Here is a 136,084-nt window from a genome sequence, read left to right as displayed (position 1 = left end):
GCTCGGATCCCACGTTGCTGTGGCTCTGGTGTAGGCTGGTGGCTACAGCTCTGGTTGGACCCCTAGCCTGGGAACCTCCATATGCCGCGGGAGCGGCCCAAGAAATAGCAAAAAAACCAAAAAATAAATAAATAAAAAACAAACAAACAAACAAACAAACAAAAACCTATCTTATGCCCACATTTGCAGTGAACACCTGTTGCCTCCCAGTAGCTCACAGCGGGTTGTTTTATGAGCACTGAGGGATGAGGGCCTTGACCCACGTGGGGTGAAGCACTAAGTTAAGAAAGAGAGAATTCAGTAGATGCTGGGAATTGGACAGAGAGGAGCCAGGATCCAGCGTGAGTCTCCACTTCTCCTGGGGGGATGTGGACGGGCTAAGACTTCACTGCCTGCAGCATCTGAGATGTGGATGGAACTTGAGTTTTTGTTTTGTTGGGGTTTTTTGTTGTTGTTGTTTAGATATTTTGGTGAGGCTCCAGATGACCCCAGAGTAGAGGCTACTAAGTGGGTGACTTAAAAAGGAGGGAGGATGTGCTGAGACTCAGGTCAGTGAGAACACGGTGGGGCAGAGGCAGCAAGTGAGGGCCCAGGGCCCCTGGCCACACCCAGCGAGCAGACCACAAGTCCCCTGGCTGCAGCCTTGTGGCTGCTGGAGGGTCCAGAGCAGGCGAGATGAGCCACAACTCAATGCGGCACCAGCCGGAGCCAGCAGGATGAGAGCCAGGTCTGTACCCCCAGTCAGGGCCTCGGGGCTACTTTAAGTGCCCCCTGCGTCCTGAGGCCATCGTGGGAGGTAAGGAGTCTGAATTTCACATCTGCTGTCAATATTGACCTGAGTAGCGACAGCTTGTTTTTAGAGGAGACAGTGTCCCATCTTCTTCCGCCTTTGGTGGGAATGGATGTTCCAGTGTGAGAGCAGTTACTGAAAATTAAGAAGAAAACAACCCTTTTTTGGGTATATCTAAGTGGTGACATGTGGGTTTTTGACCCTGCCACATGATGCATGGTTAAGGATCACACCCCCCTCCGCCCCCTGTCACGGATGCACACAACCCTCCAGCCACAAAACCACCCCCTCGTGTTGAAGACACTCAGGCTGCTCTCCTGCCCCAGCCCTGCAGACACTCAGACCACCGGCCTTTCTCTCCCCTGAGCCTCACTGGGCTGCTGAGAGCACGAGGGACCCCTTTTTTTTTTATGTCACATAGCTGCCTTTGACATGTAGTTTCAGCCCTCTTTAGGAAGCTTAATTCCCACCCCCTCCCTGCCCCCAAGGACCAGGCAGGAAATGCTCAGAATGTAGGATGTGGAACTGTTTTGTTAAAAGATAGAAAGAAAAGACATAGAAAAGACGAAGTTGAGTCCCAGTGAAGTGGGGCTGGGCCGAGGCCACCTGGATGTCAGATGGGCTGGATTTTCTTTACTGTTGTGTGGAATTCATCCTTTGCCCCTTCTGTTAAATGAGGGATAATTGTAGACAATTCTTCCCCCAAGGCTTTTGGGAAGATTAAATGAAATGACATAAAGAATTGGGCAGGGCTTAGCAGGTTGTTAAGGACTCATTACAAAATCGCTGATATTATCTTGATTTTTCTCTCAAGCCCTCTGTCCTTTTGGTCTCTCTCTCTTTTTTCCTCTCTTGCCTCCACTCTCTCCATCAGTGAAAAGGCAAATGGTAGCCCCATGACGAAGCTCTGCTGCGAGGAAAAGGATTTCCTGTTGGGAGTGAGGGGCTGGCTCATGGAATGGGGATTGTCATGACCCCAGGTTGTGGGCAGCCAAGCCAAAGCATGGACTAGCCACCTCCCTCACCTCCAGCTCCTTGAAAACCAGTTCCACCACTGACGACCTCTGACCCTGGGCAAAGGGTTGAATTTTCCCAAGGCTTTTTCCCTACTGGTAATGTGGGATATACTGAATACTGCACAACCCGTGGCTGGGATAGTTGATCAGCTCACTCTGTGTCACAGGGCCAGCCGGATGCCCATGGCTCATGCCCAGGATATGAAGCTGCCTAAGCTAAAATGAGGTACTGGTCATGTTGCAGGAAGGAGGACCCATTCCAGGGCCCAAGCATGGGTGCTAGTCTAACACTCAGAAATGAATTGTCCGAGGAGCCACATGTGAGGACAAAGCAAAAGACTTTATTGGGAAGGGGAGCCCGGGGGACAGCAGCGGGATGAGGGAACCCAGAAGAACTGCTTTGCCACATGGCTCGCAGTCTCCAGTTTTGTGGGAATGGGGTTAGTTTCCAGGTTGTCTCTGGCCAGTCATCTTGCTTGGCCTGTGCTTGGTCTGGCTCAGGGTCCTTCCTGGTGGCGCACGCACTTCTCAGCCAAGACGGATTCCAGCGCCAAGAATCATGGGAGGTTGGTCGTCTCCTCCCTCCTATTGGCCTCTCCCCAGTCCTCCCGGTTAGTCTTCAGGGCGGCACTGTCTGTCTTATCAGGGCTTCCTGCTCTGAGACAGCTCATGCAAGCCATGCTCATGCCTGGTCGACGACTGGGAGTCATTCTTGACTTTTCTTCCTCTCACACCTTTCTGAGGTTGGGCTCCCCCTGAAGCAGACCATGAGATAAGGAATTGAGGGCAAGGAGTTCCTTGGGAGGTGATCCTGGGAATTTCTAGTAGGGAGGCAAGAAAGGAAGCATAGCAGATAAGGACTTAACTTCAGGGTTTTTCAGGGAGCACATTACTATTTTTTTGTCTTTTTTTTTTTTTTTTTTTTTTTTTTTTAGGGCTATACCCATGACACATGGAAGTTCCCAGGCTAGGGGTCAAATCGGAGCTTAGCTGCTGGCCTACACCACAGCTCACGGCAATGCCCGATCCTTAATCCACTGAGCAGGGCCAGGAATCGAACCTGCATCCTCATGGATACTAGTCAGATTTGTTTCTGCTGAGCCACAGCAGGAACTCCAGAGCACATCACCATTTTAATGGGGCATCTTTCAACCCTGCTGGGGACCTCTGGGGGTACCGGGGACCTCTGGGAGATGGTGTGTAGTGAGCCATTTACCCACCAATGCATGCCTATCATTGATCAGGGCTGCTTTGGGGTGAGCCACCCCTCATCTTGCTGGGGGTGGGCCCTGGGGCAGAGGTGCTTGTGATGGAGGGACTGCCTGTTGTTGTGTGGCCCAGACTGAAAGGAGGAGCCTGACTAATATGGGGGCTTTGGAAACAGAGGCAGGCTGGGCAGTGGGAGCCCAAGCCCTTCCTCAGCTAGTGCCCTGGGAGCTGGGCTGGGAGCGTAGTTACTATAAAGATGGCCTGTAGAGACCACGGGCCGGGCTGGTTCAGGCACTGACTGGTCCCATCTGGGAGCCTTGGAGTCAGACAGACAGAGATGGGAACTTTGGTTTGGTCCCTTGCTAGCTAGTGTGTTGGAGCTCTTGGCTAGAAACTCTCTGAAATTCTCCGTGGTTTTCTCCTATGTCCTGTGGCTGTGATCCCTGCCCGGCTGTGTCGACATTAGGATTAGGTGACAATGTATAAAGTGCCTGACACATAAAGAGATGGCCTGTGAGCGTTATTTACCTTTTCATTTCCAATCACCCCACCGCTTGCTCGAAACTGGGCTGTGGCAGGGTTCCAGGGGGGTCAGAAATGGTTTTGGAAACAGACACTTCTTTGGAAGTGACCGAAAGAACTCCAGCTGGAAAAGGGGAAGTGGAGGCACTTTGATGACTCAGAATTTCCATTTTGGGCTCCCAGGCAGGATTGGGGGGATGGTCTGCCATCGTGAGGTGTAAGCAGACAAGACTGAACAAGGCCAGGGCTTATTACTCAGGGGGGATTTATGGACACTGGGTGGAGAGGAAAAGGCCCCTGCCCCTCCCCCTCCGCTCCCCTACCTCCGAGGTGGGGGTGGGGGTGGGGTGCTGGCTGGGACTCTATTCCATAGTAAGGCAGGAAAGGAGGTGGGTGGGCACCCTGCCAGTCCTTCGGCTTGGAGCCACAGGCTGCTCTTTGAACCCTGGAGGGAGGCAGCTAGAGGTCCCATAGTGGTTCAGCCTCAGGATTGGGTCAAGGAAGTCTGTGGTCAGCCTGGGAGCCACCGTGGGAACTCCCTCAACTGACTCCTCACTTGTGGCTCTCCACATCAGGGACGTAGGGTAACAAAAATTAATGAAAACTATGGAAGCAAAACGCAAACCTAGAAAAGATTCAGATCATTGTCATGGATTCAAATAATGCAGAAATACCGAGTTCTGGCTAGAATCTAAGCCTATAAACTCAGGTTTGTAGGAAAGAAAATGTTACTGCTAAACCTAGCCTAAGTGTATTTTTCTTTTTCTTTTTCTTTTTAGGGAGGCACCTGCAGCATATGGAAGTTCCCAGGCTAGGGGTCAAATCAGAGCTGCAGCTGCCAGCCTACACCACAGCCACAGCAATGCCGGATCCAAGTTGCATCTGTAGCCTATGCCACCGCTTGTGGCAATGCAGGATCCTTAACCCATTCAGCGAGGCCAAGGATTGAACCCACACCTCATGGATACTAGTCCGGTTCTTAATCCACTGAGCCACAATGGGAACTCCCCCTGATGTGTATTGTTATCCTGCTCTTTTGCTGGCCTGGTGGGAAACTTTAACTTCAGCCTTTCTGGGCTGTTCCAGATGTTGGGAGGCCCATGTGAGGAAGCTCTGTCCCCAGGTTACTGCCGAGCTGTCCTCCCTGGGGTTAGCATGGCCTGTGGGTCTGGTGGAGTTCTGATAGTTTGGGTCACACTTGAGGACAGGGAGATCTTGCCCAGGGCTGCTGTGCCCCATGTGCCATGATGTTCTCCCAGCCCCTCTTTGGGGTCTCCCTGTGTCATCTTAAAGAACAACATACAATGCAAGGGGTGTGAGTTTAAGTTTCATTCAGGAACTTACTGAGGACTATAGCTTGGCAGACAGCCTTTCAGTAGCTCTGAGAAAACTGCTCTGAAGAGGTGATGGAGAAGCCAGTGTATGTATGTATGTATATATATGTATGTGCATGCATGTATATGTGTATGCAGGCATATGTGTGTGCATGCATGTGTTTGTATGCATAGGTATATGTATGTGTATGCATATGCACACACATGCGTATGTGTGTGCATGCATGTGTATTATGTGTATGCATGTGTATGTATGTATATATATGTATGTGAAGGTATATGTAGGTGCATGTATGTGTATGCACATGTATGTACATGTGTATGTATGTGTAGGTGTATGTATGTATATCACATATATATAGTGATTTTTGGCTGGCAAGTCCATGCAGTCTTTGGTAAAAGATTACTGCTAGTTACAAAGAAGAGATATCCCAAGCTAACGGCTTCAGTGCTTTTCTATATAAGAGAAGATGTAAGAATCTGGGTTCATTAAAATTCTTCTTGACATAAACATCTAACTAACTAAGGGGCCTGCTTGTCCGAAGCACAGAGCAACACCCTGTTGTCTTTCCTCTCAGAGTGAACTCTCACTTAGTGACCTCAGTGGGTTGTGACTTAATCCTTGTAGAGCTGGGTGGGGAGCAACATTCTCTGTTCATCTTTGTTTACACCTGCTTCCTGGCTGTGATGCTGGGATGCCCAGGCTGCACCTACCTCCCTCCAGCCCAACTCAGGACTCTCTTTTTGGCCTGGAAGAAATCCACACTCTTGGGAATTCCTGTTGTGGCTTAGCGGTAACGAACCCAACTAGTATCCATGAGGACCAGGGATCCCTGGCCTTGTTCAGTGGGTTAAGGATCTGGCATTGCTGTGAGCTGTGGTGTAGGTCGCAGATGCGACTTGGATCTGGCGATTTGCTCCGGCTGTGGCTGGCAGCTGCAGCTCTGATTTGACCCTTGGCTTGGGAACTTCCATATGCCACAGGTGCAGCCCCCCCTCCCCCAAGAAAAAGAAAGTAAGTAAAATAAAGAAAGAAAAAGAAAGAAAGAAATTAATTCACACCACTCTTTAATAATTCTGGTGAAGACATAGAAATCTGCTTTGGATCTTTTATTCTTTGTACAGGGGGCTTTTAGAACACACAAGCCAAGGAGGCGTACAGCTTTTCTCTCTACCCTGCCTCATCGTTCCCCTGAGAGAGAGGCGGGAACTGCATGGTGCAGACTATCTGCTTGAAGAAGGGAATGGAAGAGGGGATAAACATAGGAAAATACTCCCAAATATCCCATCAGGGAATAAAATGAGGAAGCCTGCCTTGCAATAGAGCTCCCCTCCCGACTGTTAACTCTGAGCGGTTTGCCCTGCATTTGCGCATGTGCAGATTTGGTAACCTGAGTTAGTCCCTAAGAAAGTAATGTCCCTCTGCAGCTGGGGCATTTCTCCATCTCCTTCCCATACCTCTTTCCCATTTAAAAATGCCATGTTGGGAGCTCCCGTCGTGGCGCAGTGGTTAACGAATCCGACTAGGAACCATGAGGTTGCGGGTTCGATCCCTGCCCTTGCTCAGTGGATTAAGGATCCGGCGTTGCCGTGAGCTGTGGTGTAGGTTGCAGACGCGGCTCGGACCCCGCGTTGCTGTGGCTCTGGCGTAGGCCGGTGGCTACAGCTCCGATTCAACCCCTAGCCTGGGAACCTCCATATGCCGTGGGAGCGGCCCAAGAAATAGCAACAACAACAACAGCAACAAAAAGACAAAAAAAAAAAAAAATTTTTTTTAAGAGTTCCTGTTGTGTTGTGATGGTGTTGGCAGTATCTCTGGAGCGCTGGGATGCAGGTTCGATTCCTGATCTGGCATCGTGGGTTAAGGCTCTGGTGTTCCCACAGCTGTGGCATAGGTTGGTTGCAGCTGCAGCTTGGATTTGATCCCTGGCCCAGAAACTTCATATGCCACAGGGTGGCCAAAAAAGAAAAAAAACACAAAAATTTTTTTGGATGAGATTTTGTTTACTATATAACGAATCCCCTTTCTTGAAAAAAAATAACACGATTAAATGAAATTATTTAATTTTCATTTTCAAGAAGATTGTAGTCCACTCCAGTGTGATTTATAGCAAAATCTTTCTTTAACATCACAAGGTCAGCCTCATGATCTGTCATGCTGTCATGACATATGTTGGGGATAAAAATGTCTTCCTTGTCTTTTATTCTTTTTTACAAAATTTTATTGGAGTATAATTGACTTACAGTGTTGTATTAGTTTCAGGTGTACAGCAAAGTGAATCACTTGTACATATAAATATATCCATTCTTTTTTCCCATATAGGTTATTACAAACTATTGAGATTTTTCCTATGCTATATCTATATACAGTAGGGTCTCGCTAATCATCTATTTCATACAGCATTGAGCATATGTTATTCCCACTCTCCCAAATTCTCCCTCCCTCCAACAATTTCTCCTATAGCAACCATAAGATTGGTTTTGAAATCTGTGTTTCTGTTTTATAAATAAGTTCTTTTGTATAATTTTTTATTAGACTCTACATATAAGTGATAGTGTATGATATTTGTTTTTCTCTGTCCAACTTCACTTAGTGTGATAATCTCTAGGTCTATCCATGGCATTATTTCATTATTTTTTATGGCTGAGTAATATTCCATTGTATATACGTATGTAAGTATACAACAGAATGTTACTGTATATATGGACATTTAGGTTGCTTTCACATCTTGGCTATTGTAAATAGTGCTGCAATGAACACTGGGGTACATGTATCTTTTTGAGTAACGGTTTTCTCCAGATATATGCCCAGGATTGCTGGATCATATGGTAGTTCTATATTTAGTTTTTTAGTTCAGCGTTCAGGGCTGGAAACTTGGGCTAAGGTTTTTTTTTTTAATTTATTTTTATTATTATTATTTTTTAATGGGCTAAGTTTTTTGTTTCTGTTTTTGCAGTGGCTTGATGTAGGATCTTAGTTCCCAGACCAGGGATGATTGAACCTGGGCCATAGCAGTGAAAGCAGTAAGTCCTAACCACTAGACCACCAGGGAACTCCCTTGGGCTAAGTTTGAATAAAGAATTTGGGATTCCCTTTTACTTATTTTTTTTTCTTTCTGGGTTTCCTCCTCACTGTCCAATGGCCACGATTGCCTCAGGCTCCTTTCCCTGGTTCATCTGGCCAGAAAGGCCACAAACTTTCTCACCAGGGTTTTAGCCACCCCTGCAGCATCCTTCCACAGCAACTGCAACTGACCTCAGGCCAAAGCCACAAAAATTAGGAAATCACTCCATGCTTGTTGCTTGCTCCCATTTTCAATGCCTCTCCAAAACCTGCATGCTTTTATACAGTCCCTCTTGTACTCCACTGTAATTTAAAACATTTCTCCTGAGTTTATAGCATCTATCTGCAGATTGATCAGCTTGTTAGCTGTATTAGATGCTCAGTCCTCTAGGCTGGAAGCAGAACAGTTGTCTAGGGTGACAAGTTTGAGTCAAATTGTTCTTGGGGGGGGCTATTAAATAGTTCAAAATTGTCTTTTGCATGCCTCACCACCTTAACTCTGCTTTATTCTTCTGTATAGAACTGATCACTGCCTGATGTGTATATTTGTGCATAGTCTCTCGCCCCACTAAAATATAAGTTCTATGACAGCAGGATCTTTATCTGTTCTGCCTCCTTGTGGACCGAAGGCCTCAGCTCCTTGTAAAAGGGGAGAAATCTGAGAAAGTGTGGGCACCAGGAGGGGTCGTCTCGGCAACAGAGCTCAAGCCCTGGTGGGTCGTCCTTCCTAGACACGACTCGGCCTGCTAGCCCTTTAAGAAATACCCAGCCATCAGTCATTATGATTTTTAACCACTGGGTGGCGCTGCCCACCAATTTTCCTAAGATCGAGTGCGCCTACAACTTTTCAAGTGGCCATAAATCCAGAACCGTCGTTTAAATTGCTATCTCCATGGTTACACCTCTCAGCCCCGATACCCGGACTGGCAGCGAGAAGGGGTCCATTGCACTGACTTCTGAACACGCGTCGCCTGCCTCCCCCCCGCAGGCCTTTGTGTGAATTTCATGAATAGACATTTAGTGAAGCCCAGCGGGGGCAAAGCCCACCCTGGTGGGAGTAGAGTAAATTAGAAGTGGTAGTCCCTGACCTCTAAGGCAGCCCTTTCATCCGGGTTCAAAAACATGCATTGCATGTCATGGATGAAGTTCTCTCCTTTGCCTCTAGAATGGTGTTAGCGATGCATCATCCTTGGGAAAATTGAGAAAATAGTCATTCGAGTCGTGTGTGGTTCGGATGAGAAACCCCATGTTGCAGAGTCTGGAGGGAAAGGCTCCCGTCTGGGGAGAATGCCAGTGGGAGAAGAGGAAGCCCGGAGCGCCGGTTTAGAGTGCACTGTGCCGGCATATGATTTCTTGATTTGCCATTCACAGCATGACTGTTTTTCCACCAGCTTCTCCTTCTCTCTGGTTGTCGGCAGTGTGGGAACTGAGAGCTGTGGTCTTGCCTCCAGTTGGGCTCAAGCATTTCTAATCCGGAGGGGAGCCCATATGTGCTGGATCTGTGCTGTGAGCCAGGCACGGTTCTGGGCCCTTCAAGGATATTCACTGGGGTGGAGTCCCCGTCGTGGCTCAGTGGTCAACGAATCCGACTAGGAACCATGAGGTTGCGGGTTCGATCCCTGGCCTTGATCAGTGAGTTAAGGATCCGGCGTTGCTGTTACCTGTGGTGTAGGTTGCAGACACGGCTTGGATCTGGCGTTGCTGTGGCTCTGGTGTCGGCTGGCAGCTGTAGCTCTGATTAGACCCCTAGGCTGGGAACCTCCATATGCTGCGGGTGCTGCCTCAGAAAAGACAAAAAAAAAAAAAAAAAAGTTCACTGGGATGATTCTTCTAACAACACACAACTGAGAGTGTTTTGGTCTCCGTTTTATTCTTTTATTCTTTTTATTTATTTATTTATTTTTGTCTTTTGAGGGCCGCACCCGCAGTATATGGAGATTCCCAGGCTAGGGGTCTAATTGGAGCTGTTGCTGCCGGCCTACGCCAGAGGCACAGCAACGCCAGATCCCAGCCGCGTCTGTGACCTACAGCTCACGGTAACCACAGCTCACGGCAACGCCGGATCCTTAACCCACCGAGTGAGGCCAGGGATCGAACCCACAACCTCATGGTTCCTTGTCGGATTCGTTTCCGCTGAGCCACTCGGGGAACTCCTAGTCTCCGTTTTATAGCAAAGAAAACCGAAGCTCAGAGAGGTTGAATACTTCACACATCAACACACAAATATGCTCTAAATGGTCTTTTAAAAGCCTCCCTGGAACCCATTCCTCTTTCTGGCTCTTGCCTTAAATGTTGCTTTCCCTCCCAAAAGAGTTCTTGGAAGAGCCGCCCCTACAGAGTCCTGGTCCCTCCTTCCCCAACCCCCAATTGCCCTCGGCCCCGCTAGTTGGGCTTCTATCCCTGTTTTCCACTGAGACTTCTCATGGCGTTCACTGTTGACCTTCACATGGGTCCATTCCAACGGGCTCGGCTCTGCTCTTCCTTTATCTCTTGGCATCACTCAACACAGGTTATGCCTCTTGAATTGTTTTCTTCTCTTGGCTCATGAGTTATCACACCCTCTGGGTTCTCCTGGCCTTTTTCTAGCTTTCAGTCCATTTATGTGTTAACTCCCACTCTGTTCGACCTCTCATTGTCTGAATGCCCCGAACCTGTTACTCATTACCTGTTACACATCCTCCCCCGCTGACCCCATCTGTTTCCATGACTTTTTATCTCCAGCTTGACCTTCCCCTGACCTTCCAGACTCACACAGCCCACTCTCTTCTCAACACGGTCTCATGGACACCTAGCCAGCATCTCGAAGTTAACACGGGCCAAACGGGTCTCTTGATTCCACTGCTTAACTTGCTGTTTCCTAGACTTCCCCATTTCTATAAATTGCCCCAACAGCTACCTCGTTGCTCAAGCCTGAGTCTTTCTCAGGATGTCTTTTCAATTCTGTCCCCCAAAGATGTCCCTAATCTCCTCTGTTGCCACCACTTCCTCCCTGCTCCAAGCCACTGTCACCTGTAGCCTGGACTGCTGCAGGGGTCTCCCTTGCCCCCTAGGAATCCATGCGTATGCAGCTGCCAGGGTTTCTTCAAACATCTACATTAGATGCTCTCAATGGCTGCTTAAAAACGTCCCCATGGCTTTCCACGTCCCCTGGGATAAATTGCATGCTCCCTACCCTAGCTTAGAAAGTACTACTGCCCTGCTTTTGCCTTTCTCACTGCTCCTGCTGGTTTCCTCTCACCTCTGTGCTCCACATAATTGCTCCCCTGTGCCAAGCTGGCCCCTGCCCAGGGCTTTTGCATGGCTTGTGCCCTCTGGTTAGAAAGTTTTCTCCCCTGACCCTCACGTGGCTGATTCGCTCCAGCCACTTAGCTCTCGAGGGGCATGTTTCTTACTTGGGAAGGCCTTTCCTCACCACCCCACCTAAAGCAGCCATCCATCCCTGTCCTTGGATCTTGACAGCTGCTTGTGAGTCTTCCCACTTCCCCAGTTCTACAGCCCAGGGGAACCCAAAGCTTCCGCAAGACTCCCCAGAGTCCCCAACAACTTTTCCCATCTCTGATCTCCGGGTGCTGGCCCAGTCCCACAACTCTTGCTTTCAAAGGCAAAACAATCCCTTTCTTTGGTTCACTCAGAGCAACTTGCCTGAACCCCTCCCCTGAAATCTTGGCCGGGGTCTAACCACATCCTGGGGGAGTTTCCTGCTTTAACTGGGGTTATAGGTACATTTTCTTAACAATGGTTTTTTCCTCTGTGAGAGGGATTCTCGTTCTAGCTGCTAAGAGAAAAACGGTGTCTTACTGTCACAGTAAGAGGCAGAGATGGGAGCTGAACCTAGATTTGTCTGTCTGAGTGTGGAGCCAGTGCTTTTTGTATTTTTTATTTTTGGGGGGTCTTTTTTTTTTTTTTTTTGTCTTTTGTCTTTTGTTGTTGTTGTTGTTGCTATTTCTTGGGCCGCTCCCGCGGCATATGGAGGTTCCCAGGCTAGGGGTCGAATCGGAGCTGTAGCCACCGGCCTACACCAGAGCCACAGCAACGCGGGATCCGAGCTGCGTCTGCGACCTACACCACAGCTCACGGCAACGCCGGATCGTTAACCCACTGAGCAAGGGCAGGGACCGAACCCGCAACCTCATGGTTCCTAGTCGGATTCGTTAACCACTGCGCCGCGACGGGGACTCCAATTTTTGGGGGGTCTTGAAAACATTTTTTTATTATAGTTGCTTTATATTGTTCTGTCAATTTCTGCTGTACAGTAAAGTGACCCAGTCCCACATATATATAATTCTTTTTCTCATATTTCATCACATTCCATCACAATTGATTGGACACAGCTGTCGGGGCAATACAGCAGGAGAGCCAGTGCTTTTAAACCATTGCATCAACCGTGTCCCCTGGATACCTGTCCAGGCTGCTGGTGACGCTCAGTGGAGGCTGGCACAGCTGCATGCACTCACCAGCTTTCCTCGTGGGGAGGGGAATGCTTGCTTGTCTGGCCCCTCCCAGGAGGCTGCCCCCAAGGCCGAAGAGCATTTCTTGCAGGCCAGCTGAAGCTGGCTGCAGGACCTCCGGTCGCCTAGTGCAAATTCTCACGCTAGACAGATGCATGGAGAGGGGGCATGTGGCCAGACCTCTGGGCGCCAGGTAAAATGCTCTTGGTACCGCCCAGAGTTGCTTTCTCACGTTCTCCCTTTCCCGTCACACCCCCCGTTTCCCCCAGGTTGCTGTGTGTCGACTTCACTCCCTTCTACCCCTTTCTCTGACAAAAGAATGGATACCCCACTATTCCTGGCCTTATTGTCCAGCTCCTTCCAGGCAGTCTCCTTCCTGCCGCAGGGCTGACAGTCATGTAAGCTGTCTGGGCATAGGTTTATGTGGGCGAGGTCTTCACTTTAGGCTGATCAGGGCTGGGAGAACCCTGTGTATCAGAATGAAGAGGTCCTGTGTGTGTACCTGTGTCTGTGTGTTTAAAAGCCAGCGTTTCTCTACCCTAAAAAGACTGGGAATAGGAGGTCCTGTCATGACTCAGTGGTTAATGAACCCAACTGGCAGCTGTAGCTCCGAGTCGACCCCCTTGCCTGGGAACCTCCATATGCTGCAAGTGCGGCTCTAAAAAGACAGAAAAAAAAAAAAAAAAAAAAAAAAGACTAGGAATAGCCCCCTTTAAAAACAATTGAATGCACCTGAGATAAGTACTTCTGAGCCACTCGGGGTTGCTGGTAAGCTTTTTCTTTGTTTTCTTATTTTTAATTTTTTGGGGCAAACTTTATATTATATTGCTGGGATAGATTTGACTTTGTAGTTAGATTTTTGGACTTGATAGCTCAACCTGGAACTCCTCTGATGGACCAAAAAAAAAAAAAAAAGAACAAATAATGACATTTCCATTCCTGCCCTGGCCTGTGCTTCCTGTTTTCAGCCCTAGCCTGTTCCTTTGGCCTTTGAACTCTGGTTCCCTGATGTTGACCCTGGTGCTGGTTAGGGACTTTGAAACCTCTTGCTTAGATGAAAACACTGAACTTGGTCTGGCTACCCCCCCCCCATGTCCACTCTGGCCCCTGTGAGCAAAGGTTCGGCCTAGCTGTGTTGTATCTGTCAGTGACTCTGTCATCCCTGGGCTGTGAGCTCCTGGAGGGAGAAGTTTGGTTATAGTCAGCAGTAACCTCTCAGCTTTGATAGCAGGGAGGGTGGAGGAAAATTCCTGGGTTAAGGAGCAGAAGCTCACAGCCTGGGAGGGACCAAGGCTGGTAGCACTGATGCCTGTGTGGGGACAAGGGGAAGGAGCACATGGGTCAGAGCCTCGGGCCCTTACCAGCCCCTGAGCCCCTGCCTGGCCAGCGTGGTGACTGATGGGTCCCTGTATGAGTTAAAGTGCTTTTAGCACAAGCAATAGAAACCAAGACTTTGGGCTCATTTGAAGAAAAGCGCGCGCGGGGGGGGGGGGGGGGATTGTGCCACAACGGGATCCATGGCATTTCTGCAGTGCTAGGACGCAAGTTGGATCCCTGGTCTGGCACAGTGGGCTAAAGGATCCGGTGTTGCCATGGCTGAGGCGTAGGTTGCAACTTGTGGCTCTGATCTGGCCCTGGCCCTGGAACTCCATATGCTGCAGGAAGGCAAAAAAAAAAAAAAAAAAAAAAAAAGAAATTGGCTTACCTAGATGCCTGTGGGTGGATTAATGGGTTAAACAAAGCAAGAGAAATACATATAATGAGACTATTCAGCCTAAAAAAGGAAGGACAACATGGATAAATTTTGAAAACAATGTGTTAGGTGAAATAAGCTGGTCACAAAAGAGTAAATACTGTATAATTCTATTTATCCGAGGTACCTAGAGGAGCCAAGTTCACAGAGATGGAAAGTAGAATCGCGGTTCCTAAGGGCTGGGAGGAGGGAGGGGTGGAAAGTTGTTTACTGGATACAGAGCTTCGGTTTTGGATGATGAAAAATTCTGGAGAAGGAAGGTAGTGATGGTTGCATAATAACGTGAAAGTGCTTAATGGGGAGTTCCCGTCGTGGCGCAGTGGTCAATGAACCCGACTAGGAACCATGAGGTTGCGGGTTTGATCCCTGGCCTTGCTCAGTGGGTTAAGGATCCGGCGTTGCCGTGAGGTGTGGTGTAGGTCGCAGACATGGCTCGGATCTGGCGTTGCTGTGGCTGTGGTGTGGGCTGGCGGCTACAGCTCCGATTCGACCCCTAGCCTGGGAACCTCCATATGCCGCGAGAGAGGCCCAAGAAATGGCAAAAAGACAACAACAAAAAGTGCTTAATGCCACTGAATTGTGCATTTGAACACGGTAAAAATGCTATGTATGGTTTTTTTTCCTAATTTTTTTTATTATAGTTGATTTACAATGTTCCATCAACTTCTGCTGTACATCAAAATGACCCAGTCATATATACATACAGACTCTTCTTTTCACATTATCTTCCGTCATGTTCCGTCACAAGTGATTGGATATATTTCCGTGTGCTGTACAGCAGGATCTCATTGCTTATCCACTCCACATGCAATAGTTTGCATCTACTCACCCCAAACTCCCAGGGTATGTATGTTTTAACACATACAAACCAGAACTGACCTAAACCAATAAAAAATTATTCCAGAGTTGCTAAATGCCCCTGTGGCCCTTTACAAATAATAATAACAACAAAAAAAGGAAAAACAGGAAGAATGCTGGGTCAGTTCATGTAAGTGAGAGTTGCCAAACCTCCAAGCCTGCAGTGGGGACAGGAGGTGGGACAGCTCCAGGGGCTTCAGAGGACGAGTTCGTAGACCTCTTCCCTTGGGATGCTGCTCCAACAGCAACCAATACCTATTTCTCTGGTCCCAAGGGCATCATTCTGAGGGAGAAAGTCTAATTGGCCAGCTGGGGTCGGGTGGCATCTGGGGCAATTAGCTTCTGTTGGGATGGGGAGGCAGGGAGGCAAGATGTTGTATTACCACTGGGGGCCACTGGGGGCAAGTGTGAGTCAATCAGAATCCAAGTCATTGGACGGCTGGTCTTAAGAATCACCAGTGCACCAAATTTGTTTGTTTTTCTTAATTATACAGCTTTAGTTGCCTGATTTTGTTTTACCTTCACAATGCCATTTTGGGGGAATGTTGGATTTTGCCTGAGTCTGCTCCTGCTGTTGAGCTGGCAGAGAGGTGGTGAGAAGGGGAGATGGAGTATATACGTCTGGCTTTAGCACCATTTAAACTTTCCAGTCCCCCAAATTTATAAATTTCTCAGAGGAAGGTGGAGAAATCCCTGAGAAAACTGTGATTGCATTTCTGCCACCGTAGCAGAAAAGAGGCAGGAAATTAGAAACAAGTTGGCAGTAAAGGAAATTTATCGATTTGAATGGTTGTGTCTGGACCAAGGTCTTTACCTGCAACCTGGTCTAATGCTCTTCCCGTTCCCTGCACAGCTTAGAGTGGGAGCTGGAGGGTCACACGTCCTCCTCTGTTTGGGCACGCTCTGTCCCCATACCACCCTCGGGAAGACCCAACACCTGGGGATCCAGCAAAGCCTCTGCACAGGGACAAAAATCACTAGCATTTGAATATTCCCACCTTGGGCTGCTAAGGAAAAGTTATGCTTTAAAAGAAAAGAATAATAGAAGAAAAAAGAGGACCTTAAAGAGGTAAGGATGGCTAGGAAAAGCTGAGTGTTCTGTGGTTTTTAATGAATCAGAGGCCAGAGGTGGTCTGGCTGGTTAGAAGCTGGATGTGATTATTTAGAATGGCTGGTGTGGAGTTCCCGTCATGGCGCAGTGGAACCATGAGGTTGCAGGTCTGATCCCTGGCCTTGCTCAGTGGGTTACTGGTGTTGGTTCCAGATGTGGCTCAGATCTGGCATTGCTATGGCTGTGGTACAGGCCGGTGGCTGTAGCTCTGATTAGACCCTTAGCCTGGGAACCTCCAACCTCTATATATATATGGCTGGTGTATTGGAGTGAGGTGAGGAATTGAAAGCAGAGCAGGGAGGAGGGTGAGAAAGACGCTTTTCTGTCCCTTAAGAATGTAACCTGGAGTTCCCGTCGTGGCACAGTGGTTAACGAATCCGACTAGGAACCATGAGGTTGCGGGTTCGGTCCCTGCCCTTGCTCAGTGGGTTAACAATCCGGCATTGCCGTGAGCTGTGGTGTAGGTTGCAGACACGGCTCGGATCCTGCGTTGCTGTGGCTCTGGCATAGGCTGGTGGCTACAGCTCCGATTAGACCCCTAGCCTGGGAACCTCCATATGCCGCGGAAGCGGCCCAAAGAAATAGCAAAAAGACAAAAAAAAAAAAAAAAAAAAAAAAAAAAAGAATGTAACCTTGCCCGCCGTCCTTAAATCTCTAGAGACTGAGAATATATTTGATACCACTTTTAATTACTTTTTAGATCACTGGTCTGCTTCTCTGAATGTGACTCTGTCAATCAGACCACAAGGCTTCCTGTATCTCCACAGGGTTACACCTTCTTTTCCCCAGACTTGGGCTCCCACTGAGGCCTGACCCCCTTGGGGAGTTGAAGAGCTGGGGTGGGCCTTTCTCTGATCTGAGAATGTCAACTAGGCCGACACCCTGGAAGGCTGCAAAGATAGTTTGGGATCCTTGATGTACTTTTGGACCCACTTGTCATCAGGGTTGGTGCAGATCTCTCGGTTCCGTTTGGTGATGAAGCTGTGGAGACAGAGTTAGGCTGTCATGGGCCATGGAATAGGTTGGGTCCAGTCTACACACTCCCCCACTTCTAGCTCACAGGGGGCTTGCCTCATGCCCTGTACCACCTCCCTAGGCTTCCCCCACCTGGGTCCCTTCAGAAGGTCTCCCTCTCTGGCCTCTAGACCTCATCGTTCTTTCAGCCCCTTCCCCACTCAGCCAGACCCTCAGACTTGGGTTTCATTACAGCGGCTGTTGCTTGGGCCACACAGCTGTAAGTGGCAAAGTGAAAACTAAACCTGGGCCTGTCCTGTGATGGTCAAAGCCCATCCCTTTAGCCACATCTCCCTTCTAGCTTGGAGATTTGCTTCTGTGCACCCCATTCCAGCCATGTGCTCCCCTTCCCTATCCACAGAAATACCTCCGGGAAAGTGCTTACATGATTGCTGGTAGGTGGCAGTTGAAGGCCTTTTTGTAGCCCACCACCAGTTTCCTTGGCAAAACCTTCTCATGATACGTCAGGCAGCAGGTGGGTGGAGGGTTCACCCAGTCAGGAATTCCTAAGGGAATCAGATTGAAAGCTGAACTGAGGAGGCGGAGAGGGGGGTGGGGAGGAGAGAGCCTATGGTTGCCCACCTCTGTCTCCCATCTCTTGCATTCCATTCTTCTGATGGCGAAGCCATCTGCCAGCAGGGCTGGATGGTAGCTTGATGGGTAATAGAGAAAGCAAAAAAGAGGAACCATTCTGGGGGACATACATGTAGAACCTTTGGCCTCTGAACAGAGTTGCATCAAGTACAAAGGCCTGGGGTGTTCACATCTGCTAATGAACTTGACTTGGCAAGCGTGTATTGAGCGCCTATTACATGCCAGGCTCCATGGGGGTCAGAACATGAGGAAGACACAGTCGCCACCCTGTGAAAAGGGAATGTGAAGAGATAAATGCCCCATAGAATGTGGTCAGGGATGGAGTCACACTGGGCAGTAGATGCTAGGGGGACAGAATGAGGGGCACCGAACCCAGCCTGGGTCGTTGAGGAAGAAGTATCCCAGCAGGTGGTGCCTGACTTGACTCCTGAGGGAGGTGTGGGATTGGGGCAGCCAGAGGGGCTAGAGGTTCTGGGAAGAAGAAATGTCTGGAGCCCTGCGTGTCTGGGAGCTGCAGTGCAAGGTGGGAAGGAGGAAGAAGGGAGAGGATACTCATGAGCAAGGGGAGGGCCACCCCCCTCCTGCGCTGGGGGAGGGAGTGTGGATTCTGTGCCGGAGGCACCAGGGAGTCTGAGGACGGGGTTGGGGGGAGGGGGGGGAGAGGCGGAGGGGCAAGCAGGTGAGGTCAGGCAGGAAGAAAAGGCTTCTCTTGAAGCTTTGGGGTCAGACAGTGTGAATTGGAGTCTTGACTGAATGGCTTGAATCATGGGCAAACTTCTTCATCTCTCTGGGTGTTTTTACCCATGAAACATGGGTAAAAAGATAACCCGTGTCCTAAAATCGTGCTTGTAAAGCTTTTGACTCGGAGCCTGGCACAGAGAGGTTCAGTCAGTGCTTGCCGTAATGAAGAGCTGATGGAGGCGATGGCCACTCTTCTGGCCCGGACATGCCTCTTTCCCCCTTTCCGACACTCTCAGGAGGCCGGACTTGGTTGGTTAGAAGTGCCGTTTGCCTTGAGCGCCCCAGACTGCCCATCAGTTGGGGTGTCACACAGAGGGCAGGTTGCTACACCTGCAGAATGCAAATCCCTGACCTTTGCTTCTGGCTGGTGGCAAAGCTGAAGTCTTCTCAAGAGCACCGTTTGGCTGATCCACGCTTTGGGGGGTTGGTTTCCTGCTTGACCTTCCCGAAGGGCCCTGAGACACCTCTGCACACAGTCCCACTGGGCCTCAGGCAACATTTATGAAGACCAGGGGCTTCCTGAGGGTATGAGGGCATATTGCAATGGTGTGTGTGACCCTTGCTCCCTGAGTGTTTACACAGGCAGAGTCCGACCAGACTGTATGCCAAGGGTAGCTTTAGGGAGAAAAGAATGGGGCAGCTGAAGGCAGGTAGGTGGAAGACCTGAGTGTCTTAGTTGCTCCCCTGTCACCAGCCTTTATAAATGATGGCAGAGGAAGGGGTAGGGAGTGGACAAAACGAATCCTGTTCTCCATAGGTCCCAGGCATCCCGTGGCTTCAAAATCTCTCAACTCCTTTTCTCATTTCTACAGATTTTATTTAATCCTAGGCTGGGGGATGGAGACAGAAATGCTAAAATAGCACTCTTGGGCATCCCACTGGGACTTGTTTTGGTTGCCCTGATGGTCCCAGCAATCCATGCCGGACACTGCGAGCAAGGCCTTGTGGGTTCAGACTCTGCGTTCCCGGGCTTCCCTCATCCCTAGCCTCCCTCAGCCCGCCTCCCAGACTCCCCTCGTCCTGCCCTTTCGGGGGAACCTATGGCTTTTCTCCTCCTCATCACGTTTGTTCACTCCTGTCTCTTCTGCTGCTTCCTCGGCTCTTCCTCCTAAGTGCTCACACCTGCTCTCCATCCCGAGGACCCCTGATGTAACCTTGACCCAGCTTCCTGAACCTGCCCGACCAACCCCAGAAGGATGTGGACCACAGCCCAGCTCCACTTACAAAGGAGGGAGATTAAGGACAGCAGCTCTGGGTGCAGGAGCGGAGAGGCCCTGGGGCGGGTGACAGAGATCTGACAGTATTCTCAGCGTCACCTCGCAGCATGCCAGCTGCCCCATTTCCCCTTTCTTTCGGCTGCCCTTCAGGGACGGGTGGACTCACTCACTTTCCTGGCCGCGAAGAGCAGAAGTAGTGGCGAGGATGAGGATGAGGAGAAAGAGGGAAGCCACGGAGACCTTCATCTTCTCGAGGGGGCAGTTTAGCTCCAGGGCAGGGCTGAGCGGAGGTGGGCTCCCTGCTGGTCCTCCCTCTGAGCCCTCAGCTCTCTGGACTCTGACCGCTTCAGAGCGGGTGGAGGAGGAGAGACAACGGGCCTCCCTGGGTGTCTGCCCAAAGGGAGGGTGGTGGAGGGTAGGGGCTGGTGCAGAGGTGAATTCAGTCAGATTTGAATCCGTGTGAAGGAAAAAAACGAGTGGAAGGGAAAGTGTGAGCATGCGCCGTGTGTCAGCACCTCGCACGCCCTAATTCGCTTAGTCCTCACCGCAGGGAGGAGAGATTCTCACTCCCCTTTTAAACAAATTTAACTTATTTTTTATTTTCTTTTTTCTTTTAGCCCCACACATAATGGAAGTTCCGAGGCTAGGGGTCAAATCAGAGCTGCAGCTGCTAGCCTACACCGCAGCCACAGCAACTTGGGATCCGAGCTGCATCTGCGACCTACACCACAGCTCATGCTGGATCCTTAACCCACTGAGTGGGGCCAGGGATTGAACTTGCATCCTCATGGATATTAGTCGGGTTCTTAACCTGCTGAGCCACAGTGGGAACTCCTTCACTCCCATTTTGCAGAAAGCAGGAGAGCACAGACTGAGGCAAGGGTAGGGTTTAGTGCCCTCTGAAAAGGATGTTCCCCCCACCCCTCCCAGAACCCATGATTGAGCTCACTTTTGTCACAGGTTATGTAACTAATAGTAAAAAAAAAAAAATCCTGATCCTTGGTCCCCACTTGTTGCTGAAGTGTTTGGTTTATTTGTTAATGTTCTCATTTATCTCTTTGGACCTTGGACTCAGAACCAGTTTTAGGTCTAGTTGTCTGATCCCTTCTGGGTGCCCGCTGTGTGGGTTAATCGGATCTGCCACTGTGACCAGCAGAGGGCGCCCCAAGACTCCAAGCCCGAAAACCTGCTTCTGAGACCCAAAGTTCTAGCTTCTGCCCTCGGGCTTTGGCTGAGGCTGGACCCGTCCCTCAGCATCTTCTCTCTTCAGACTGCCTCAGGACCCCGTTTCAGATTGGAGGCAGCGTTCAGAGAAGAAATGAAAGAGAGATTTTGCCTTTGATGGACTGTGAACTTCTGAAGCCTGAGGGAATGTTTTGGGAGATCAGAGCAGAGGGAGGCAGAGCAAAACAAGGACTATGAAGATCCTTATGGGGCTTGCTGATTGGCATGACTGCTCATAAATAGGGAACACATATGATGCAATTAGTCCTGGTGGGTTCAAGGCAGTTAATGGTGGTGAAACCGTGGCTTTTTATGAGGGTGGGGAGAGTGTGTAGGTGGGACAGCACTTGACCTCTGTTCATGGAGGCGATGAAGTTCGAGGAAGCCTGGCTGTACCTTTAGCTGCAGGCACCCTCTTGGGCCTTGTCAGTGGAGGCTGGAGGCCAGGGAAGGTGGTCGTTGTGCCTACACTGGGAGTGCTCTTTCTCTAAGTTCACAGAGTGCCTTGTTGAACGTGGAAGCCTTGGGGGACAGCTGGGTGTTGTTCTTGGAGCATAAACTGCCTCTTGATTTCTGTCTCACTGTAGCCATCCACCCACCTATCCACCCATCTTTCCATCCATCCATCCACCCACCCACCCATCCATCTACTCATCTATCCTTCCATCCACCCGCCCATCCATTCATCCCTCTATCCATCCATCCACCCACCTATGTCCTGAGCACTTGGTCTGGGCCAAGACTTTTGCTATGCCTTGTGCAGGACACAAAAATGAGTAAAACAGGGAGTTCCCATTGTGGCTCAGCAGTAATTAACCCAACTCGTATCCATGAGGACGCAGGTTTGATCCCTGGCCCTGATCAGTGGGTTAAGGATCTGGCACTGCCGTGAGCTGCAGTGTAGGTTGTAGAGGTGGCTTGGATCTGGCCTTGCTGTGGCTGTGGCCTAGGCTGGCAGCTGCTGTAGCTCCTATTCGACACCTGGCCTGGGAACCTCCATATACCGCAGGTGTGGCCCTGGAGAAAAAAAAAAGAGTGAAGAGTGAAACAATATAGTACAATTTGATGTATATAAGTGGATAGGGGAAAATTGGACAAAACATGCCCATGAATCATTCCTATCCCGGCCAGCAGGGAACAGAGGCCTTGGGACCAGGAGAGAAAAAGGCTATAGCGTTTGACTGCCCTAGAGACCCCTGTATAAAGATTTACCTGCAACACCAGGTGATAATTCTTAGCTTTCAACTTGTAAAGCTTAAATAAGACAATGCACACAGACTGCTTAGCGGAGTGTTTGGCATATAGAAGTTGCTACAAAAATGGTATCTGTCATTATTGTGTAAAGGTGGCCTGTACACAGTGTCTTTCTCAATTTCTGCTCAGTTTTCCTCTACCTCCATTGCTGGTCTTTCCCGTTTTTACGCACCAAGCTCTGGCCAAACTTCTGCAGAGTGAGGCTGGATGCTGGGGGTGCCATTCTGGGCTGGGCCTCACCAGCCCACTGCCGGTGGGCAGTTCCGTAGGAATGAATGAGGGCGGGAAGGGCATGACTGGTCTTTAATTCAAGGCAGGGCAGCTCCCAGGAGGTGGCTGGGGCTGGTGGGAAGGGGGGTGGGGGCGGAGCCCCTTCTCTTTCAATTCTGAGCTGGGTCCTTCTGCACTGCAGCTGGGTCTCTCAGATCTCCTTCAGCTCCTTGATGTAGTCCTGGACCCAGTCATCCCTGGGGTTGGCACAAACGAAACGGCCTATTATGGTGATGAAGCTAGGGAACGAGAGTGGAAAAAGGTCACAAACCAGGGGTCCAGCAGCCAGGAAGTGAGAGTCCAGGCTCCCTTCTACAAAAATCCCTCACCCGACCTACACTGGTTCTCCTTCCTTGGTCAGGGCAGCCCAGGGCCAGTGTCCTTTCTGAGACATGCCCTTCAGCCCTTCAGTGCCCCTAGCCACATCTAGCTCCTGTGTGCCCACCCAGGAAGTACTCCCCTTCTTCCCCTCCCCCGCCCCCCATCTGGGGGGCCAGCTTCCTCCTGGGCCCTGCAGGCCCCAGGCAGGCTGGCCCTCAGCTGCCTCTCCCAGTGTGGACACACCTGAGAAGCACCCTAGGGAGTCCCCATTGTGTGCCCTTCCTGCTTTCCCCCCACCCCCGCCGGCTCTGCTGGCTCCCCTCTCCCAGTGTGGTGTGTGGGTGCCACCTACATAATTCCAGGCTTGGGGCACTGGCTGCTGGTCTCATAATAGCTTGAAATCCGCTCTCTCGGGATTGCACGGGTCAGGTGGGTGAAGCAGCAATCAGTAGGTTGGTAGGTTCGGGGCCCTGTTAAAGGCGACAGCTGCAGGTGGCCTCTGTGTCCCCAGGGGGTGGAGGAGGGAAGGCAGGAGGGGACAGCCCCCTAGGATTCAGAGAGAGGACTGTGGAGAAACTCAGTCCCCTGGCCTCCCTCTCAGATTATTTCCCCCACCACCCGCCCCGCGTGCTCCTGTTCCCCTCCTCCCTCCTCAGCAATTGCCCTGGTTCCCACTCTCCAGCCCTGCCCAGAGGGTCTGGCAGACTCGGTGGAGGAGCAGCAGGGTCCAGGTCTTCCCAGCGAGCACACGCCATCCCTGGGCAGCTGGCAGAGATGCTCCAAAGAGGAGGGACGTCAGGAAGAAATCCCGTAGGGATGAGGGCACGTGCCATTCGGGAACACAGACCCTACCCCTCCCAGTGCCCCCATCCTGCCCATGTGCCCATTGAACCTGTGCCCTGCAAAAAGGGCAGGATGCCCACACCAAGCCCTAAGGACAGTGGCCAGGGAGCCAGGACACCCAGTTCTAACCCCACTGTGCCTCTGATGGTTTTGTGCCCATCACCCCCGGCTCCCTTCTCAGTCTCCTCATCTGTCAATGAGGCTCATGGTGGTTTGTTTGTTTGTTTTTTCCCTTTTAGAGCCACACTGGAGGCATATGGAGGTTCCCAGGCTAGAGGTCTAATCAGAGCTACAGCCACTGGCCACAGCCACAGCCACATCAGATCCGAGCCACGTCTGCAACCTACACCACAGCTCACAGTAATGCCAGACTGAGGGAGGCCAGGGATCGAACCCTGCAACCTCATGGTTCCTAGTGGGATTCGTTTCCACTGCACCACGACAGGAGCTCCTCGTGGTGGTTTTTACCCAGAGCTTCCTGGAGACACTGATGCGCCTGAATGTGGAGTGTTGGGCATAGGACCCCAACGCCTTTTTTTTTTTTCTTCCTGTTTTACATATTGGGTCTTCTGCTTAAGATTTTGCCTGAAGAAAAAGTCTCCTGGTCAACAATTTTTAAGAAAAAAAAAACTCACTGGCGTTTTCAGTTATTTTTGATTCGGAAATTTCATGGCTCTTAGAGCTGGTCCAAAGGGGTGACAGCAAAGTCACACCAAACTTGAATTATGGGGGTAGCGGGAAGGGCATTTCAGATTAAGGGCCCTGCAGTTATGGGGTGCAGTGATGGGCGTGTCACATTATGTCACCTCTGGACAGAAATGGCAAATGGCAATGTGCATGGTGCTGGCCCAGGATCACCGAGTGTGACCGTCCACTCTGGTGGAAAGGGAAAGCACCATTTCCACCAGCATCCTCACCCCCCAGAGAATGGAATGAGGGATCCCCTGGTCCCTGGGCACCACTCCCACTGCATTCCTCTGAGCTGGCTTTTCATGGAAAACTCTCCAGATTCCACCAACTTTGGCTTAATTTCAACAGCCTCCTATATTTCCCCTCAGTTTCTGAAAAGGAAATGAGGTAAAGAGGGAGGAATAGTTTGGGTTGTCTGTAAAGGCAGCTCATCCTAAGAAATAAGCTAAAGAAAGGGAGCCTAGGTAGGACCCCCCCTCCACAGTGATGCTGCATTCATGGGGCAGGTGGATCCTGGAAGCCGCCTGGGCCCAAATCCTGGGGAGTAAATGGACAAAATAGCCTCAAGGGACACCAGACACTGTGCCCCAGTCTTCCTGGGTGTAATGACTCTTAAATAGGATGGCTCCTCTTAATGGCAAAGAGATGAATCCAGGAGGGTAAAGAGACAGTGAGATAGCCTGGCCTCATTGCATGGCCTGGTTCTGGGCCGGGTGAGGATGAAACCAGTTTAAGAAGACACCAGACCTGGAGGTCCCATCGTGGCTCAGCGGAAACAAATCCGACTAGGACCCATGAGGTTTTGGGTTCGATCCCTGGCCTTGCTTGGGATGGCATTGCTGTGGCTCTGGTGTAGGCTGGCAGCAACAGCTCTGATTAGACCCCTAGCCTGCAAACCTCCATGTGCCGTGGGTGCGGCCCTCAAAAGACAAAAGATAAAAAAAAAGAAGACACCAGACCCCCCCCCACCACATGCACAACAGAATACTACTCAGCCATAAAAGAGAATGAAATTTTGACATTTGTAGCAACATGGATGGACTTGGAGGGCATTATGCTAAGAGAAATAAGTCACACAAAGACAAATACTGTTTGATATAATTTAAACGTGGGATCTAAAAAATAAGATAGGAGTTCCCATCGTGGCTCAGTGGTTAATGAACCTGACTAGCATCCATGAGGATGCGGGTTTGATCCCTAGCTTCCCTCAGTGGGTTAAGGATCCGGCATTGCCATAAGCTGTGGTGTAGGTTGAATATGTCGCTCAGATCTGGCATTGCTGTGACTGTGGTGCACGCCAGCGGCTACAGCTCCAATTTGACCCCTAGCCTGGAAACTTCCATATGCCGCAGGTGTGGTCCTAAAAAAAGCAAAAAACAAAAAACCACCACTACCACCACCAACAAAAAACTAGTGAATATAACAAAAAAGAAGCAGATTCACAAGAGTTCCTATTGTGGCTCAGTGGTTAACGAATCCAACTAGGAACCATGAGGTGGCGGGTTCGATCCCTGGCCTCACTCAGTGGGTTAAGGATTCCCTCCTTGCTGTGGCCGTGGTGTAGGCTGGTGGCTACAGCTCTGATTAGACCCCTAGCCTGGGAACCTCCATGTGCCACAAGTGCGGACCTAGAAAACACAAAAAGACAAAAAACAAACAAACAAAAAACACAGACTCACAGACACAGAGAACAAACTAGTGATTCCCTGTAGGGGGATGGGGGGGGCAAAATCGGGGTAGAGGATTAAGAAGTATAAACTATTAAGTATAAAGTAACCTGCCAGGACATCATACAACACAGTGAGTACAGTCAGCTTTTCCTAATAACTAGCGATGGAGTATAATCTTTAAAAGCCGCAAGTCACTATACTGTATACCGGTAACATATAATACGGCGCAGCAACTATATTTTAATGGGGGGAAAAAAAAAAGACACCAGCCCTCCTTCTAGAACCCTTTTCTCCCACCAACCCTACTTCTGCTAGTGTCCCTGCAGGGGCCAGGTTGGAAGGGGGCGCACTCACTCAAAGAGGTTTCAGTCTGGAACCCGAGGGGGATGGCGATGAGGAGGAGGAGGAGGAGGAAGAGGTGGGAGACAGCTGCCACGGCGACCTTCATCCTCCTGGGAATGGAGCCACCGCAGGAGGAGCACTGGCCTGGTAGCGGCTTCTGAGGCTCCTGGGCTGAGGACGTTTTGAGAAATGTTCATTAAGGCAAAATATATTTTTTCAAATAAGGGAACTAAGATTTCAAAAGGAAGTAGGAAGCAGTGGGTTCCTTAGCAATTGCATTTCCTGCACTTTTGTCGAGGGTGGAGTGAAGGAAGTCCCAAGAGCCAAGGTTTCAGGGAGGAAATTGCCTTGTGTCCCCAGTGGGAATGCTGTTTAACCCTTTGATATCAGGCCTTCCTTAGTCACCGGAAGACCATGAACACAGGGCTAGTGAGCGATCTCAAGGCTGGGATGTGTCCTGTGCTGGATTCCGGGTTCCAGGCCTCAGAACAAGGCCTTATGGGGGCTGGAGATTCAGGATCTGTGTTGGAGATCAGAGGGGATTCGGGGTAGCAGGATGAGGTCTGGAGTCCTCCATGTCAGGTCTAGTAAATCCTCATTTAAGGGCTTCAGCAGAAACTTTGGCTCCCAGCCTCATCCCCTCATGGTTCCCTGGGATGAAGAAGTGACACAGTCCTCAGCAGATAATTGATTTAACAAACATACTTTAATGGTTGCCATACACACTAACCCCTGTGTATAGCTTCACGAAGAGCAGCCCTTTTAAGCCTTATATCAGCAGTTGAGGAAACTGAGGCACAAAAGCCATCCATAACCCGCCCAAGCTTTGACAGCTGACCTGTGGAATCAGGGTTCAAACTCAGGCAGTCTGGCTCCTAAGTCTGTGTTTTTAATTTTTTAAAATTATTTTTTTATTTTATTATTACGTTTTAGGGCTGCACCTGCGGCTTATGGAAGTTTCTGGGTTGGGGTTTGAATCAGAGCTGCAACTGCTGGGCTACACCACAGCTATAGCAACACCAGACCTGAGCTGCATCTGCAATACCGGATCCTTAACTCACTGAGCGAAGCTGGGGATCAAACGTGCGTCCTCATGGATGCTAGTCAGATTCGTTTCCGCTGAGCCACAAGGGGAACTCCATGTTGTGTTCTATATATTCGCCATCCCGAGATTAGTCTAAACCGACCATTACTGCAGAGGAATCAGGGCTCAGGAAGGGCCAGCAACTTGCTCATGATCGCAGAATTGTTTGGATGCAGGACAGCTCCGCCTCTTCAGACTCTCAATCCAGTGGCCTTGACCGTCCTCTTCTGGGGGCACTTGCCCCATTGGTCTAGCCGTTGTGGTTAGAAGGCTGTTCACATCTCCTCCACACATCAGGGCAGGAAAGGCCTGGTGTATAGCAGGTGGTTTCTAAATACACGTTTCAGAAGAAGGTTGAATAAATACATTGAGCTGGTCTACGTGTGTTGCTCTCACAGGAAATAACTGAATTCTCATGTTTAGGTGCCAAGACAGTCATTTAATGGAAAGTCTCTTATTTGTTATCAGCAGAAATAACATTATTTCAACTCGAGTCAAATGATGACGATTGTGGTTAGGAACAACCTGAGGAAAGGAGCCAAATTTCATTGGGAAGAAGCAATGATTACTTTGTTTTCGTGGAGCCCAGCCTGCTTGCCACGTTGTTGCTGGGGTCATCACAAGAAAGTCCTTTATTTTTCAAGCAATTATTTATTTTTTAATTAAAAAAAAATTTTTTTTTTAAGGCTGCACCCACGGTGCATAGAGGTTCCCAGGCTAGGGCTCGAATGGGAGCTGTAGCCACTGGCCTAGCAATGCCAGATCCGAGCCGCCTCTGCGAACTACACCACAGCTCACGGCAACGCCAGACCCTTAACCCACGGAACGAGGCCGGGGATTGAACCTGCATCCTCATGGATACTAGGCAGATTCGTTTTCGCTGAGCCAGGACAGGAACTCCCTCAGCAATTATTTAGTTCCTACCTATATGGGCCTGGGTATGTTTATTGCCATCAATAAACAACCTCTGCATTATCAAGGTATTAATCAAGTGAAGGTTTATTTCTTGCTTATGTCCAGTGCGGGCTGGCAATGAGAGGAGGGTGTGCGTGTTGGGGAAGGCTGTTTCATGCATCCATTCAAGGCTTCTTTAGTCTTGTAATGCTGCCATTTTCAACAAGAGGTCTCCCCGTTTGCTGCAAAGGCGAGAGGCAGAGAGGGATGGCAGATTTGTATGGCCTAGTTCTAGCAACGGTATAAATTACTTTCACTTACACTCTGTGGCCAAAAGGAAGTCACCTGGCTCCAACTTAATGACAAAGGTAAGAAAAGTCTATATCATCCGTGTACCCAGGAAAAAGCAAGAATGGCTTTCGTGACTGTATCCCTTCTTTGCCATCAATTTCATGGGCTGGGCTTGGAGTGCGGGAATGAAAATGACTTTGAGCTCAGAGGACTCATAAATTAAAAGAAGGACTCAAAAAAGTAAATTAAAATGGTAGTTCAGTGGGATGAATGGACTTTGGCAGCAGCATCATCAGAGACTCCTGTTGCCAACTGGTGAGTATGCAGTACCTTTTAACAATGTTAAAAATGTTTTCCAATATGCTATCACTTATATCTGGAATCAAATATTTGGCACAAATGAACCTAGCTATAGAAAAGAAACAAACTCCTGGACATGGAAAACAGACTTGTGGCTGCTGGCGGGGGAGGGAGTGGGATGGACTGGGAGTTTGGGGTGAGTAGATGCAAACGATTGCATTTGGAGTGGAGAAGCAATGAGATCCTGCTGTGTAGCTCAGGGAACTAGATCTAGTCACTTGTGATGGAGCATGATGGAGGGTAGTGTGAGAAAAAGAATGTGTGTGTGTGTGTGTGTGTGTATATATATATATATATATATATATATATATGTATGTATGTATAACTGGGTCGTTTTGCTGTACAGAAGAAATTGACAGAACATTGTAAATCAACTATAATAAAAAATTTTAGGAGTTCCCCTCTTGGCTCAGCGGTTAACGAACCCGACTGCCATCCATGAGGATGCGGGTTCGATCCCTGGCATCGCTCTGTGGGTTAAGGATCCAGCGTTGCCGTGACCTGTGGTGTAGGTTGCAGACGCAGCTTGGATCCCGTGTTGCTGTGGCTGTGGTGTAGGCCGACGGCTACAGCTCCTTTTCGAGCCCCTAGCCTGGGAACCTTCATATGCCGTGGGTGCGGCCCTAAAAAGAAAAAAGAAAAAAAATTTTTAAACTGTTTTCTAAAGCAACATATATTCACTGATTTTAAAGTACTGAGTAATACAGAAAAGGCGGGTGGGATCCTTGATACATTTACTTCTTTCTACCTCCCTTGATATAGCAAGTCTTTAGGCCCCACTGGCCTCAACTATGTGGGTCATACCCTCTGCCCCAGCCCTCCCTGAGCCATCCCACGCCAAGAGAAAAGGGATTGCACTATGTTACTTTAAAAATCTTGTCTGTGGTACTAAAATAAAATAGTGAAAATATGGATTTTTTTAAAAAACAAAAAATGTGTTTTTTCTTTTTTTTGGCTGCACCTGTGGCATGTGGAAGTTTCTGGGACAGGGATTGAACCCATGCTGCAGTTGCAGCCTGTGCCACAGCGGGATCCTTAACCCACTGAGCTACTAGAGAACTTCCTTAAATACTTTATTTTTTAATTTAATTTTATTTTTTTCTTTTTAGTGCTGTACATGCAGCATATGGAAATTCCCAGGCTAGGGGTCGAATCAGAGCTGCAGTCACCAGCCTCTGGTAACAACCACAGCAACGCCCGATACTTAACCCACTGAGGCCAGGAATCAAACCCGCATCCTCATGGATACTAGTTGGGTTCATTACCACAGAGCCACAACGGGAACTCTCCTTTAAACCACTTTTAAGTACAGGTATTTTGTACAACTTCTAATATCTTTACAAAAAAGTCAAAATTGTTTTCAGGCTTATTTAGCCGTTTCAACTTTTCCCAATTGTATATTTCTTTTATAACTAAGCAGTTTTGATAAGCTTCATCAGGAAAAAAAATAAGTATTAACACAAGTCGAGAACCAGCCCATTTTGTTGTTTGTTCTTGAAAAGACAATGATGGTTCCTCTTTTCGATTCTTTGAAATTATTTTTTGGTTACTAAAGAAAAGTGTGCTTTATATAAACGTGGCAAACAATGCTGAAGTTACAAAGCGGAGGGTGAGAGTTCCTCTTCTAATTTCCACTCCACCCTGCAGCATCAGCATTACCTGGGAACCTGATGGGAATGCTCATTCTTCGGCTCCATCTGGTCCTACTAAATCAGAATTTCTGGAGGGGGAACACAGCCATCTGTGTTTTAACAAGCACTTCAGGTAATTCTTATTTATGTGTGTTAGAGTTTCAGAAGTCCTGATCTATAGCATGGCTTCCTAACTAGTATATATTTTATTTTGTTATGTTATGTTGTTTAATAAATATAAATATGGAGTTGCGGCATATGGAAGTTCCCAGGCTAGGGATGGAATCAGAGCTGTCCGACCCATGTCTCCGACCTACACCACAGCTCACAGCAACGCCAGATCCCCAACCCACTGAGCAAGGCCTGGAATCGAACATGCATCCTCATGGATACTAATCAGGTTTGTTAACTGCTGAGCCACAATGGGAACTCCCTAACTGGTGTGTTTTCATATTTCATCTTTTTAGCTCTTGGACATCCTGGCTAGGGTCTGGGGAGGCCTGAGTCCCAGGCTGGCTGCAACTGACCTCATCATTTTAATCCAGTGTCTCTCAATAATTTAGAGATTTAGGGATGAATTAGATATGGTTCTTACATATGGATGTCATATTTATTACTTTCAGTCTTCTCTATACACTGGAATATTTCTGTTGATGGAATATTTTGTTGATGGAATTTTGTTCAGGTCATTGAATAAGTCATTGGACAAAGGAGATTAATGACAGTTGAGTAACAGAAAACTACTGCAAGACGGTGATTTTGTCCTATTCACCATAATTTTCCCCAGTGCCTACGAGAGTGCTTGACATATGAGATCAGAAACTAGTTACTGGAGTTCCCATCGTGGCACAGTGGTTAACGAACCCAACTAGGAACCATGAGGTTGCGGGTTCGGTCCCTGGCCTCACTCAGTGGGTTAAGGATCCGGCGTTGCCGGGAGCTGTGGTGTAGGTCGCAGACGCTGCTCGGATCCCGCATTGCTGTGGCTCTGGCGTAGGCCGGTGGCTACAGCTCCGACTCGACCCCTAGCCTGGGAACCTCCATATGCCGCGGGAGCGGCCCAAAGAAATAGCAAAAAGACAAAAAAAAAAAAAAAAAAAAAAAGAAACTAGTTACTGAATAAATATTCTAAATTTATGAAAATCATTGTATCATAGTCTCTAACACACTGAAATATTCTTTTTTTCCCCCATTTTTAGAAAGTTTTATTGAAGTACAGTGGATTTACAAGGTTGGGATAACTTCTGCTGTGTAACAAAGTGATTCAGTTATACATATACACACATCCATTCTCTTTCAGATTCTCTTCCCTCATAGATGATCACAGGATACTGGGTGGAGTTCCCTGTGCTCTACAGCAGGTGACCGTTGGCCTGTCATTTCATCTACCACAGTTTTTTCAGCCACCCTGTGTTTTGCCTTCAAGTTGACAAATGGCCTTTATATAGATCAGAAATTTCTTATCTTGTGGTCCGCCAATGTTACCTTTTCTGAGTCTCTCCTGCTACTATGAATTTATTTATTTATTTATTTTTTTAAAGATCAGTTTATTTATTTATTTATTTATTTTTTTTTTTTGCTATTTCTTGGGCCGCTCCCGCAGCATATGGAGGTTCCCAGGCTAGGGGTCGAATCGGAGCTGTAGCCACCAGCCTACGCCAGAGCCACAGCAATGCGGGATCCGAGCCGCGAGCCGCCTCTGCAACCTACACCACAGCTCACGGCAACGCCGGATCGTTAACCCACTGAGCAAGGGCAGGGACTGAACCCGCAACCTCATGGTTCCTAGTCGGATTCGTTAACCACTGTGCCACGACGGGAACTCCTGAATTTATTTTTAATAATTGTTTTCTTTCGTATTCTGTCATTGCAATTGGAAGGGATGAAAGGGGGCAAACGCAGGTGCCCAGGGTTTTGGCCTATATTTTGACCCATGTATGATCTTTCTTGTTGCTCTCATCACTTGCGGTGGCAACAGCAGCTTTTGGCTTCTCCATTGAGATTTTGTTTCAGAGGCTTGAAGATCTCAAAGAGCTGTTGGAATGAAAACAGTGCTAGACCTAAGGGCAATGTGTGTGTGTTTCGCTGGGTTCTCTGGCCGGTCGAATTCTTAGCTCAGGAGAACGAAGTGGCAAGCCTGGACCACCTGGCAGGGGGCAGTCACAGAGGCCCAGGTGTCTCCTGATCAAAGCTTTGGGCCATGACAATGGCCGTTGAACAGCAAAGAGGAATGGAAACCAAGATTTTCCTTTCTAACCAAGCATCTGGTCAATCACAGCAGTTCCTTGAGCTTTTGAGGAGACAACAGCATGTTATGTTTGGTCAGTTGCATAATATTCATAGGCTCTATTTTTGTGGTTCCTCAAAAACAGTATGTTCTCTTTTGCTTCCTTGATTTCCTGCGGCGCCTCTGCCAGAAATGTGCCTCCTCTCAACATTCCTAGGAAACCCAAACCACCCTGCAAGGTTCGTTTTAGATGCCACCATAAAGCCTTCCCTCACTATCCCAGCCAGAGCACTGCTCTCCCTTTCGCTGGAATCCTGAGACAGACATTAATCATCACTCAAGATAATGATTGAGTGATTACTGTATGTTATACATTGGGGCAGGTGTTGGAGAAACCACGAGAACAAAACAAACTGCATCCCTTGCCCTTCGAGAATATGTCAGTGCGTTGGGAACTCCTCCTATCGGTGAAAGGGAAGATCATGAAGAAAACGTGTTTCCAGCAGGGCCCTGAGTAACCCAAAGATCAGAGTCACGGAATGTTGGGAGAAGACGCTTGGGTCCAAAGACCTTCTCAGTCCCTGCTTTTGGACAGTCAGGGATTTGCCCCGGGATAAAGCTGCAAGCATAGTTCTCTAAATAAAGAAGGGTATCTGCTGTGGGAGTCTTCCAGAGGGGACCGTGGACCACAGAGGTGACTGGGCTGTGCCCTGGATAACTCCTGGTGGAAGACAAGAAGGCCCACCCCCCTGCGCCCCCTAGAAATGAAGCTCTCTGACAACCTCTGGAAGCCTGGCTGGTCCCACCTCTCCTTTCTTTTCGCCCACCAGAGCCAGGGCCCCTGTATTCAGAATCTGCATTTACAACTGGGGAACGAGGGATTTCCACTTAGGCTGGGGAAAGAAGAAAGGCATTCATGAAAGAGTGAAATACACCCAGGCACTCTTCCCCTTCTTGGGTCTACCTGCCTTCCTGTCTGCTTTCCCATGCCTTGTAAGATGGTATCTCTAAGTGAGGGCCTAGGACCACCTGTGTAAGAAACACCTGAAATGCATGTTTCTTTATTTATTTTTAAGGGCCTCACTCTCCGCATATGGAGGTTCCCAGGCTAGGGGTCCAATCGGAGCTGTAGCCGCCATCCCTATGCCATAACAATGCAGGATTGGAGCTGCATTTTTGACCTACACAACTCATGGCAACACCGGATCCTTAACCCACTGAGCCAAGGCCAGGGATTGAACCTGGGAACTCATGGATACTGGTTGGGTTTTTAACCCGCTGTGCCACAACAGGAACTCCTGGCTTGTTTAAGCCGTATGCATCTGTGATTTACCCCGACCGCCTCACCCCTCCTCACCCATCCCTTGTGCCTCTAGTCATCTGCCTTTCCTGCTACTCCCAAATACTGGAGTAAAGAAACTTTTTAAAACTATAGTCAGGAATTCCTGTTGTGGCTCAGTGGTTAACGAATCCGACTAGGTCCATGAGGTTGCGGGTTCCATCCCTGGCCTCGCTCCGTGGGTTAAGGATCTGGCGTTGCCATGAGCTGTGGTGTAGGTCACAGACACGGCTTGGATCTGGCATTGCTGTGGCTGTGGTGTAGGCCAGTGGCTACAGCTCCGATTCGACCCCTAGCCTGGGAACCTCCATATGCCGCAGGTGTAGCCCTAGAAAGACAAAACGAACAAAGAAACAAAACCCCCCAAAACAACTGTAGTCAAACCTTCAAAGATCAGCTGTTTTAGTAGGGAGGATATGAGGAGAATTTGTGGGTTTTTTTTTTTTTTTGAGATTTTTGTTAGTTGTCTAGTAGATACAATATTATATAATTTACAGGTGTACAATGCAGTTATTCACAATTTTTTTTTTGACCATGCCTGCGCATGTGGAAGTTCCTGGGCTAGGGATCAAACCTGCGCCAAGCTGCTACAGTGACAACACTGGGTCCTTAGCCTGCTGTGCCACAATTCACAATTTTTTTTTTTTTTGTCTTTTTGCTTTTTCTAGGGCCGCTCCTGTGGCATATGGAGGTTCCCAGGCTAGGGGTCTAATTGGAGCTGTAGCTGCTGGCCTACGCCAGAGCCACAGCAGCGCCAGATACGAGCTGTGTCTGCAACCTACACCACAGCTCATGGCAATGCCAGATCCTCAACCCACTGAGCAGGGCCAGGGATCGAACCTGCAACCTCATGGTTCCTAGTCAGATTCATTAACCACTGGGCCACGATGGGAACTCCCAATTCACAATTTTTAAAAATTATTCTCAGAGTTCCCATCATGTCTTGGTGGTTAATGAATCCGACTAGGAACCAAGAGGATGCGGGTTCGATTCCTGCCCTCGCTCAGTGGGTTGAGGATCTGGCATTGCCATGAGTTGTGGTGTAGGTTGCAGAACGAAGCTCGGATCCTGTGTTGCTGTGGCTCTGGTGTAGGCAGGTGTAGGCTGGCGGCTACAGCTGCAACTGGACCCCTAGCCTGGGAACCTTCATATGCCACAGGTGCAGCCATAGAAAAGACAAAAAAAAAAAAAATGATTCTCCATTTAGAGTTATTATAGAATATTGGTTATATTCCCTTTGTGGTGCACTGTATCCTTGAAGCTTATTTTATTCATAATAATTTGTACCTTTTTAACCTCCACCCCTATATTGCTCCTTCCCTCTTCACTCAACCCACTGGTAACCACTAATTTGTTCTCCCAGTGAATCTGTTTCTATTTTTTTTGTTATAGTCACAAATTTGTTGTATTTTTTAAACCCACATATAAATGATATCATACAGTGTTTGTTTTCATCTGGCTTATTTCACTTAGCATAATACCCTCCAAATTCATCCATGTTGTTGCAAAATGTCAAAATTTCATCATTTTTTAGGGCTGAGTAGTATTCCACACACACACACACACACACACACACACACATATATATATATTATTTATTTATGTATTTATATATATATTTACACATACATGGTTCCTAGTTGGATTTGTTTCTGCTGTGCCACGATGGGAACTCCTCCAAGATTTTAAAATTTATTTGTTCTATTTCTGTGAAAAATGCCTTTGGTATTTTGATTTTGATAGAAATTGCATTGAATCTGTAGACTGTCTTGAGTGGTGTGGTCATTTTAGCAAAATTAATTCTTCCAATCCCAGAACACGTTATATCTTTCCATCCGTTTGTATTATATTTGGTTTCTTTCATCAGTGTCATAGTTTTCTGAGTACAGGTCTTTTACTTCCTTAGGTAGTTTTATTCCTAGATATTTTAATCTTTTTTATTTTAATCTTTTGATAAATGGAATTGTTTCCTTGATTTCTCTTTCTGGTAGTTCATTGTTAGTGTGTAGAAATGGAGCAGATTTCTGTATATTAGTTTTGTATCCTGCAGTTTTTACTGAATTCATTGATGAGCTCTAGTAGTTTTCTGGTGGTCTTTATGATTTTCTATGTATTGTAACATGTTATCTAGAAACAGTGTCAGTTTTACTTCTTCCTTACCAATTTGGATTCCTTTTTTTTTTTTTTTTCTTTTTAGGGCCGCACTTGTGGCACATGGAAATTCCCAAGCTAGGGGTTGAATTGGAGCTGCAGCTGTTGGCCTACTCCACACCCACAGCAATGCGGGATCTGTGTCGCATCTTTGACCTACACCACAGCTCACAACAATGCCAGATCCTTAACCCATGGAAGGAGGACAGGGATCGAACCCATCCTCATGGATACTAGTTGGATTCGTTTCCACTGAGTCGCAATGAGAATTCCCTCTTTTTTTTTTTTTTTTTTCCTTTTGTCTGATTTCTGTGGTTAGGACTTCCAATACTGTATTGAATAAAAGTGGTGAGAATGGGCATCCTTGTCTTACCCCTCAGCCTAGAGGAAATGCTTTAACTTTTTCACCATTGAATGTGATATTAGCTGTAGGCTTGTCATATTTGGCTTTTATTATTTTGAGGTACATTCCTATTTTCTTGAGGGTTTTTTTTAAATCATAAAATGGATGTTGAATTTTGTCAAAAACTCTCTGTGTAACTATTGAGATGACCATGTGGTTTTTATTCTTCAGTTTGTTGATGTGTTGTATAATATAAATTGATTTGCAGAGGTTGAAAAATCCTTGCATTTCTGGGATAAATCCCACCTGATCATGGTGTATGATCCTCTTAATATATTGTTGGATTTGGTTTGCTAGTATTTTGTTGAGGATTTTTGTGCTTATATTCATCCGTGGTATTGGCCTGTAATTTTCTTTTTTTGTGTGGTGTTTTTGGTTGTGAAATCAAGGTGATGCTGGCCTCATAGAATAAGTTTGAAAATAGTCTTTCCTCTGCATTTTCTGAGGGGAATAGTTTGAGATGAATAGATGTTAAAACTCTTCTCTAAATGTTTGGTAGAATTCACCTGTGTTGCCATCTGATCCTGGACTTTTGTTTGTTGGGAGTTTTAAAAATTGCTGATTCAATTTCATTGCTGGTAATTAGTCTCTTCATAATTTCTATTTCTTCCTGGTTCAGTCTTGGGAAACTATACATTTCTAAGAATTTGTCCGTTTCTTCAAGGCTGTCCATTTTATTGGCGTATAGTTTTTCATAGTAGTCTCTTATTATCCCCTGTATTTCTCTGGTACCAGTTGTAATTTCTCCTTTTGCATCTCTGGTTTTACTGATTTGGGCATTCTCCCTTTTTTCTTGAGGAATCTGGCCAGAGGTTTATCAGTTTTGTTTATTTTTTCTTAGTTTCATTGATGTTTTCTATTTTTTTTTTTTTTTTTGGTCTCTTGTCCTTCTGGGGCCACACCGCAGCATATGGAGGTTTCTAGGCCAGGGGTCGAATCGGAGCTGTGGTTGCCAGCCTACACGACAGCCACAGCAATGCCAGGTCCGAGCTGCATCTGTGACCTACACCACAGCTCATGGCAATGCCGGATCCTTAACCCACTGAGTGAGGCCAGGGATTGAACCCGCAACCTTATGGTTCCTAGTCAGATTTGTTTCTGCTGCACCATGACGAGAACTCCAATATTTTCTATTTTAAAAAAAAGTTTTTCCATTTCACTTATTTCTGTCCTGATCCTTATGATTTCTTTCTTTCTAGTACCTTTGAGTTTTGTTTTTTATTCTTTTTCTGTTTTAGTTGTAGGGTTAGATTGTTTATTTGAGATTTTTCTTGAATTGCTATAAACTTCTCTCTTAAACCTACTTTTGCTGTGTCTCATAGATTTTGGATTATCATGTTTTTCATTTGTCTCTAGGTATTTTTGGATTTCTTCTTTGACTTTTTCAGGGATCCATTGGCTGTTTAGTTTGTGGTTACTATGAGTTTTTTTTTTTTATAGCAATCTATATATGCATATGTGATTGTTTTAAGTTGTTGATCTCTCATTTAAAATGAATTTTAGGAGTTCCCATCATGGCTCAGTGGTTAATGAACCCAACTAGTATCCATGAGGATGCGGGTTCGATCCCTGGCCTCGCTCAGTGAGTTGAGGATCCGGCATTGCTGTGAGCTGTGGTGTAGGTTGCAGAATGCAGCTCGGATCCTGTGTTGCTGTGGCTCTGGTGTAGGCTGGTGTAGGTTGGTGGCTACAGCTGCAACTGGACCCCTAAACTGGGAACCTCCAAATGCCACCAGCATGGCCCTAAAAGACAAAAAATAATAATAATTATATAATGATAATAATAAAATACATTTTTAAAGATCTATAGTTTTACTCTCCTTCTCTCATGATTATTATTTTTCATATCATATTTATATTGCATTGTTTTGCTTATCCCTTAATTGTTTTATTGTGGATATAGATGCTTTTACTACTTTAGTCTTTTAACCTTCCTACTGGCTTTGTACATGGCTGATTTACTACCTTTATGGTGTATTTTCATTTACTGATGAGGTTTTTCCTTTCATAATTTTCTTGTTTCTAGTTGTGTAATTTTTTTTTCTTTTTTTTTCTTAGAGAAGTCCCTTTAACATTTCTTGTAAAGCTTGTTTGGTGGTGCTAACTCTTTTAACTTTTGTTTGTCTGTAAAGCTTTTGGTTTCTTTGTCAAATCTGAATGAGAGCCTTGCTGGTTGGAGTATTCTTGGTTGTAGATATTTCCTTTTTATCACTTTACATATATTGGGTCACTCCATTCTGGCCTATAGAGTTTCTGCTGAAAAGTTAGCTAATAGCCTTATAGGAATTCCCTTGTTGTCACGAGACGTGTTTCTACAATATTTTCTTAGCCTCTCTGCTGAAAACTCCATCTTGTCCTGCTTTACTTTACCCCATCTTCCTGCTTGAAAAACAGTCACAGTGCTGGTAAATGACTTAAACTTAAGAACAAAGACCTAAAGGCATAAGTTATTCATGGGGTCAGCTGAATGAGGACATAATGCATTGGTCTAGGCACGTAGGACCTGTGCAGATGGGCATGCCATTTGCACAAGCATGATATGTCCTCTAAAGAACAAGAGAAAGAGGAACCTCATGGCCCCAAGGGGTTCATGAGGGGTCGTTAGCAGGACATGCATTAGCAAGGAGAACCAAGGTGCAAACCTAGGCACGCTGGGTTGCTGCAGATAAGATCCTTAACCCACTGAGTGAAGCCAGGGATCGAACCCGAAACCTCATGGTTCCTAGTTGGAATCGTTAACCACTGTGCTACGACAGGAATTTCTATCTTTGGGTTTTCTTTATATTTTCTAACTCTTCGTTAAAGTCTTCTAACTTCTCACTCTGCATCTATTCTCCTGAGTTCTTTGATCACTTTTATGTTTGCTACCCTGAACTCTTTCTCAGGTAGATTGCCTCTCTCTACTTCACTAAGTTCTTCTGAAGTTTTATCTGGTTCCTTTGTCTGGTGCATGTTCCTCTATCACCTCATTTTGCCTAAGTTGCTGTTTGTATTTTTGTGTATCTGATACATCAGTGATGTTTCCCACCTTTGGAGAAACAGCCTTCTGTAGGAGATGTCGTCTGAATCCCAGAAGTGCACACCCCTCTTATCATCCAAGCTATATGCCCTAGAGTTTCCCCCTATGCGGGCTAAGTGGTTTCTCCTATTTCAGTGGGCTGACTATGTGGGTGGTCTGGTAGGCTTGGTTGTCTCCTGGTCTGATTGGTTGCCACACTCTGCCTGGTATGGATGCTGCTGGCTGCTGGTTTGGGGGGGGTCAGGTAATGAGGCAGCTGACTGCAGAACTGCGGTCCCTGGGGTTAGACTGGCTCACTGGTGGGTGGAGTCAGAGTCTAGAAGACTCCAGGCTGCTGCCTGCCTACTGGTGGGTAAAGTCAGGTCCTGGGCTTAATGCCTGACTCGGAGCAGGCCAAGCTGGGCCCTGAAGTCTGGTTGCATGGCTTAAGGCTCCTAGAGCTGGTAGCAGAGTGGTTCCTGACACAGTTGAGTACAGCATGCAGGTTGCTCCAAAGCGTGTTTTGGTCTGCTAGTGGGCAGGATTGAGGCCCAACTGGTCTAAAGGAGGTTCTGGCCTGCTGGTGGGCAGGCTGGTTCCAGAGGCTGTGGGATTATGGTTTTCTTGCATCTGTTGTCTGCCCCCTGGTGGCTGATGCTTGTCCAGAGGCTTCTGGAGGGCAAGGCCAGGGCCCTGGGGATTCTAGAGCTGTGTTCTAGGCCTTCTAGTGAGTGGGACCATGTCCAGAAGCGGCTGTGGGCTCAGGGAGTCTTAAGGAAACCTGTCTGCTCTTGGTGGGGCTGTGCTCCCATCCAGTTAGCTGCTTCACCTGAGGCAACACTGCACTGGTGCCTACGAACTATTGGGTCAGGGCAAGCCCAATATCTACTGGCCCAAAGATCTTTTCTGGTAGGTTCCGTTTTTGTTTTTGTTTAATCAATGGTTGTTCTGCAAATAGTGATTTTGGTGGGCTCATGAGAGAAGGTGAGCTCAGGGTCTTTCTACTCTGCCATCTTGGCCCAGAAAAATCTTAGACATTGTTTTGAATTAAAAAAATGCGTTGTTGAGTTCCTGTTGTGGTGCAGCAGTAATGAACCCAACTAATATCCATGAAGGTGTAGGTTCAATCCCTGACCTTGCTTAGTGGTTTGGAGATCTGTCATTGCCATGAGCTGTGGTGTAGGTTGGAGACAGGGCTCAGATCCCATGCTGCTGTGGTGTAGGCCAGCAGCTGCAGCTCCAACTCAATCCCTAGCCTGGGAAATTTCATATGCCATAAGTGTGGCCCTAAAAATCCCCAAACAACAACAACAACAATACCCTAAAAAACAAACAAAAAGTGTTGTTGTTTAGAATTCGGTCCCTTTTTCTGAATTTTATGAGCAAAGTGACCAAGATTTAGTAATTATAGATATAAATGTATATGCTTTAATATATATGAATGTAAAATTGATATGAACTTTAGTTTTAAATGCTTTTCTAATGTCCTTCAACTTTAAAGACGATATCTTTAAGGAAGTTACATCTATTAAGAAAAAAAACAATCCAAAACACAGAGGTAAGGGAAAAGGATGACTGCAGGCCTTTCTTTCTTTTTTTTTTTTTTTTGTCTTTTTAGGGCCACACCTGCAGCATATGGAGGTTCCCAGGCTAGGGGTCAAATTGGAGCTACAGCTGCCGGCCTACGCCACAGCCACAGCAGTGCCAGATACGAGCTGCGTCTGCAACCTACACCACAGTTCATGGCAATGCCAGATCCTCAACCCACTGAGCAGGGCCAGGGATCGAACCAGAAACCTCATTGTTCCTAGTTGGATTCGTTTCTGCTGTGCCACGATGGGAACTCCAGCAGGCCTTTCAATGTCATGTCGGGACATCCATCTGAAAGGCTCACCCTAGGATCCCTTAATCTATAGGGGATTTTTCTTTTTCTTTTTGGCTGCACCTACTATATGCAGAAGTTCCCAGGCCAGGGATCAAACCCACGCCACAGCAGTGCACCAAGCCACAGTGACAATGCCAGATCCTTAACCCCTGGACCACCAGGAAACTCCAGGAGGAAATGTAGTCCCCCCACAATTTTTTAAAGTTTTTTGAAATATAGCTGGATTTACGAAGTTGTGATAACTTCTGCTGTGTAACCAAGGGATTCAGTTTTACATATACACACATCCATTCTTTTTCAGATTCTTTTCCCATTTAGATTATCACAGAATATTGGGTTGAGTTCCCTTTGCTATACAGGAGGGGGAAATGTACCTTTTTCTTTTCTTTTTTTTTTTTTGCTGTTTAGGGCCATACCCGTGGCAAGAAGTTTCCAGGCTAGGGGTCGAATCTTCAGCTGCTGGCCTACACCACAGCTCACAGCAATGCCAGATCCATAACCCACTGAGTGAAGCCAGGGATTGATTGTCATGGATATTGGTCCAGTTCTTTTCTGGTTCATTTCTGCTGAGACACAGCAGGAACTCCAGGAACTGTACTTTTGATTGATATTCTATTTACTATTGACCAGGTCCCAGACTTTGTGAAATTACACGTTAACTTGGAAATTTTTGTCAAGCACAGTTGCAATTGATTTTTGCCTAGTAGAAAAGATAATTCTCAAAGTTACAGATTTATTGCCCTATAGGATATTAATTTGTTTTTCTCTCACTTAGCAAACATTTCAAGATGCCATCCCCAGTCAACTATATAAACCTCTGGGAGTTCCTGTCATGGCTCAGTGGTTAAGGAATCCAACTAGGAACCATGAGGTTGCAGGTTCCATCCCTGGCCTTGCTCCGTGGGTTAAGGATCTGGCGTTGCCATGAGCTGTGGTGTAGGTCGCAGACGTGGCTCGGATCCCGCATGGCTGTGGCTCTGGTGTAGGCCAGTGGCTACAGCTCCGATTAGACCCCTAGCCTGAGAACCTCCATATGCCACAGGTGTGGCCGTAAAAAGACAAAAGACAAAAAAAAAAAAAAAAAAAAAAAAAAAAAAAGAAAGAAAGAAAGAAAGAAACTATGTAAACCTCTGTCCCTCAGAGGATCTTTGAATCAGTTTAATGGCTCCCTCATTCATAGGTTAAATATATCTTGGATGCATATTCAATCTGTATTGGAATGTCATGTTTTTAGCTTTAAAAAATTATACCATCATGTTTCCTTTTGGAAAAAACCACACATCCCAAGTCCAGCGACTCCTACAGATTCTTCTTCCTCTTAAAGTTCAAGGAAGTGCAGTGGAATACTCTTTATTTCTGCTTTGCTTTTGTAACCAGAACAGAACAGTAATTGCTGCTTTTTAAAAAATAATTCAGGCCAAGGCTTCCCCAAGAGGTGGCCGGGGCCAAAAGTGTTCCTTCTTAAGCAGTATGCTTTTCAGGTCCTTGATGGTGGAGGTCAGCTTCAGCTCTGACATGCATTTCTGAACTTGCTCGTCATCAGGGTTGGTGCAGACACGCTGCCCCTTCTTGGTGAGGAAGCTGGGGAGCCAGAGGGGGAAAGATTACACACAGTGGAAGATTCAGCAGCTGGGGCTGGGGCGCCCCATTCCCCATTCTCCCTGCCCCTCCATTCCCTACTCAGCCCAGGCCGTTCTGTCTTTCCTTTCTCTGCTGCAGGGGTTTGGAGCAGCTCCTCTCTGAGACCCTCCCTCTGCCTCTGAGATGCCCTCAGTGATGCGAAGGGTTTCATGGGCAACCTTGCTCCTGCCCTCTCCTTCCTCCCCAAGCTGCCCCCTTCACTGCGAGCATCTCATGCTTGATGCCCTGTGGGATCCTCGTAGGACACGAGCCTCTGCTGACCTGGCAGGATCCATTGGGTGCGCTTGGCACTTACATGACAGCAGGCTTGGAGCACTCACTGGTCGTTAGTGTATAATCTTTCATGTTTACACATTGGATTTTTCGTGGGGTGTAAGAGAAGCAGCAGTCAGCAGGACGGTGAAAGCCTGCTCCAAGAGAAAAGGTCACCTAAGGATTGAGTTTGAAGAAACCTAGATTCCTTTCCCCTTTCCTCCCAAGTGCTGGGAAGGGGGAGAAGGTACAAGCTTCGAAAGAGATGTTTTTCTTCTCTCCCAGCCCTTGCTCGTGTCTCTTTGCTTCACTCTCTGCAGGGCTGAGCTGTGTGTCTAAGGGCACCCAGGCAGGACCGCAACGGGGCAGGACCATTTTTTCCAGAACAGGAAGGATCTGAGGCCTGCAGGGGGCAGCAGAGAGCACCCTCCACCCTCCATCTGCCCCCACCCCCAAGGTGAGCCCTCGCTGGGGACAGCCAGATGGAATAGAGGTCATCTATGGAAGAGGCCATCTGTGGACCCATGACCCAGCCCGAACTTCCTTGGAGATAGTCACCACCCACAGGACCCCCCCACACCCCCCCAGGCCCTATAAAAAGATGGATTGAAGCCATTGAGCAGATCTGTACCTGCTGGCTGTTTTTCGTTTGTTCGTTTTTGCTTTTAAGGGCCGCACCCACGGCATATGGAGGTTCCCAGGCTAGGAGTCAAATCAGAGCTACAGCTACTGGCCTACACCACAGCCATAGCTACACCAGATCCGAGCTGTGTGTGTGACCTACACCACAGCTCATGGCAACACCTGATCCCTGACCCACTGATTGAGCCAGGAATCGAACCTGCATCCTCATGGATCCTAGTTGAATTTGTTTCTCTTGCGCCACAATGGGAACTCTGTGGCTGTTTTAAAATATACGCCATAACAAAACTTTACCTCCATGAGACAGTATTGAATGTTGCTTCACGTTCTTCATCATGGCCAGATCTATTTAAGAGAATAATCGAGGAGGGAAGAAAATTACTGGGAAGCAGCACAGTCTTAACATCTCCCTCTCTCTCATTCCTCAACCCCATTCCCTGGTAGGGAGGCAATTATACTGGACCACCAGACCAGATGTGCCTCCAGGCTGATTTTCTGCATCAGGGCCCTGAGGTTTTCAGGGAACTTTAAAAAAAAAATTAATTTATTTAAGGTGCCTCGTTAGCACGGTAGGTAGTGTGTCAGTCTCATAAAAAATTAATTTATTTAGAAAATTTCTTATTAAAGTATAGTTGATTTACAATGTTTCAATTTCTGCTGTACAGCAGAGTGACCCAATCATATATATTTATTTTATATATATGTATATATATATAATAATCCAATCTCTTGTGATAGAACATGACGGAAGATAGCATGAGAGAAAGAATATATATATAACTCTTTTTCTCATACTATCTTCCGTCATGTTCTTTCACAAGAGATTGGATACAGTTCCCTGTGCTCTACGGTAGGACCTCATTGCTTATCCATTCTAAAGATATCAGTTTGCATTTTCTAACCCCAAACTCCCATCCATCCCACTTTCAGGGAACGTTTGAATACGTTTGAGGCAGGAAAACATTCTCCTGACTTTAAATACAAAAAGGCCACTGCAAACCCAACGTGAGTACATCAGTTCCATAGCTATGCAGTGTAACACAATCCACAATGCTCTCCTTACATTTCTGGAATCCACAGGGTTCTGGAAACAAAAAGTTTTCGTGAACTGATTTGGTGGCTCAATGCCGTCCAGAGTGAAGTTAGGCTATTTACAGGCTTTATTTATTCCATTAGTATAAATATTTGCATGTGCTTGCAGCAGAAATACTGCCGTGTTTGGTTAAGGTATACCTGGCAGGTATGTGTTACCTTTTTAACTAAAAATATGCATTTTTGTTAGAATGTGGTAAAATATTCGTAATATAAAGCTGGCAGTTTTAATCATTTTAAAGTTTACAGCTCAGTAGCATGAGGTACATTCACACGTTGAACAACTCGCCAAACTCCATCCATGGAATTTTTTCATCTTGCAAAACTGAAACTCTGTACCCATTAAATAATAAGTTCCCATTCCCCCCCACCCCACCCCCGGGCCACTGCCATTCTACTATCTGTCTCTGAATGTGACTGCTTTCAGTGCCTCATAGGAGTGGAATCATACAATTCGTCCCTTTGTGACTGGCTTATCTCGCTTATCAGGTTTTCCGTGTTCATCCATGTTGTAGCATGTCTCAGAATTTTTTTTTTTTTTTGTCTTTTTAGGGCCACACCTGCAGCATATGGAGATTCCCAGGCTAGGGATCGAATTGGAGCTGTAGCTGCTGGCTTAGGTCACAGCCACAGCAATGCCAGATCTGAGTTGCACCACAGCTCATGGCAACACTGGATCCTCAACCTACTGAGCAAGGCCAGGGATCGAACCTGTGTCCTCATGGATGCTAATAGGGTTCATTACCACTGAGCCGCGACAGGAACTCCCCTTTTTTTTTTAAATGCCCTGTTTTTCAATCCATTCATTTGTCAATGGGCACTTGGGTTGCTTCCACATTTTGGCGATTAAAAATCATTCTCCTGCTAGTATGGGCATACAGATGTCTCTTCCTGTATCTGCTTTCAGTTCCTTTGGGTATATTCTGGAGTGGAATTGCTGGATCATATTGTATTACCTTTTTAAAACCCCAAAAATTCTGCATTCCAAAATATATCTAAATACATCTAGCCCAAAACATTTGGATAATGAGTTGTGGACCTGTATTATGCTAATTAGGCAAATATAACTAAACTTTTAGCTCATTTCTTTTTTTTTTTTTTTTTTTTTTTGCTTTTTTTTTTAGGACCACAGTAGTGGCATATGGAAATTCTCAGGCTAGGGGTTGAATTGGAGCCAGAGCTGCTGACCTACGCCACAGCCACAGCAACATCAGTTCTGAGCCGAGTCTGTGACTACACCACAGCTCATGGCAACACCGGATCCTTAACCCATTGAGTGAGGTCAGGAATCGAACCTGTGTTCTCATAGATACTAGTCAGGTTCATTTCCCCTGAGCCACGATGGGAACTCCTTGCTGTTGCTTTTAAACAAATGCCACATCCATGTTGGGACAAAGGTATCCTTCTGTGTCTCCTCCCTGGACTGTGAATTACCATCAACCTTCCCACCTGTGAGAAGGCTCAGTGAACTCACCCATCGCAGCCTGGGCGGCAAGGATGAGGACGGAGAGGGCAGCAATCGAGGTCTTCATCTTCTCGGTGGGCAGACTGTGCCAGCCTGAGCACTCCTGGGCTCTCTGATGCCCCAAGATCCCAGCTCTGCCTTTGTATTTATAAGAAGAGGAGAACCAGGAAGTCACAGGGCTGAGGTCAGAATGCCTTGTTCTTTGGCTATATAATAGACGACAGGCTATTTCTAAAAAAGGGAACAAGGCTATGAAGGCAACAGGAAGTAGAGGGCAAGGATGACTTGAGGCTTTCCTAACTGCCCAAGAGATACAGGCAAAGTGAGTGACTATTTCATGAAAGTTCCTTCCTCTAGGAGTTTCACTGACTCCTTTAAACAGAATTTTTTCCTTACGAGTTAACCCCATTCAAGGGCACGGATAGCCTGTTATCAGGGGGTAATCCCCAGAGGAAAATGCTCTAATGTGTGAACCCAGTCATCTGGAACCCTTATCTTTGATTCCTCTCTTTATTTCACCCCCTCATCCAATTCATTAATAAATGCTGTTGGCTCTGCTTTCAAAAATGTGTCCAGAATCGCAGTATTCCTTGCCACCTCTACTCTTGCCACCTGATCCAAGCCACCTTTGTTTCTCACCAGGATTCTTGCAAAAACCTCTCATTTGTCTCCTCACGCTGCCCTTGCCCTATTTTAGTTCATTCTCAACATTGCAGCCAGAGTGGTCCTGTTAAAATATAAATCAGGAGTTCCCGTTGTGGCTCAGTGGTAAAGAACCTGACTTGTATCCATGAGGATGTGGGTTCAATTCCTGGCCTCGCTCAGTGGGTGAAGGATCTGGCATTTCTATGAGTTGTGGGGCAGGTTGCAGCCGCGGCTGGGATCATGCGTTGCTGTGACTGTGGTGTAGGCTGGTGGCTACAGCTCTGATTTAACCCTTATCCTGGGAACTTCCCTATGTCGTGGGTTTAGCCCTAAAAAGACCCCAAAAAAAAAAAAAAAAGGAGGGGGGGCTATTCTAAACTGCAATATTCTGAGAGTATAAACAATATACTAGGTTTCAAAGATGTAGTATCCCCCTCCCCAGGAATAAAATAGCTCAATAATTTTTTATATTGATATATTATATTATATATTGAGTTAAAGAAAATACATTATGAAAATTATTTCATAGTACTATTTCAGTAGTACTATGGCTACTGGAAAATTTAAAATTACCCCTGTGATTACATTATGCTTTTATTGGACAGCACTGATCTAGATGGTTCTCCATCTCTTTGAGTCATTTCTTGCTATTTGTGTGTTCTCAGGCATGCTCCAGGCATCATGGACCAGAGACAAGCCATCTGGGCTGTGCCCTGTATGAATTTCTGACCCATAGAATTGGTGAGTAGAACATAAGAGTTGTCATTTTATACCACTAAGCTTTGGGTTGTTTGTTACAGAGCAATAGATGATGGGAACAACTTTCATTGGCCAGTGGTGGATCACACATTTTTTTTTTTAGTTTTTTTTTAATAGTTGATTTACAATGTTCTGTAAATTTCTGCTGTACAGCAAAGTGACCGACCCAGTCATACATATATACATATTCTTTTTCTCATATTATTTTCCGTCATGTTCTATCCCAAGTGTTAGGATATAATTCCCTGTGCTATACATCAGGACCTCATTCTTTATCCATTCTAAATGTAATAGTTTGCATCTCCAGTCCATCCCACTCCCTCCCCCTCCCCCTCAGCAACCACAAGTCTGTTCCCCATCTCTGTGAGTCTGTTTCTGTCCTGTAGATTGGTTCATCTGTGCCATACTTTAGATTCCAGATATAAATGGTATCATATGGTACTTGTCTTTCTCTTTCTGACTTACTTCACTTAGTGTGATCATCTTGAGTTGCATCCATGTTGCTGCAGATGGCATTATTTTGTTCTTTTTTATGGCTGAATAATATTCCATCATGTATATGTACCACATCTTCTTAATCCATTCATCTTGTTGTTTCCATGTCTTGGCTATTGTGAATAGTGCTGCAATGAACATATGGGGTCATGTATCTTTTTTGTTTGTTTGTTTTGCTTTTTAGGGCTGCACATGGGGCATATAGATGTTCCCAGGCTAGAGGTCAAATCAGAGTTGCAGCTTATTAATGATGGCCATTCTGACCAGTGTGAGGTGGTACCTCACTGTAGTTTTGATTTTCATTTCTCTAATAATTAGTGCTGTTGAGCATTTTTCATGTGCCTATTGGCCCTCCACATGTCACAAATAATTTCTTCACACTTCTGGTTTGCTTGTGCATGTGTGTTGTGCTCTTTCATATACTCCACACCTCAGGATTAGAGAAGTTCCAGGGCAGGAAGCTAAAGTTATGAGGCAAGACACCCACATGATGTTTATCCTTATGTAAATTTAAGAAAAGTGATGAGTGAGCATTGGCTGAGGTAAGGGGTGGAGTTGACAGGAAGTGGAGTTGTACATAGTACAGTCCACCCCTTACTTCCCTCCAGTGTGCCGTTTATCATGTCTAGTCCAACATCAAGCCTCCTTTAGGTTGGGTGTATTTGTTCTTTCAGACTTAGTAGAACCCACGCTGTGTACTCCTACTAGTGCATCTCTACCTCCCCCACCTTCCCAGGAATCCAGCCGAACCTAATGTTGCAGAGATGGGAACCATCAATAGGTGACTGGGAATCAGGGAGACAGGGGCCAGTCCTACTATCCCCTTGGTTCCTGGGTGTTTCAGCCCCTGGGGCTACAGCATCATCTGACACCCTTTGAGTCAGTGCCTATACTGCCTTCTGGAGAGGTCCCAATCCTGAAGTTTATTATCTCCTCAGCTAAATTATTAACATCCCACCGTTCTCTTGATCTGGCTGCTTCTGGGTGATTAAGAATGTGGTAATACCAGTGGACTCCATATACCTACTGACTGACATCATTAGCTATACAGTGGTTTCTTCGACCTGAGGCAATGTTGTACAAATATCGTACTGAGTGATCAGACGTTCAGTAGGTCCTTGGACAGTGGGTCTAGCAAAAGTACTGCTGTTAGGGAAAAAAAAACCAAAACATATCTGGAGTTAGTGTCAGTTCTGCTCAGGTTGGATTGTTCCCCCTTGCAGGGTGGCAGACGTCCAAGACAATCGATATGTCAACATATGGCTGTATTTTCTCCTTGGAGGTGGGTGCCATATGAGACTTGACATCTACCTCTGCCGCTGGAAGGTTAGGCATTCGTCTGTGACAATAGTTAAACAGGCCTTGGTGTGAGAGCGCCCACACGGATGGGTGCATGCAGAGCCTCCATCCTTGTTGCGTCAGCCCTGGTGTGGCTGAGGGAGGAGGCCAGTTGCCTTCCATGGGACCAGTCTTTCTATGCATATAGCCCCTGACTTTCTCCTTTGCTATGAAGCTCCCCCATTGGCTTTCAAGCCCCTGCAATTAAGAGTATTTGTTCAGTACCTCCAGGTTGCACAAGTGCCTGAGTACAAAATAGGTTCCTGCAGGAATTCTCCATTCTAGCCCCAGAGGGTCCCTGATACAGGAAAAGAGGGGATGCATAATGCATGGGTGCTGAGATGATGCCCAGGTGGAGCTGGGCAAGGCCTGGGCAGGACCGGTTGCTGTAGTGGTGGCCAGTGTAAGAGATGGGGCCGACGGGGTGGAAGTGGTGTTCAGTGTCTGATTCAGGACCAAATGCGTATTTGTTCCACAAAAGAAACAGCAGAGGCATAAATGTCTGATTTTACAACATCCTTCCATTTCTAGGCTTCCTCAGCATAGAAAACACTTTGTGAGTGGCGTTTGTGTACTTCCTGAGTCTGTCGTTACTTTTCCTCCCCTGACCCCAAGTGTCACTGAAGAATCACATCAGCTCTCTTAGTTACTTCGCCCGGCAGGTTGTGCGTCTCCACCTAAGCTTCTGCAGCCTCAGAGGTCTGCCAGGGCCAATGCTAACAACAGCCGGGGCTCACTGAGCACTTACCAGGCCCCAGAAACTGGGCTTTGGACCTCACTGACATCAGCTCGTGAGATGAGATAAGGTGTTTACTATAGAAAGCACTTACTTTAGTCATTTCACAATACGGCCTAGCACCGCCGACTCCCCCACTTCTTCTCTTACAGAAATACCAAATACCCTGGCATGTCTGCCTGAAACACTGCTCTTGCCACATCCTGTGAGCTAGGCTTGCACAACACATTTATCTAGCATAGGCGGAATGGCACTTTATTCTTCCAGGGTCAGCATATTGGAGATAAGGTGTCCCTTCTCTGGGGTAGCCCCTCATTATCAGACCTGCACTTCGTCGCTGGGAACTTTCTGCTGTGACTTTTAGCTCCCCCATCACTCCTTTCTCATCACTCCAGGTGTTAGGGGTCTGCGTCCTGGGCAGGTCCTGAAGTCTCAGGATGGTATTCCAGGCTCAGAGCCCTTTTCAGGAGTGAGGCCTGAGGTGGGGGTTCTTCCCTGCATTGGTTGCTGTTCTTTGAGTTTCCAAGTGAAACCATCCCAGGTGCCTGGCCTCGGCTGATGGCTATGTGGCGAGGAAGGAAGGTCCCTTCAGTTCAGGTTGTTGTCCTAAGCAAAGGTGAGGTGGTGATCAAGGGATCAAGTTCTCTCGCAGGCCAGCTGCACATCCCACTGGGAAAGGCATCTGGTGTATGGGGTCTTTCAACCCCATCATGGCTGCGGAAGAGTGGCCTTGGGGCTGGAACACTTCTTTCCCCAGAGATACAGAGCTGCACAGCCGTACTGGGCTTATCGTCGTGGGTGGGATTATCCTTCTCTGTTCTGAACTCAATGTGGGCTCCTTTTGTTTTGGTGAAGCATGTAACACAGGGCACTAGGCCAACCCCACTATTAAATCCATTCCTGGTGGGGAGGGAATGGGACCCTTCCCTTGTAGCCCAAGAAGGATGGGTACAGATCATTGCTCTAAGTCAGCTGCAAGGTGGTACCCACTGGCCATGGGGGCACGGACACGCACTGTTGAAGCTGAACTTGCTCTGTCTCTTCTCTGGGTGAGTAAAGTGTTCCATTCAGTGCCCATGCAAGCTGTGTCCTTTAGGCAACCCCGACACAAATCATGCAGTAGGTTGACATCCTGGGACTGTTGCTCCCAGTAGCAGACAACAGGTATCACTTACATGTGCCAACTTTCAAAGCCCCAGGACTGGTCCTGCTTTAAGATCCCGACAGGAGGCGACACTGCCTGAACCCCATGCTTTGGAGCACTCTTCCCATCCCAAACACACACTAGACAAATTCATCAGAGAGCACAAAGGCATCTCTCTCTCCTGGGATGTGGTACTCAGGGCTGGTGAAGCATGACCTGCAAGGCTAAACATCCACTCTTGGGACAAATACAGGGAGTTTCTGCTGTGGTGCAGTAGGTTAAGGACCTGGGATTGTCTCTGCGGTGGTGTGGATTTGATGCACTGCCCAGCACAGTGGGTTCAGGATCTAGCATTGCTGCAGCTGTGGTGTAGGTTGCAGCTATGGCTCGGATTCCATCCCTAGCCCAGGAACTTGCAGAGGTCATGCGTGTGGCCAAAACCAAACCCACAAACAAACAGACACAGTTCATGCCTCAAGGGAAAGTCCTTCTCCACCTCTCTTGCCCTGTGCCTTTGGAAGGAAACACACCTGAGTCCAAAAGCTGTGAAGGTTTAGGGGTTGCCCTTGCCAACATCACAGCAGGTGCCCCTTGGGAAGGCAGGGAAGATTTGAGCAGCAGAAGGCTTCAGGTAAGAGAAGAGATAAGCCAGTTCACTTGTCAAAATCTTCCCTCTCAGATAGCGTGACCACCAGCCATTCTTGCAGAGCAAAGCGTTGCTCCCCTGCAGTGCTCTGTCTTCATTTTCTTGCTTCTTTCTGTGCTCTAGTCTCTGCAGTGGACACCCAAATGGGGCTGTGTGTGCAGTGGTTTTACATGGTTGCAGTATTAAGCAATTCATTGTACTTTTAAATTTGTTTGCTTGTTTATAAGTTCCAAGTATCGGCACACCTGATAGGGGGACTCTTTCTGGATTCTGGCCCTGGGTACTGTAAATGTTGGGGCAGAACCGATCAGAACCAGACTCAGGGTGGCTGGTGAGCTGACTCTCTGGGCTTCCCTGCCTCCTCCATGTAAATTCTTTATATAAATATCTGTGTTTGGAAATAATCTGTGTGTGCCTCTTCCATTCTTGTGTATGACCTTTTTTTTTTTTTAAAGCATTCTTTTTTGCTTTTTATACCAGAAACATTTTTTTAATTAATTTTTTTTTCTTTTTAGGACCATACCTATGGCATATGGAAGTTCCTAGGCTAGGGGTTGAATCAGAGCTGCAGATGCCAGCCTACACCATAGCCACAGCAACACCAGATCTGAGCGGCAACTGTAACCTATGCTGTAGCTTGTGGCAACGCTGGATCCTTAACCCACTGAGTACGGCCAGGGATTGAACCCGCATCCTCATGGAGACTACTTGGGTTCCTAACCTGCTGAGCCACAATGAAAACTTCCTTGTGTATGATCTTAAATGACCTCACTCTTGCACATGGGAAAACCTTTCATTTTAAGCAGTAAGGAGAATACCAGTTCTAACCAACGTGTCTGCTTGTTTCTCCTGATGTCCATAAGACTGGGCCCAGGACCTCTTTAGAGAAACACAGCAAATCCAAACAAGGATATTCCATTAGAGAGGCCACAGCTGAAGTCTGTTCTATAATGTAGAACTGGAACTGCTCTGTGGTCACAAATGGATGGGGATCCTCAGGTCTCTTCTGACCATTTCCTGCACGACTTGGTGATATCAAGTCAAATCAAGGAGCTTCCGTTTTGTACCCAGCACTTCTCATTCTAGCTTGGCTCTCAGCGATCGTGTCTTGGTTTAAATAGTTGACTTCTTCCTAACTTTGGTAGCTTATTTGCAAAAATGGCTGCAGTAGGAGTTCCTGTTGTAGCTCAGGGGAAACGAACCTGACTAGTATCCATGAAGATGTGGATTCGATCCCTGGCCTTGCTGTGGTTAAGGATCCAGTGTTGCTGTGAGCTGTGGCATACGTTGCAAATGTGGCTCAGATCCCGCATTGCTGTGACTGTGGCGTAGGCCAGCAGCTGTAGCTGCAGTTTGACCCCTAGCTTGGGAACTTCCATATTCTCTGGGTGCAGCCCTAAAAAAACAAAAAAAAACACAACCTCACAAATCCCAAAAATGGCTGTGGAAACTCTCCCCACCCAGTATGCATGCCCTTGGGAAGTCCCTTCCATACCGACTCTAGTCTTGGCTATGTGACTCCCTTTGACAATGAGACAATAGAATGTGTGATGCAAACAGTAACTGGAACAGTACCACAGATTGAGGCTTGTGCTAGTTTTCTACAGGGAACCTTTATATCATTATGCGTACCAGCCTGTGGTAGCCTCTTAGGGTTAAGCGACCATGTGGAGGACTTTTCCAGCTGATAGGTCATCCTAGACCATCCAACACTAGCTGAGGTGCCTCGGACCAGGAGAATCATTTATTCAACCCATGGAAGTATGAGAAATAATAAGTGCTGGCACTTATTAAACATTAAAAAAATGTTTAAAAACTTACAGAAGTTTCCCTTACGGGAGTTCCCACCATGGTGCAGCGGAAACGAATCTGACTTCTATCCATGAGGACACAGGTTCGATCCCTGGCCTTAGTGGGTTAAGGATCCGGCGTGGCTGTGAGCTGTGGTGTAGCTTGCAGATGTGGCTTGGATCTGGTGTGGCTGTGGCTGTGGTGCAGGCTGGCAGCTATAGCTCTGATTTGACCCCTACCCTGGGAAATTCCATATGCTGCGGGGGCGGCCATAAAAAGCAAAAAAAAAAAAAAAAAAAAGTTTCCCGTACACCTCCTACCCCCAAAATGCACAGCCTTCCCCATTATGAATATCCCCACCAGACTGGTAATATTCGTTACCATTAGTGACCCCTTACTGACACATCCTAATCACCCAAAGGCCATAGTTTGTATTACAGTTCAATCTTGATCTTGCACATTCTGTGGGTTTGGAGGAATGCATACGTGTATCCGTCATTATGGTACCACACAGGGTATTTTCACTATCCTAAAAATTCTCTATGCTCTGCCTACTTACCTGCCCTCCCCACCCACCCCCAAGAGAGCAATCACTGAGGTTTTTACTATCTTTGTTGCTTTTTCCAGAATGTCATATGGTTGGCATCATGCAGCATCTTCAGATTGGCTTCTTTCACTTAGTAATAGCCTTTTAAGATTCCTCCTTGCCTTTTCATGGCTTGATAGCTCATTCACTTTAGCGCTAAATAGTCCTTTCTCTGGAGGTACTGCCATTTCTTTACCTAGTCACCTACACGTTTTGGCAATTATGAATAAAGTTACTACACACATCTGTGTGCTGGCTTTTGTGTGGACACAAATTTTCGATCCTTTGGATAAATACCAAGGAGCATGCTTGCTGGATCTTATGAAAGGAGTATCTTTAGTTTTGTGAGACGCTCCCAAATCGTCTTCCAAAGCGGCTGTGCCCTTTTGCATTCCCACCAGCTATGAATGGGAGTTTGTTGTTTCACACCCTTGCCAGCATTTGATATTGTTATTGCTCCAGGGGTTGGCCGTTCTAATAGGTGTGCAGGTGTATCTTATTAACTCTTGTTTCAAGCTACCAAGTTTTAGAGTGATTCATTATGAGTAAAAGCAATTTGATAATTTCCTCTTTGGACAATGAAGATGGCGTAATCTAAGTTCGCTGAAAGCAGGGGTAATAGTTCCTCATTCAAGAGGAAACGTATTGCCCTTTGTTGTCGTTGTTATAGAGATAAAACTCACATAACATACTATTAACCATGAATCATTTTAAAGTGTACAATTTAGTAACATTTAGTACATTTGCCTTTTGTGTAACCATCACTTCTATCTGATTCCAGATTTTCATCACCCCAAAAGGCGTTCTCTATGCCCCCCAAATAGTCACTCCCTTTATTCCCACCTCCAGCCCCTGGCAACCACTAGTGTGCATTCTGTCTCTGTGGACTTGCCTGTTCTGGATGCTTCATAGTATAAGTGGAATCATACTCTATGTTGCCTTTCGTATCTGGCTCCTTTCATTGAATATAATATCTTCAAAGTTCATCCATGCTGTAACACGAATCCGTGCTCATTCCTTTTTATGGCTGGATAATATTTCATTGTATGGCTATATCTCAGATAGTTGATCCATGAATCACTTGATGGACACTTGGCTTGTTTCCTAATTTGAGAACATTATCCACAGTGATGCTCTGAACATTCACGTACACGTTTTTATGTGAAAATACGCTCATAGATCAGGGTAACGCTACCTTCACAGGATAAGTTAGGAGGTATTGCTCCCTCTTGTTTTTTGGAAGAGTTTGGTGTGTTATTTCTTTAAATGTTTGGTAGATGTCATCAGTGAAGCTCTCTGGTCCAGAGCTTTCGTTTGTCGGGAGAGGTAGGCTTATTGCTTTTAATTAAACTAGTGCTTGTTAAGAAAGTCTACTGTGTTTTTTTTATTCTACTTGGGGTAGAGGTGGAAAGGACTGAGGAAGTCCCTGCCATCCAGAGCTGTGGAACCATAGTGAGGATTTCAGAAGAAGGAGACAGAGATCTCTTTGGATTAGGATGATGAGAAACATTCATGAAAGGAATGGCCTTTGAGCTGGCTCTCAAAAATTGGACTGAGACTTTTCGGCTGTTAAAATGCAGAGACAGGAGCTCTCGTTGTGGCTCAGTGGTAATAAGTCCGAATAGTATCCATGAGGACGCAGGTTTGAATCCTGGCTTGCTCAGTGGGTTAAGGATCTGGTGTTGCTGTGAGCTGTGGTGGAGGTCACAGACACAGCTTGGATCTCGAGTTGCTGTGGCTCTGGCGTAGGCCGGCAGCTGTAGCTCCAATTTGACCCCTAGCCTAGGAACTTCCATAGGCTTTGGGTGGGGCCCTAAAAAAAAAAAATAATAATAATAATTGCAGAGAAAGCAGGAAGAACCTTTTCGTTAGAGGTAACTGCAAATAGTGGTAATAACAAATAGTTGTAATAAGACACCAACCACTTACTCTTTTAAAAATGTTTTGTAGTTATAACCTCACTACAACCCTGTGAAATAGGTACATTCATCACCCCTTTTTATAGGTGAGGCCACAGAGGCACAGAATATTGAAGTAATTTGCTCATAGGGCTGGAAAGGGGCAAAGCTGTGGTTCAGAGCAAGGTATTCTGATAGAAGTGATAAAATGTGAGGTATGCTTTGTGTGTCCACACTATACACATAATGTATAAACGAGCACGGCCGTTTAACATGGTAATCAGTACTTAAAGATAATTCCTTCATGGAATTCCCGTCATGGCGCAGTGGTTAACGAATCCGACTAGGAACCATGAGGTTGCGGGTTCAGTCCCTGCCCTTGCTCAGTGGGTTAAGGATCTGGTGTTGCCGTGAGCTGTGGTGAATCCCTTCGTGAATGAAGGGATTCAGAAAGCTCTGCGTTCCAAAAACAGAAAACCTGGAGCTCATGGCAAAACTAGAAGCCAAATGCATCAAGAGGGAAGCACTGCTTCCCCAAACACTCCAGGTCTGCCATCCTGCCTCTTCTGCGACACACAGCTCCACTCCAGCATTCTCCCCCCACCCCAGAAAATATTTAGCTGTTTGTATTTTATTTATTTTTTAAACGTTTTTATTATAGTTGATTTACAGCGTTCTGTCAATTTCTGCTGTACAGCAAGGTGACCCAGTTATGCATACATATATACATTCTTTTTCTCATATTATCTTCCATCATGTTCTATCACAAGTGACTGGACATAGTTCCTGGGCTGTACAGCAGAATCTCATTGCTTATTCACCCCAAAGGCAATAGTTTGCATCTACAACCCCATACTCCCTGTCCAACCTACTCCTTCCCCCATCTCAGCAACCACAAGTCTGTTCTTGTGCATGAGTTTGTTTCTTTTCTGTGGATAGGTTCATTTGTGCCATATATTAGATTCCAGATATGTGATATTGTATGGTATTGGTCTTTCTCTTTCTCACTTACTTCACTTAGTATGAGAGTCTCTAGTTCCATCCATGCTGCTGCAGGTGGCATTATTTTGTTCTTTTTTATGGCTGAGTAGTATTCCATTGTGTATATACCACCTCTTATTTATCCATTCATCTATGGGTGGACATTTAGGTTGTTTCCATGTCTTGGCTATTGTGAATAGTGCTACAGTGAACATAGGGGTTGCGTGCATCTATTTGAATGAAAGTTTTGTCCAGATATATGCCCAGGCCCACTACAGCATTCTTAAAGGAAGATGTTTTGTTTCAATTTCATTTTCCAGTGGGGTATAACACCTAGTAAAGGGACATAGTGAATCATAATAACTCCATCACTCACAAGAGACACTTTCAGAATGATTTCTGGGGAGTTCCCGTTGTGGCACAGCAGAAACAATCTGACTAGGAGCCATGAGGTTGTGGCTTTTATCTCTGGCCTGGCTCAGTGGGTTAAGGATCTGGTGTTGCTGCAGCTCTGATTCAACCCCCTAGTCTGGGAATTTCCATAGGCTACAGGTGCAGCCCTAAAAAGCAAAAAAAAAAAAAAAAAAAAAAAAAAAGAAGAATGATTTCAGGTTGCTGAGATTATTCAGCCCATTATTTTAAAGTGGCAAAATCCAGGACAGCATGAAAAGAGAATTCAGGAGTGGGGCTATGGTGGCCGATAAGGTCATAGGTTCCCGAGAGACCCACATGTGTACAACCGCATGTCTTATGGAGTCAAGACCGGTGATCAGCACGATAAGCTACTCTGTACATTACAGTTCACAGAACAACAGAAGGAAAGACACTTTCCTGGAGAGGGACCTAAAGGCGTTTCCAAGAGGTTCAGGTTACTCAGGAGGCTGGAGCCCCGTGCTGGCGCCCCGTCTTCACTAGCTGGACCCCTCCTCCTCTTTGGTTGTGGCGGCCTCAGCAGCAGCTGTTTCTTCTGATCCGCCGGCCTCTCCTCCTCTTCCTCTTGGGGGTAGAGGTCCCAGTCCGTCTGCCTGCACCCCTGCGTGGCCCAGAACTGGTCTACGCAGTCCATCCCCTTGACATCCTCCTGCTGTAGTGGAAGCACGACAAGGCTGACTCGAACTGTTCTCCACACGGGCCACTGGCCATTCTCCTCCGAGACATGGCAGTTCCAGTTGATGTCACCATTGGGCACAGTCCATCTGTGTTCCTCGTATAGATCATTGGGCTTGTCCGCCACCAGCTCCGTGTTGCTTGGAGTTTCCTGGTCTTTGGTCACAAATATGAGTCGATCCTTCCCTTCCTGCTGGCAGTGTCTTTCCCAGTGATCCATGTGCCCCTCAGGCAAAACCCTCTTCATTTTCTCCCTCTCAGACTCAGCCCCTCTTTACCTGCCAGCTCCCCTCATCTCCCTGCAGGTCTAGCCCAGGACAGGAGGCCCCCAGCTTCTCCCGGTGTCCTTCCACCTGGCAGGTGTTCAGAAGTCTGCACCTCCCCTGGAAAACTCCCACCCCTGTCCCCCTTCCCAGGCCCTGCTGGCTTCGCTTCACTTGCTGAGGGCAACTGCTTCGGGGCAGAGAGGAAAAAGTCTGAAAATAGTTTGTCACAAACTGTGTGGGTTTGCTTCTTCTTTTTTTTTTTTTTGTCTTTCTGTCCTTTTAGGGCTGCACCCGTGGCATATGGAGGGTCCCAGGCTAGGGGTCAAATCATCAAATCAGAGCTATAGCTGCTGGCCTACGCCACAGCCACGCCAGATCCTAGCCATGTCTGTGACCTACATCACAGCTCACAGCAACGCAGGATCCTCAACCCACTGAGCAAGGCCAGGGATGGAACCCAGAACCTCATTGTTCCTAGTCAGATTCATTTCCACTGCGCCACAACAGGAACTCCCCAGTGTGGGGGTTTTTTGAGAGACGGAAGAGGGACAGCATGGTCAGGTCAGCCTCTGCTTCTGCCAGGAGGAGGGTGGTGTGAAGCTGAGTAGCATCCACTAGGAGACTCAGACCTGCTTTTGTGTCCCCACGGAAGGGAAGGAGGAGGAGGTGGCAAGACCCCAGAAGGGGTATGACCTGGCCTCTCCTCTGGATGCCTCTCTTAACTCTGTGTGTGTGTGTGTGTGTGTGTGTGTGTGTGTGTTTTGAGGGCCGCACCTGCTGCATGTGGAAGTTCCCAGGCTAGGGATCGAATCAGAGATGTAGCTGCTGGTCTGTGCCCCAGCGATGGCAACACGGGATCCGAGCCTCCTCTCAGAGCAGCACCAGATCCTTAATCCACTGAGCCAAGCCAGGGATTGAACCTGTGTCTTCATGGATACCAGTTGGGTTTGTTACTGCTGAGTCACGATGGGAACTCCTTCTCCTATTTTTAATTTATCTTTTTCTCACACCTTTCTTCCTCCTCCCCTCAGACCCTCTCCCAGCTGGGCTCTGCCCAGAGCGGGCCACAACAGCACAGGACATCCTTCTTGCAAAGGGAATGGGTCACCACCATTTCCCACTCCCCGAGGTCTCAGGAAGATGCTGTGATGGAAGGGGAGGTTTGTCTGTATGCAGCAGAGCAGAACCTTGACCATGGAGCAGAGAAACTAGATTTGCCCTTGTTTCTGCTTCTGAAGGCTGTGTGACCCCAGACTGGACAATTACCTTTTCTGGGCCTCTGCCTTGAAACTGCATATAATACTAGATAGGGTATTGTATGGGGATATTGGGATATGGGTTTATGTCTATTGACATACCTGATTGCTAAAATTCCCAAACTTTGTGCAATACAGGCGATACTATTATTTTTGTTGTTGTTGTTGTCGGTGGTGGTGGTGTTATTGTTGTTGTTTTTACCCTGCTACAGAGGAAGAACTTTGAGACTCAGGAATGATTCACAGAAGATCACAAGCTGGTCAGCGGCAGAGCTTCTAGACTGGAAGCTCCCTGAGAGCAGGGACTGTGTGTTTCTGTCACACTGTATCCAGCAGGGTGAGAGATTGGCGACACAGAGTAGGGTCTCAAGGTACCATCAAACACATGTATCAATAAATGAATGATTGGTGTTCCCATTGTGGCTCAGCAGGTTAAGAACCTGACTAGTGGAGTTCCCACCATGGGGCAGTGGTTAACGAATCCGACTAGGAACCACGAGGTTGCGGGTTCGATCCCTGGCCTTGTTCAGTGGGTTAAGGATCCGGCGTTGCCGTGAGCTGTGGTGTAGGTTGCAGACGCGGCTCGGATCCCACACTGCTATGGCTCTGGTGTAGGCCGGCGGCTACAGCTCTGATTAGACCCCTAGCCTGGGAACCTCCATATGCCACAGGAAGTGGCCCTAGAAAAGGCAAAAAAAACAAAAATAAAAAATAAAAATTAAAAAAAAAAATTAAGAACCTGACTAGTATTCATGAGGTTATGGATTCAATCCCTGGCCTCAGTCAGTGGGTTAAGGATCTGGCATTGCCACAAGCTGTGGTGTAGGTGGAAGATGCGGCTCAAATCCCTAGTTGCTGTGTCTGTGGCATAGATTGGCAGCTGCAGCTCTGATTTGACCCCTGGCCTTGGAACTTCTATATGCTACAGATGCAGCCCTAAAAAGTGAAAAAATAGATAAATGGGTATTTGATCAATGAATGAGCTGGGTTGGAACCTAAGTTTGTCTGACTCTCAAGCCTGTGATTGTCCTACTGTGTCTTATCTGTATGATAATAATTACCTTAGCAACAGTTACCATTTTTTAGTCCCTTAGTCTGGGCAGGGCTGGGGCTTGGAAGTGGTGAATGAGGTACTGACCTTGGGTAGAAAATTGAAGGGGGCACTGAAAAAACTCAATAATCAACAGAAGTAACATTTTAATAGAAATATTAAAAAATAAATATTAATGCTAAACCCCATGATGAATGAAATATCAAAAATTTAAATAAAGACAGGATTAGTAACAGCGCAATGCCAAGTCATATTAGAACCTGAGGCAAAAGGAAAAATCAATGTGCGCTTCCTGTAAGAACATCTGCCTGTCCATCTGTCCATCTGTCCATCTATATGCTACGTATTTACCAAGTGCCTTCAATTTGCCAGGCCTTCTGCTTGGCACCAAAAATGCCATGAAGAGCCAAAAGATCGTGTCCTTGTTGTCCTGGAGACAAACATTAAATAAATAATCACAAAAGTAGATACTTATACATTGGAATAAACAATACAATGGAAAGGAATATATTGGGGGCTCAGAGAGTACCTGTTTGAAAACATTTGATTGATGTAAGGTAGATTGAATAGCAAGGAAAACAGGAATACGGGTAAGGTATAGCTTGTGCAAAGGTCCTGAGGCAGGAAATCCTAGCACATGTCAGGAGCTGAGTGTGGCTGGAACCCGGAAAGCAGGGGAAGGGAGTTCCTGAGAAGGCTGGAGAGCAGGCAGAGGTCAGAATGCACAGGCGACACAGGCTGTATTGTGGAGATGGGGTTTATCCTGAGGATCCTTTGGTGTGTTTTAAGCATGATCAATTTTACCTTCTGGTGAGCTCACTCTGAGTAGTTTGTGAAGAATGGATTCAGGGGGCCAAGGGTGGAGAAACCAGTTCGGAGGCTGCTGCTGTCCCTCAGGTGAAAACGATCAGGCTGCACTCAGCTCTGCTCAAGGGAAGGCGGAGCAGGGTCTCAGGGATGGCGGGGATTGGCTGGTTGAACAGCCAATCTGCTAAAGCGGGAGGTGGGGTCAGGGCTGGGGACCAGGTGCCGCTCTCTGCAGTGAGGAAGCCTGCAGGAGCCGCGGGCAGGTCCACGCTGTCAGGTAGGCAAGACCCACGTCTTGGTTCCTTCGGAACTGGCCACTCACATGCTGAATGGGCACAGCTACCCAGTGTGGCTTTGTGCTAACAGGGTAGGCTCATCCTCTCGGGGTTTGTCCAATGAGACACATTATTTTCAAGACCTAGCCTTGGCGTTCCAGTCGTGGCTCAGCGGTAACGAACCCGAACCTGACTAGTATCCATGAGGATGGGGGTTGGATCTCTGGCCTCGCTCAGTGGGTTAAGGATCCGGCGTTGCCGTGAGCTATGGTGTAGGTCGCAGATGCAGCTCGGATCCCGCATTGCTGTGGCTGTGGTGTAGGCCGGCAGCTGTAGCTCTGATTCGACCCCTAGCCTGGGAACCTCCATATGCCACAGGTGCGGCCCTATTAAAAAAAAAAAAAAAGACCTGGCCTCACTGAGTCTGAATGTCCTCATCCAGAAATGGGAATCTGCCCCATAGGGTTGTGGGGGGATCAGCTGACGCCCTGTCCTTCGAGTGCCTCACACAGTAGGTGCTCCATAAATCTCAGCCCCTTTTCTCCCTGCTGTGACCGGCTGTCTCCCCTCCCTGGTGGGCCAAGTGGCAGTGGGCTGTCTGTAGGATTATGTGTCTCGGGTTTTGTTAGCTCTCCTTACTGCCTTCCTCCCTTTGGCCCTGCACCATCAGACCTTTGCCTGTGCTGGAGTGTTTCCTGCCCTTCCTTCCATCCTTCCTGGAAGGCTTGGGTGGCCCCAAAGCCCAGAAGCCACCAGATAGTCCCACCTCATGGCTGATTCTTGACTTTTAGCTTTGGCCTTTTAAGGCTTGTTAATGTTCGTGCAAGTCCGTGTGCCCAATGCACAGTGAGGCAAAACAAACCAAAACATCGGGGTTTGGAGCAGAGAAAGGTTTATTGCATAGCCATGCAAGGCGACGGGTGGTTCGTGCCCCTCAAATATTCTGAACTCTCCAAATGAAAATTGCAAAGCATTTTAAAGGCAGAGTGAGGGAGGGGAGTGGTTGATTGTTGCAAACTTCTTAGTGGAGAAATCCTTCGTTCTTGTCTTTTTTTTTTTTTTTTTTTTTTTTTTTTTTAATGGCCACACCTGCGGCATATGGAAGTTCCCAGGCTAGGGGTAGAATCTAAGCTACAGCTGCTGGCCTACACCAGAGCCACAGCAATGCCAGATTCAAACGCTGCGTCTGCGACTTACAACACATCTCACGGCAATGCCGGATCCTTAACCCACTGAGGGAGGCCAGGGATGGAACTTGCATCCTTATGGATACCCGTAGGGTTCGTTACCGCTCAGCCACAAGGGGAACTCCAGAAATCCTTTGTTCTTGTAACTGTCTACAGAGGTCAGATAAGGATATTCCTGTAAACCTCCAAAAAGATACATGTTATACTTCAGAGAGGAGCTAAAGCAGGGGATATGTGGAGAAGGCTCCAATGGGTCCTGCCCTGTTTCGTTCACCTGCCTTGGTTAGTCTCTCCCACTTTAGTATGAAGAGGCTCAGAGAGCTGATTTCACAATGGCGTCTGAGTGAGAAAAAAGTTAAAGGCACGGAGCAACTCAGTATTGGGGCTGTGGAGAGAGGCCCGTTAAGGTCTAAAGGGGGAAGCTGAGGGCAGCAGAGGCAGATGGCACATTTCCTGATTGTCCTTTTAGCCGACTGGGCAACCTCCCTCTGCTCCCCGAAATATATGTTTAAAAAGAAGTAAATCCCATTCATATGGGCCTGATGTCACCTTGGCGTAGAGTCACAAAGAAGGGTTCTTTGTGATTTGTTTTTTACCCGAGTTCACATTGATGGTTGTGGGGAGGGGAGGCGAGGAGGCTGTGGCCATGCCCAGGTTTGTTTCCCTCTCTCACGGGGAAGGCTGGAGATGCTTTTCTTTGCACCTAAAGTTGGAAGGGGAATTTCAGCCACATGACTCAGCAGCTTGGAGGAGGCTGTGGGTGGCTGTCTGGGAAAGGTGTTGCATTGAGGGGCTTGTTCAGGGCCAAGAGTGCGGGAGTGTTTTCTAGGGATCTGGGTGTGAGCCTGGAGCCTGAGGAAGAGTCAGTGTGGTGTCATCCCAGGTCCTTCCCAAGGCAGCCACCTGGAAGGGAGACGAGGCCTCTGCAAAGAGGAAGAGTTAACACTAACGCTCAGGGTTGAGAAAGGAAAGCCTGCAGCCTAAACAAACGCCTCACTTGTCAAGGGAGCTGCAGGTGAGAGGCCCGAGGTGGCAAGTGGGCCGGAGGTGGGTATTTTGAGAGAGAGGCTCAGCTTGAAATACCTGCCAAGATCACTGATGCTGGATTTCCAGGACAGATCAGTGGAGAGAACTTTCTAGTTCTTACCTTTTGTTTCTGTTGAGATAAAGTTCCCACATAAAATGTAAACCGTTTAAAGTGGACAGTTGAGTGGTTTTTATACACTCACAAGGCAGTGCAACTATCAACTGCTATTTTAATATCAGGACATTTTAAGATCAGTCCTGTTGGGAGGAAAACTTTTTCCTCTCCCAACTTAGTTCCTAGTAGTCAGGGCCTGCAGATTAATTGACAGCAGATAGTTTAGCAGGAGAAAAGTTTATTATGCACGTGGGACTGTCTCTAGGGAGAGAAGTTCCCTGGAAAGCTAGGGGTAGATGTTTACATGTACTAGCTTTATGGGGTATGGGGGTTTCAAAGGATGGAAGATTCTAATGAGGCTTGGGCTTTTTTTTTTTTTTTAATGATTTTTATTTTTTCCATTTTAGTTGGTTTACAGCATGCTGTCAACTTTATATGGTACAGCAAAGTGACCCAGGCACACGTATACATTCTTTTTCTCACATTCTCCTCCATCATGCTCCATCACAAGGGACTAGACAGAGTTTCCTGTGCCACACAGCAGGCTCTCATTGCTTACCCACTCCAAATGCAACAGTTTGCATCTAACCCCAGATTCCCGGTCCATCCCGTACCACCTCCCACCCTCCCCGCCGCCCTTGGCAACCACAAGTCTGTTCTCCAAGTCCATGTCCATGGGTTTCTTTTCTGTGGAAAGATTCATTTGTGCCATACGTTAGATTCCAGATATAGGTGATATCATATGGTATTTGTCTTTCTCTTTTGGACTTATTTCACGTAATGAGAGTCTCTAGTTCCATCTGTGTTGCTGCAAATGGCATTATCAGGTTGGTTTGTTTTGGCATGTGCTAGAGGTGGGGTTAGCGGCAGCTGATGGTGGTAAAGCTCAGCTTTCCTCTCTAAGGGGAATTCATATAAGGTTTCTTTCTTCATGTGTTGGAGCTCAGATGTTTTCACTTTGAAGTAATCTTTATACCGTTCTTTTATCCCCTAAAGAGATCCTAGCTTCCTCCCCCAGCCCCTGGCAACCTCTAAAGCCATATTCCTGCCCCGTGGAGGAGGTTCCTGCCTATTCTGGAGGTTCCACATAAACAGACTCATGCAAGGCCTCCTTGTTGCTGTCTTCCAACTTTCCAACCATGAAACGAGCTTAGAAATGCAAGGCCCTGTGAGGCACAGGCTCTCCACCTGTCAAAGGCCCCAGAGGAGGGAGCGATGGAGTGGGGGAGGGAAAGCTTGTCCTTGAGGCAAAATTAAAGTCAGACTTTCACATCAGTTTCTAAGTTGGATTGTAAATTTCCTTTCTTTATTTGTATTGATACTGTGTTTTGGGACTTAAGTGATGGACACAACCATGGGTATTACTGGAGAGCATCTAGGAAAATTGCGGACACTGCCTTGAGTTGTATCCAGAGGTGGAGGAAAAACTAGCCCTCAGAACTGAAGACCCGTCAGGAAATGGAAACTAAAGCTGCTCTATAAATTGATCCCAAATCTGTCCCCAGTGTCCCCGTTCATGGGCCTCTGGTGTCTGTCACCACAGGTCACCTGTCTCTCCTCCTGGGAGTGAGACCCATGCTGAATGTTTAACAGTGTCCTCAGGTGGCCTCCTCAAGGCCTGGGCAGGTACTGGACAGAAAAGCCCCTTCAAGGTCCCTGAGACCTGCTTTTTTTTTTTTTTTTTTTTTTTTTTTTTTGTCTTTTTAGGGCGGCATCCACGGCATATGGAGGTTCCCAAGCTAGGGGTCTGATTGGAGCTACAGCCGCCAGCCTACCCCGCAACCGTGGTAACTTGGGATCCGAGCCACGTCTGCGACCTAAACCACAGCTCACGGTGATGCCAGATCCTTAACCCACTGAGTGAGGCCAGGGATTGAACCCGTGTCCTTTTGGATACTAGTCAGGTTCGTTAACTACTGAACCACAACGGGAACTCCTGAGACACCCCCCCCCCCTTTTCTTTGCCTAAAAAAGCATGGCAGCCCTTTTTTTTTTTTTTTTTTTTTTTTTTTTGCCTGAAACAGCCCCAAGCAGACCTGTCAACTTCCTACCAACCTTTTCTTCCCTGCACTCCCTGCCCGAATATTTGCGAAACGCTTCCTGTCTTTGGGCCTCTGGAGGTTCAAAGAGGAACAGAGCAGAGTCCCTGACTCATCCAGCCGCATCCCTGCCCAGGATTTGGCCTTCTCTGACCCTTTAATAATCGAGTCTTTCCCGTTGAAAGGAACAAACCACTCTTAAGACGATGCATGCCTAGGGAGTTCTCTGATGGCCTGGCAGGATGAGGCTCCTGTGTTCTCACCCCTGTGGCTTTGGTTGCTGCTGTGTGCCATAGGTTTGATCCCTGGCCCAGGAATTCCTATATATTGCCTGCGTGGCAAAAAAGGAAAAAAAAAAAAAAAGAAAAAAGAAGCTGAAATAAACCTTGCAATGCTCATTTCAAAAAAAAGAAGTTCCTCGGAGTTCCCATCGTGGCGCAGTGGTTAATGAATCCGACTAGGAACTATGAGGTTGCGGGTTCGATCCCTGGCCTTGCTCAGTGGGTTGGGGACCTGGCGTTGCCATGAGCTGTGGTGTAGGTTGCAGACGCGGCTCGGATCCCGAGTTGCTGTGGCCCTGGCGTAGGTTGGTGGCTATAGCTCCGATTCGACCCCTAGCCTGGGAACCTCCATATGCCGCAGAAGCGGCCCTAGAAAAGGCAAAAAGACAAAAAAAAAAAAAAAAGAATCTCTAATATCCACTTTAAACCTAATAAAGGTGAAGTTTAAAAAAAAAAAAAAAAAAAAAAAAAAAGAAGTTCCTGTCATAGCACAGCAGAAATGAATCCGACTAGTATCCATGAAGATGTGGGTTTGATCCCTGGCCTTGCTCAGTGGGTTGGGGATCCCATGTTGCTGTGAGCTGTGGTATAGGTCACAGAGTTGGCTCGGATCCTGCATTGCTGTGGCTGTGATGTAGGCTGGCAGCTGCAGCTCCGACTCGACCCCTGGCCTGGGAACCTCCATGTGCCTTGGGTGTGGCCCTAAAAAGCAAAAGCAAAAAAAAAAAAAAAAAAAAAAGGAAAATGTGTGTTTAGATGTTTGCTGCTGCTTTGTGCAAAGCTTTTCAGTCAAGCCAAGCCTCAGCAGCTGGAGGGGGAAGAACGAGGTTGCGTTTTATGATCTGGGCCTTTTCCGTGGGCAGCCAGGGAGGATTTGGGTGGGGAGAACCCTGCTATAGAACAGGCACCCCACTCCTGAGAGCTGGAAAGAATATGGTGGGTGCCTAGGCACTCGGCCAGGAGCACTGCCCTGGTGCTCGCTTGCCTCTGGATGGGGCTGGAATTGACAACATGCCCTTGAGTCTCTGTCTGTCAGGCGGAGAGGGACGGATGGCAAGCGAGGGGCACCCCTCCAGGTTGTTGACTCCAAAGCTCAAGACTTAGCCGCTCCACTAACATTCCTAAGTCATTTGCCTGGAAGTGTCCCTTAACCTCTCGACGTGGGTTTCCTTGCCTGCAAAAAAGAGGGATGATTTCCCGCTGGTGGGGTAGTTGTGAGGTGTGGAAATAAATTTCTAGGTCCAAGTTGGGCCTGCTCCTGCCTGGGATGTCTCACCAGTAAACCCAACTTTGATGTTTCTGTAAATGCTTGGCCTGACCGGAAACACAGTGTATCCATCCAGCCAGTCCCTAAATGCCAAGCCCACTCTGGGCTCTATTCTTATTTCCTTCTTCCTTGATTTTTTTTTTTTTTTTGGTCTTTTTGCCTTTTCTAGGGCTGCTTCCTGTGGCATATGGCGGTTCCCAGGCTAGGGGTTGAAGTGGAGCTGTGGCTTCTGGCCTACACCACAGCCACAGCAATCCGAGCCTCATCTGTGACCTACACCACAGCTCATGGCAACACCGTGCTCCTTCACCCACTGAGCGAGGCCAGGGATTGAACCCTCAATCTCATGGTTCCTAGTCAGATTCATTAACCACTGCGCCACGATGTTTTTTTCTAAATTAAGTCCGATGTGCAGTTCCCACCAATCATGCCCTGTTTCTGTGTTGCCGCTTCTAACATCCTATAAAACTCACTCCCCCTAGGAAGAGGGCTCCGTTGCCTGGGAGGCATGGTACCCGACTGCCACCCCACCCCAGAAACCCAGGGACATCAAGCTCACTGCTAAATTGTTTTATTTTTGTCATTTGGCAGATAGTTAAAATAATGAATGTGTTTTTGCTGAGTTGCAAAACTACTTCAGAGCTGACGGTGTAATCTGAAACTGGCTCTGTATTCAGAGGGCAGGGAGAGACTGAAGAAAGAGGCAGCTGCTGTGCATTGGTCGGTGGCTGATTTAAAAAGCAAGGGAATTGTGGAGTTCCCATTGTGGCTCAGTGGTTAACGAACCCGACTAGGAACCATGAGGTTGTGGGTTCGATCCCTGGCCTCGCTCAGTGGGTGAAGGATCTGGCGTTGCCGTGAGCTGTGGTGTAGGTCACAGACGCAGCTCCCATCCTTTGTTGCTGTGGCTGTAGCGTAGACTTGCAGCCACAGCTCCCAATTAGACCCCTAGCCTGGGAACCTCCATATGCCACGGGTGTGGTCCTAGAAAAGACAAAAGACAATATAAAATAAAATGAAAAGCCAGGGAATTGTTTCTTTTTTGTAGATAGATCTTTGGGCCATATTTGAGACTCTGTATATAAGTGATATTATATGGTGTCTGTCTTTTTCTTTCTGACTTACTTCACTCAGTATGAGAGTCTATAGTTCCAAACATGTTGCTGCAAATGGCATTATTTTGTTCTTTTTTATGGCTGAGTAGTATTCCACTGTGTATATGTACCACATCTTAATCCATTTGTTTGTTGATGGGCATTTAGGTTGTTTTCATGTCTTGGTTATTGCGAATAGTACTGCAATGAACATATGGGTGCATGCATCTTTTTTCTTTTTTTTTTTTTAGAATTTTTTATTATAGTCAATTTACAGTGTTCTGTCAATTTCTGCTGTACAGCAAAGTGACCTAGTCTTTTTCTCACATTATCCTCCATCTTGTTCCATCACAAGTGAGCATGTATCAGTGAAGGTTTTGTCTGGATATATGCCTAGGAGTGGGATTGCTGGGTCATATGGTAGTTCTATAGTTTTCTGAGGTATTTCCAGGCACTGGTGTTTGCCAGCGGGGAGAGGGAAGGAGTGGGATGGATTGGGAGTCTGGGGTTAGTAGGTGCAAACTGTTGCCTTTGGAGTGAATGGGCCATGGGATCCTGCTGTATAGCATAGGGAACTGTATCCAATCACTTGTGATGGATCAGGATGGAGGATAACGTGAGAAAAAGAATGTGTATATATGTATAATTGGGTCACTTTGCTGTATAGCGGAAATTGGCAGGACCTTGTAAAAAAAACTATAATAAATTTTTTAAAAAGCAAGGGAATTTACACGGGAGGCTTGCTTTGGGTGATGCAAGACGCTAGATTTCTGTACCTGCCCTGCCCGCCAGGATCTTAAAAGTTTATGTAGAGGCCTTAACTAGGCTCAGTCACCATCCAGGTGGTCTCAGTACCATCTTACTCTCTCAAGGCTGTGTCTTTGGACAGCTTTTTGGAGTGAGGAAGGCCAACAAATGCCCATTCTAAGGACAGAGGAAGGAGTGAGCCACCTCTGAGTACCCAGGTCCAGTTTGCAGGTCAAACCCAAGGCCACGTCCTCTCAATGACCTGCCACCAACACTCCTGCTGTCGTGAGAGTGACTGGCTCTGACAATCTCACATACTCTCCCCCCTTCCCCAATAGGGTGGGTTTCTTTTTTTCTTTTTAAAATAAGTGTTATTGAAGTATAGTTAATTTACAAGGCTGTGATAATTTCTGCTCTACAGCAAAGTGACCCAGTCATACACATACACATATCCATTCTTTCTCAGATTCTTTTCTCACATAAATGACCACAGAATAGTGGGTAGAGTCCTCTGTGCTCTATAGCAGGTCCTCACTGGCCAATCATTCTGTATGCCTCAGTGGGCATATGCCAGTCCCAGGCCCCCAGGAATGGATTTCAATTGTATGGAAATGGCTCAGTTTGGGCGGCTATCTGGGCTACATTGGAAGCAGATGCCATGGCAACAGTACAGCCACATGCAAGAAAAAGCACAGGTTAAGACATTTACTCTCCAAATCAGTGGGAGCTTTTTCTGCCAAGAGCCCCCTGATCAGAACCACTGATGCACACCCCCTAGGCTGGGGGTTGGACACTCAGGACATGCACTTCTGTCCGCTGTGATTTAATAAAGACAACATGTTCGGAGACAGAAGACCCACCAGGCATGAACTCACCACAGTCTGTCTGGCTACCGGCACAGGTGCCTTCCGGCGAGGCAGTGATGGAGTCCAAGGCCATCCTGTGTCGGAGAACAGCTTTTCTGCGCAGAGACGGGTCGGTGTTCAGCAAGGACAGGCTTTGGGGGCCCCCATTCAAGGCTTGCTGGGTGAACTTGAGGAGGGCCAGCAAGTGTCTGCCAGGCCGAGAGAGGGGACAAAGACAGTGGCCAAATGATGGTACCGGGGGGAACCGGAATGTGTCCCGTGGCCTCGAGGAGCAAGGAGGCTGCCGCTTTAGGCACCTGACCTGGCTGTGCTCCCCATACATCTGGGCGAGGCAGCACTATCGGGTGTGAGGAGATGGACTGGGGGCAGGATGGGCCCGGCCAGGACCCCACCTTCTCCCCTCAAGGGTGCATGTTCATTCCTGTTAGAGTGTGTTTCCACAGGCCCAGCTCGCAGGGGACACAGGGGCCCAGTGGAGGCTGAGTAGTTCCCTCCCCCAGGGGTGCCAAGTAAGCACCCGTCCGGGTGGGACATCCCATTGCAAATCCCGTAGGGGATGCTCTTCCAGGAGGGATGGGGCTCGATGTTTCTCTGCAGCACAGCACATTGATCCATGGTGTAATCCGGGAAATTGCTTCCCACCATCTCCATACCTTTACGGGATCAGGTGCCTCGGCAGGGATCTCCCATCTGGCATATGGGGCAGCAGGCCCTACTGGTTGATCATTCCAATGTATTAAGACCTGTGACAGTCCTTTAGTCCATGGGGCCAAGCTGGTTTTACCTGTTAGTCACTTAATCTGCTGCTTTTTAACGTCCCATTTTTCCTTCCTACCTGATCTCAGGGAGACAGCAGTGAGTGATGGCTTGAAGTGAGATCTTCACTCTGTGCTCAGGAATTGAATCTGGGCAGCCTGGGTGAAAACCAGGAATCCTAGCCACTAGACCAGCTAGAGGTTAAAAGCAGAATTTGCCCTGATTCCTGCCCCCCCCTCCCCCCGGCCCTGTGGAAAACAAGAATGTTGCAAAGGAGGCAAAGACTGTGAAAGCAGGTATAATGTTTGTTGTTAGAAACAGGACAATGTGTGGGAGAGCACACAGCTGTTAATCTAAGGCAGAAGCAGAGCAGTAATACACACCCAAGGGAGTGTGGCTGTGGGTGTTCCCCTCCACGACCAGCATGTCAGCGAGGTGATTTGCTTATTTGTTTATTTCATCTTTTTAGAGCCGCACCCATGGTACATGGAAGTTCCCAGGCTAGGGGTTGAATTGGAGCTGCAGCCACAGCCATGCCAGATCCGAGCCACGTCTGAGACCTACATACACCACAGCTCACAGCAACGCCAGAACCTTAACCCACGGAGCAAGGTCAGGGATCGAATCCACATCCTCACGGATACTAGTTGGGTTCATTACCGCTGAGCCACGATGCTGAGCCCAGCAAGACAATTTAAATCACTTATATGGAAGAGTTCTTCTGGGTCTTTGTTTTCCTTTGGCCGATTATCTTGTTTCATGTCTCACACCTGACTGGACCCAGGGCCCTTTCCAATATGTGCACATATCTTTTGGCCAAGATGGATTTCAGGGCACAGGGTTATGGGCTGGTATCAGGACTTATTATGGCCTGGTGCCCCCTCCTTTTCTTACCCTGAGGGATCTTTCTGTGCATGTGTAGTTGGCATCTCCCTGACCCCGAGGCTGGGAAGTATGTGACCTCTTGGTCTTTTTCCCGAGCAGGGCTTAGCCCCCCTCTGCCCCTTACCATTACTTAGCAGGTCCACAGAAGACAAGTACCAGTTATTTGCTTGTGCCTGTTGTTATTTCTGTCTTGAAGTATACATAGGTGGCTGGTTGTCAATGTCTATCTGGAGCCCAGCTATCTCCTGCCTCACACTGATCCTGCTCTTTGCAGGTTATAGGCGAGAAGGAACCTCCATTCACTGTCAGGTTCTTTTGCCCAGTCTTGCATGTCAAGACCTTTGAAATGTGACCCCTCATCACTGTCTAGTCCACAACACTATCCATACTTGGTACTCACCTGCCTAAGCCCCCAGTGGTAGCAGCCTGGTTTGCACACCCACAGGGGAAACTGAAGATAAGTCAGACACAGTGTCCACACAAACCAGAGCATGTTTAGAGCTCTCCCTCGCAGGGAAGGGGCCAGTATCCCCATTTGCCAATCTCTCACCCGTTGGGGACTCTAGTCGATCCCCTCGCTCTGCCCCCCCACCAGTCCTTCGGCAGTTGCCTTGGACATGTTTAGAGCACATGGGACCCGCTGTTGCTACATTAACCAAGTCACTGTATTTCAAAGGCAATCTGGCATCCTTGGCAACGCACCATCCCCCTGAGCACCATGGTGTCCCCTCTCCCCAGGCACCCCATGTCTACTGAGGGTCCGTTGCCGGGGCTCCTAGGGAGCTAGGGCATCAGCTCCCTGATGGCCAGGAGGAGGCTGTGCCTTGTGAGCCAGGGTATGGAAACAGGATCAGGCTCACAGGTGAACCCAAATTCCTTTCCATCGATCCTGACCCCACAAGGGCTTGTTCATGGCCATCCATCCCTCGGTTTACCATTGTCCAAGCCTTAGGGTTAATCTCTTTATAACAGCCTGTCTGTGCAGAGGGTTAACAGCCAGGGCTTGTGCATGGTCACCAGCCAAACCTCTCTGAGGGCAGCCCACGGGCTGCTGTGGTTCATTTCTTCCTGAGATGCTTGGCCTGGAGGAGTGCTGTGTCCACCATTAGGAGCTGTTGCTCTGTGGGGATATTGGCTAACCCCCCCCCAACACATACATACTGAGCTGGTTGCTATGTGTATCAGTAGTTTGTTTCTTCTCTTTACTTTTCTTTTCTTTTTTTTTAAAAGAAGAAAGCTTGTCTTTTTTTTCCCCCAGGCCTCACCTGTGGCATATGGAAGTTCCCAGGCTAGGGGTCGAATCAGAGCTACAGCCTCTGGCCTACACCACAACCACAGCAACTCGGGATCCGAGCCATGTCTGCGACCTACACCACAGCTCATGGCAATGCCGGTTCCTTAACCCATTGAGTGAGGCCAGGGATCGAACCCACGTCCTCATGGGTCCCAGTTGGGTTTGTAACCACTGAGCCATGAAGGGAACTCCAGCAGTTTTTTTCTTTTACGGCTGAGTAACAGTCGTGGTGCGGATGTCCGGGTCTATCTGAGCGTTCACCCACTGAAGGACATTTGGACTGTTTCCGGTTTGGGGCTATTACTCGAATATTTGTGCAGTTTTTAAGACCGATTTGAGCTTCGTCAATAGCCCTTTCTCTCCCTATATAAATAACTTGGCCTAAAATTTCCCACCGAGAAAAAAGAACCCCCAAATATCAGGAGAACCAAACTTCTCCACCCGTAATCCATTTAAAGATGTCAAATCCAAAATCTTCGAGAAAAGTATACAAGCTCTGGATCTTTTCTTATGAGTTAGATGCTAAACTTCCATGAGGCAACATTTAGGGTGAAACCCGAACTGAAGACCTCCTTCCTTCTTTTTCTCTTAAAATCGTGGCTCACAAAGGAGGTTGACAGCCAGGTGCTGGGATAGCCTTTGTTGTCTGTTGCTGTATTTGTGGATTGATCGACTGGCTGATTAGCAGTTACTGGGATCCTACGAAAGCCCAGGGCAAGACAGTTGGAATAATGGTGAGCACCATGGAGACAGTTTCTTGTGGTGCCTGGATGGTGAGGAAATATCCACACAGGTAGATCTCAAATGACACGACGTGGTAAGTGACCTAAAGGAGAAGCCCAGGATGCTCTGTAAGAGGACAACAGCAAGTCCTAAATTGGTTTGGGGATCAAGGAAGACCTCTCCTAGGTATTGCCATCTATGCTACCATCTGCAGAGTAGGAATGAGCTGGGGGCAGAGTCAGAGGAAAGCTCTCCAAGAAGAATATTGAGAAAAACTGAAGAACTTTGAAATGAGCTGCCTTCCACCCACCCACCCCCCAAAAAGTTTGCTGGGTATTTCTCTAGGGTACTCTTCGGGATGATCTGATTCTGAAGGGCTTGTACCTTTCATTGTCTTTGAATTATCTTAGGACCTAGTAAATTGTAGAAAATTTATTGCCATGCAAGTAATCCTTAGAGGACTGCAAGTGAATTTTGCCTAGTGGAATACAATCGACTGTTGCCCGGTGGATATTGACCAAATTTGCATCTGTTTGTGCATTTATTTCAGCTCCTTTCTGCACCATTATGTTGTGTGTTATTTGCATTCTCCATGGAGTTACTTTTTGTGGCTGGTATAAGGAAAAGGCCAGCTTCATTCCTTTGCCTATGGGTATCCAGTTGTTCCAAACTATCTGTTGAAGAGAGTATTCTTTGTTTATTGGGTTGATCTGGCACAGTTGCTTTAATTAAATAAGGAGGCCATTAGACTGAGGTAGGTCTAATACCTTAGCTGCCTATGTAAGGAAAGCAAAGCCAAGACTGTAAGTGCCTCAGGATTGAGAAATTGGGACTTAGGGACAACCAATCACAAATAGCCATCCCGGCCTTTCCAAATAAGGCAAAGGCTTAAGCTTTAGTCAATCAATTTCCTTGTTCTGCTTCTGCCTTTTCTCTATGAAAGTCTTTCCCCTAGATTTTCTTAGTGGAGAGCTCCTAACCACTTCTGGTTTGGTGTTGCCCAATTCTAATTGACTTTTGCTCAGATAATTCCTAAAATGTTTAAAATGTCTCAGTTTATCTTTTAACAGCATCTTTGTCAACAATCGACAACCATAAATGTAAGGCTTTATTTCTAGTTTCTCAATTCCATTTTATTTATCTATAGGTTCACCCTAATGCCAGTATCATATTGTTTTGATTAGCTTTGGAGAAAGTTTTGAAGTCAGGAATTGTGAGTGGTCCAACTTTTTTTTTTTTTTCTATTCTTGGTCTCTTGTATTTCCACATGAATTTTATGATAAGCTTGTTATTTTCTGGAAAAAACCTAGCTAGAATTTTGGCAGCAATTCCAATGATTCTTTAGATCAGTTTGGGGAGAATTACCAACTAACAAAATTAAACCTTCCAGTTCATGAACATGGGCTATCTTTCTATTTATTCAGCTTTTTTCCCCTAATTTCTCTTGGTGATGTTTTCTAATTTCTCTACACTGATGTCTCTTAGTGTAGTCTTCAGATAAAAGGCTTGCATTTCGTTTGATAATTTATAGGTTTTTTTTTTTTAGTATATATGTATTTTTTGTCTTTTTAGGGCTGTGCCCACAGCATATGGACGTTCCCAGGCTAGCGGTCGAATTGGAGATACAGCTGTCCAGCCTACACCACAGCCATCAGCAACCCCGGATCCTTAACCCACCAAGCAAGGCCAGGGATCAAACCTGCATGCTCACTGATGCTAGTCAGATTCATTTCTGCTGAGCCGTGACAGGAATTCCCTATCCCTACGTATTTTATTCTTTTGGAGGCTATCGTAAATGAATTGTGTTCTTCATTTCACTTGTGGATTGTTCATTGCTAGTGTGTAGAAATACAGTTGATTTTTCCATATTGATCTTATCTCCTGAAACCTTGCTGAATTCAATTGTTAGTTCCAGTAATTTTTTTGTGGGATCCTTTGCATTTTCTAGATATTGAGATCGTACCTGAGTTCTCCTCTGAACAAGAATAGTTGTACTATTTTACTGTTTGCCTTGCTAATGAGTGAGTGTCTTTGGGCTGCTGTAACAGAATGCCACAGACGGGTAACTTAAAAACAACAGGAATTTATTTTTTATGGTTCTGGAGGCTGGAAGTCAGAGATTAGTCGCCGGCATGGTTGGGTGAAGGCCTTCTTTTGAGTTGCAGACTTCTTCTATGGTGGAAAGGACCAGGATCTCTCCAGAGCCTCTTTCATTAATGACATTAATCCCATACATGAGGGTAGTGAGTTTTGACTTACACCCTCATAATTTAAACACCTTAGAGCCCCCATCTTCTAACAGCATCCCCTTTAGGGGCTTGAATTCATTAATTAACTAATTTTGCTTTTTAGGGCTGCACTTTGCGGCATATGGAAGCTCCCAGGCTAGGGGTCGAATCAGAGATGCAGCGGCTGGCCTATGCCACAGTTCACAGCAACACCAAATCCTTAACTCACTGACCGTGGCCAGGGAGCGAACCTGTATCCTCATGGATCCTGGTTGAGTTTGTTTCCGCTGAGCCATGATGGAAACTCCTGGGGGCTCGAATTTAAAGGTAGGAATTTTGGGGAACATGAACATCCAGACCATAGCAATGAGTTAAATAAAATCTTTGACATATTTTAAAATAGTCATAGGAAAATGATGATTTTTACCTTTTAAAAACAATTAGGTTTTCGTGGAAATGGGGTCCAAGACAAGAAGAAGTCTAGTGACTCTTAGGCAAACAGGTGGGCTGGAGAGTGGGCAGAAGGGTAAGCATGCTGCAGAAGGGGTTGGGGAGAAAGGCTGGGGCCACCCTGGGCCGACCATTCTAGAAGAGATGAAGGGATTCGCATTTCCATGGTAAGTGTAATGGCAGGCAGGTGTTTGAGCCAGGGCCTGAAGTGTAGAGACAGGACCACGAGGATGCAGTCAGGAAGCTTTGGCCGTGTGCCAAGTGATGGTGGCCTGGGCCATACTGGAGACAAGGGCATAGAACACATGGATGCATTTGAATATGTATTGTGTTTTGGAGAAACAAGGAACTTGGGGGATTGCCTACACGTTGAGGATGAAGGACAGAGAGGTCGACTCCCAGGTCCCTTCACAAGGGTCAGTGTGGAGGGAGATGCCTAGAAATGTGTAAAAGAGTTATACACAGTGTAATAGCGTCCGTCGGAGTTCCCATCGTTGCTCAGTGGTTAGCGAATCCGACTAGGAACCATGAGGTTTTGGGTTCGATCCCTGGCCTCGCTCAGTGGGTTAAGGATCTGGCTTTGCCGTAAGCTGTGGTGTAGGTTGCAGACGCGGCTCGGATCCCGCGTTGCTGTGGCTCTGGCGTAGGCCGGTGGCTACAGCTCCGATTCGACCCCTAGCCTGGGAACCTCCATATTTCACAGGAGCAGCCCTAGAAAAGACAAAAAAAAAAAAAAAAAAAGTATAGCGCCTGGGCTATGAAAAATATCACAACACTGAGGCCTTTACTGCCTTCTTCTTACTAAAGAAGGATGCACACTTCCAACAAGAACCTTTTACTTGTTCAGTTAAACACACTTCACTGCATGAAGGATAAGTGAAACAATGATTTTTGTGTTCCATGGGATTTAAAATTTTTATTATTGTTTTTTCTTCTTTCTTTTTACAGCCACATGTGCAGCATATGGAAGTTCCCAGCTGGGGGTTGAATTAGTCCGGCAGCTGCAGGCTTGCACCACAGCTGCAGCAATGCCAGGCCTATGCCACAGCCAGAACGATGCAGGGTCCGAGCTGCATCTGTGACCTATGCTGCAGCTTGTAGCAAGCTGGATCCTTAACTCACTGAGCGAGGCCAGAGATCAAACCTGCATCCTCATGGATTCTAGTTGGGTTCTTAACCTGTTGAGCCACAACGGGAACTCTTGTTCTATACACATCATCTTACTTGAACCACAGAGCAGTTTGGAAATGTTGTGAAGGTGGAATCTGAAGGTTAATGAGGACACGTAGCTTGTTCTGGATTACCTGGTGTCTGGGGCAGACCTCATGTTTGAAACCAAATATCTGACAGCTCACACTTCGAATGTTCTTGTTAAAATGACTAATTTTGTGGAGTTCTCATCGCAGCTCAGTGGAAAGGAATCTGACTAGTATCCATGAGGACACAGGTTCGATCCCTGGCCTCAATCAGTGGGTTAAGAATCTGTTGTTGCGGTGAGCTGTAGTGTAGGTTGCAGATTCGGCTCGGATCGGGTTTGCTCTGGCTGTAGTGTAGGCCGGCAGGTGAAGCTCTGATTCAACCCCTAGCCTGGGAACATCTATGTGTTGCCGGTGCGGCCTTAAAAGACAAAAAAGGGTAAAATTACTAATTTTGTGACCTTGGGCAGATCTGTTTACCTTTCTTAGTCTTGCTCTTCACACCTATTGGGTAGGCCAAATAATTCCTACCTTATGGAGTGTTTTGGTGGATAGAGTAAATTTGTAAAGGATCAATAAGAATTTCTTCCATGTTTGGCTTTCTAGAAGGTTAGAATAGACTATTGGCAAGCTGCCTTTTTTTTTTTTCCCTTCTGTCATAGGCACTTCTAATGGCTCATGCTTTTTTCCTCTTTTGTATCTTCCCATACTTCCTTTACATGAAGGAGAAATATGAGCACTCTTTTGTGGGTTAGGTGTTTTACAGACATCTTGACAACCTAGTTAGGTATTATTGTCACATTTTTAGAAAAGAAGATTGAAATTTGGGGAGATCAACTTGTGCCTGATCAAAAAAGGGGAAAAAAGAAAGTAAATGGGATAGTTAAAATGAGAAGCCAAGAAGTTCCCATTGCAGAGCAGCAGAAACGAATCTGACTGGTGTTCATGAGGATGCAGGTTTGATCCCTGGCCTCATTCAGTGGGTTGGGGATCTGGCATTGCCATGAGCTGTGGTGTAGGTCACAGATATGGCTGAGATCCTGTGTATGCTGCAAGTGCAGCCCCAGAAAACCAAAAAAAAAAAAAAAAAAAAAAAAAAAGAGAGAGAGAGAAGCCCAGATGTCTGGTTCTTTAGCCTAATTTTTGAACTTCTCTATTAACCTTTCTAGCTGGGTGGTATTGGACAAATCACTTAACCTCTCTGAATCTCAGTTTCCATGCTTTGTTCATCTTAAATTGTACAAATAATACATGAATGACTTCTCTTTACTTTAGTCTCATTTCAGTTGAGATTAAAGACCTCTTGGTTACCTAAAGCCTCCAACTCATGGTATTATCCCTAAGAGCTAGTGAGTGCTGTCATTATTTGAGAAGTTTGAAGTTTTTTTTTTTGGTCTTTTTGTCTTTTCTAGGGCCACTTGCGTGGCATATGGAGGTTCCCAGGCTAGGGGTCGAATTGGAGCTGTAGCCAACGGCCTACACCAGAGCCACAGCAACGAAGGATCCAAGCCACGTCTGCAACCTACACCACAGCTCAGGGCAACGCCGGATCCTCAACCCACTGAGCAAGGCCAGGGATCGGACCCGCAACCTCATGGTTCCTAGTCAGAGTCATTAACCACTGCGCCACAACGGGAACTCCTATTTGAGAGGTTTTTGTTCCAGAATTTTTCTGCATTTCGTGTCTGTTTATCTATGTACATATACATCTATATGCATATAAATGCCCAACTATTTAGCAGTGCCTCAGGGAAGAGGGAGAACAGATATGTCTCTTAACAGTATCACACAATGCAATATAATACTTAGACCTAGGTCCTGATACAGTGGCAAAGTGTTGTAGAAGCCATGAAGATTCTGCTGTATAGCCCAGAGAACTGTATCTCGTCACTTGTGATGGAACATGATGGAGGATAATGTGAAAAAAAGAATGTGTATATATATATATATGTGTATAACTGGGTTACTTTGCTGTACAGCAGAAATTGACAGAACATTGTAAATCAACTATAATAAAAAAATTAAAGATAAGCAAAAAAAGAAGTCATGAGGTAAGAAGCCCAGAATATCTGTTTGAACCCTATTAGGCAGCTCTGTAACTTCAAGCCAGCTGTTTAAGCTTGTAAATCAGTTTTGATATTTAACACGTAAAGCGTCTTGCATATAGATGCTCTTAACTAAGGAGATATTCCCCTTGTCTCAGAGAACTTGTTTAGAAAACAACAAACATTGCTCAGCACAACACATGATTTGTGGGGGTTTTTTTCTCTTTTTTTCAGCAAAGTCAACTTAGCAGAGCCTAAGGTTCAAGGTTCCTGCACGCCAATGGTGGCCTTTGAACTCTGGCCTGGCTCACTGTCCAGGAGAGTATAAATGTCAGCTGCTCTAGTCTTGGCTGCGTTACCACCGACCAGTCCTCAGCCGGCAACATGAAGCTGGGTGGCCTCTGCCTCCTGCTCCTCCTCGCCGTCCTTCTCACCCTCAATGCAGAGTTCCAAGCAGTTGGTAAGTCCAGGCATTGGCAGGTCCCACCTCTCAGAAGGAGAGTCAGAACGTGGGATGCCTGGGGCTGGGCAGGTGCAGCGTGGCAGAGGGGATGGAGGGGAGGCTGGGTACATAGGGGAACCGTCCACATGGGAGACCCGGGGGCACATTTTAACTGCCCCCTCCACCCCCATCAGGATGCCAGCATCCCTCTGTGTCTGCCCACCTCCTCTCTCCTCTCTGTGCCAAGGCCAGTCCCTCCATTTGCGCGTTCCAGTCCTTGCCTCCTGCTCTGCCTTGGCTGCCTTGGCTCCTGGGTCTCTCCCAGGCATCTTTAACCCTTTTCTCTCCTTTTGTTTCTACCTGCAAACAGAAATCTCCCTACCATTGAGAAAACATTTCTCTGAACCCTGCTTTTGTCGTCTCGTCTCTGCCTCTTTCTCCCCAACCACTGAGTCCCTTCCAGTATAGCTCCAGCCACTACCACCACCACCACCACCACCTTCACAATCACTGCCAATACGCACCCCCCCGCCCCCCGCTCTCCAATGGCACCAATAACTCCTGGTTGGCAATCTAATAGTTTTCCTCGGTTGTCAATCTCCTTGAGATCTCTGCAGAACCTGACACTGTTCTGAATCCTTACTCTGAGATCCTCTCCAGAGGTTACTCTAACTCTTTGTCAGCCCTTCCTTTTCTGTGCCTTTTGCTTTCTCTCTTTCTGTTTCCTCAAACTTATGGGCCGACAGTCAAAGGTGACTTCTCTGTTTGCCTTGCTCCCCCACTGCCTCCGTGTAGTCGACACAAGACTTTGGTTGATCTTCTCTCAAAATGTTCTTTCCAAGCTCACTGCCCCCATTCTAATTACATGCCTGGTTCATTGCAATGCTTATGAACCCTCTTTCCTCTAAAATATGCATTGCGGCAAAAGCCAAAAAAATGTCTTTTCAGGTCTTGCAAATAAAGATTTTTAATTCAGTAGCTCTGGGATACATCCCTACAAGCAACTGGGTTATTCCTGAATTCTTTTCCAACTCCCTTATTTACAAAATGATGTCAAAATGTCTTTTCTTTTTCACTACTTCTCTTTAGAACTGGGCTATCCAATATGGCAGCTCCTGGCAGCATGTGTTTATTAAGCTCTTAAATGTGGCTTGTTTGAACTGAGATATAAAATCAATGGGAAAAATACACATTAGATTATAAAGACAGTACAAAAAATAATGAAAATACTAATATAATTTTGTTGATTACATTTTGAAATAAGTTTAGCTCTATTACTTTAAATAAAATATATTATTGAAAAATAAAATATGCACTGTGGGAATTCCCATCGGGGCTCAGTGGTAACGAACCCGACTAGTATCCATGTGGATGTGGGTTTGATCCCTGGCGTTGCTTAATGGGTTAAGGATCTGGCATTGCTGTGAGCTGCAGTGTAGGTTGCAGATGCAGCTTAGATTCCATGTTGCTGTGTCTGTGGTGTAGGCCGGCAGCTGCAGCTCTGATGTGACTCCTAACCTGGGAACTTCCATATGCCATGGGTATAGCCCCCCCCCCAAAAAAAAGGAAAAAAGGAATTTAGGAAGTTTAATTACTTATTTAATTGCTATTAAGACAGTTTATAATGCTTACACTACATGTTCAAAAGAATACTGACAATAAATAGAGCTAAAAACAGAAAAAAAAAGTGGACGATGCCTGGAAATCCCCACCCCTTCCTGGAAATAGTTGGAACAGTCCTTCCACTCATCAGCCTATGAAACTACCTAAAAACTAACCACCCCCTACTTTGGAGCTGCTCTCAAACCTTTTCAGATGGGCTGCGGAGGGCATTCTCTCTACAGAAAGTACATCTTCCAGGTCGCTCTCATCTTCTGAGATGACCCACACTCTCTCTCTCTCAATAAATCTGCTTCTTACCTGTCTTTGCCTCTCACTGAATTCCTTCTGCCCTGAGACACAAAGGCCCTGAACTTCAGTTGAGTCCTGAGACCAGGTGTGCGATTTTAATGAAAAGACAGTGGGCTCCAGTCCCAATCTGGGTTTGGGCTGGTTTGAGTCCCAGCCTATGGGCTCCAGTCCCATCTGAGTTGTATGGTTTCAGCACTGGTCTTTCAAAAAAGCTTCTCAGGTGGTTCTAACATGTTGGCAGAGCCTCTTCCTACCCAAGATGTGGTCTGTGGACCAGCAGCAGCAGCAGCAGCATCACCTGGACGCTTGTTAGTGCAGGATCTCCAGCCCCCAGCCCTGAATCACAACCAGCGTTTTAACAGGATCTTCTTGTCATATTAACGCTTGAGAAATCCTGTTCTAGCTAGAACGACTGTGTACGTTGATTATGTTTGTGGTAGAAATAGCCAGAGGTGGGGGGGTTGTCAGATGAGAGAATACATTGCATTTTGAGGAAATCAGAATGAGAGCTGCACTTTGGGAAGAACAGTTTCACCTTAATGCATAGAACTGGCTGGAATTTAATAAACGATGCATATTTCATTTTTTCCTTCTTTCTTTTTTTTTAGGGCCGTAAGCAAGGCATATGGACGTTCCCAGGCTAGGGGTCAAATCAGAGCTGCAGCTCCCAGCCTACGCCACAACCACAGCAACACCAGATCGGAGCCACATCTGCAACCTATGCTGTAGCTTGTGACAATGCTGGGTCCTTAACCCATCTGAAGGAGGCCGGGGATCAAACCTGCATCCTCATGGATGCTAGTTGGGTTCGTAACTCATTGAACCACATCTACTTTTTGGACTTTTATGGTCAGGCTCAGAAACTTCATGGCACCTGTGGGCCTGTCATTGGCTAATTTATTACAATGAGCATATAATGAGGCTCAAGGTCTGTTGGAAGTTGAGCCTCCCGCCATCTGGGACCTACTTGGTTTTAATCAGTTTATGTCTTATCCTCAATGGCTATGTCATTCCTTTAAAGGTTGTGCCCTGCCCCCTTCCCTCCAGTTTCACTGCCAGGACCTTCTGCTGGACCAATTAAATCAGGCTTTCTGGAGGTTTCTGGTTCTGTGTGTGTGTAAAAGTCACCATTTTAAGGGGTACGATTAGTATATTCACAGTGTTGTGCAACCATCACCATTATCTTAACTACAAGACATTTCCATCACCCCAGAAAGAAACCTCATACCCATTAGCAAACTCTCTGTTTCCTCCTTGCCTCCCCCCTACCCCCCACCTCCCTTGCAACATCTAATCTACTTTCCATCTCTAAGCATTTTTCTATTCTGGAAATTTCATATAAATGAAATCATACAATAATGCAGTCTTTTGTGTCTGGCTTCTTTCAACAATTTCAAGGTTCATCTAAGTTGTATCTGTAACTATTTTTGTGGCTGGATTATTTAGCTGTACACGGGATTATTTATACATTCATCAGTTGATGGACATGTGAGTTATTTCCCACTTAGTGACTATTATGCACTCATGCTGCTATGAACATTCATGTGCAAAGTTTTGTGTGAACATGTTATTCAGTTCTCTTGGATATATACCTAAGAGCAGGATTGCTGAGTCATGTGGAAACTTCATGTCTAATTTTTTGAGGAACTGCCAAACTCTTTTCCACACAGCTTGTAACAACTTACATTCCCACTAGCAACGTATGAAAGTTCCAATTGCTACAAGTCCTTGCCAACACTTGTGTTGACACCTGACTTTTTGTGATAGCTGTCACAGTGAGGGTAAAGTGGCATCTCACTGGGTTTTTACTTGCATTTCCCTAATAACTAATGATGTGGAACACTTTTTCATGTTCTTAATAGTCATTTATGTCTTCTTTGGAGAAATGCCTATCCAAGTCCTTCTCCCTTTCAAAACTGGAGTGTTGGTCCTTTTGTTGTTGGGCTGTAGGAATTCTTTATAGAGTCTGGATATTAACCCTTGTCAGATACACAATTTGCAAAGATTTTCTCCCACTCTGTGTATTGCCTTTCCACTTTCTTGATGGTGTTCTTTGATGTACAAAAGCCTTAAATTTTATGAAGCAAATATAGGTACCTCTTTTGTTGCTAGAGAGTTTGGTGTCACATTTCAGAAACCAGTGCCCAACCCAAGTCACAAAGATTTACACCCATGTTCCCTTCTAAGAGTTTTCTACTTTGAGCACATACATTTAGGTCTTTGACCCATTTTGAGTGAATTTTTTTTAATGTGTATTTGTATATGTACATGGCTTGAAGTAGTGGTTCAATTTATTCTTTTGCATGTGAATGTCCATTTTCCCCAGCACCATTTGTTGAAAGAGATTTGTATAGGTCTCAGATGTGGCTCAGATTTGGCATTGCTGTGGCTGTGGTGTAGGTTTGCAGCTGTGGCTCTGATTGAACCCCTAGCCTGGGAACTTCCATATGCTGCAAAAAAAAAAAAAAAAAAAAAAAAAAAAGGAAAGAAAAAAGAAAACATATAGGTTAAAGCCCATTTGGGTCACCATTAATCTACTTTCTTTGCAGCTTTCTTTCCTACAGATATTTCCATCCCAAGGAAGTGCTGCAGATACTTCTGCAAATACTTCAGATCTTATTTGTTAGACGGGTCTGGTGAAATTCTATGTGAGATCGTGTTGAAACCGCAGAGTACTAGATCAAAATGCAAACTGCTCTTATTGGGTCAGGGTCATTTATAAGATAAGTGTTGGTTTAATTTCAGCATCTCAACCCAGTCTTTTCTCATACTGAAGGTATTTGTGTGATGGAGTGCTACGTAGACCAGGACTGCAAGGAGGGAGAAGAATGCCTCAGTGATGGGTGTGGCCGTGGCTGCTACCCAGTCCTGCACACAGGTAAGGCTGAGAGCCCTGTGGGAACATGTGTTTGGTCATGCCCAACTTCTCCAAACTTGTTCAATAGTAATGGTTTTGAGAGTTTTCATCATGAAATGTAAAATAAATGGGATTCCTTGGACTTCTCCATCTCAATCTGATTCCCTTCAGTCATACTCAAATTTTTCAACGTGGGAACTTCTTTTTTAAGAATAACTCGTGGGGAGTTCCTGCTGTGGCATGGTGGGTTAAGGATCTGACATGGTCTCTGCTGTGGCTCAGGCTGCAGCTGCAGCTCCAGTTTGATCCCTGGTCTAGGAACTTCCACATGCCATGAGCACAGCCAAAACCAAGAATAACTCTTACTTTTTTATCCCCCACAAATATATATTTATGGTTGAAAAACAAGACCCTACAGCCAAAACTATTTAAAAAAAATAAACGGCACCCACAATTTTATCACCCAGAGGAACATTTGTTGGTGATCTTTCAGGGTATATCTTTCCACACTTACTGTGTCTGTGTGTAAACATGTTAGTGATTTAATATAAAATTAATGTGAGAAGTTCCTGTCATGGCTCAGTGGTTAACAAATCCGACTAGGATCCATGAGGTTGCAGGTTCGATCCCTGGCCTCGCTCAGTGGGTTGAGGATCCAGCGCTGCCATGAGCTGTGGTGTAGGTTGCACACGAGGCTCGGATCCCACGTTGCTATGGCTCTGGTGTAGGCTGGCAGCTACAGCTCTAATTAGACCCCTAGCCTGGGAATCTCCATATGCTGTGGGAGTGGCCCAAGAAATGGCAAAAAGACAAAAAAAAAAAAAAAAAAAAAAGAGAGATGGTAATATCTCATTTTCATCTTATTTTAATATCTTCTTGTAATGTGTAATTTTCACGTTCAGGTATTTTGACCATCCCTCAACATATTTTATTTTTAACTTTTTATTATGGGAAATTCTAAGCACATATGAAGCAGACAGAATAGCATAATGATAGACCATGTACCCATCACCCAGCTTCAACCATTGTTAGTACGTAGTCATTCTTCTTTCATCTCTAATCCCACCTACTTCTCCTCATCTCCTGTTACTTCAAAGCAAATTCTAGACATTATTTCATTACAGGTATTTCTGTATGTATTTTGTGAAGAGAAGATCTCCTTTATTGTGTGCTTTAGCCTACATTTTATTATTTTATTTACTACTGTAGCTATCTTCTTTAGAGAGGTAGTCTTTATTAAATAATATGTTTGATTTGTGTAATCTCCTCTCTCTTCCCTTTTCTCTCTTCCTCACAACATGTTTTGCATTTAGAAAGCTTTATGTTTTTTTTGTTCTTATCATTACCTTATACTAAGGCCTTTTAGTGCTCCCCAAGATTCCCTCTTTTTTTTTTTATTGTTGTCTACAGGTTTCCTACTATGAGTAATAGTCCTGATAAAATTACCTAATTTCCTCCTTTCCTTCCTCCCCACTGCCCTGCCCCCAGCAGCTGGTCTTGAGTAATGTCCTTGCATTCCCACTTAACCATTTTCAGATACTTATCAAACTTACTTTCCTTTTCATATGCTCTTTCCATCCCCTTCCCCAGTGTTTGATAGGTACATTGTGTTTACATTGTCAGAGCATGTAGCTATTCCATAGACTCTCTCCATAGACTGTAAATGAGTCTCAGTTCTACTGTGAATACATATTTAATGGCCTCACTAGGCCCCATGTTGATGTCTCTCCAATCAGGTTTGTTGGGCTGAAGATCAGGCTCTAGTGGATTCCTCAGGACGTTGTCCTGGGAACAAGGTCCCAGGTCTTCTCCATCCGTCACCTCACTGCCCCCCGCAGACTCTGCACAGAGCAGACCCTCGCTGGTCTGGTGGAGGATGGTGCTTTGTCCCCTTCCCTCCACTCAGATTTTGGAGTTTGGGTTTGTTGTCTATGTGTTTTGAATTTAGCTATTTTAAATGCTCTCTGAGTATTTATGGGGAGATGTTAGAAAATTCCAAAATTATGTCAACCAGCACAATTAAAACCACCTTCCCAGAATCTGACATCATGTTAAATAACTTCCAGCTTTCTCTTTTGTCAAGTGTCTGTTTGATTTTCCTGCCCATTTTTTCTATGAGTAATGAACCCGACTAATACCCATGAGGATGTGGGTTCGAGCCCACATATGTGTGTGTGTGTATATATATATAATAAACATTTTCTCTCAATGTACCTTTTCCTTTCACTCTCTTAATGGTTTCATTCAATGAAGAAAATTTCCTAGTTTTAATGAGATCCCATTTCTCTACCCGTTGTAATGTTCAGTAATATCAATATTTCTGCAATATTTATGTTTTTTTTTTTGTCTTTTGGGGGCCGCACCTGAGGCCATTGGAGATTCCCAGGCTAGGGGTCAAATCTGAGCTATAGCCACCAGCCTACACCACAGCCACAGCAGTGCCACATCCAAGCCGCGTCTGCAACCTACACCACAGCTCACAGTAATGCCGGATCCTTAACCCACTGAGCAAGGCCAGGGATCCACCCTGGGTCCTCATGGATACTGGTCATGTTCGTTAACTGCTGAGCCACAACGGGAACTCCTCTGCAATATTTATGAAACATTTGCCTATCCCAAGATCATGAAACTATTTACTATAGTATCTTCTAGAAGCTTTATGGCTTTCCCTTCCCTTAGATCCATGACCCATTTGAAACAGACTTTGCTGTGTGGTGTGTGGTAGGAGACAAGGATTCTTTTTTTCATGTGGACAGTCTGGTTGATGCAACCACATATTTCGGAAAAAATCATTCTGTTCCCTTTGGTGTTGCAGTGGGTCCTTGGTCATCAACTATATTGTGTGTGTATCTGTCCATTGGTCTCCTTGCTTATTTTGTATCAATACCATATTATCTCGTTTTCTGCCACATTATAATTAGTCTTTTTTTTTTTTTGCTTTTTAGGGATGTGCCTGCAGCACATGGAATTTCCCAGGCTAGGGCTCAAATCGGAGGTGTCGCTGCCAGCCTACACCACAGCCGTAGCACCGCCAGATCTGAGCTGCATCTGTGACCTACACCACAGCTCACAGCAATGCTGGATCCTTAACCCACTGAGCGAGGCCAGGGCTCGAACCCACGTCCTCATGGGTATTAGTCGGGTTCATTACTGCTGAGCCAGGATGGGAACTCCTATAATAAGTCTTGATAAATGGTAGCTTAAGTCCTTCCATTACAACTTGGGGAAAACTGATACCTTTATAACACTGAATCTTTTTATGCATGAACATGGCATATCTCTCCATTAAGACATTAAAAGTTTTTTTCTTAGTAATATCATGTAGTTTTCTACACAGAACATATTAGATTTATTTCTAGGTAACTAATGGCTTTTGAATGATATTGTAAGGCAACTAAAATATTTTCTATTTGTAAGACTTCAAAGCTTTTAACAGTCTTTCTTCTTGTCAGACACCTGTGAGCATCAGCACGTTTCCAATGGCTTGAGCTTTCCTCCCCCCTTTCCTATCTTTCCACATTCCCATTTTATCTTCAGGCTGCAGCTGACAGCACTAGGGCCTTCCCAACGGTGACAGCTTCCCCCACTTGCAACCTGAGTCTCTCTGACCTTCTGGAGCCCTGGAAGCTTCTTATCCAGGCATTGTCAAGGAGCTGTTTTGTACCAGCTGATCCGATGCAATAAATAGCTGCTCCTTCTACCATTGCTGTTGTAGATAACTATGTAGCCTCTTTGACTTCTTTGCCATTCATATTTGCTCATGGGCCTTGCAAAAATAGGTGGTAGCCAGATTTGGGCCCCATGTCATAGTCGCTGGCCCTTGAATTAGGAAGTCCTGAGGTAAGACTGGTGAGAGGTCTTGTACCAGCAATTGGAGGGGTGAGATGCTTTGCACCTCGGTGGGGAAGACAGAGCAGGGGTCTAATCACAGAGCCATGGACACAGAGGAACCCAGGGCCTGAAGCATCCGTTGAACGCACATGACTGAGGAATAAAGACACTCAATCTTCATTCCACTCATTTCCCCCCCCCAGGTCCCCCTACTTATTATAATTGCTTCCTTTGCTTGAAGGAGAAATATGAGTACTCTGTTGTGGGTTAGGTGTTTTACAGACATCATGACAACCAAGTTAGGTATTATTGTCACATTTTTAGAGAAGATTGAAATTTGGGGAGGTTAACTTGCTCCTGATCCAAAAAAGAAAAAAAAAAAAAAAGTAAGTGGAATAGTTAAAAAGAGAAGCCAAGATGCCTGGTTCCTTAGCCTAATTTTTGAACTTCTCAATTAACCTTCCTAGCTGGGTGGTATTGGACAAGTCACTTAGCCTCTCTGAACCTCAGTTTCCATGCTTATACATGGGGTGATAATTCCTGTTTTGGTGGCTTGTTGAAATGACTAAAGTAAAGCAGATTTCACAGTGCCTGAATATATGGGAGTTGTTCACGAGAGGTCATTGCTTTCTTTTTTTTTTTTTTTTAATTTTCCCACTGTACAGCAAGGAGGTCAGGTTATCCTTACATGTATACATTACAATTACATTTTTCCCCTCAGGCTTTCTTCTGTTGCAACATGAGTATCTAGACAAAGTTCTCAATGCTATTCAGCAGGATCTCCTTGTAAATCTATTCTAAGTTGTGCCTGATAAGCCCAAGCTCCCAATCCCTCCCACTCCCTCCCCCATCATTGCTTTCTTAATACCACCCCCCCCGAAGCCCCCCTGCCCCCCTGACCTAGGCACCTTCTCCTAAGGAACCCACTGCTTGGTTTCCAGCAGAGAAAGAGCAACCCAATATCATGCCCTCTTTTTCTTGCCCTTGCTTCTCCCCAGCCCTTCTCTTGCTCATTCTTTTTCTCCTTGAGCCGCAGGACACCCTCCTCCGTTCCCTATTTATCATCTAGCTGCAGGTGACAGCCCCAAACATTCCTGGCCAAGTCACCTTTCTCTGCCCCTCTGCAGCCCTGGACTTCCTCCCCTAGGAGGGGCATGAAGACATGTATCCAAGGAGTTTGCTCCTTAGAATTTATTAGACACAAACAAATAGGTGCTCTCCAGCCACCAATGGTCTTGGAGATGTCAGAGCAGTTGGGTCAGAACAGTGACAAGAGAAGCAGACACGGAATTAAAATTTCTCCCTCCCTTCCTCCTTCTCTCCCTCCCTTCTTCTTTTTCTCCTCACACTCTTAAATGTCAGAAGCTAAGCTCAAGTTAGTCCCACCCATCAGTCCATGACCCCTCACCATGATGTTGGTGCCAAGTCGTTATTGAATATTATTATTGTTTTCATCCTTTACCCTCCAAGTCTAAACACCCTCTCCTTTCCCTGTGGGTACATGCTCTGTTGTGTTTAATGTGTGCCTTCTTTTATTTAGACGTGTATTCTTGAATACTAAATAAGTCTTTGCACTTGGAATCTAAATGTACATAGATGATGAAGGGTAATACATCTCAACTGTTCTGTTCCTTTTTTTTTTTTTTGTATTTTTTTTTGGTCTTTTTGCTATTTCTTGGGCCGCTCCCGTGGCATATGGAGGTTCCCAGGCTAGGGGTCAAATCAGAGCTGTAGCCTCTGGCCTACGCCAGAGCCACAGCAATGCGGGATCCGAGCCGCTAGCCGCCTCTGCAACCTACACCACAGCTCATGGCAACGCCGGATCGTTAACCCACTGAGCAAGGGCAGGGACCGAACCCGCAACCTCATGGTTCCTAGTCGGATTCGTTAACCACTGCGCCACGACGGGAACGCCCTCTGTTCCTTTTTATTAAACAACTCACCAGTGCATAGAAAGAAAAACCAGCTCATTGATTTTTCTTGCTGCCCTGTTTCCATCAGATGCATACAATTTTCCATTCTTCTGGGTTGTTTCCGATTCCTTACCGTCCCAAGGAATTTGCTCCTTAGAAGTTATTAGAATGGCACTTGGTGACCATTCTGGTACCAGCATCCTCTGGGGCCTTTGGAAGAGCTTCTCAGGGATGTAGATGCAGGAACAGCCTTCTGGGCCATCTTGAGTCCAGTCGTCATCAATATCACTTCCAAAGTTGCCTATGGTTCACGTTGATAGTTTGTTTCAAAGTTTCTCTATAGATCAATAAACTTCCAATAAAAATTAGAGAAAAACCAACTCCCCTTTCCTACTCAAGGAAAATAAGCCCAGCATTGCTTTATCCATGTCATTCAGATTGATTCATTTCTATAAGGCCAACGTTAGGGTCAAGCCCAAATGGAAATCCCACTGGTTGGAGATTGTCCCTGGTGATGACGAGGCAGCGTATTTGTCATCCCCTGATTGATTTGTTGAATCACTGATTCATTTCTCCCAGCCATTCCGCAGGTATTTACCGAGAACCTGCAATGAAGGCTCCTGATACAGTGCCGAGGAATGTGGGCTGGGGGGTTGGAGGTATTACACAATGGTGTCTACACTTATGGATTATAATAGCCAAGGAGACAGGCATTGTATGTATAATCACAGTATTTTATTGCAAATTCTTTTATAGGCTACGAAAGAAAAGTATGCAGTTCAAGCAGGGCTGGCTTCCTGGGTCTGCAACCTGTATAGTCTACAATCTGTTCTCAGAAGGGCCCTGCTCTTGATTTGATCTTAGCAGTTGGCTTCTTGGAATTCCTCATAATTTTTGAACAAGGAATCCTGCATTTTCCTTTTCCACTGGGCTCCACAAATTATGCAGCTGGTCCCAGCTGTTAGAGGGCAAGAAAGGAAACTTTAATGGACCTGGGGAATCAGCGAAGGTACCCTGATGAGACCCTTCCGATGATTCCGGGTCAGCCAGGTGCACAGAGGAGGGGAGGCAGAGTTAGTGGAGAAATAGCTTCTGTGAAGACTCTGAGTCAGGAAAGAACTTGGTGCATTTGAGGAACCCAAAAAAGGGTCCTTTGGCTGAACCATGGAGAGCAAAGGCTAGAGGGGCTGCTCTAGCTGGCTGGTAAGGAAGATGGGGGCTGGAATACACAGGCTCTTGGGGGCCAGGTCAAGGTGTGTCTGCTCCTATGTCTGGGCCTCTCTTCTTTTGTTCATATTTAAGAAAGGGAGGTGGGGTAGCGTGGCATGGGCTTGCATCTGCTTGCCTAATAGGGTAGGTAGATCTGTTCTCCTAATAGGGCTCTTCTCCAAATGGGAGACCAGCTGAGTGGGGAGTGAACCTAGGTGGTCCTATCAGCTGGTGGGTGGGGGAAGGATGGGGCCCTTCCCACACTACAGTGAATGGGGGCTTTACAAAGCCATCAGCCCCGCTGGAAGCCCCAGATCTCCTTTCAACACTATTTAGTACAGTTCTTAGGGATCAACTCTGGGCTGTGACCAAGATGGCCTTCGTGTTTCCACCAGCTTTACCGAATCGTAGACAGGCTTCTTTCCACCCCTGGTTCACTGGCCTCCCCTTCTTAGAGCACTTACTTTAGAAAGCTTGTAATTATAAATTCTTTCTCCACCCCTTTGAAATACATATATATCTTTCCAGACTCTGACCAGTTTTCCCACCCAGGAACATCTTTCTCAAGGACTTGGGAGGCATCCTTTTGAAACGAAGTCATTAGGGAAGACAATACCACTATCTCCCAGTCTCTGTGGGACAGTGGGAGCCTAACTTCATTGGGTGCCGAGCAGCAAACTCAGATGCCTTAATCACAGAGAAAAACATTTGCAAACTCAGGAATAACTCAGCGTGCTGGGCACATCCCATTAGTCAGCCCCCCCCCCAACAGTACTTTTCCACTAGTTCATCCGAGTACTTAAACATCCTCCTGTCTTCTGTTTCAGTGGCTTTGAATTCATTCTCTCTCCCTTCTTGCAGTAGTCTTGAATAAAGTCTTGCTTGCCTGTTCAGCTTTGTCAGGTGCAATAGTTTTCTATGACACTTCAAGTCCCAATGGTGGGAATGGGTGGGTTTAGGGCATCTACTTACAGCAGCTTGTGGCCTGATCTTCACAACCCCTGCCCACTTCTCATTCCTACTTTCTCCACCTGCATTCAGAGCCCAGAGCCTTGAACCTCCACTGCTGCTGCTGCTTTTTTTTTTTTTTCTTCTCCTTTTTACAGTCACAGCAGTAACCATAGCCGCAGCAGTGACAACACCACATCCTTAACCTGCTGGGCCGCCAGGGAATTCCTGCTGCTGCTTCCTGTGTGTGTCCTGGGTTCTGGCCTTTTCTATTACATTTGATCTGTTTATAGTCCTCTGTTCATTTTCCATCTTCCAGAAATTTAATGAAAACTCTATAGACTATTGATTTTCCCTCCTGTCCTGCCCTCCTTGTCTTTGGTTTCTTCAAAATGATGACTTCAATAGGATTTGGACAGGAGGACTTCTGAATGTGAGAGTTCTATCTGCCATCTTGAACTGAGCACACCCCTAATTTCCAACCTGGCACCAAGTGTCCTTTTTCTTTGTAAAGAGATCTTTGAACCCAAATTCCTGGCCAGTTGATAAGAACCTATCAAAATATCAGGAAAAGCAAACAATTACCTACTTCTACCAGTAGTGAATAAACTAGTAGCAAAAGAAAATAATCATGGCTAATTCAGCATGTACTGCTTTTCCCAAATAATGCAGGCTTATTAACTTCCGGAAAGCCACAAGTAGCCCCAAAACCCTCAAGGCAATTGTAATTTGTCCCCATTTGAAGATTTGCTGGTGAAGTGCTAGAGCCACCCGCAGGCCATTTATCCACTTAATCATTTCTTCATTATTTGTTGTTGAGTAAGAGGGTGGAGAGTCACATGGCCAGCCACACGTGGCAGGCACAGAGCTAGGCTTCTGGAGGGAAAGCTGCAGTTCTCAGAGCTGCTCTCTCCTAGGGAGAGGCGTTATTGGGCCAGGCACCACTAGGGGCACTATGGGGTGCCTTCCAGAGACATACCCTGCACTGAGCTGCTGCACAAATTTTTAGGGATGTTAGAAGCAGGGCAGGGAGAACCAACAGGTCATGTCATGATGGGAGCTTTCTGGACTGGTCTCTCTGGGGAGAGAGACAGATGGAGCTTAGAGGCTGGTGGCTGAGGGAGGTTTGGCTACCAGAATAGTCATTACCTTGTCCTAGAAGGTAACTATTTTAAGCTCTGTGGGCCACACAAAGTCTTTGTCACACCTGCCTGGCTCTGTACTTGTAGAGCAAAAGCAGCCATGGGCAACGTGAAAACCAACAGGTGTGGCTGAGTTCTAACACAACTTTATTTACAAAAACCAGGAGCAGCTGGATCTGGCTCCCAGGCTGTACGTTGCAGACATTTAACCTAGAAGGCTGGTGGTAGGATCCTATGGACCCAGCTCATTTTTATTTTTTATTTTTATTTTATTTTATATTTTTTGTATCTTTTTGCATTTTGTCCTTTTTAGGGCTGCACCTGTGGCATATGCAAGTTCCCAGGCTAGGGGTTGAATCGGAGCTATAGCTGCTGGCCTACACCAGAGCCACAGCAATGCCAGATCCGAGCCTTGTCTGTGACCTACACCACAGCTCATGGCAATGCCGGATCCTTAGCCCACTGAGCGAGGCCAGGGATTGAACCTGAAACCTCATGGTTCCTAGTCCAACTTGTTAACCACTGCGCCATGACAGAAACTCCCAGATTTCGTTTTTAGAGTAAAGGTCGGGGTGGGGAGATGCTGTCTGGGCCATCAGCAAAAAATTTGCCTCTCCTAATCCAGTGCTACTTGGTCTCATGGGGTTGACTGTATTGTGAGGGAAGAAAAACATGAAAGAAGGAGTTCCCATCATGGCTCAGTGGTAATAAACCTGACTAGAATCCATGAGGATGCAGATTCTATCCCTGGCCTCATTCATTTGGGTTAAGGATCTGGCATTGCTGTGGCTGTGGGGCAGGCTGGCAGCTGCAGCTCTGATTCGACCCCTAGCCTGGAAACCTCCATATGCTGCAGGTGTGGCCCTCAAAAGACCAAAAAAAAAAAAAAAAAAAAAAAAAGGAAGAAATAATCATGTATAATAAATACCTAATTACAAAGTGGGATAAGAGCTGTGATAGATTAGTTACAAGATTTTATGAAACAGTTTGGAGACCAGACTTGTATTAGGGGTTCATGGAAGGCTACTCCAAGAAAGATCATTTAACTGAGACCTGAGGGACAGGAGGGAGTTGGCCATCCCTAGGAGAATAGATTTGAATAGAAGCCCTAGGAGAGGGAATAGCATGTGCAAAGGCCCTGAGGCAGAAAAAAAAATGAGGCTCATGCATTTGGGGGTGACGAAAGAAGGGCCGTGTGGCTGGAGCCTCAGGATGAGGGAACAGGATGAGCCTCAGGAGACAGGAAGGGGCCCAGGTATGGAGCATCAGGCAGGACACGCTAGGAGAATTTGGGATTTTATTCTAGGTGAAATGGGAAGCTCTTGCACAATTTTCAGGGGGCTGCAGTGGCGAATGGAGGTGAAGGGGAAAAAGGGAAGCAGCGAGACCAAGAGGAGCATCAGGGTGAGAGATGAGGATGAACTTTATTGGTGGGAGTTTTTTCATGTCTGCAGATAAAGTTTGTGTGTGGGAAGCTATTTGCAGTTACTCTGATTTTGAAATTAATGGTAGTTTGGTAGAGCAACAAATTAAAAATTTAATTTTCCACAAGTCTTTTGCTTCACCCCTCTTCTCCTATTTATAAAGCCAGCTAAATTTAAGAGGTTTTTGTTTTTGTTTTTTTCTGTCTTTTTAGGGCCACACCTGCAGCATATGGAGGTTCCCAGGCTAGGGGTCAAATTCGAGCTGTAGCTGCCAGCCGACACCACAGCCACAGTAATACCAGATCTGAGCCGAGTCTGCAATTTTATACCACAGCTCATGGCAATGCTGGATCCTTAACCTACTGATCGAGGCCAGGGATTGAACCCATGTCCTCATGGATACTAGTTAGGTTCGTTAACCACTGAGCTACAATGCAAACTCCAAGAGGTCTTTGATTAATGTTTAATCAAATAGAATAGATGGGCCTTACACAACCAGTTCTGTTTAAAACTTTATTGATTTTGTATGTTTCAAGCTGCTTTAATTAATTTAATATGTTGACTTTTTTTTTTTTTCTGTCTTTTGACTTTTGTCTTTTTAGGGATGCACCTGTGGCATATGAGGTTCCCAGGCTACGGGTCTAATCAGAGCTGTTGCTGCCGACCTACACCAGAGCCACAGCAATGCCAGACCTGAGCCGTGTCTGCAACCTACACCAGAGCTCACGGCAATACTAGATCCTTAACCCACTGAGAGAGGCCAGGGAATGAACATGCAACGTCATGTTGCTAGTCAGATTCATTTCCGATGCTCCCAGACAGGAACTACTGCATTGACTTTTAAAAAGTACTCTCCTTGCCCAGTCTAACACTCAAAATCTTCCAAAGTACTTCACTCCCGTATTTTAACAAATTATGAACATAGAAAAATCAAGTTGTGTTAAACATTCCAGTACTCTCTATTAGCAAAATTCTCTTATCATCCAGTTCAAAACCACAAGTACAAAATAAATTATTTAATCACACATTCTATATTAGAATCACGAGAATCATCTATTACATACCCTAGTAGGCCATTTAAAAATATACTATAAATGGAGTTCCCATCGTGGCACAGTGGGAACGAATCCGACTAGGAACCATGAGGTTGCGGGTTCGATCCCTGGCCTCACTCAGCGGGTTAAGGATCCAGCATTGCCATGAGCTGTGGTGTAGGTTGCAGATGTGGCTCAGATCTGGCGTTGCCGTGGCTGTGGCGTAGACCGGCCGCTGTAGTTCCAGTTAGACTGCGAGCCTGGGAGCCTCCATATGCTGCAGGTGAGGCTCTAAAGAAAGACAAAAGACCAAAAAAAAAAAAAAAAGTATATATATAAATGCTCTAAATTCCAAACTATGTAGATGATTCCAGCCATTATAAACTTTTAACTAATCTCTGCATGTGAATATTAATATTCTGGGCCTGATTTACATCTTTCTATGTTTAGTTGTAAGCTTTTTGAGGCTTTCCCACTAGAGCTCAGTGTTATTATTATCTTAAGCAATTTGAGATCACTGGGCCAATTCTGTATGGTTTCCACCAGACCACCATCCCAGCACTGGGGGCTGCTTATTGGCCGATAGGGACTGAGACCCAGGCTTGTGCGTGTCAAGTGTGATCCTGTCCATTACGACTGGGTACATGGAGCTCTATTTTTATAGTCAAAATGACAACAGGAGGCTTTGGAATTCTTATCTTTTAAAAAGGGTTGGTGTTGTCTAGGTTCTTATTAGACCCTTCAGTGCTGCTTCTGCTTGACATGTGTAGACAGAAGCCAGCACCCTCATGGAGGCTGTAGCAGCCATTCCTCGGCTAGTCTAGATTTTTTTCCCTGTCTTTAGTTATTTCCGGACACTTATTACCTTCCTCTCTGCCACTGAAGACCCGTTAATGCCAGTCCACCAGTCCTTTAGCGCTTTCTGTGATTCTTCTCTCTGATCTGTGTGGGTGGAGTTTTGCATCTCCTACTAAGGTGACAGCTGACTTTCTTCAGTAATTTCTTCCCCCATAATTGAATCGTGAATTTCATGGTCTTCCTGACTGTTTGGGCACCATTCCCCATGTCTGATTGGATCCTGTGTACCTGCCAAACCTTTGTCCATTTCCAAGGCACATCACAATGTCATACAGGTGACAGCTTGGACTGGAGTGGGGCTCTTCCCCAGCTGGGAAGAAGTGCGCTTCAAAACAAATTTGTTACAGTTAATCTCTCCTGGCTGCCCTCTTCTCTTTAGGCTTGTTTCTGAACCCATGAGACCCCATCCATCGATCCTTCCCTCCATCCACCCCTCCCTCCCTCCCTCCCTCCATCCCTCTATCCCTCCATCCAATAGTTTCTAGTACCTACTCTGTTCCCAGATACTTCTTTAAGCACTGAAGGTGAAGCAGTGAATAAATATCAAAAACTCTCTACCCTCGTGTAGCGTACACTCTAATTGCAAGGAGACAGGTAAACATAAACAAGTAAATATATAGGACAAGTTGATAAACGCCATGGAGTTAAAAGAGAAAAGGGAAGATCAGGAATTGTGGGGAGAGGGAGGGGCTAAATAATAGAGGATGTTTAAAGGAAGCCTTTCCTGATAAGGTGGCATTTGAGCAGAGGAAGCTGTAGGAAGCTGACTAGATCTGGGGGAAGAATATACCAGCAGAGGAAACGGACATAAGACCCTGTGGCTGGATCCTACCTGTTGTGTTTGGGGAACAATAGGGAAGGCAGTGAACTTGAATGGAGGAAGCTAGGGAGAAAATAGGAGATAAGGTCAGTTGGAATTGGAGGCCGGTGGGCAGATCATGTAAAATGTTGTGGGCATCGTGAGGACTTTTTCTTTCTTTCTTTCTTTTTTTAGGGCTGTACCTGTAGCATGTGGAAGTTCCCCAGCTAGGGGTCAAGGTGGAGCTACAGCAATGCCAGATCTGAGCCTCATCTGCAACCTATAGCACAGCTTAACCAGGTACTTAACCCACTGAGCAGGGCCAGGGATCAAACCTGCATCCTCATGAATACTAGTCGGGTTCTTTACCACTGACCCATGGTGGGAACTCCTCTTTTTTTTTTTTTATTGAAGTATATTTGATTTATGATGTTGTTAGTTTCCAGTATACAGCAAAGTGATTCAGTTATATGTATGTTTTGGTTATATGTATGTTTGCCACCTTATCAGGAAGAAGCAAGGCTCTCTGCTCAGCCAAGACTGCCTCCAGGAGTGGGGCTGAGGGATAGGCTTCTTCTGGGCTGAGCTGGGGAGCCAGAAGCTGGGCAGTGGATTCCATAGAAGCCAGTTGTAGCTTGTCACCCTCAAGTTGGTGCTGCAGGGTTCCTGCACAGGACGCCGCAATGGTTTCGTGACTGAGAAGTCGGATGAGTCACCATCCTGAGACTAAGGGGGTTCCTGGGATGTGTGACTTTTGGTGCTAACGCAGGGGTGAGTGGGTCACCCTGCTGGCATGTCAGGCAGAGGGGACGTCTCCCACCTCTGTTCCCACCAAGTTCAGAGTGGGCACCCGAGTGTTTCTTCAATTTCTTTTCATTGGGGTAAAATGCATAGAACATTTGCCACCGTAGACATTGCCAAGGGTGCAGTTCAGTGGTGTCAAGTCCATTCCCACACTGTGAAACCATCGCCACCATCCATCCGCAGAACTGATGGATCCTGCGGAACTGAAACACCATCCCATTAAACAATAGCTCCCTCTCCTCCCCCCAGCCATTGGCAGTCTCCGCCATTGGCTTTCTGTCTTTATGAATTTGACTCCTCTGGGTATCTCGGGTGTCGGTGGAATCATACAGTTTCTTTTGGTGACTGGCTGATTTCACTTCACTTCAAGGTTCATCCATTTTGATAGCATACATCACAATTTCCTTCCTTTTTTAAAGCTGAACATTCCATTGTATGGATATACAACATTTTGCTTACTTGTCCATCTGTTCATGGACCCCTGGGCTGCTCTTGCATTTTAGCTATTGTAAATAAGTATTGCAAATACCTCTGTAAGACCCTGTTTTCAAAGTCTGCATATGTACCCAGACAAGGGATTGCTGAGTCATAGGGTAAATCCTTTTTTAATTTTTGTAGGAACTGCCACATTGTTTCCCACAGCCATTGTACCATTTTATATTCCCATCACAGTGCACAAGTGTTCCAATATCTCCACAGCCTCACCACCATTTGCTATTTTCTGTAACTTGTAGAGTAGCTCTATTTACGGTACAAGGTAATACCTCATTGTGGTTTTAAGCACCTGTGGATTTTTTTTAAAAAATTAGTTTTCTGGAGTTCCCGTCGTGGCGCAGTGGTTAACGAATCTGACTAGGAACCATGAGGTTGCGGGTTCGATCCCTGCCCTTGCTCAGTGGGTTAACGATCCGGCGTTGCCGTGAGCTGTGGTGTAGGTTGCAGACTCGGCTCGGATCCCGCGTTGCTGTGGCTCTGGCGTAGTCCGGTGGCTACAGCTCCGATTGGACCCCTAGCCTGGGAACCTCCATATGCCGCGGGAGCGGCCCAAGAAATAGCAACAACAGCAACAACAACATCAACAACAACAACAGACAAAAAGACAAAAAAAAAAAAAAATTAGTTTTCTATAATGGGGTTCCAGTTTGTCTGTCAAGAAAATGTTCTCCTTGGAGTTCCCATTGTGGCTCAGTGGGTTAAGAACTTGACCTAGTGTCTGTAAGGAGGCAGGTTCAATCCCTGGCATTGCTCAGTGGATTAAGGATCCTGTGTTGCCTCTAGCTGCAGTGTAGGTTGCAGACATGGCTTGGATCTGGCATTTCTGTGCCTGTGGCCTAGGCCAGCAGCTACAGCTCTGATTTGACCCCTAGCCTGGGAACTTCCATATGCTGCAGGTGCGGCCCTCAAAAAGAAAAAAAGTTCTCCTACTAAAAAGAAAAATGTAACCCCCTGTTCTCATGGAAAGAGCAGGAACTTTTGATATAGTCAGAGACATTGTTTTTAGTCGTAGAGTCCACTACTTAACAAGCTATGGGAACTTCGGAGTCATTTCATTAAGCTTTTAGAGCTTCGCATGGTTCCTGAAAGGAGTATGTGACATAAACAATCTGAGTGAAATCTTCCTTGTTGTGTTCTCATGGAGACCTTCCTTAGAGCTGCTGTTCGTGCATTCAGTAGATGGATGCCAGGCACCTGCTAGGCCCTGGGGATACAGAGGCAGACAAGAAAAGCAAGGCTTCTGCTGTTTAGGTGCTCAAATCGTAGGGGGGAAGGCAGACAACCAAGGTTAGTAGGAGGTAGAATTACAAGCTAGGAAGAAAATCAACCTTGGTGACATGGCAGAGCCTGACAGTTGAGTGGAGTTGGCTTAATCATTATGCCAGTCAGGGGGGCCTCTTCAGAGGGGCTCTTCTTGCAGCCGGGACCAGCTTATTGAGGAGGAGCCAGGCTTGCAAAGATCAGGGGAGGTGTGTCCTGGGAGAGGGAACAACAAGGACAAAGGCTGGAGGTGGAATGATGTAGGCGTGTTTGAGGAATAGGTGGAAGAGCATGTGACCGGAGAGAAGGGAGGTCAGGTTCATGGTCCCAGTCCTATGGGGCTGGTCCCCCAATAGCTTTCATCCCCTTTCATCCATGTGGGCCCTGCAGGCAGTGACAAAGCTGGCCTGCGTGGCTTATCCTCTGGGGCCCTGGCTAGCTGTATCCTGGCAAGGAGGTGGGTGAGTGGAACGGGGCACTTGTCCGCTGCTTTAAGGGGAAGCAAGGAAGGGAAGACCATGGATTCCTCCCCTGACACTTCAGTCTCCCTCCTGCAGGTGGATGGAGAGGGTCTGAGCTACCTGATTTCTCCCGACAAATAAGAGCCTAGGTGGGGAGCGGTGCCTTGCATCAGTTTTGTAAGTTCCGGAGCTGGAGAGGCACGGTAGTGAGTACTTCTGATGGCTGCCTTTCTCCTGCTGACCGGGGGTTACTGGGTGTGCACAGGACCAGACAGGTGGCAGACAATGGCTTTTGCTCCTTGGTTAGCAGAATATCGGATGTGGGGAACACACAGCGGCAGCAGGATGGAAGAAGCTGAGTCATACCACCGTTTGGGTCCCTATGCTCATTCCTGGCCTCCTCGAATCTAAGTTCATGGTGACACTGAGTCATCTGCCTTCCAGGCTTTCTAAGCAACATGCACCCTTCTCTCAAAGCTTTATTCTTGCCTCACTGACTCTACCTCCCTATTCAAAAAAGAAAGGGCTATGAAACAAAACAAAACAAAAAAAACCAAAAAAGAAAGGACTGGGGTTGGGGTTGGGGGTAATTGGGAAAGATCAAGGCTCCAAGGGATTTTTTTTTTTTTTTTTTGGTTAAATTGTTTTTGTTTTTGCATTGGCGCGTATGACAATGTGCTGGCCCACAGTAGACTGTACATTAGTTTCCTGAATTTTACCGTTTTCCCAGCTGATTCCAGAGTACTTGGATTAAATACTGGAGGTCAGAACCTTTGTCTACAGCTCTTTCCAGCCCACCATTCCTCAGATGTCCGAGGAATCTGCCAGAGAAGGAAGTGGAGTTGACCAAGCCTCACTCCCCGTAGCCGCACCCATGCTGACTTGCAGTGGACACTTCCTTTTGAAAATGCCAACAAAGGGTTTCTTAGCAAGAATTGCATAGGTAGGACATTTCCCTGTGGTACAGGGGGTTAAGGACCTGGCATTGCCACAGCTGTGGTGCAAGTCGCAGCTGTGGCACGGGGTTCAATCCCTGGCCCAGGAACTTCCACATGCTGCAGGTGCAACCTAAATAAATAAATACAAAGGATTGCGTAGGTGTAGACTCCTGTCCATGCTAGAGGGGACTAACCTCTCTCAAGTTCACGGCACCTGTCTTCTTTCCTATTCCTTTTTAACAAATAATTTATTATTATTTTTTTTTAAATGAAAGAATGGTTGCTTTCAGGGTTGTGCCAATTTCTGCTGTACAGCAAGTGACATTCTTTTTCTCATATCACCTTCCGTCATGTTCTGTCCCAAGAGTTTGGATATAGTTTCCTCTGCTCTACAGTAGGATCTCATTGCTTCTCTAGTCTAGCCTTTTTGTTTTGTTTTGTTTTGTTTTTTGAAAGCTGATTACTTTGGGGAACACCTGACATGAATCTAGACTTACCTGACCTAATGGGAAATTCATCGACCCAGACTAAGCCTCTTGCCGTGTATTCATGAATGTGGCCTCAATTATCCATGCTCTTTTTCTCTGAACCATTTAGCCTGGACCTTTCTGAAAGAGAGACCTCTTTCTTGGCTTCAAGCCATTACCATTTCTCTTCATAGAGAGCCCATGGCATTAGAAGATAGAAAGCGGGGGTGGCTGGGAGGGAACATTTTAATCATAGTGTTGGTGTTATGCCATGAGTTGGGTAACCCCGGTTGTTCACACCCTTTGGTTAACAGAGGGGTTTGGGGTATCTGTAAGAACAGCTCAATTTCTCCATTGGTTGGCGACACTTCTGATGAAATTATTCTTTGAGGTCCTTCTGAAGAAATGATTTCACTGGATTGTGGGCAGCCAGGAGCTGGGTCTTGCAACAGGCCTGCTAGCAAGGACAGATGTGTGTACGCCCTGTAGGCTCTTTCTCTCCCAGAGAGCAGAAGATGCTGATGCTTTTTCACAACTGACCCGACCACACAGATGTGATATGAATGATGATGTGATAAAATTAGCAGTCCAGTTCAAAAACAACCCTCGCTACCTGGGCTGGAAAATGCACCAAGATGGCTTCCTTGGTCCCATGTCTGAGGCCTCGGTTGGGACTGTCAGCTGGAGCTGTGTGCATGTGCCCCTTCCAGAGGGCGGTCTGAGGGCACAAAGATGAGTATTTCCGGTGAATAAGGTGGGAGCTGCATGACTTGTGATGACCTAACCTCAGAAGTCCCCTCACATCTCTTTCACAATAATCTATTGCTCAGAGCAGTCACAGCCTCTCCAGATTCAAGGAGAGGGGACCTAGACCCCACCTCTTCACGAGAGGACTGTCAGAAGATTATGGCCATGTTTTAAAACCACCACAGTTTTTTTTTTTCTTTTCCTATAAATATTTGTATTAGCTTCTTATTGCTGCTGTAACGAATTACCCCGAACGCAGTGGCTTATTTTAACATACGTCTAGGAGTTCCCGTTGTGGCTCAGTGGGTTACGAATCTGACTAGTATCCATGAGGATGTGGGTTCCATCCATGGTCTTGCTCAGTGGGTTAAGGATCTGGTGTTGCTGTGAGCTGTCATATGGGTTGCAGATGTGGCTTGGATCTAGCATTGCTGTGCCTGTGGCATAGGCCGGCAGCTGCAGCTCCAATTTGACCCCTAGCCTGAGAACCTCCATATGCCAAGGGTATGGTCCTAAACAGAAAAAAAAAAAAAAAAAAACTCCAAGAAAACAAAAAAATAAACTCAACGTACATTTATTCTCTCACAGTTCTGGAGACTGGCTATCTGAAATGAGTCTCACTGGGTTAAAATCAAGGTATCTGCAGGGCTGCCTATTCCTTTTTGGAGGCTTTAAGGGAAAATCCATTTTCTTGTCCTTTTTTTGGCTTCTAGAGGCTGCTGGCATTCCTTGTCTTTAGCCAGGGATGGCTGGTCCCCTCTTTCTCACATGGTGTCACCCAGACACTGACACTCCTGTCTCCCTTATAAGGACCCTTGTGATTATCTTGGGCCCACACAGATAATCTAGGATAATCTCCCCATCTTGGAGTCAGTTGACAGCAGTCTTGATTTCTCTTTGTTGTGTAATGTAACCTATTCATAGGTTCCAGATATTAGGATGTGGGCCTCTTTGGGGGTGAGGGTGGGGTGGGGGTCATTATTCTGCCTACTGCACTATTTCAGTCTATGTACTTAAAAATAAGGATTTAACAAAATCACAATCACAATTCTGCACCATTTCCATAGTCCACAGGTATGGCCGTAAAAAGAAAAAGGGAAGGAGTGTGGGTCTTGCTTTGTTCTGCAGATTTGACCACAGCATTACTAGCTGTGTGACCCTGGACAAGCTTACTGAAACTGTTTTCTCTTATGTCAAAGAGAGAGACTCAGAGCATATACAACGTAGGATATTTTGAAGACTAGACAATGCATGTAAATCCCTGAGCACAGGCTGTGGTTCATAGTACATCCTTAGACACTGTTAGTCTTTATTCTTAGGAAAAGCTGAATTTATGAAAAGCCACAAACATGCATGATTGGAGGCTTTGCTTTGGTGTGTTTCCCTGGTGCATATAAATTTGCATTTTTTTTTTTTGGTACTTTGCTTCTTTTGAAGCCTATGAAGAATAGTTCCTCCACGATAAAGTCTGATATGGTTAAAATGACCTCTTTCTCTTGCCCTCTCTTCCTGCTCACATGTCTCCAACCCTTCCCTCTTATTCCTTTCAACCGATGAAACTGATTTGTTGGGGGAAATAAAAGAAAAACCAAATGTCCAAGATTTACTTAAAAAACAACAAGAATCTTTATTATTCTGACATTTTTAGCAGAGTAAAGGGCTCTTCAAAACTCAGTAAGCATCTGTGGATAGATTTGGTCCAGTGTCTACCCAGAGACAGGAGTACCATCATTTGCCATCATCCTAACCATGAGTCACCCCTTATATGGTCAACTGGGAAAGGGCTTGGGAGTAAGGGTATGTCAGGTGATTTCTTGGAGATAGCATCAAACGAATAACATGACCTACAGTATTTAAACAGCTTAACTAAAGAAAGTTTTCCACACTTGGTTAGTGGAAGGGAGAGGGAACTTCTGGGGTTGCAGGGACGGTCCCCTGGTTCAGGTCCCTGCTGCCTGGTGTACCCACAGCTTTGACAGCTTCCTTCTGGACCACTCAAGGGTTCTTCTCCAGGTCCCTGAGTAAATCAGGGACCTGGAGAAGATGTGGGTGGGATTGGCACAGACATGCAGGCCCTTTCTGCTGAGTAAGCTGTGGAGAGGGCAGAGGATTGTATAGAGATTAAGTAAGGACGTTCTTAACCTCCTGTGGCCTCTTGACCTTCGTTGTTACGGGGTTGATGGAGGTAACCTCAGGCCGCTGCCTCTCTGCTGTCTCTTGTTCTCCTCGCTCCCCTCTGCTTCTGGCCATGTCCTCCCTGGCCCCTTGAAAGCCCCATTCCAAATCAGGAAACAGCCCAGTGACCTCCCTCTGTGTCCTGCACCCGCAACCCCCCACCCCCACCCCGAGGGCTGGGCACCTTCCCAGGACAGCTCCTTATCCACAAGCCAGTGCACTGGTGGTCTGCTCCCTGTGCTCTGCCCTGACTCCTGTGGACACATCCCAGCCTCCACATCCTGGGGGGTCCCCAGGCCTGAGCAGAAGGACTGACACACTTACATGATAGCTGGTGTGGGGCACTGGCCGCTGGTCTTAAAAAAGGCGACCGCATATCGGTAGGGGATCTTCCGGGAGGTGTAGGTGAAGCAGCAGTTTGGGGAGTGCATGAATCTTTTCTGTGGGGGAACGAGGATGGCTGTTACTCAGGTGCATGGTCAAGCCCCAGAGGGTCAGGGAGAAGTGAAGAGAGACAGCATGGCTCAGAGTTGAGGCTTAGGGGAAAGGAAACTGGACATAATTCGATTCTTTCATTTGTTTATTCTCATTAGTTTCCCCAGTCTCGTCTTTGGTCTGGTCCTTCTGTATTGGTCTCTCTCTGACTCTACAGGGAACTAAACTCCAGACTCTACTTCCTTCCCCTAACTCTCTTGGAGGAAATTTTTTCTGATCAGTTAAATCACAAGAGATCGACGTGAAAGCAGGGATGAGTTTCACACTGCTTGGGAGTTGCTGGAGTGATTCTGAAACTTACCACCACCAATAGGATCTACATGGACCTAGCTCCTACCCCAAACTGAAAAGCAAATACATTAGACTTCAATATTCTCCTCTAGAAAGTAGCTTAAAACCTACTGCTAATTCCATCCTGCAGCCCCAATCAATAGATTCCCTTTGTACTTTCTTGAAGAAACCAACTGTGTGGTTTTGGAAACTCCATTCAAGGTTCTTTCATGTCACATGAGGGTTCTGAAGCCATAGCACTTGGACCAGACTTTGGACCAGGGTGTGGGCAGCAACTGTTAAAGGAGGGTGGACAACAGACTCACCTTGGGCAGAGGAGCAGAGGGCTGTGGTGCAGAGGAGGCAGAGACGTAGCTACGAGGACCTTCCTGATGCTCGACAGGCAGGCAGAAGGGCGTGGGCAGAGCTGCGGTGGGGCTTGGGAACTGACTCCTGCCAGCCTCCTTCTGGCATCTGAGCTATCTATCTTCACTCCTTTTTATAGACGGCCCTGGGCTGCAGGAACATGAAAACCGGAGGTGGCTAAGGGAGGAATTTTAAGTGCAGTGCTGTCATATGAGTTCTACAACCCAGGGTTGCGTAGGGTTATCACAGAGGCTCCGCGCGCACAGAGCAATGCCAATGCACAGAGCAATTCAATTGCCAATTTACTTGGGTGCTTACGAGGAAGTTGTTTCTCCAGATGGGGGACCAGGGATAGTGCTTAGCTTTTTCTGCTCCACATGACAGATGTGTCCCTGAAGTGAGTGGGCACAGCTTTTTTCTGTAGAGCAGAATGCTCTGAGGGACGCCCACAATGGCCCCAAGTGTATCAATGTGACATGTGTAAAAACACCACAAAGTCTTAACCACACCCTAGATGGAAAGTATGGAATTGGAAAGCTTGGAGGTATAAGAATGGTGAAAGTAAGGATTAGATTTCAGGTCATTGGTCAATTTGTCAAATACCCATCATAGACCTACAGTGAAGTCTGGATTTAATGCTGGATGAGGGTCCGTAACCTTAAAAATGACCATACACTTTGAACTAGTAATTCTGCTTCTCAGATTCTACCCCATGGAAATGAACTCAAAAATGGGGAAGATGTTAAGGATGGTGTTGTTTGGTGCAGCTTATCTGTGAGTGAATAATTAACACCACACTACATACTTTACAGGGTTGAAATGATAAAGTCAGTCCACCAATGGACATAATGGCTAATGTTTAAGAGCTTATGGCCATCTTCTTAAACAAGAGGATGCATGAAAACCCTTCATTTTTAATATTAAATATTAACAAGGAAGATGCAAAAAGGAATCCCAAGAAGAGGAAAAACATAAAAAATAAACTGACTACCTGTGCCTATCTGCTCCTCGCCCCATGTTCCCTGGATTGTCGCTTCTCCTCGAGCCCCACCTGTCTCTAAGAAAGAGGGAGTGATACTGACATTACATCAGAGTGGCACCACTGCCTGTGCATCTCACCATGATCACCAGCAAATCTGTGCCGGATCTGGAGAGAAAGAAGAGAAGCAGTGGGCAGTGAGGTATCTGCCTTCACCATGAGGAAGTGACAATCCAGGACCCAAGAAACGCTATGTCAATCTTTTTCACCCTGGGAAGGGGCCAGCAAGAAATTGATGGAGCTGTCAGTGCTCCGGACTACAGGGTAGGGCACAAGACAACCAAGGGAACGAGCGTTTCTTCTGTACCTGGAATTTGTGTTTTGAATTTCTGCCTCTGTCATGTTCTCAGTCCCTAGCTCCATCTTAAGGAAATGTAGCTATTGGAAGAGTGACCCTTTGGTGCCTCTCTTTTCGGGGAACTTGCTCTGGTCCACAGAGACATTTCCCAGCAAGACACCACCTTCTGGACAGCACCCAAAGGGTGGGGCTCCTTGGGAGAACTGAGGGCATCTGCCATTGGCTCAACCTAGGAGCCATCTGGACCTGACATGTGCATCTTGCTAATGATTGCATTAGATCTCAATTTACCTAACTGAAAATAGGTCCTAGTCCTCTTCTGCCTCAGAGATCCTGACACTAGGATAGATAGAATGTCTTGGGAAATAGCTCAGAGCATTGTGAGGAGTTCCTGTTGTGGCTCAGTAGGTTAAGAACCGGCATAGTGTCTGTGAGGATGTGGGTTCGATCCTGGCCTCGCTCAATGGGTTAAGGATCTGGCATTGTCGAAAGCTGTGGCGTAGGTTGCAGGTACAGCTCAGATCCTGCATTGTTGTGGCTGTGGCTGCAGCTGCAATTCAATTCCTAGTCCCAGGAGCTTCCATATGCTCCAGGTGCGGCCCTATAAAGAAAAGAATAATAATATATAAAAATTGCACACACAAAAAGAACGTTTTGAAACCATCTGTGAAGTTTTTTGCTTCCATGTAGGCAATCTCAACCACAGGGCTATATGATATGGCTTACACGTCCGTCCAGAACATTGGGAAACAATGCTGAAAGGAGAAAAGGATGAGGGTTGAGAGTCTTGCAATAAGACAAGACTTGTGGGCTGAGGGCTGTGGTGGGAAGATGGTCAACAGGGGCAGCCACGGGGAACTCATCAGAGATGGACAAGCAGAGGGGAAAGGCTAGATAAGACTAGGTGCTTGCTGCTGCCTACATCCTTCTGGGGTCCCAACCACATCCTTGTCCATTTCAGGGCCCCTCTGGAGCATGAAGAGCTGGAAGCCAGGAATGGCCAGAAAGGATGTTGTTGCATGGTGTCACAGTATGAGCACCTGCTGGGGTCCATGTGGTCACTCACGTTCAGGGCATCCACGAAGAGCTCAATTGCTCACTTGTTGGGGCTGATTTGGGTGGAAACGTTTTGACAGGAGGCGAGATGATGTTAGTGTCAGAACTCTAGGTCCATGGAAAGATCTACAGATTGACAGCTCCTCCCACAGAGCAGATCTGATGCTCGGCTACAGCTCTTCTGACCAAGTAGCGTGACATCTGTGGGTGAAGCCACAGCACCCTGAGCACACCAGTCACACTGAAAACCCAACCCTGGGTGAAAAGCACCATGACATCATGTTGCTTCTAAGGAAATGATTAACCCCAAAGCAGAGAATCCAGGAGTTGTTGTCACCAGGGGATCAAGCTCAGCTGGTTCTTTCTATCAAGAACAGATCTATCTCTGGACTGTTCCCCTTCCTCAGAGGAGACATTTCTAATGTTCTTGACAGGTGTTTTGACCGTGACATATCTAATGATGTCACAGAGCCTTGAATAGCCTGAGCCATGTTTGATCCAGACCCAGATGGACAGAATGGAACTGGGAAAGCCTGGGCTACAGACATGGCCAGATAGAGGAGGCTAGCTTTTCAATCACCGTTTCAACCATCAAACATTCACAAGTCCCTACAATATGTCATCGTTCTTTGTAACAATAGGGTAGAGAAATGAACATGCATTAGAATAGGGTGTCTAGATAGATCAGGAGCCTGAAATATCCTTACTTTTTAACCCAGAAAGTCCTCAGCTAAGGAAAAAAAACTCCTATGGAAAAACCTCATTTATGGAGAAAGTTTGGTGCAGTATGTTTATAACAATTAAAAATTGAAACCATTAGTGCATGATAATATTAATGCATTAGGCTCACGGCTGAGTGAATTAAGCAGCTCTTAAAGGGGGAGTTCTCACTGTGGCTCGGCGGTTAACGAACCTGACTAGTATGCATGAGGATGCGGGTTTGATCCCTGGCCTTGCTCAGTGGGTTAAGGATCCGGTGTTGCTGTGAGATGTAGTGTAGGTTGCAGACAAGGCTCGGATCCCACGTTGCTGTGGCTGTGGTATAGGCCAGCAGCTGTAGCTCTGATTAGACCCCTAGCCTGGGAACTTCCATATGCCACAGGTGTGGCCCTAACTAGCAAAAAAAAAAAAAAGAACCTGACATAGTGTCTATGAGGATGCAGATTCCATCCCTGGCCTCCCTCAGTGGGTTAAGGATCTAGAGTTGCTGTAAGTTGTTGGTGTAGCTCACAGATGCAGCTCAGATCTGATGTGGCTGTGGCATGGGCTGACAGCTGTAGCTCCACTTTGACCCCTAGCCTGGGACCTTCCATATGCTGCCGGTGTGGGCCTACAAAGAAGAAAATAAAAATTTAAAAATAAAAGAGGGAGTTCCTGTCGTGGCGCAGTGGTTAACGAATCTGACTAGGAACCATGAGGTTGCGGGTTTGATCCCTGCCCTTGCTCAGTGTTGACGATCCAGCGTTGCCATGAGCTGTGGTGTAGGTTGCAGACGCGGCTCAGATCCTGCGTTGCTGTGGCTCTGGTGTAAGCTGGCAGCTACAGCTCCGATTCGACCCCTAGCCTGGGAACCTCCATGTGCCACAGGTGTGGCCCTAGAAAAGGCAAAAAGACAAAAAAAGGAGTTCCCGTCGTGGCGCAGTGGTTAACAAATCCGACTGGGAACCATGAGGTTGCAGGTTCGGTCCCTGCCCTTGCTCAGTGGGTTAACGATCCGGCGTTGCCATGAGCTGTGGTGTAGGTTGCAGACGCGGCTCAGATCCTGCATTGCTGTGGCTCTGGCATAGGCCAGGGGCTACAGCTCCAATTCGACCCCTAGCCTGGGAACCTCCATGCGCTGCGGGAGCGGCCTAAAGAAATAGCAAAAAGACAAAAAAAATAAATAAATAAAAATAAAGAAATAAATAAAAATAAATAAAAATAAAAATAAAAGAGATACTGGAATGATTTGGAAAAGTCTTCTAATGTTAAGTATAAATAAGAAAAATACAAAATCACATCCATATCGTGACTACAACAATGCCCCTTCTCCTCTCAGACACTTAGTAAAAAGAGGTAAGAAAGCAAGTAAGCAAACAGAACTCTCACAGGCCTAGGAAAAAATGCACAAGAAGCCAAAATGTTCATAGTGGTTAGGTCTGGGTTATAGACTTTTTCCTACCTTTAAGGAGAGAAATTTTATCTGTTTGTTCCTCAGAATCCAGAATTCAGAATTCATGAATCCACAATAAGACAGGAAGAAGGTGGACGAATACCTCCCACTCAGACTTGCCATGCTGCCTACCCAGCTTTCAGAAATGAAATGTTTTCTTTTTTTTTTGTATTTTATACGCATATTTAAAATTAGCTTTTACTGCTTTTGAGGGTCATCTACAGTTAATGCTACAAATTACGTCAATAAATTAATTTGAGGAGTTCCTGTCATGGCTCAGTAGAAATGAATCTGACTAGCATCCACAAGGACGTAGGTTTGATCCCTGGCCTTGTTCAGTGGGTTAAGGATCCGGCATTGCTGTGGTATAGGCTGATGGCTACTGCTCCAATTCAACCCCTAGACTGGGAACCTCCATATGCCATGGGTGCAGCCCCAAAAAGACCAAAAAAAGGAGTTCCTGTTGTGGCACAACAGAAACGAATCCGACTAGGAACCCCGAGGTTGCGGGTTCTATCCCTGGCCTTGCTCAGTGGGTTAAGGATCTGGTGTTGCCGAGAGGTGTGGTGTAGGTTGCAGATGTGGCTCAGATCTGGCATTGCTGTGGCTGTGATGTAGGCTAGAGGCTACAGCTGCGATTCGACCCTTAGCCTGGGAACCTCCACATGCCTCAGGTGCAACCCTAAAAGACAAAAAGACAAAAAAAAAAAAAAAAAAAAAAAAAAAGACCGAAAAAAAATTTTGAATTAAAAACAGTGGATTTCCCATTGTGGCTCACTGGGTTAAGAACCCCACTAGTATCCATGAGGATATGGGTTCAATCCCTGGCCTCGCTCAGTTGGTTAAAGGATTCGGCGTTGCCACAAGCTGCAGTGTAGGTTGTGGATGTGGCTGGGATCTGGCCTTGATGTAGCCATGGCATACGCTGGCAGATATCGCTCTGATTTGACCCCTAGTCTGGGAACCTTCATATGCCATGGATGTAGCCCTAAAAAAAAAAAAAGATGAAAACAGTAGCAACATTGCTTTTTCTTTATCCCTATGAGAGTCTTTCCTATGCCTATGGATAAGACCTTTCATGAAGATGTGATGCCTGAGCAGCAGCAGCCACTTCATAACCATGAGGTAACAAGCCCAAAGAAGAAAGGCCAACAAAATGATGAGAGAAGGGAAGGCATTTTAAGAAGAGAATCCTTGGTGACATCTTTGAGCTGCCAGAAAAAACCTGGAAATGCCACCTTAACTTTATAATAAGGAAACAGCAAATGGTTTAGAGTTTTTGAGAAACAAGGGCTTTCTTTTAAAATTTCTTTACTTTCTCAGTTTCCAAGGGCTAATTATTATTCCAGGAATATACCATTGTGTACTTAATTGTAGGTCATCTTCGAATTGTTACAAATAAGCTGCCCCGAACACTGTTACACGTGCGACTTCACCTTTGTCTTTATATCCATAGGGTAGATCCCTTTCAGAGAGCTTTGCTGTTCAAAGAGTAACAGAATTTTAAGGCTCATCATTCCTATCCAGCTAGCCCAGGTGACCCAGGGGCCAGTTATTTTGTGTCAGTATCAGCCTGTGATAGGGATGCTATTGGCTAGGAATGCCTGGGGGCCTCACCCGGGCCAGACTCCTTGTGGGCGCCCCATAGACATTTCCCTGCCTGAACCAGTGTTGTGGCTGCATCGGCCCTATGGTTCAAACTGTGACTGCAAGAGGCACCTCAGCAACAACCATGGGGAACTTAGAAAAGTCAGTTTGTTACTCATAGGTTCTGGAGGGTAGATAGCAAACCTGGGGACGCACAACAAGGTTGCACACATACACAGAGAGAGAGAGAGCACTCAGACCCGGGGTTCTGCTTTTATTGGAGGGTGGGGTGCCCAGGGTTTTGTGGGTTTGTCTTTATTGGTGAATTTAAAACATAAGAGCAGGAATTATAGCATGGAAGGGAAAAGTGGGGTCACCCAAGGGGTCAGGTAGCCGTAGGTCAGCCAGGACTTTCTAAAATGGGAACTTTGAGAGTTGCCATGGTGGCTCAGTGGGTTAAGAACCCGACTAGTATCCACGAGGATGCAGGTTTGATTCCTGGCCTCACTCAGTGGGTTAAGGATCTGGAAGCTACAGTGTAGGTCCCAGATGTGGCTCAGATCAGGTGTTGCTGTGGCTGTGGCATAGGCCGGTAGCTGCAGGTCCAATTTTACCCTGAGCCTGGGGACTTCCATATGCCTGTGTGCAGCCCTAAAAAGAAAATAAATAAGTAAATAAAAGGGGAACTTCATGGGTGGTGTGGCCTGGCCCTTTATCTAGTTGTGTAGCTGGCCATGTGTTTATTGAGATAGATATCTTTGCAACAGATGCCTTAGCTATCAAAAGTTTAATGTCAGGTAGGCCCTTACATTGCAATAAAAAAAAATGCTGGTTGTCAGGTGCTTGCATGGTCCTGGTATAAGGTAGAATGTTTGATGCATGAACCAAAGTCCGAAAGGCCAGCCTCAGCCTGGACTCTTCTCTAACGGAGCTCCCTCAGTTCTGCTGTCTCCATCCAAGGTGTGGTTTTAGCTTGGAGTTTGCTTCTCAAGACTCCGCAGCGTTACCTACTATATCACACCCATGCTGCCAGCAACAGCTGGGGTGGGTGCTGCGAGGTTCAGCTCCATGGGAGGGGTGCTCGGCCTACAGATCCACTCATGTGAGAAGGCACCACCTAACGTGGTCACAGGGTCACACCAGCATCTCACCTCCTCTCACTGTGGAAACCGTTTCCCCATCAAGTAAGCAACATGGCCATTCTTGCAAATGGCCTGAACGTTTGTGGCCACCCAAAGCTTTCCTGGCTTCTGCAACTCACAACACGATACCAACACTGCGATAAAAAAATGTCCCCACATATCCATCTTCTAATGCCCTCAAGGCTGCCTGTACAGAGAGAGGACATGGTTTAGACCCAGGAGGCTGCAGCTTCTTTGAGTCCCCAAGTCCTAAATCTACTTGGCCACCACTCAGGCCCTCACCCTGCTGCCCAGCATCCTGGAGGTCCCGGGGCCGCCCTGGCTGTCCTGCTCCCCACCGAGGCCCTCTCCTCCCACATCTCCCTTTGGCCCTGTCCCCCACTCTCTGGCCATGGCTTGGGCCATGATATCAGGGGCCTGAGCCTGAGCCCTCTAAGTAGAGCACCTCAGAGAGATTGCAGACCCCGTCTCCCGAGGAGACGCCCCCGGGCTTTTAGCAGGTCTACTTTCTGACTCTGGGAGAGACTTGGGCGGGGGTGGGGTGGGGTGGTGGTGGTGGGGAGTCCTCTCTTAGGGATTCCCGGGAAAACGGAGGCCCCGATGGGATTTGGATAAGAGGCGGCATCTGTGCAGTTGGCTTCCGGGGCGGTGGCCTTCACTGTCTTCAGGAGCACAGACGAAACTCCCCGGTGAGAGAAGAGAAAAGCAGGAGTTTGTTGAAAAAACTAAATTCTCCATGGAGAAACCTAGAGACCCCAAGCCAAGACAGCCTGAGAAACACCGAGAGATACAGAAAGACAATGTCAAGGGAGAAAAGAAATGCCAGCTTCTTCTGTACCTGCCTTCCCCCCACCCCCCAAGCAGCTCTTTCTCCTTCAGGTCCACCCAGGGTAGGGGAGGCGGGGTGGGCAGCTGACTTGCTGCTTCTTCTGAGCAAGGACTTAGGATCCGTCTGTCCTGTTGCTTGCAGTTGTCAGCATCCCGCCCGATTGCTGTCTCGCCTATACTACCCGGCGGATCCCGCGCAAACTCGTGCAGGACTATTATAAGACCAGCAGCTACTGCTCCAAGCCTGGCATCATGTAAGGACCAGACCTGGGGGAGGAGACTGGGGCCTGGGGTGAGGCACCTCCTGGGGTGCGGCACCTCCTCAGAGCTCAGGACACCAGGAGAGGCCCCTGCCCTATTTTCTGACCTGGGCTGGAGCCTGCAGAGGGAGGGGAGGTGGGGAGTGACAGCAGGAAGTGGCTTTCCAAGGGGACCCCCATAGGAGACATGAGAAAAGTCTCTGAAGTCCAAGGTTAAGGGGACAGGACATGAGCATGGGGCCGGGCCCTGAGGTGTCTGGGGCAGAGGAGGGTGGCGGGGCCACGGTGGGCCCAGGACCCCCTGCTGGATTCCTCAGTGTGTGATCCTTCTGTCCTTCTCCACAGCTTCCAAACCAAAAAAGGCCGGCAGATCTGTGCCAACCCCGAGGAGGCCTGGGTCCAGGAATACATCATTGACTTGAAGCTGAGTGCCTGAGCGGCCCGGGAGCTGCGGAGGGGAGGGTGGGTGTCACACCTCTGGGCAGAGAGGGGGGCAGGACAATGACATCGGGACTCTGGAAGGCTCCTCTTCTGTGGGTCACCCCTGGCCCTCCGCCTGCTGCACTGTGGGGCCCTCTTTCACCTCAGTGTATCTTTTGCCATGTATTTCCACTGTTGACGTGTGTGGGGTAGCACCATCTGCTCTGACACCCCATGCCACCTGCCTCACCTGCCCTCCTCCCTCCTCTCCCTCCCGCCTCACTCTCACTCTGTGGCTCAATCGGTGTGATGAGCGTTCTCTTGGTGGACACTGTGTCACATGAATCAAACAACAAAGACTGATTGCATGGTGTCGCCCAGTGCTATGACTCAGCATATCCAAGGCTCCTCATAAAAGGTAAACCAGCCTCTTCCTTGTGACTCAATTGATTTTCTTTTCGCAGGTTGAGAGGGATATGGTGGGGGGTGGGGGGGGGGAGAGGAAGGGAATATGAAAAGGGGCAGAAACCACGAGAAAGGGATAAAAGTACTAGTACAGGGACACCAACATTTCCCTGGAAATACTTGGCTGGAAGGTTGAAACTGACACGTGACTTTATATAACCAAATCAAAATTGATATGATCTAGGAAATTGTCCTGCTTAAATGACTACCCAGGTGATGTGTGTTTGTGAACACAAGTTCATTTTATTATTAATTTATCGTCCTTTTAGGTCCGCGCGCCTGTGGCATATGGATGTTCCGAATAGGTTAGGGGTTGAATCAGAGCTGCAGCCGCCAGCCTACGCCACAGCCACAGCAATGCAGGATCCGAGCCAAGTCTGCGCCCTACACCACAGCTCATGGCAATGCTGGATCCTCAACCCGCTGAGCGAGGCCAGGGATCGAACCTGCATCCTCATGGATACTAGTTGGGTTCGTTACCACTGAGCCACAATGGGAACTCCCACAAGTTCATTTTTATAAGTGAAGATTTCCTCGGAATGATGGCTAACACTTGTGGAGGGCTTACCGAGTGCTGGGTTCTATGCTAAGTGTTTACATTAGTGCTGTGCTAAGTGCTTACATCAGAGACAGTCCAGCCAAACCTGCCTGCAGTTGAGCAAGGATGCCCTACCTGCCAGTTGACTGAAAGCATCGGTCACCTTCTCTGTTCTGCACTCTGCTTTCTGGGGAATGTTCAGGGTTAGACATAGGCTGTTGGGGGCTGGTCTTGGGGTTTCAGAGGCAGTACAGCTCCCTTCCAATTTTTCAAGGCATCTGATCTGTTTTGGGTCAATTCCACGGGATGGTTCATTAGCAGAAAGTCAGCTACTGCTACTTTTAGAACCAGGTTTTGGGACTCCTCTCTCACAGCGGGCCTGGGAGCTCCCATCATCTTTTTGCACTGGCTTCTGTCTCCACGCTGCCCTCTGCTGATGAAGCAGCGCCACAGCCTGGGGGTCGCCGTAATTAGGTCCCTGCCTCTGACTGCACCCTGGCTGTGTGCATCTTCACACAGAACATGATAGTTCATTTTGTGCACAAGATAAATATTTAAAGGAGGGGTCTGAGAAGGGGGCAAATCAGGCTGTTCGCAGACCCCAACTTTTTGTCCCTCCTAGTCTCCCATCTTCCCATTTCTGCTCACACTAACATTAGCTTAGAGTGGAGGATTCTGCTTTTCTAGATGACTGGTTCTCAGTCAGCTTGGTTTTCAGGCAGCAAGTAGAAAGGGCTTGTCTTAAGCAAACTATGTTTTTTTTTTTTTCTTTTCCTTCTCTGCTACCAGAGAAGCCAATTTCAAAGTGAACTCATCTCTTTCTTAGTGGGCTTTATTGATTTATGCGAAAAGAAATCAGTCTCCAACATCTTGAATTTTCCTTTTTGATGTAACCTTGGCAGGCAGATAGTCTTGGTGAGACTACATAAAGCCATGGGGATGACCAGCTATTGTGCTAGCTAGAGGTGTCCTCCCTGCCTTTTTTTTTTTTTTTTTTTTTTTTATCTTTTTGTCTTTTCAGGGCCGTATGCACCATAAATGGAGGGTCCCAGGCTAGGGGTCTAATCAGAGCTGTAGCCATTGTCCTATGCCAGAGCCACAGCAACGCAGGATCCAAGCCGCATCTTCGACCTACACCACAGCTTATGGCAACGCTGGATCCCTAACCCACTGAGCGACGCCAAGGATCGAACCCGCAACCTCATGGTTCCTAGTTGGATTTGTTTCTGCTGTGCCACAACGGGAACTCCCTCCCTGACTTTAACCTCAGTTCTTGCCCTTAGCCAATTCCACTTTTAGGGTTTGCCGCTTGCAGAACTTCGGTCTGTGTGGTCTGTGGGGATGTTTACTATATCAGAAAAGCTGACTCAATCGGGTTTAACCTATAAAGGGAACTTGTTAGTTCATGGAACTGGAGCTTCACAAAGTAGATGACCTTCAGGCAGAGCTTGAGCCAATGGTCCTGAAGGTATCACCATAAACCTTGTTTCTCTCTGAATTTCTGACCTCTCTTCACTTGGAGAGCTTTCATCCTAGGCCATCAGCTGTAAAGCAAGACATTTTGCTTGCAGGTACTTCCAGATTTTAGGGGCTCCCCCCCCCGCCCTCCTTGAGACCCCTTCTTTGGCTTTCAGAAGTCATGACCTCTCCTCACAAACGTGCAACCCAATAGGCGGGCCATTCTCTTATTCCTATAGATATAGAATGAACTTGTCAATTTCCTGAGTCACACTGAGCAGGAGAGGAAACAACGAGAGGAGGCAGAGCAGAGGACGGAGAGTTGGGGCAGCTGTGCTCCCAAGACATGCAGTGAGTTTCCTGTTAGTCAGGCGACCCTATGGAAGGTTCCTGAGCTACAGCCTTCTTCTTGGTGACACCACACGGATGGGGGAATCATGTATCCCACCTCGTCTGGGGAAGACCCCATTTATACCGGTTGTGCCAGCCTCCTTACTAAGAGTATCCTCTTTGACTCTCAAAAAGAAAGGTCCTCCTACCACCAGGGGAACCACTGCTTAAAGGTTCTCTGATGGCTGGAGCTGGTAGGATGGTCCCAGGGACCACAGAGGTAGGTAAAGGGTGCTGAAGCCTAGTCAGCACTTCACCTGTAAAGTCTTACACCCAACACAGAGCCAGGGGTGCTCCAAGAGCGAGGCTTGTCTTAATGTGCCCAGGTTGGCGAAGGCCCAGGTGTGCCGCCAGTGGTGTGAGCTGAAGGGAGAGGTGAAGGATGCCTGGCAGGAGTGGGATGTGGACATCAGGGAACCATGCAGAGGGAGGGCCTCAGAACCCGCCTCCTTACAAAAACGCATGTGCTGCTCAAGAGAGCACTAGTGGCCTGTCCGTATTAAAAAGAGAAGCAGCGATAATAAGCAGAAGGGGACAGGGACTCCCTCTGGGTGCAGTTCAGAGAAGTTGTCTCTTTCCTCCATTATCACCCCGCGTAGACCATGGCCAACCCCCTTCCGTACCAGAGGAAGCAGGCCTTTAAAGGAGAGAAGGGGAAGGGATCCAGAACCAAATGAAAGCCTTACACACTCCAACTGCAGTGTGGAGGGGGGAAAAGTAGAGATGACATCAAATTTGAGACTGACGTTTCAAGCAGAACTTTAATTAGTGAATGTGACCAGGAAGTTATGGGATCTGCCTAAAATGTTGTTCAAGTAGAGCCAATGGTGGGAGAAAAGTTCAGCATTTTATGTTTATTTTGTCTAAGAGTCAGGGTGGGACAGGCTGCAGCTCAGGAACAAATACCCTGCCCCTTCCCCCCATGGATTAGCAAAATAAAAGTTTCTCACTGGCACAAAATCTGATGGAAGTTAGGTCGTGGGTTCTCAAAATTTAGTGTGCACCACATCACCTAGAGAGCTAGTCTAAGCACTGATTCTTGGATCGAAACCACAGGACTCTGATTCTTTATCTGAAATGTGGCTCAGCTTTGCTTTTTTTTTTTTTTTTTTCCCCCTTTTCTTTTTGGCCTCCCTGCAGCCTGGGAATAGAACCAACATCCCAGCTCTCCCAAGATGCTGCTGATCCTGTCTGCGCTACAGCAGGCACTGAAGCTCTGCTTTTCTAGGGAGCTTTCGGGTGATGCTGCTGCTCCTGGTCCATGAACTATACTTTGAGTATGACTGATCCCAGAGCAGCTGGCCTCTGAGCGGTGACTCGGGAGTCCAGGCTGCTTCCATCGTGTAGCTCTAGACTCTGGAATGAAAAAGGAGGAGACAGAAAAAGCACACTGGTTTTAACAGTCTTGAAATGAAGTATCCACATCTCTTCTGCATACAGTTCATTGACCAGAAGTCATCACAAGAGCCCAACCCAGCTGCCATGCAGGGAAACCTGTGGCCTATCTAGTGAGCACCAACTTCTCTAACCAATGAGGTTAACCAATGAAAGGGGTCCAACCAATGCGAACTTGCAGTCTTTGATGAGAGTCTTCTGCTTTCTTTTTCCCTTCCCCCCCCCACCCCCGAGCGCTGGAAGACGAATGTCAGTGTAGTGTGTTCCCAACAGGTACTTATGCCATATTCATGCTGTCAAGATGTGGACTAAACCCTAGCTCAGTTGAAAACATTTCAATTTTCATGGGCCAATTGTGTAAGTCATCAGATGCTGAGTGTTTACAGAAGCAAGGAGGAGCATATGGCTTTGCCAAAGGCAGAGGTTTCTTCTGTCATCCTTCCTAATAATGCCCCCACCCTTGTCATGGGTTATTTGCTGCTGTTCTGGGCAGAAGGGACAATAACTCAACATGGGAAGGGATTATAGAATGTTGCATGGGAGAAACTGTATGTGCATGAGTTATGTGTGCATATGCACGTGTGTATGTGTGTGTGTGTTTGTGTATGAGAGAGACAGAATCCTGAGTCAAAATGTATCCCTTGGAGCTAGACAGGGCATAGCCTGGTACCTTGTTCTCCTGGTACAGTGGATAACAGGACATTAACAAGCACTCCAACATTCTCTGAGCCAGATTGAAATCTAAAAGGCTTATCCTTTCAACGATGGATCTAGATCTTGAGCAAAGTGTTCAGACATCTAGAACACCACATATAGTTGGGAGTGGGTTATGGGAAGAGGAGAGGAAAACAAAGAGAGCTAAGAAGGGGCAAGTTTTTGAAGTAAGCATTCAACTTAAAAATCTTGTCTGTTTTTTATTTTTAAAAGATTTTTATTTTTTCTGTTATGGTTGACTTATAGTGTTCTGTCATTTTCTACTGTATAGCAAAGTCACCCAGTCATTCATATATATTTATATATCCTCCATCACATTATCCTCCACCATGTAAAATCTTGGTTTTTTTTGGGTTTTGCTTTCTTTTTAGGTCCATACCTGTGGCATATGGAGGTTCCCAGCCTAGGAGTCCAATTGGAGCTACAGCTGCTGATCTACGCCACAGCCACAGCAACACCAGGTCCAAGCCCAGTCTGCGACGTACACCACAGCTCACGGTAATGCCGATCCTTCACCCACTGAGCAAGGCCAGGAATCGAGTCCACATCCTCATGGGTACTAGTTGGGTTCGTTAACTGATGAGGCACGACAGGAACTCCCTTGTTTTTTAAATTAAAAATTTCATATGCTCATATGTATGAAAAAATCAAAGGATGAAAAAGAGAAAATGAAAAGTGAAGCTATTTCTTAAAAATCATATTTGGTAACAAATGCTGGAGAGGGTGTGGAGAAAAGGGAATCCTCCTACACTGCTGGTGGGAATGTAAGTTGGTGCAACCACTGTGGAAAACAGTATGGGGGTTCCTCAGAAAACTAAATACAGGACTACCACATGATCCAGAAATCCCACTCCTGGGCGTATATCCAGACAAAACTACAACTGAAAAAGACACACACACCTGTATGTTCATAGCAGCACTATTCACAATAGCCAAGACGTGGAAACAACCTAAATGTCTATCAACAGATGAATGGGTTAAGAAGATGTGGTACATGTGCACAATGGAATACTCCTCAGCCATAAAAAAGAACAAAATAATGCCATTTGCAGCAACACGGATGCAACAAGACATTCTTCTCATACTAAGTGCAGTAAGTCAGGAAGAGACAAATACTGTACGATATCACTTATAAGTGGAATCTAAAATGGCACAAATGAAGCTGTCTATAGAACAGAAAGAGACTTACAGACATGGAGAACAGACTCGTGGTTGCCAAGGGGGAGGGGGCGGAATGGGATGGACGGGAAGTTTGGGGTTAGTAGATGCAAACTATTACATTTAGAATGGATAAGCCATGAGGTCCTGATGTATAGCACAGGGAACTCTATCCAATCTCTTGTGATAGCACATGATGGGAAATAATATGAGAAGAAGAACGTGTATATATGTGTGACTGGGTCACTTTGCTGTACAGCAGAAATTGGCACAACATTGTAAATCACCTATAATAAAAAAAGATTCTACTTTTTGATACTAAAAAGCAGAGAGTTTAAAACAAGACAAAGTACGTAGGGCTTAACAACTAATTAATATACTTTTGTGCTTCTCATAAGCATATTGAATTTCTCCCTCTTGAATTTTATGACAGAGACCCTGGCGTGGTCTAACTTTCTCATTCTTAAAAACATAATCTAGGTCAGGAGTCAGAAAACGTTTTCCGTAAAAGTTCAGAATTTAATGGATGTTGTAGGCTTTGTAGGCATGCAGTCTCAATGGCAATTACTCGACTCTGCCGTAGTAGTGAGAAAGCAGCCACGGGCTGTATGTAATAGAATGGGTGTGGCTGTGTTCCCCTATTTTGTAAAACTGATACAACATTTTGTGGTGCCAAAATTTTAGAAAAATAGGCATCATCCTGGATTTGTTCTGAGGACTGTAGTTTGCTAACTGTAATCTGGATATTTTATCTAATAATTTGGCCTTCACAATAGAAGTCGTGTTGCATATATTGGCTGATTATCTTTTTCTTCTCTACTGTTGGCCACTGATTTTGTGAAGCCGTGGATTCTAGGAAAATAATATCCAGGTAACATGCCAATTGTCACATGCATCTTATTAAGAAGAGTTCCCGTTGCAGCATATTGGAAACAAATCCGACTAGTACCGTGAGGTTGCAGGTTCGATCCCTGGCCTCGTTCAGTGGGTTAAAGATCTGTCATTGCTGTGAGCTGTGGTGTCGGTCACAGGCGCAGCTTGGATCCTGTGTGGCTGTGGCTGTGGTGTAGGCCGGCAGCTCTAGCTCGGATTCATCCCCTAGCCTGGGAACCTCCATATGCTGTAGGTGCAGCCCTAAAAAGCAAAAAAAAAAAAAAAAAAAAAAAAAAAAAAAGAAGAGTGGCAGGTCTTTATTGACTAATTCGTGGTTTTTGGTCTTTGATCTTCGTGTAAATCACTTGGGGCTCTGGAACAAATCTAGATCCCCAGACCCAAATCCAAGAAATTCTGTTGTGAGGGTTTTAAACCACATGGTTCTGGAAGGCTCTGAGAAATGCTGATATGGGCTTGCATTTTAGTTACTTATTAACTGCATGACTGTGAGCAGGTTGTTTTAATTCTCTGAGCCAACATTTTTACTTCTATCAAATGGAGATTTTAATACTACTTAGCCCTTGGTGACATCATTAGGCTTTGAAGAATAATACATAATTCTTAAGAGAACATGATATAAGAAAAATAGACCTAAATATATGAATGTATATCAAGAACGAATTTATGTGAAGCATATAGATTATACACTAGGTGCATAATATTTTATAAAATAATCATTGTTTTGAGAAATTGGCTTTTTTTTTCTTTGCTGCCCCCTGGCATGTGGAGTTCTTGGGCCAGGGATCAGATCTGAGCAGCATTTTTAACCTAAGCCAGAGCTGTGGCAACGCCGGATCCCTAACGCACTGTGCTGGGCTGGGGATTGAACCTGTGTCCCAGCGCTCCCAAGAGCCCACAAATTCCTTTGCCCAACAGCGGGAACTCCAAATCAGGTTTCATTTTTTTTTTTTTTTTGTCTTTTCTATGGCCGCACCTGAGGCATATGAATGTTCCCAGGCTAGGAGTCTAATTGGAGCTGTAGCTGCTGGCCTGCGCCAGAGCCACAGCAACATGGGATCCGAGCTGCGTCTTCACCCACACCACAGCTCACGGCAACGCCGGATCCTTAACCTACTGAGCAAGGCCAGGGATGGAACCCGCAACCTCACGGTTCCTAGTCGGAATCATTAACCACTGAGCCACGACAGGAACTCCCAGGTTTGATTTTTAACCTTTGGGAATATGTAGCCTCTAGTTGTGGGCCAAACCAGATCCCTAGTCCTCCGTCCAAAGCACCAGGATAAGCAAACAGGCCTCTTTGATAGAGAGGCGGATGTGCCCTGAAGCTGGAAGCCTGTTTTCCCTGATTGTTACAGGGAGCTGGAAATGCAAACCCCCATGGCCCCTAGAGTCAGATGTTCAAAGGGCCTCCCCTGGCAGCAGCCACAAACTCTGGACACCAGTTGTAAAAATCTGGGCACCAGGCACATGTAAAAAGCCCCACTTGGGGAGATACCAGTGCCATGAAACCTGGCTGAAGGAAAGGATGAAGATGGTGTCTGCTGGTTAGAAGGTAACATGCTACCTGCTGGATTTAAAAAAAAAAAAAAAAAGAAAAAGAAACAAAGGAAAGAAAAAACAGTGACAACTGCTGGCTTTAGTAGAGCACATAGCGCAAAAATAGCCTTCCCTGCCTCCATCCTGGGGAGCATCCCAACAGCCAGCCCCTCAGGCTAGTGCCTTAACTTTAGCAAATGATGTCTTTTTGGCATAAAGTCTGGTGCTTTTCAAACAGCTGATTGATTCTGTGCTGCGCTCTGGGGTCCGTGAGTCTGCAGCAGGACCGCCTTAAGAGGCATTTCTTTCTTTCTGTCTTTTTAGGGCCGCACCTGCAGCATATGGAAGTTTCCAGGACAGGGGTCTAATCGGAGCTGCAGTTGTCAGCCTATGCCACAGTGACAGCAATGCCAGATCCGCGAGCCATATATGTGACCTACACTCAAGCTCTTGGCAGCACTGGATCCTTAACCCGCTGAGCAAGGCCAGGGATCCAACCTGTGTCCTCATGGATACTAGTCAGATTCATTTCCACTGAGCCACAGCAGGAACTCCCAAGAGGCATGTTTATACAAACAACTCATACAACTCAACAACAACAAAACAAACAACCCAATCAAAAAAGGTAGAAGACCTAAATAGATATTTCTCCAAAGAAGACATACAGATGGCCAGCAGGCACATGAAGAAACCCTCAATGTCAGTAATTATTAGAGAAATGCAAATCATAATGACAATGAAGTAATACCTCACATGGGGCAGAATGGCCATCATTAATAAATCTCCAAACAGCAAATGCTGGAGAGAGTGTGGAGAAAAGGAAGCCCTCCTACACTATTGGTGGGAATGTAAGTTGGTGCAACCACTGTGGAAAACAGTATGGAGGGTTCTCAGAAAACTAAATACAGGACTACCACATGATCCAGAAATCCCACTCCTGGGCGTATATCCAGACAAAACTACAACTGAAAAAGACACACACACCTGTATGTTCATAGCAGCACTATTCGCAATAGCCAAGACGTGGAAACAACCTAAATGTCTATCAACAGATGAATGGGTTAAGAAGATGTGGTACATGTGCACAATGGAATACTCCTCAGCCATAAAAAAGAACAAAATAATGCCATTTGCAGCAACATGGATGCAACAAGACATTCTCACAGTAAGTGAAGTGAGTCAGAAAGAGAAAGACAAATACCATATGATATCACTTATGTGTGGAATCTAAAATGGCACAAATGAAGCTGTCTATAGAACAGAAACAGACTTACAAACATGGAGAACAGACTCGTGGTTGCCAAGGGGGAGGGGGCGGAATGGGATGGACGGGAAGTTTGGGGTTAGTAGAGGCAAACTATTACATTTAGAATGGATAAGCCATGAGGTCCTGATGTATAGCACAGGGAACTCTATCCAATCTCTTGTGATAGCACATGATGGGAATTAATATGAGAAGAACGTGTATATATGTGTGACTGGGTCACTTTGCTATACAGCAAAAATTGACACATTGTACATCAACAATAATTTTTTTTAAGTTTGTTACAGCACTTTTGGTCTTGTGGACACATATCCTATTAGTTCTCAATGCCAGATGTTTGGGGGGTAGGTCTTAGAAGTTGGGGTACCTGGGAGTTCTCTTGCAGTGCAGTTGGTTAAGGACCCAGTGTTGTCACTGCAGTGGCTTGGGCTGCTGCTGTGGTGTGGTTTTGATCCCTTCTTTAGGGACTTCCACATGACTTGGGTGTGGCCAAAAAAAGATGGGGTGCCTGAAAAGTTATTGGGCTACAAACCCTGTAGGCCCAGGTTGAAGCTCCAGTTCTGTGATTTTCCTTCTTATTGCGGGTGGTCACTCTGGAAATGGGTTAATGGCCAGACCACATTTGAAACTCTCCTACCCTACTCTGATGAGGCTCTTTTTTTTTTTTTTTTTTTTTTTTGAGGTATAGTTGATTTACAATATTAGTTTCAGAGGCGTAATATAGCACACAAAATTATTATAGATTACACTCTAGTTATCATAGTTATTATAAAATACTGGCCATATTCCTTATGGTGTGCAATATACCTTGTTGTTTACTTGTTTTGTATATCTAGTGGTTTGTACCTCTTAATCCCCTACCCCATCTTGCCCCTCGCTCCTTCCCTCTCTGCACTGGTGTAGTTGTACTCTGTATCTGTGAGTGTGTTTTCTTTCAGTTATATTCACTAATTTATTTTTTAGATTCCACATGTAAGTGATAACATTGCAGTATTTGTCTTTGCCTGACTTAGTTCACTTAGCATAATACCCTCCAAGTCTATCCATCTTGTTACAAATGGTGAAATATCATTCTTTTTTCTTTTTTGCTTTTTAGGGCCACACCAGTGGCATGTGGAGGTTCCCAGCCTAGGAGTCCAATCAGAGCTACAGCTGCTGGCCTATGCCACAGCCACAGCAATGCCAGATCCGAGCCGTGTCTGCCACCTATACCACAGCTCACTGCAACGCTGGATCCTTAACCCACTGAGTGAGGCCAGGGATCAAACCCGAAACCTCATAGTTCCTAGTTGGATTCGTTTCCTCTGTGCCATGATGGGAACTCCAATATCATTCTTTTTAAATGGCTGATTAATATTCCATAGTGTATATACAAAATCTATATATATGTAAACTCTCCACATCTTCTTATCCATTCATCTGTTGATGGACACTTAAGTTGCCTCCATACCTTGGCTATTGTAAGTAATGCTGCTGTGAACACTGAGATGCATGTATCTTTTCAGATTAGTGTTTTCTTTTTTCCTTATATATACCAAGGAGTGGAATTATTTGATCAAATGATAGTTCTAGTTTTAGTTTTTGGAAGAAATGTCATACTATTTTCCACAGTGTCTGCATCAATTTATGTTCCCACGAACAGTGTCGAAAGGTTTCTTTTTCTCCACATCTTTGCTAACTTTTGTTATTTGTGGTCGTTTTGATGATAGACGTTCTGACAAGTGTGAAGTGATAACTCATTGTGGTTTTGATTTATGTTTCCCTCATGATTCTCAATGTTGAACATCTTTTCATGTGCCTGTGGCCATCTGTATGTCTTCTTTGGAAAAATTTCTATTCAGGTCTTCTGCCCATGTTTTAATCAGGTTCCTTAGTTCTTTTTGATGTTGAGTTGTGTGAACTGCTGATATATTTTGGATATTAACTCCTAATCTGTCATATTATTTGCAAATATGTTCTCCTATTCTGTAGATTGTCTTTTTGTTCTGTTGATGATATCCTTTGCTGTACAAAGCTTTTTTTAAAAATAATTTTTATTACTCAATGAATTTATTACATTTATAGTTGTACAATGGTCATCACAATCCAATTTTATAGGATTTCCATCCCACAACCCCAGCACACCTCCCCACCCCCCGAACTGTCTCCTTTGAAAACCATAAGTTTTTCAAAGTATGTGAGTCAGTATCTGTTCTGCAAAGTTTATTCTGTTCTTTGTTCTGATTCCACATGTCAGTGAAAGCATTTGATGTTGGTGTCTCATTGTCTGACTGACTTCACTCAGCATGATAATTTCTAGGTCCATCCATGTTGCTAAAAATGCTGGTATTTTGTTCCTTTTCATGGCCGAGTAATATTCCATTGTGTATGTGTACCACATCTTCTTGATCCACTCTTCTGTCGATGGACATTTAGGTTGTTTCCATGTCTTGGCTATTGAAAATAGTGCTGCGATGAACATTGGAGTACATGTGTCTTTTTGAGTCATGGTTTTCTCTGGATAGATGCCCAGGAGTGGGATTGCTGGATTAAATGGTAGTGCTATTTTTAGTTTTCTGAGGAATCTCCATACTGTTTTCCACAGTGGTTGCACCAATTTACAATCCCACCAACAGTGTAATAGGGTTCCTTTTTCTCCACCCCCTCTCCAGCACTTATTGTTTGTGGACTTTTTGATGATGGCCATTCTGACTGGTGTAAGGTGGTACCTCATAGTGGTTTTGATTTGCACTTCTCTAATAATGAGTGATGTTGAACATTTTTTCATGTGTTTTTTGGCCATCCGTATGTCTTCTTTGGAGAACTGTTTGTTTAGATCTTCTGCCCGTTTTTTGATGGGGTTGTTAGTTTTTTGGTATTGAACTGCAGAAGGTGTTTATAAATTTTGGAGATTAATCCCTTGTCAGTCACTTCATTTGCCAATATTTTCTCCCATTCTGTGGGTTTTCTTTTCATTTTGTTTAGGGTTTCCTTTGCTGTGCAGAAACTTAAGTTTAATTAAGTTCCATTTGTTTATTTTTGTTTTTACTGTCATTATTCTAAGAGGTGAATCTGAGAAGATGTTGCTGTCATTTATGTCAGAGAGTGTTTGGCCTTTGTTTTCCTTTAAGAGTTTTAGAGTATCTGGTCTTACATCTAGGTCTTTAATCCATTTTGAGTTTAGTTTTTGTGTATGGTGTTAGGGAGTGTTCTAATTTCATTCTGTTACATGTGGCTGTCCAGTTTTCCCAGCACCACTTATTGAACAAGCTCTCTCTTCTCCATTGTATCTTCTTGCCTTCTTTGTCCTAGATCAGTTGGCCGTAGGTGTGTGGGTTGAATTCTGGGCTTTCTATCCTGTTCCATTGATCTATATATCTGTCTTTGTGCCAGTACCATATGGTTTTGATGACTGTTGATTTGTAGTATAGTCTGAAGTCCAGGAGCCTGATTCCTCCAGCTCCATTTTTCTTTTTCAGGATGTCTTTGGCTATTCTGGGTCTTGTGTGCTTCCAAACAAACTTTAAAATATTTTGTTCAAGTTCTGTGAAAGATGTCCTTGGTAATTTGATAGGGATTGCATTGAATCTGTAGATTGCCTTGGGGAGTATAGTCATTTTGATAATATTGACTCTTCCAATCCAAGAGCATGGTATGTCTTTCCATCTATTTGTGTCATCTTTGATTTCTTTCATCATTGTCTTATAGTTTTCAGAGTACAGGTCTTTTGTCTCTTTAGGTAGGTTTACTCCTAGGTATTTTATTCTTTTGGATGCGATGGTAAACAGGATTGCTTCCCTCATTTCTCTTTCTGATCTTTCATTGATAGTATATAGAAATGCCATCGATTTCTGTGTGTTAATTTTGTATCCTGCGATTTTGCCAAATTCATGGATGAGCTCGAACAGTTTTCTGGTAGAGTCTTTAGGATTCTCTAGGTATAGTATCATGTCATCTGCAAATAGTGATAGTTTTACTTCTTCCTTTCCAATTTGGATTCCTTTTATCTCTTTTACTTCTCTGATTGCTGTGGCTAGGAATTCCAAAACTCTGTCAAATAGTAGTGGCAAGAGCAGACATCCTTGTCTTGTTCCTGATCTCAGCGGGGGGCTTTTCACCATTGAGAATGATGTTAGCTGTGGGTTTGTCCTATATGGCCTTTATTATGTTGAGGTAGGTTCCCTCTATGCCCACTTTCTAAGGGTTTTTATCAGAAATGGGTGTTGGATTTTGACAAAGGCTTTTTCCGTGTCTATTGAGAGGATCATATGGTTTCTATTCTTCAGTTTGTTAATGTGGTATATCACACTGATGGATTTGTGGATATTGAAGAACCCTTGCATCCCTGGGATAAATCCCACTTGATCATGATGTACAATCCTTTGAATGTATTGTTAGATTCGGTTTGCTAGTATTTTGTTGAGGATTTTTACATCTATGTTCTTCAGTGAAATTGGCCTGGCCTGTACTTTTCATTCTTTTTTTTTTTTTTCTTTTTTTTTGGGTATCTTTGTCTAGTTTTGGCATTGGGGTCATGGTGGCCTCATAAAATGAGTTTGGTAGTGTCCCTTCCTCTGCGATCTTTTGGAGTAGTTTCAGAAGGAGAGGTAGCTCTTCTCTAAATGTTTGATAGAATTTGCCTGTGAAGCTGTCTGGTTCTGGACTTTTGTTTGTTGGAAATTTTTTTTGTGTGTATGTGCCTTTTTGACATTTCTTGGGCTGCTCCTGTGGCATATGGTGGTTCCCAGGCTAGGGGTCGAATTGGAGCTGTAGCCACCTGCCTATGCCAGAGCCACAGCAACACAGGATCCGAGCCGCATCTGCGACCCACATCACAGCTCACGGCAACACTGGATCCTTAACCTACTGAGCAAGGCCAGGGGCTGAACCCACAACTTCATGGTTCCTAGTTGGATTCGTTAACCACTGCGCCACGATGGGAACTCCTGGAAAATTTTTAATCATAGTTTCAATTTCAGTACTTGTGATTGGTCCATTCATCTTTTCTATTTCATCTTGGTTTACTCTTGGACAATTGTGCTTTTCTAAGAATTTGTCCATTTCTTCTAGGTTTTCCATTTCATTGGTGTATAGTTACATATAGTAGTCTCTTATGATCCTTTGTATTTCTGTGATGTCCGTTGTTATTTCTCCTTTTTCATGTCTAATTTTATTGATTTGAGTCCTCTCTCTTTTTTTCTTAATAAGTCTGGCTAAGGGTTTATCGATTTTGTTGATCTTTTCAAAGAACCAGCTTTTCATTTCATTGATCTTTTCTATGGTTTTCTTTGTTTCTATTTCATTGATTTCTGCTCTGATCTTTATGATTTCTTTCCTTTTACTAACTTTAGGTCTTGTCTGTTCTTCTCTCTTGAGCTGCTTTAGATGTAAAGTTAGCTTGTTTATTTGAGCTTTTTCTTGTTTCCTGAGGTGGGCTTGTATTGCTGTAAACTTTCCTCTTAGAATGGCTTTTGCTGCATCCCATAGGTTTTGGAGTGTCGTATCTTTGTTGTCATTTGCTGCTAGGTATTTTTTAATTTCCTCTTTGATTTATTCAGTGATCCATTGGTTGTTTAGTAGCATGTTGTTTAGTCTCCACGTGTTTGTGTTTTTTGCAGTTTTTTTCTTGTTGTTGATTTCCAGTCATGTAGCGTTGTGGTTTGAAAAGATGCTTGATATGATTTCAATTTCCTTAAAGTTACTGAGGTTGGATTTGTAGCCCAGGACGTGATCAATCTTAAGAGAATGTTCCATGCACACTTGAGAAGAATGTGTATTCTGTTGCTTTTGGATGGAGTGTCCTATAAATATCTATTAAATCCATTTGGTTTAATGCTTCATTCAGGGCCTGTATTTCCTTATTGATTTTCTGTCTGAATGATCTGTCCATTGCTGTAAGTGGGGTGTTAAAGTCCCCCACTGTGATTGTGTTATTGTTGATTTGTCCTTTTAAGGTTGTTAGCAGTTGCCTAATATATTGTGGTGAACCTATGTTGGGTGTGTAAATATTTAAAATTGTTATATTTTCTTCTTGGATTGATCCTTTGATCATTAAGCAGTGACCTTCCTTGTCCCTTAAAATATTCTTCATTTTAAAGTCTATTTTGTCTGATATGAGTATTGCTACTCCAGCTTTCTATTGATTCCTGTTTGTATGGAATATTTTCTTCCATCCTCTCACTTTCAATGTGTATGTGTCCCTAGAAGTGAAGTGGGTCTGTTGAAGACAGCATATATATGGGTCTTGTCTTTGTATCCATTCAGCCAGTCTATATCTTTTTGTTAGGGCATTTATTCCACTAACATTTAAGGTAATTATTGATATGTACGTTCTTATTGCCATTTTTTTTTTGTCTTCTTGCCTTTTTCTAGGGCTGCTCCCATGACATATGGGGGTTCCCAGGCTAGGGGTCCAATCGGAGCTGTAGCTGCCAGCCTACACCAGTGCCACAGCAATGTGGGATCTGAGTTATGTCTGTGACCTATACCACAGCTCACGGCAATGCCGGATCCTTAACCCACTGAGCAAGGCCAGGGACTGAACCTGCAACCTCATGTTTCCTAGTTGGATTCGTTAACCACTGAGCCACGATGAGAATTCCCTTATTGCCATTTTATTAATTGCTTTGGATTTTTTTTGTTACTCTTTTTCCTTCCCTTCTTCTCTTGTTGTCTCCTCTTCTGGTTTGATGATTATCTTTAGTATTGTATTTGAGTTGATTTTTCTTATTTGTTTGTGTATCAATTGTAGATATTTGATTTGCAGTTATTCTGAAGTTTTGATATAAGAGTCTATATATATATACAAGAGTGTTTTAAGTTGCTGGTCTCTTAATTGCAAATGCACCTCCAGTGTCCTGCATTTGTACCCTCCTCTTCTCACGATTTCTGATTTTGATGACATAATTGTGTGTGGATGATTTCTTATCTTTTCTGTATATATACCTTTACTGGTGAGCCTTGTCATTTGTGGTATTTTTGTTTCCTTTTCTTTTCTGTCTAGAGAAGTTCCTTTAGTATTAGTTGTAAAGCTGGTTTAGTGTTGCTGAATTCTCTTAGCTTTTGCTTATCTGTGAAGCTTTTGATTTCTCCTTCAAATATGAATGAGAGCCTTGCTGGGTAAAGTAATCTTGGTTGGAGGTTTTTTCCTTTCATCACATTACATATATTATGCCACTCCCTTCTGGCCTGCAGAGTTTCTGCTGAAAAATCTGTCAATAACCTCATTGGAGTTCCCTTGTATGTTACTTATTTTTTTTCCCTAGCTGCTTTCAATATTTTCTCTTTGTCAGTTTGATTAATATGTGTCTCAGGGTATTCCTCCTTGGATTTATTTTATATGGTACTCATTGCACTTCCTGGATTTGAGCGAGTGATTCCTTTCCCATGTTAGGGAATTTTTTGGCTATTATCTCTTGGAATATTTTTTCTGTCTCCTTCTCTCTCTCTTCTCCTTCTGGCACCCCTGTAATACGGATGTTGGTGCATTTAACGTTGTCCCAGAGTTCTCTGAGACTCTCTTCATTTGTTTTCAGTATTTTTTTCTCTTTTCTGTTCCTCATCCATAATTTCTACTAATTTGTCCTCCACATTGCTTATTCGTTCTTCTGCCTCCTGTATTCTGCTGTTGACTGCTTCTAATGGATTTTTTATTTCAGTTATTGTATTTCGCATTTCTCTTTAAGTTTTACATCTTGTATCTCTTTGCTCAGTGTTTCCTGTAAATTATCCATCTTTGCCTCTAGTTTATTTCCAATGTCTTGCATCATCTTCAGCATCAACAGTCTAAAGTCTTTTTTCTGAAAGCTGAGAATCTCCTGATCACTTAGCTCTTTTTCTGTTTTTTTTTTTTTTCTTTCTCCCTCATCTGAGTTATAGTTCTCTGTCTTTTCATTTTTATAGGTTTTTGGTGTGGTGACCTTTTTACAGATACTAGAGTTGTAGCCTCTCTTACTTCTGGTGTCTGCTTCCCTTGTGGCTGAGGTTGGTACGAGGGCTTGCTGTAGACTTCCTGATGGGAGGGACTGATGCCTGGACACTGGTAGGTGAAGCTGATTCCTATCCCTCTGGTGTGTGGGGCTTTGTCTCTGGATAGGATTAGAGGCAGCTGTGTGCCTGGGGGGACTTTAGGTAGTCTGTTTACTGAGGGGTGAGGCTGTGATCCTACCTGTATTGTTGTTTGCCCTGGGGCTTCTCATCGCTGATGGGTAGGGCCAGATTTTCCCAAAATGGCCACCTACAGAGAAAGGCACGCTGCTGAATATTCCCGAGATCTTTGCTTCCAATGCCCTTCCCTCAACAAGCCACACTCACCCCTGTTTTCCCAGGAGTTCCTCCAAGAACTGCAGTCAGGTTTAACCCAGATTCCTATGGAGACTGTTTTGCCCTGGGACCCAGTACACGTGAAAGTCCATGTGTACCTTTTAAGAATGGGGTCTCCATTTGCCCAGTCCCATGGAGCTCCTGCACACAAGCCCCACTGGCCTTCAATGCCAGATGGGATGCTCTGGGGGCTCTTTCTCCCAGTGCAAGATCCCCACTTGTGGCAGTTTGATGTGGGGCTCAGGACTCTCACTCCTGTAGGTGAGTCTCTGTGAAACAGTTACTTTCCAGTCTGTGGGGCTTCCCACCAGGAGGTATGGTGTTGCTTATATCGCATAATCACCCCTCCTACCTCTTGATGTGGCCTCCTCTTTGTCTTCTGGAGTAGGATATCTTTTTTAAGGTTTCCTGTCCATTTGGTTGAAGATTGCTCAACATTTGGTTGTAAATTTTGTTGTTTTTAGGAGAGAAGTTGAGCTCTAGTCCTTCTATTTCTGCCATCTTAATCCCATCTCTCCCTCTGGCTCTGGAAGCCCTTTTTTCCAAGGAAGGGCCTGGCTCTTCTTTCAGTGCAGACGGAGCACAGCTTGAGGCAGCAGAGTTAGGATTCTTGCTCGCTGCTCACTCCAAAGAGAGGCCAGGTGCATCTCAGCCTCCTGCCACTGCCATTGGGGATGCAGATGCTACTGCAGATGCATATTCCTTGTATTGGTGTTTGCCCCTGAGACAGCTATTCAGCCAGGATCCAACACAAGCATTTTGTGGCATGTCAAGGCTTTTAAGTTTAATTAGGCCCTATTTGTTCACCTTTGCTTTTGTTTCCTTTGCCTTAGGAGACAGATCCAAAAAATATTTCTAGGAAGTTCTCATTGTGGCTCAGTGGTTAACGAATCCAACTAGGAACCATGAAGTTGTGGGTTCGATCCCTAGCCTTGCTCAGTGGGTTAAGGATCCAGCATTGCCGTGAGCTGTGGTGTAGGTCGCAGATGTGGCTCCAATCCTGAGTTTCTGTGGCTCTGGCGTAGGCAGGTGGCTACAGCTCCGATTAGACCCCTAGCCTGGGAACCTCCATATGCCGTGGGAGCAGCCCAAGAAAATGGCAAAAAGACAAAAAAAAATTTCTATGATTTATGTCAGAGTGTTTTTTTTTTTTTTAATTTTATGGCCACGCCTATAGCATATGGAAGTTCCTGGGCCAAGGATTGAATCTGAACCACAGCTGCAACTTATGTAATGCTAGATCCTTTACCCACTGCACCATGGCAGGAACTCCTGTTCTCATAGTTCTCTTTTGTTGGTTTATTCTCCTTTTGTTCTCTTCCTTTATGATTTGATGATTATCTTTAGTGTTATGTTTGGATTCTTTTCTGGGGTGTGTGTGTGTGTATTACCGATTTTTGGTCTGTGATTACCATGAGGTTTATGTATAGCAGTCCACATATACACGTAATGATTTTAAGTTGCTGACCTCTTAATATCAAACACATTTCAGTAACTCTACATTTTTAGTCTCCTCCCCTCATGATTATTGATTTTGGCATCATGTTTCACAGCTAATTGTTTTTTGTATCCTTTAACTGGTTATTGTGGATATGAATGATTTTATTTTGTCTTTTAACCTTCATACTAACTATGTATATGGTTGATTTACTACCTTTACTATATGTTTGTCTTTGCCAATTTTACATTTCCAGTTATAGCCTTTTCTTTTTTGTTTAGAGAT

At 46.1% G+C, this 136,084-nt stretch overlaps 4 protein-coding genes, 1 long non-coding RNA gene and 1 pseudogene across 5 annotated transcripts; 1 reads left to right on the top strand and 5 right to left on the bottom strand.

The window, feature by feature from the left end:
* On the bottom strand, positions 16,774–20,144 carry CCL16 (C-C motif chemokine ligand 16). The gene is made up of 3 exons (XM_003131714.4): positions 19,842–20,144; positions 17,505–17,625; positions 16,774–17,086 (listed from the first exon to the last, which is right to left on the bottom strand). Exons 1-3 carry the CDS (start codon positions 19,915–19,917, stop codon positions 16,975–16,977), a joined length of 309 nt encoding a protein of 102 aa, XP_003131762.4. The 5' UTR covers positions 19,918–20,144; the 3' UTR covers positions 16,774–16,974.
* CCL14 (chemokine (C-C motif) ligand 14) lies at positions 22,281–26,444 on the bottom strand. The gene is given in 3 exon segments (NM_001256775.1): positions 22,281–22,658; positions 23,093–23,210; positions 26,298–26,444. Coding segments are annotated over 3 exon segments (300 nt in total). The 5' UTR covers positions 26,392–26,444; the 3' UTR covers positions 22,281–22,570.
* On the bottom strand, positions 42,692–46,810 carry LOC100516039 (C-C motif chemokine 23). The gene is made up of 4 exons (XM_003131712.6): positions 46,650–46,810; positions 44,378–44,428; positions 43,485–43,596; positions 42,692–43,129 (listed from the first exon to the last, which is right to left on the bottom strand). The coding sequence occupies exons 1-4, from the start codon at positions 46,705–46,707 to the stop codon at positions 42,961–42,963; spliced, it is 390 nt and encodes a 129-aa protein (XP_003131760.1). The 5' UTR covers positions 46,708–46,810; the 3' UTR covers positions 42,692–42,960.
* Positions 58,571–59,140, bottom strand: LOC100517778 (annotated as a pseudogene).
* LOC100515857 (C-C motif chemokine 3) lies at positions 62,361–116,682 on the top strand. The gene is made up of 5 exons (XM_003131711.5): positions 62,361–62,423; positions 80,855–81,080; positions 85,750–85,851; positions 115,711–115,822; positions 116,174–116,682. Exons 2-5 carry the CDS (start codon positions 81,005–81,007, stop codon positions 116,262–116,264), a joined length of 381 nt encoding a protein of 126 aa, XP_003131759.3. The 5' UTR covers positions 62,361–62,423; positions 80,855–81,004; the 3' UTR covers positions 116,265–116,682.
* LOC110256046 lies at positions 105,763–110,969 on the bottom strand. The gene is made up of 3 exons (XR_002337223.1): positions 107,427–110,969; positions 106,660–106,775; positions 105,763–106,424 (listed from the first exon to the last, which is right to left on the bottom strand). It is a non-coding gene; the product is annotated as an uncharacterized LOC110256046 (long non-coding RNA).

This window comes from Sus scrofa, chromosome 12 (genome assembly GCF_000003025.6).
Source record: "Sus scrofa isolate TJ Tabasco breed Duroc chromosome 12, Sscrofa11.1, whole genome shotgun sequence".
NCBI classification, from domain to species: Eukaryota; Metazoa; Chordata; class Mammalia; order Artiodactyla; family Suidae; genus Sus; species Sus scrofa.
Note: the sequence above shows the minus strand (reverse complement) of the source record. Positions and strands in the feature narration are given on the sequence as shown.

Bases quoted from the DNA above. Each gene is read 5' to 3' on its own strand.
- CCL16 (XM_003131714.4), bottom strand. From the start codon at position 19,917: ATGAAGGTCTCCGTGGCTTCCCTCTTTCTCCTCATCCTCATCCTCGCC. The intron at 17,626-19,841 runs GTGAGTGAGTCC...TGATTCCCTTAG, and splicing joins TGCTCTTCGCGGCCAGGAAA to GAATTCCTGACTGGGTGAAC. The intron at 17,087-17,504 runs GTAAGCACTTTC...CTGTCTCCACAG, and splicing joins TGCCACCTACCAGCAATCAT to CTTCATCACCAAACGGAACC.
- LOC100516039 (XM_003131712.6), bottom strand. From the start codon at position 46,707: ATGAAGACCTCGATTGCTGCCCTCTCCGTCCTCATCCTTGCCGCCCAG. The intron at 44,429-46,649 runs GTGAGTTCACTG...TCTCTTAAATAG, and splicing joins TGCCGCCCAGGCTGCGATGG to ATCTGGCCATGATGAAGAAC. The intron at 43,130-43,484 runs GTAAGTGCCAAG...CTGGCTCCCCAG, and splicing joins TGCTCCAAGCCTGCTGTCAT to CTTCCTCACCAAGAAGGGGC.
- LOC100515857 (XM_003131711.5), top strand. From the start codon at position 81,005: ATGAAGCTGGGTGGCCTCTGCCTCCTGCTCCTCCTCGCCGTCCTTCTC. The intron at 85,852-115,710 runs GTAAGGCTGAGA...TGTTGCTTGCAG, and splicing joins CTACCCAGTCCTGCACACAG to TTGTCAGCATCCCGCCCGAT. The intron at 115,823-116,173 runs GTAAGGACCAGA...CCTTCTCCACAG, and splicing joins TGCTCCAAGCCTGGCATCAT to CTTCCAAACCAAAAAAGGCC.